Source organism: Quercus lobata, chromosome 6 (assembly GCF_001633185.2).
Source record: "Quercus lobata isolate SW786 chromosome 6, ValleyOak3.0 Primary Assembly, whole genome shotgun sequence".
Classification (NCBI taxonomy): domain Eukaryota; kingdom Viridiplantae; phylum Streptophyta; class Magnoliopsida; order Fagales; family Fagaceae; genus Quercus; species Quercus lobata.
In genome coordinates, this window is record NC_044909.1 from 53,879,664 (window position 1) to 54,021,141 (window position 141,478).

The 141,478-nt window shown below is 35.5% G+C and overlaps 8 protein-coding genes across 10 annotated transcripts; 3 read left to right on the forward strand and 5 right to left on the reverse strand.

The window, feature by feature from the left end:
• Nucleotides 1-11,567: 11,567 nt before the first annotated feature.
• Nucleotides 11,568-15,241, forward strand: LOC115950838 (probable acyl-activating enzyme 2). The gene is made up of 2 exons (XM_031068095.1): nt 11,568-12,100; nt 13,698-15,241. Exons 1-2 carry the CDS (start codon nt 11,726-11,728, stop codon nt 15,141-15,143), a joined length of 1,821 nt encoding a protein of 606 aa, XP_030923955.1. The 5' UTR covers nt 11,568-11,725; the 3' UTR covers nt 15,144-15,241.
• Nucleotides 15,242-17,012: 1,771 nt separating this feature from the next.
• Nucleotides 17,013-22,085, reverse strand: LOC115993864 (protein STRICTOSIDINE SYNTHASE-LIKE 5-like). The gene is made up of 4 exons (XM_031117845.1): nt 21,524-22,085; nt 19,009-19,316; nt 18,586-18,718; nt 17,013-17,514 (listed from the first exon to the last, which is right to left on the reverse strand). Exons 1-4 carry the CDS (start codon nt 21,977-21,979, stop codon nt 17,236-17,238), a joined length of 1,176 nt encoding a protein of 391 aa, XP_030973705.1. The 5' UTR covers nt 21,980-22,085; the 3' UTR covers nt 17,013-17,235.
• A 2,221-nt stretch (nt 22,086-24,306) lies between these two features.
• Nucleotides 24,307-25,768, forward strand: LOC115950500 (protein FAR1-RELATED SEQUENCE 5-like). The gene is made up of 2 exons (XM_031067693.1): nt 24,307-25,549; nt 25,665-25,768. Exons 1-2 carry the CDS (start codon nt 24,307-24,309, stop codon nt 25,766-25,768), a joined length of 1,347 nt encoding a protein of 448 aa, XP_030923553.1.
• A 6,759-nt stretch (nt 25,769-32,527) lies between these two features.
• On the reverse strand, nt 32,528-38,272 carry LOC115993863 (protein STRICTOSIDINE SYNTHASE-LIKE 5-like). Its single transcript, XM_031117844.1, has 4 exons — nt 37,771-38,272; nt 35,051-35,358; nt 34,666-34,798; nt 32,528-33,112 (listed from the first exon to the last, which is right to left on the reverse strand). The coding sequence occupies exons 1-4, from the start codon at nt 38,227-38,229 to the stop codon at nt 32,834-32,836; spliced, it is 1,179 nt and encodes a 392-aa protein (XP_030973704.1). The 5' UTR covers nt 38,230-38,272; the 3' UTR covers nt 32,528-32,833.
• Nucleotides 38,273-45,316: 7,044 nt separating this feature from the next.
• LOC115993862 (protein STRICTOSIDINE SYNTHASE-LIKE 5-like) lies at nt 45,317-107,323 on the reverse strand. Of its 3 annotated transcripts, none has more exons than XM_031117843.1 (4): nt 50,543-51,079; nt 47,672-47,979; nt 47,145-47,277; nt 45,317-45,845 (listed from the first exon to the last, which is right to left on the reverse strand). In XM_031117843.1, the coding sequence occupies exons 1-4, from the start codon at nt 50,999-51,001 to the stop codon at nt 45,567-45,569; spliced, it is 1,179 nt and encodes a 392-aa protein (XP_030973703.1). In that variant the 5' UTR covers nt 51,002-51,079; the 3' UTR covers nt 45,317-45,566. The 3 variants fall into 3 exon arrangements, with proteins under 3 accessions (XP_030973703.1, XP_030973702.1, XP_030973701.1); XM_031117842.1 differs by lacking the exons at nt 47,145-47,277; nt 47,672-47,979; nt 50,543-51,079 and adding exons at nt 96,737-96,869; nt 97,265-97,572; nt 106,709-107,323 and having other exon boundaries at nt 45,335-45,845; XM_031117841.1 differs by lacking the exons at nt 45,317-45,845; nt 47,145-47,277; nt 47,672-47,979; nt 50,543-51,079 and adding exons at nt 94,883-95,425; nt 96,737-96,869; nt 97,265-97,572; nt 106,709-107,308.
• An 8,223-nt stretch (nt 107,324-115,546) lies between these two features.
• Nucleotides 115,547-123,718, reverse strand: LOC115995371 (protein STRICTOSIDINE SYNTHASE-LIKE 5-like). The gene is made up of 4 exons (XM_031119919.1): nt 123,205-123,718; nt 117,836-118,143; nt 117,252-117,384; nt 115,547-116,076 (listed from the first exon to the last, which is right to left on the reverse strand). Exons 1-4 carry the CDS (start codon nt 123,661-123,663, stop codon nt 115,798-115,800), a joined length of 1,179 nt encoding a protein of 392 aa, XP_030975779.1. The 5' UTR covers nt 123,664-123,718; the 3' UTR covers nt 115,547-115,797.
• Nucleotides 123,719-124,389: 671 nt separating this feature from the next.
• On the forward strand, nt 124,390-124,992 carry LOC115993625 (sufE-like protein 1, chloroplastic/mitochondrial). The gene has a single exon (XM_031117568.1). The coding sequence runs from the start codon at nt 124,511-124,513 to the stop codon at nt 124,976-124,978; it is 468 nt and encodes a 155-aa protein (XP_030973428.1). The 5' UTR covers nt 124,390-124,510; the 3' UTR covers nt 124,979-124,992.
• A 7,176-nt stretch (nt 124,993-132,168) lies between these two features.
• Nucleotides 132,169-138,966, reverse strand: LOC115994064 (protein STRICTOSIDINE SYNTHASE-LIKE 7-like). The gene is made up of 4 exons (XM_031118080.1): nt 138,449-138,966; nt 134,686-134,993; nt 134,105-134,237; nt 132,169-132,814 (listed from the first exon to the last, which is right to left on the reverse strand). The coding sequence occupies exons 1-4, from the start codon at nt 138,905-138,907 to the stop codon at nt 132,536-132,538; spliced, it is 1,179 nt and encodes a 392-aa protein (XP_030973940.1). The 5' UTR covers nt 138,908-138,966; the 3' UTR covers nt 132,169-132,535.
• Nucleotides 138,967-141,478: the final 2,512 nt, after the last annotated feature.

A 141,478-nucleotide genomic window follows, 5' to 3' on the forward strand; every position in this document is an offset into this window, starting at 1 on the left:
GGGCTGATGGCAGTTACTTAGTGTGCTGCTGATGGACATGATATGTGGGCTGTGATGCTGATAGGAAAGGCTTGGGTAGAGGGCCAAGGCTTCTAAAACGTGATGGGCATCACGTGTGGGCTGCTGGAACATGGGCAGAAGACCCATGATGAGATGCTGAGTATTGGACTGGCATGTGCTGTGTGTGCAACAGCAGTTGGTGGCAGTTACCAACGTTTCCTAGCATTGTGGGTGCTTCAGACATGCAGTGCAAAGGCTGGAAACGTGTAAGGCAAACCCAGATGGCAGCAGTGAAGGTGTCCTAAGTCAGACTACATGTGGCAGCAAGTCCAGGAAAAGGGGCAGTTACTTGGTAGTAACTGCCATGGCAGTTTATTCTGTATATTATCCTAGGCTGTTGGGGTTGTCAACAGCAGAGAGTGTATTGTTTTACTTTGAGAAATTCGTGTGGATTCTCAGGCTTCCTTTGTACTTGATATTGAGTAATGAAGGTTGGGGTTGGTGCCCTGTAAATACTGTGTGTGCTGTGTGTGTGTGCATTCTCTTGATAATTCTGTTCATAGCGTTCCTACAGTGCGTGTGTGTGGTGTGTTGGCTGAGACTAAGTCAGTGGGCTTAGTGCCATCACAGGCAGTAAATTTGAAAGAAAAATTTGACCCTGTGACACCGTGGGATGTGCAAAGTTGTTACAAATTCTCTTGACCAAAAAAAAAAAAAAAAAAACAACTAGTAAAAGACTCAACAAGACCAACAATGTTACCTATTAAAGTCTAGATAGACCAATTTGCTACTAATGGGCTAGGAGTAAAGGTATTGAAACATCTTGGAATCATCTAATGTGATTCATGAGGTCTTTATTCAACTTTCATAGCTAACATTTTGGAAGCATCTAATGTGGTTCATGAGGTCTTTATTCAACTTTAATAGCTAATATCTTGGAATCATCCTAATGAATATAGTTTAGGAGTGTAACAAATTAAACGATGTAGTTTCAAAATAACAAATTAATCATTTAACCCATATTAAATCCTCAATCGATATCAACAAATTAAATCTCAGTCCATTTAAGTAAAACAACATTTGCATTTGTAGTTTAATATGGACTAACAATTTAATTTGCTATCCTTCCAAACATCCTTGTTTAATTTGTTACTTCAAATAGTTTAATATATTACCGTCTTTGAAAGTAAAGATAGAAATATGTTACAATTTTAAATTATTTAGAGTTTATTTCATATTGTACTATGTTCACACCTATATGGACAATTTTCAATCGTTAATTTGTTCGCAACCCTAGAATACATACAGAGATAAATTCAATTAAAGTTTTTTTTTTTAGAAAAACAATAAAGGTAATATTGGTGATAATTTCCAAATGAAAGTGGGTCATGAATTCAATATGTCATCTCAAATGTTGTAAAAAAAATAAAATTGTAATATATATATATATATATATAAATTTGTTTTTTTCAAAAGACGTTGTGATTAAATCACGAGGAAAAGACGTGACATCGGATACAGTACACTTGTCCGTGCCTCACAGCCGGCAGTGAATACTCCAAAATTTTGGACGGTCATAATGAATGGGCCTGCCTAACTCATATATAACATTAATAAAACAAAATGATATATGCTGTTCAGATTAGAATAGATTTTGACTCTCAAAAAAAAAAAGATTAGAATAGATTTATTGTTTACTATCTATGCTTTGATTCCACTATTTGGGCCCCTTTTTTGTAACTGGATCCGGCCCATTTTCTCATCTCTCTCTCTCCACGTCTACTCTTCAAAGTTGAGAGTGGATAATGGATATGGTAACATTGGTAAGGTACTTTAATTTATCTCTTTTCAATAAAATCATTTATTTTAAGAAGAAAAAATTAACTAGTAATTAAGTTTATCCTCTCTAAACCTAATGGACATCAATTTAATCAAACTAAACTGATTGATTGAACAGTCCAGCTAAGAAATAGGGATCTCATCAAATGATAAGTGTTTTTAAGTCCAAAATCTAACATCATGCTTGCAACAAATGGAACCAGCTACTCACTAGTGACTAGACTTTCCATCGAGGCCCTCTCTTTCCCACCATTTTGTTCTTCTTTGGGATTCTTATAATCTTGTTATTTGTCAATGTGATCAGTTAAGATGTCATTGTTCGATGATTGTGTTGAATTGCAATTCGTGAGGTTTGGCTTACCTAAGAAATCCTTGTTCGGTGGGGTTGATCAATGTTATGACCATGGGTTGCGTGGCTTTTTTTTTTTTTTTTTGATAATTCAATAGTTGGGATATGAAAATTTGAATAATGAATATTTTTGTACAAAACACCAAAAAATATCAACTAGTTCTAATGACTTAAATATCTTTTCATTAATTGGTATTTATATTCTGTTCCTTATAGGGGATTGGCTTTTTCTCAAATTAAAGCCACTGTTGCATTCTCACTTTTGAGTGTGTGTTGGTCTTTCAGCCGCGAGTTTGTGGTCGAGGCCTACAGAGTGACTGTAACAATCAATCAATCTTTTAAAAATACTTGGAGTAGGTCCGATGTCATTTCCATTTTCCACTTACGAAGAAGACAAAACTTAAGTGATTTTACTAATGGACTATTGAAGTACACCGTTTTAGGCCTTCTCTTCTTATCCGGTGGCCCTAGCAATCAATTAATACAGAGCACATTGGTCATAGCTGTACTTTATCACATAGATCCTCAATTAGGAGGAAGTACGCCGTGTTACATGTGTATGTTTCGTCCCTTTCACAAGTTGGTAAGTTTTCTTGTCTTGTGGCCCTAGCAAGATTTTAGTTTAGGGGGGAAGGTTATGATTGAAAACAAAATTAATCTAAAAAAATTAGTTTGTATTAATAAAAATAAATAAATAAATAAATAAAGATAATCAATTCATATTAAATAAAAATTAATTGAAGAGATTAATCAATGTATTTATCTATAATTCAAGAAATTAATCAATGTATTCAAAATAAATTGTGAGATTAACTCAATATAAAAGTGTCAAAACTATAACAATATATTTAAAATGTTTGTATAATGACTCATTGGGGCATGGCTATAGACCTATTGCTTTAAGTTGAAGTGGTGAGAAATTTTAAACTTGGTTTAGTAGAAGATTATTTTAATTAAAAAATTACTTAATTAAGAAATGAAGTGATATGAGAAAAAAAAGTTTTGACTGGCTTAAAAAACACTCTATTTTTGGACTAAGAATCAAACAGAGCATAGCTCCTAACATGAAAGGCAATTTACCCCTCCCTTTAAAACAGTAGGTAGATGATAAATTAATTGACCTTTTTAACATGTAGGCCAATTTAAAAGCCAAGTTACTAAACGAAAAAGGTTAATTGACTATTTTGTGAGTTTTCCTGATCAAGTCCAATGATTGAAATAAATAGTTAAAACGTTTAACAGTAATAAACGTCAAGTACAACAAAACACAAGTTCATCTACAAATATAACTAGAAAGTAGTTAATACAACCAACAGATATTTGGAAGTACACCCTGGCCATAGTTGTACTTTATCACATAGATCCTCAATTAGTAGGAGGAAGTACACCCTGTTACAGGTGTATGCTTCCTCTCTCTAACAAGCTATTAGGTCCCACCAGCTGTGAGAGGAGAGAAACATATACCTGCAACAAGGTGTATTTTCTCCAATCAGTAGAGTAGCAACAATTTTAATAAAGCTTTTATTGTTGTGTTTATTTAAGACATATATTAGTAAATAATTTTAAGAAATTTTTTATAAGAAAATAAAAAAAATGATATTTAGTTAGCTTTTTCATAAAAAATTTCTTAAAATAGATGGTTAATACGTGCTCTAAAAATATACATTAATCAGACCTAAATATTCAATAATTAGACTTCTTATTCAATGGTCCACTGGTCCTAGCAGATAATTAGTACAGAACATATAGCTGTACCTTATCCTTAGAATGTCTCTATTGTAGTTATCCTTATGAGCAGGGCAGCTTTTGGCATTTCGGGACTTAAGGGAAAAATTAAAATGAGATATTTTATATATTTAAATATTACTTAAATAATTTTTTTATTTAAAATATATTCTTCTTGTTTTTTTAGATGCAAAATAAATTATTAAAATTTTGCATTCAATTTCCTTTAACATATTTTTTAATAGATAATATTGTTAATCCACTTAATTTTTATTGTGATATTATCGATCATAGATATGATTTTATTTTATTTTTTGGTTGCAAAATCAATTGTAACAGGTATTTTATCAATCTATTATATAACTATAAATTTATTTATTTAATTATATATTTATTTCTGTAAGGACTTGATTCGTGACGAACCGTATCGGTGTTGGGCTCGTACGTAAAGAGGCCCATACAATATCATTTGTAGAGCGTGGGTTTGAAAGGCTAGGCCTTGGTCACCAGGCGGTGAGTTTTTCGTGGTGTTCATGTATGGTTGAGTTTTCTTCACCCCTGGAGTCTTTCTCCTGGAGGGGGGCTGGGAGGTTCTGGTTTTTGGCCATTTTTCCCAGCCACCCTTATAGATTACTCACTTTTCCTTTTATACTAGCTCGTGTCCACTGTCTTTCGTCCACGCGTAAGGTTAAACCTTCCAAGATTGATACTTGTCTCATCAGTCCATACTCAAAGTAGTTGGGGGTGGTTGTAAAAGCCAAAGAATGCGGCTCTGTCAGGTGCAGAGTATTGAATGGCAGTAAGGGCAGCTTTCCCCGGATATTTTAGATTTTTCTCTCAAACTTAGTCCTATACCGTTTTTGCCATTCTCTTCAGTGGGACTTTAGGTTCTGCCGAGGACCGAACTGTCCTTAGATGTATCCCAAGGATTTCGTGTGCTTTATCTTATCGGGCTTGGGCCATAGCCCTCCTTGGCTTGGACCTCTGGATTCCCCACGGGCAGATGGACCTGGCCCATAAATCACTTGGGCCCCACAATAGCCCCTCAAAACCCGGCTGTCCAACCTCTCGGTTGGAAAGGGGGTTTTGGTAATGCCAAGCCTTTATTATGACTCCTTTAATTCGACATTTCATTAATACTGGCGGTTTTGCATCTGTTCAAGAAATGTACTGATCCACGAAGCGTTTTTTGATTTTACTCCTGACGCTGATTTTACTCCTGACGCGTTCTCGTCGTTTGATTATTCAAAATGCGCTTTTAATAACTTCCCTTTACGAGACTCATTTACATTTGACGGTTCATCTGATGAGGTGGGGAAGTGGAACGGACACATCTTTGTTTTCAGATTCTTTTTGGAAACCTGAATGAATTTAATACCTTCCGTTTCGCCCTTCCTATAAGAAAACAAATAGGAGGCTATCGCTTTTGTACAGAGACCCTTTTATTTTTCTGAGATCTGAAACTCTTAAGCTCCCTTAGCGTTTACTTAACCCTGTAGTTATACACTAAGTCATAATACGTTCACCATAGCGAGTGATAAAGGAAACATACCCCTCCTCAAAGCATCATGTTCTAATAAAGCTCGAAATGGCTCGGTCAGGGCAAGGATGGCGGAGACTTAAGATTTGTCTCACCTTCCTTTCAGCCAAAATCCGAAGCAGGGGCTCATCACATCAAACTTTCGGCGTGACTGAGTCGAGAACACCCATTATCACTACCCACCGCTCTCTTATGAGCATACCTAATATGGCTCTAGTGGGTTAGGAGTCAGGACCGAGGCAGGGACTAAGTGCCCCTGCTTCTTCCTCTCTTCGTTCACTGGCGCCTCCTTCTGCCTCCCTTTCTTAGTCTTCCCAGCACCAGATCCATCCTGGTGCTTTCCCTTCTCCCTCTTTTACTCCTTTTTCTTTCTTTTCATCTCTTCTCTCTTCTTCTCCTCCTTCCTTACTCATGTCCTCCATCTTCTTCATTCATCTCCTCCATCTTCTTCCTCCATTTCTTCCATCTTCTTCTACAGAAGGTCCCTTTCTCAATATAGGCGCTACTGAAGCAAAGTTTGGAAGGACTTCGGAGACGAATTTAACAAGACATCTGGTTGTTTACTTATCTGTATTGTTGAGGTTTTGTTTTTTTGTTTTTTTTATTGTTTTGACAGTTTATCTTTTGTATAGGCTTGTTTAAGCCCCTTTTTGTACGTTGTAATACATCTTCATATTAATAAAAATGGCTATTACTTTACTTCGCATGTTCTATCTCTTTATTTCCGAAATAATGACACAATGCGTAGACACATAATTCAGTTAAATACTACCCTGCTCTGTACTTACAAAAATAATCCGACTTAATAATTCTGACTTAAACAAATAATATTCAAAGCTGAAACTCTTATGAGATAGGAAAAGAGAAGGCATTATAATGAGCTTAATGAGTCGGCCGGGCACAATACCGCCAATCTTAGAGCACAATACATGGGGTCCTACCCCCTTATCAAAGAAAAAGGCGTCTTTACGAATTTGCAAGTGCTGTTCGGCACAATAATATAGCATTTGAATCAATAACAACCATGGCCGAAGTATTCGCTAAGAAAAAGATATCACCATAACTTTAATAGAATTGCTTGGCACAACAAGGCCGACCCGTGAAAAATAATACTTACCCCAAACTAGCCGAGGTGAGAACCGAAGGTTTGATGCCGGGTAAGAGATAACCATCTGAAGACATATCACCCGCCAAATGAACAGCCCCCTTAGGCTACTGAATACTGGAGCGTTCCACCACCTTCCTTACGCTTTTGTTGGCCTTAACCTTTTACGGTATTTAAGCCGAGGATTAAGTAGCTTAGCATTTTTATCAAGTAGCCAATCTTACGAAACCCAAACTTTTTCTCATCCAAGTAGTTGGTTTCCCCATAGGCTTGAGTCCGAGGACCATGCAATGCCTTGGTTCTGTCCAAAACTTAGTTTTCCACATCCAAGTAGTTGGTTTCTCCATAGGCTTGAGTCCGAGGACTATGCAATGCCTTGGTTCTGTCCAAAACCTAGTTTTCCACATCCAAGTAGTTGGTTTCCCCATAGGCTTGAGTCCGAGGACCATGCAATGCCTTGGTTCTGTCCAAAACCTAGTTTTCCACATCCAAGTAGTTGGTTTCCTCATAGGCTTGAGTCCGAGGACCATGTAATGCCTTGGTTCTGTCCAAAACCTAGTTTTCCACATCCAAGTAGTTGGTTTCCCCATAGGCTTGAGTCCGAGGACCATGCAATGCCTTGGTTCTGTCCAAAACTTAGTTTTCCATATCCAAGTAGTTGGTTTCCCCATAGGCTTGAGTCCGAGGACCATGCAATGCCTTAATTCTGTCCACAACTTAGTTTTCCACATCCAAGTAGTTGGTTTCCCCATAGGCTTGAGTCCGAGGACCATGCAATGCCTTGGTTCTGTCCAAAACCTAGTTTTCCATATCCAAGTAGTTGGTTTCCCCATAGGTTTGAGTCCGAGGACCATGCAATGCCTTGATTTTGTCCAAAACCTAGTTTTCCACATCCAAGTAGTTGGTTTCCCCATAGGCTTGAGTCCGAGGACCACGCAATGCCTTGGTTCTATCCAAAACCTAGTTTTCTCTTTGCGTGGGACCCTGGCTTTAGGGGAGGTAGCTCCTCAGCCAAGCCCCTAGAGTTATCTAAGCGATTGACGCTAATAAACGTAGCCCCTAGTCAAGAATCATAGACCTTAGCGGAGCTTTACACTAAAACTGTATAACCAGTTGTTAAAAATGGCAAAGGAACTCTCTCAACCTACCGTCTATACCAACACACAAGCCTTCCCACAGACGGCGCCAATTGTAAGGACTCGATTCGTGACGAACCATATCGGTGTTGGGCTCGTACGTAAAGAGGCCCATACAATATCATTTGTAGAGCGTGGGTTTGAAAGGCTAGGCCTTGGTCACCAGGCGGTGGGTTTTTCGTGGTGTTCATGCATGGTTGAGTTTTCTTCACCCCTGGAGTCTTTCTCCTGGAGGGGGGCTGGGAGGTTCTGGTTTTTGGCCATTTTTTCCAGCCACCCTTATAGATTACTCACTTTTCCTTTTATACTAGCCCGTGTCCACTGTCCTTCGTCCACGTGTAGGGTTAAACCTTCCAAGATTAATACTTGTCCCATCAGTCCATACTCAAAGTCGTTGGGGGTGGTTGTAAAAGCCAAAGAATGCGGGTCTGTCAGGTGCAGAGCATTGAATGGCAGTAAGGGCAGTTTTCCCCGGATATTTTAGATTTTTCTCTCAAATTTAGTCCTATACCGTTTTTGCCCTTCTCTTCGGTGGGACTTTAGGTTCTGCCGAGGACCGAACTGTCCTTGGATGTATCCCAAGGATTTCGTGTACTTTATTTTATCGGGTTTGGGCCATAGCCCTCCTCGGCTTGGACCTCTGGATTCCCCACGGGTAGATGGGCCTGGCCCATAAATCACTTGGGCCCCACAATTTCATTTTTCATTTTTCACATAACTTAATTTATTTTTCAAAAAATTAAAAGGACAAAGGATTTTGCTTGAACCCCAAAAAATATTTTTTAATATGATGAAATGTGTGGTCTGTGGAGGAGTTGGACCTAAGACTTCAAGCTGGGGGCCCAAAGTTTAAGAAGATAAAAAATCCAAATAGGTAAATAAACAAATATGACCATTAATTTTTTTTCTTTTTTTGGGTACCCATCTTCCATAGATAGGAAGACCGAAGGCAGACTAGACACATCACTCATCAGTATTAAAAAAACAAATAAAAACAATATAAACTCTGCAGCAAACAAACTTAGGAAAATATCTCAAATTCTCAAAAGGACCTAAAGGAAGCAATAAACTAACGAAATCAATGCACGACTACTAAATAAAATTCAGTTAAAGCAAATACAAAGAAAGATAAAAAAAAATAATAATAAAATAAAATTTCTACTAAAAAAGAATGAGGTTTGAGCACTTTTTTTTTTTGGTGGGGGATTTTTATGTTTTATTCTCTCTTGTTAAGAGAGAGAGATTGATTGATTGATTGATTGATTGATTTCAGCTTCTGGGTTAAGAGAAAATTAATCTTCCTTAAAAAAAATTATATTATGGGTATAATTTATTACTCCTAAATTGGGACTTCTTTCCCCATTTTTTTTTTCTTTGTCATTTTTGTTTCCTAGTTTTTTCATTTTTGGTTCTAGTAGGAGATATGATTTATTCATTTTTACAGAAATAATTTTTTTTTTAGTAAGAGATTTGGGGTTCAATATTTGCCTACACCAAAAACTGATTTGTATCTTGATCTGATGATAAGATAAAGAATTATCATCAAGAGTAAACACCATAAATTGAAACTCTCTCAAAAATATAATTTATTTTATTTTATTTTTGAGAACCAAAAAACTAACTTAATTTCTTAAAATTTGGGACATTTCTCATTTTGAGGGTCTTCGTGGTTGCCTTACTTGCCTAAGGCAACAACTGCCCTGCTCATGAGAATTAATAAAAATCTATTACTCATTTATTGTTAAAAATATGATGTGTATATCATTGTCTTCGTTGAATAACGGTACCAGCTGGGTCCAAAAGTCACTGGCTGTGAGTGTGATATATGGAATAGGTAAGAGCATCCACTGCAGTGAAGCTAAAAATTTAGCTTTTTAACTCCACCAAAAGTTACTTTATCTATTATACCTACACACCTGATGCAACAGTGGATCTATTTTAGCTATCAACACAATAAAATAATATAAACATCACAATAAAATAATATATCCCTATAATAAAATAATATATCACACTACCTAAAAAAACAACCCAACACCAACCACAACCACCTTTACCATTAGCTACACCCACAACCATAACCACACCCACAACCACCACTACCACCACCACCAGACACAACCAAACCCACAAACAAAATAAAAAATCAAACCACCATCATAGTCACCAATCCACCACCACAGCCACCAAATTCACAGGAAAAAAAAATCAAATACTGTACCACCAAACCATAGCCACAACAACCACCATCGCCACCACCACAACCATCAAACCCATAGGAAAAAAAAAAAAAATCAAACACTGTACCACCAAACCATAGCCACAACAACCACCATGCTACCACCACAACCATCAAATCACAGAAGAAAAAAAAAATCAAACATCATTCCACCACCACAACCAAAATCACAAACCCACTGTCAAAATCATCCACCACCACCACAGCCAACAAACCCATATGAAAATACATTAAAAAAAAAAAAAGAAACTCAATCATAGCAAAGAGAGAGGCACGGACTAGGCAATGGGGCTTGGGGTGGGTCGGCGAGCTGAGAGAGAGAGGCACGGACTGGGCGATGGGGCTTGGGGAGATCGACGAGCTGGGTCGGCGATGGGGCTTGGGGTGGGTCGGTGAGTTAGGTCGGCGTAACATATCGGCGATAAGGGAGCTGGCCGGCGAGCTAAGGGATGAGGGAGCTGGCCGTCGAGCTAAAGAGAAAAAAAAATTGAGGAAGAAAGAAGAGAGAAGAGAAGTTGGCCGGTGAGAGTGACTGAGAGAGAGAGAGAGAAAAGGAAATGTTATTTAATGAGAGAAGGAAAGAGAAGTGCAATAAATTTTTTTATTTTTTTTTTTACCTTTGAGCTACAGTGCACATCTAAAGATAGATGTGCATGGTAGCTGAGGAGCTAAATCTTTTAGATTTAGCTCCACTGCTGCATCATGATTTTTTGTGATTGTGAACTAAAAAAATATCATTATACCTATATAATACCATTGCTGTGAATGCTAAGGAAAGTTTTTTAACAAAAAAAAAAAAAAAAAAAAAAAAAAAAAAAAAAGGTTATTGTATTTCATATAAATCAAGAGCCAATTTCTTGTTGTACCACTGAGGAAATGTCACATCATCCTACAATACAAACTAGTAATAAGGTTGGACGTCGCCGCTAACAATGACTTATGGGCATCACCTCTTTTTTTTTTAATATATATATATAATTTTTTTTTATTATCTATTCCTTTTCATTGTTTTATAACATTGAATTTGTGAATAAACAGAGAGGGAGAAGACTGAATAATTTCACGAGCGAGAGGGAGAAAGCTTGGCTATCATCTATATATATCCCACTAAATTGTTAAAAAGTTTTTTTTTTTTTTTTTAAAGAATAATTACAAGGAAGACATATAAGTAAATTGAGCGATTTTAATTATTTATCTATAACTCCACTAGGACCACTACTAAATTGAGCAATTTTAAGGAGAAAGTAAGGTTGTAATCAAAACTAATCTTGTCTTCTAAAAATTTAAAAAAAAAAATCTTTTTTTTTAATAATATATTTTAACTTTCTATCTTTTGATTTAATCTTGTTAACTTTTTCCTCTCACTTAAAAAATATATCTGTCTTCCATGAAAACCAATCTAATCTGAGGCAAGGCAACCCACTCCTATCATTTTTTTTTTCAAATTTGAATCCAATGCAATAATCTTGGCATTATCATTTTGATGTGAGAGGAAAAAGTGAACAAGATTAAAAAAAAAAAAAAAATTCAAATTCAAAGGGTAGAAAGTTAAAATATATATATATATATATATATATTTTAAATTCCAAGAGTTTAGATTAAAAAGTCAATTTAAACCCTTTTAAAAATGCAGCTATTGCATCCACCCGATCTCAATCTCAATTTTTTGAACATATCCTCTACTTTCCTGCAGTCATGACTCATGACTTGCTCCACATGATATCACAGATTGTTTTTTCTTAATATATCAAGATTTGATGACATAAGTCCTTAAAAAGCTCTAGTCTTGTTTATGCTCATTGATATCTCACTCTCATCACATGTTTACATCTGTTTCTCCATCACTATGAATCACTTCTTCAAGAACTCGTTGACTCGCTTCATTTGCAGCTTAAATCACTTCCAATTTTCTTTCACTCAAAGCTCTCGCAAATTCTCTCACTTTTCTGAGCCAGAATCATGGAGATCAATGGAGGGTCTGATTCGTTGCTCAGCAAATTACGTTCCTTTGACTCCCATAAGCTTCTTGGAGCGAGCAGCAAAGGCTTACAGAGACACAACCTCTGTTGTGTATGGTTCTGTGAAGTATACTTGGGGGGACACGCATGAACGGTGTCTGAATCTAGCTTCTGCTCTGACCCAGTTGGGAATTTCCCGTGGAGATGTGGTGAGTTGGTTCATTTGATATGATTTTGGGTTTTGATCATTGTTCTGTAACATGTTATGCTTCCTTGATTATATCCTTTCTGAATGGCAAAACTTTCCTGAACCCTTAAAGAGGTCTTCAATTCAATTCAACTACATAATAATATTGGTATTGATCAGTGAGCTGTGTGATTGGATTTAATTTCCTTTGAAAAAGATGACATAGATTAAGCACTAAGATCTGGTGAATGCCAAAAAAAAAAAAAAAAAAACACTTATTTTACCTCCCAAACACCACTTTATCTATTTTACTAATCTATTTCACAATTCACCTAATATTCCGGTTCTTATCTTTATATACAATGTAATAAAATAATACTAACCTCATCACACGCACTTCACACCGGCGATAAGGTTATTTTTTTATTTTGAGTTTAATGTAATTTTTCAATTTGAATTTATTTATTGTTAGTGAGGTTACACATAAATGAATTTTTATGAAACTAAAATTTAGGATTTGAAATGGAGTAAATTGCTAGTTTAGTGTTTGTTAGTTTTTAGGAAAAAATGCATCAAACGTGCATGAGATATATTTAAATAGAAAGTATGATAATTTTTAAGAAAAAAGTTTCCCCGGTAGTTATTTATTTATTTATTTATTTTAATTTTTGAATTTTGTTGAATTACAATTTTAACCCCTTTTTATTTTTATTTTTTAAAAATAAGGATTATCTAATTAGATTTTGGGTATTTTTGATATTTTTTGAAATCATAACTAACTTTCTAAACTATCTTAATATATAGAGATATATAGAGATTAGTTTCATCACACGCGGTTCATGCATGTAATAAGGCTCATTTTTTTAGATAATTTAAAAAAAAAAAGGAACTTGGGTATTTTTTTTTTTTAAGAACATGTTTAGTTTTTTTTTTTTTTAAATTTTTTATTATTATAGAAACATGGGGTAGTTTTGGTTGTGTAGATGGGGTAGTGAGAAGTTTTATAGAACATGGGGGTAGTTTTATAAACATGGATAGGTTTTTTGTTTTTAATTTTTGTCAATTTACAGTTTACCCTTCTTGAATAGATGTCTAAATCTTTATTTGGTATTTGTAGTATTTATAATTTATCTATCATTTTTGTTTGGGAATTCAAGATTTTCCAATGTCATATCTGTTTTGGTATAGAATGATTTCGTTTTGGGCTAAGCAAATGAATTGATTTGGTCTATTAGCATTACTTGCTCTACCTACCAAAATGAGAAGGGTTACTTTGCTGTGAATTTTTCTTGCAATGAAATGATTTTTTTTTAATAAATAAAAATTAATTAATTGATGATTGGATAAAAAAGAGCTACGATTAAGACTATTAGTGATAACTGATAAGCGTGTCATAATTTTACTCCTTCAGTTTCTTGATCTGCTTTCTCTATTTTGAAATTCATGGAAAGTTGATTGTCAAATTGATCCACTTGCTTGATGTTAGCTTGCCACTGAGATTCCGTGCCTATTTAAGAAAATTTATAGCAAAAAATAATGGAGTTTTGCCATCGAAACACCCTAGGATACAGTAAATTCTTGCCCACTTCATGGTTGAATCTGTAGAGTTGTTTATGCAGGTTGCAATCCTGGCTCCTAATGTCCCAGCAATGCATGAGCTTCATTTTGCAGTTCCAATGGCAGGAGCTCTTCTCTGTACACTTAATACACGCCATGATTCAGCGATGTTGTCAATCCTACTACGACATTCAGAAGCCAAGATCATATTTGTAGACTACCAGTTACTTGATATTGCTAATGGAGCACTCAAGCTTCTTGCCAAGACAGAAAAAAAGCCACCAATCTTTGTCGTAATAGCTGAATCTGATGGCTCATTACCCACTGATCACCACATTACTTCTGAAACTTATGAATATGAGAGTCTCCTGGCAAATGGGCACAACGGATTTGAGATAAGACGACCAAATAGCGAATGGGATCCTATTAGTGTAAATTACACTTCTGGCACAACATCTAGACCAAAAGGAGTGGTGTATAGTCACAGAGGTGCCTACCTCAATACTCTGGCAACAATTCTTCTACATGGGATTGGCTCAATGCCGGTTTACCTTTGGACTGTGCCTATGTTTCATTGCAATGGGTGGTGCCTCATTTGGGGATTGGCAGCTCAAGGTGGCACCAATATATGCCTCAGAAAAGTTACTCCAAAGGATATATTTGATAACATTGCTCTGCATAATGTCACAAACATGGGAGGGGCACCAACTGTCCTAAACATGATTGTAAATTCACCAATCAGTGATCGAAAGCCGCTTCCTCACAAGGTGGAAGTAATGACAGGAGGTTCACCACCGCCTCCACAGATTCTTTCCAAAATGGAAGAATTGGGTTTTGGTGTGTCTCACTTATATGGCCTAACAGAAACATACGGTCCTGGAACTTCTTGCATATGGAAACCTGAATGGGATTCTCTACCTCTTGATAAACGATACAAACTAAAAGCTCGACAAGGAGTGCAACATCCTGGATTGGAGGAGGTAGATGTGAAAGATCCTGTTACAATGGCAAGTGTACCAGCTGATGGTAAAACTATGGGGGAGATCATGTTTAGAGGAAACACAGTAATGAGTGGATACTTGAAAGATTTGAAAGCAACCGAAGAAGCATTCAGTGGTGGCTGGTTTCGAAGTGGGGATTTAGCTGTGAAACATCCTGATAATTATATAGAAGTAAAGGACCGATCGAAGGATATAATAATTTCTGGTGGGGAAAACATAAGCACAGTTGAGGTGGAAACGGTTTTGTTTGGTCATCCAGCAGTTCTTGAGGCTGCAGTGGTTGCAAGGCCAGATAATCATTGGGGCCAAACTCCTTGTGCCTTTGTGAAGTTAAAGGAAGGATATGATGTTGATTCCCAAGAAATAATCAAGTTTTGTAGGGATCATTTACCACATTATATGGCTCCTCGAACTGTCATTTTTGAGGATTTGCCAAAAACTTCAACTGGAAAGACACAAAAGTTTATTCTGAGAGAGAAAGCAAAGGCTCTGGGAAGCCTTTCTTGACCAAAACGTAGTTTTGCAATTGTTGAAGCATGTTAATCTCCTCGGAATGTAAATTTTCATTCTTTGTTCTATAATAATTGCAAGAAATTTCTCTTTTAGTCACTAATAGTCACTTAAGAGTTTTGAGTGAAAACAACTTCAAAGGCGAAGGGATTTTGCTTTTGAAGAAGTTCAAATGAAAAGTTATTTAAATGGTTAAAGTTGTCTTAAAAATGCTTTAGAGGGTTCTTAAAATTGAACTTTAAGGCTAAAGCTGAAATTTGAATTTTTTATATAAAAAAAAAATCTACAATTCACCTGTTTTATAAATCCAAAATTAAAACACTATTCACTATAATTTGTTAATACTCAAAACACTAAAGAGTTTTTCACTTAAAGCGCTACATTGCAAATACTCCCCTACTAAAGCTCTACTGTTGAAGCTTTAATTACTTCCTGCAACAAGACCAAACGAACATTGAAACATGGAATTTTTAAGAAGAATTTATATAATTCATTACTCATTTTATAAATTCAAAACATTAAAGTACTATAAACTGAAATTTGTCAAATACTCAAAACGTTTAAGAGCATTTCAGTTAAAGTTCTTGTGGGGCCCAATAATTTATGGGCCAGGCCCACTTGCTCGTGAGAAGTCCAAAAGGCCCAAGCCAAAAAAGGTAATGGTCCGGAGATGCAGCCGAGGACAGTTTCGTCCTCGGCAGACCCAAAGCTCCATTGAGGGGAAGGGTAAAAAAGAGATAAAGGAACAAATGTGGAAGGGGATCCAAAATATCTTGGGAGAGTTATCCTTACTACCCTTCCCAGATAAGACTCTGCACCTAACAGAGCCGTATTCTCCAGTTTTATCAACCATCCCCAACAATTCTGGGATTAGACTGATGGGACAAGTATCAATCTTGTAAAGGCTGACCCTACACGTGGACGAAGGACAGCGAACGCAAGCTAGTATAAAAGAAAAAGTAAGTGAACCTAGAAGGGGACGCCCATCTCACCTCCAAAAAAGAAAGACTAGATGGGTGAGAACACTTAAACAACACCTGAGATCACAGAAAAAACTCATCGTTGGGTAACCGGGGTAAGACCTTAATGGTCCTCGGATCAAGTCTGAGGAGACCCATCCCATAGGATGCGACGTCGTAGGGCTTAAATGTTCAAGTCCAAATCCTTTTTCTACACAAATTCCTCTAAAACCAAGACCGGGCATCGCCCCGTGACCAACAGCTAGCTTTTCAAGCCCACTCTCTACAAATCATATTGTGAGGGATCTTTCATATGCGAGCCCAACATCATTATTGGGCCGCAAAGGAATTGTGTCCTTACAGCTCTATATTACAAAAGTTCTACAAGACTACGAGAAATCTATTTCATATAAAAACTAGCATGTAATCCATGCAAACGCATATATAGAAGTATTTAAAATTAAACACAATTTTTTTTTTTAAATATAAATAATTAGTAAAGTTATTAAAATAAAATAACATGTAACACATTTATACATAAAGATACATTTAAAATTAAACACAATTTTTATCATAAAATATAAATAATTAGTCAAATTATTTTTTTTTAAATTAAATGTAATTAGTCGCATATTAAAATTCTTACCTAAATTTAATACTATTTATGATCATTTTTTTTTTAATTTTTAATAACATAAAACGTGTGGTGATCTTTGTTATTTAGTGATTTTATTGAAAAAAAATGATTGTTTTTTTTTTAATAATTTTTTTTATAGTTTATTAATATTAGATTCTTAGTATTTTGCAGTTATTAACTCACTTAACACAAATATTAAAATACTTAAGTGGACAAATGAGATAAATTTAAGTGGATAATTATGGTGTGGTTTCCATATAAATTTAGACATATGACACAAAATTGAATTCTAATTTCAAATTCTATGTAAACTTTTTCTGAGTTTTGCCAAACACTCAGAGTCTCTCAGGTCTCATACATGTACAACAACACAATTAGCAAGAACCATGTAGAGTGTAGTTTATCTAAGGCACTTCATCCGAGTTATTTTAGAGGTACCATCAAGAGTGTTGCAACATGCAGCACAACGGTCTTATTTTCTCAAGGATTAGGCTCATGTGGTAGCCTCGGCAGAATATTGTTTCAGGTTGAGGCGAAGAATGTAGGGATAGCAAATTGAACCAATGTACAAATGATTTCCTATCTTCATCCCACTTGTAACCAGTGCCAATCCAGGATCATAGTAATGAGCAATGGGATTTCCTGCCAAATCAATGGCCACAATCCCACCATTCTTCTCCATTGGTGGTCTTCCTATGTACTTCTCCATGATCAGTAGAATCTTTCGGATGAAAGGATATCTGAATGCTATATCCCATTGAAGTGTACGTGACTGCCAGTATATTGCACACAAAAAAGGTACTCATGATTCATGAAAAAGATGTTAGGAGTATACTTAAATTCATAAGTGAAGCTTATCAGTCTCCGCTCTCAGAATTAATACACTAGATAGTATTGCAATCAAATAAGAACTACGGTAAATATTAAAGTTATGACAAATTTTACTATAAAAAAAAACTTATAATTTGAGAAATGTAATTGATGTTAATTTAAGACATGATATAAGAATTTTTTTTTAATAGAGAATTTCAACCTATGGTATCCATGAATTGAACTCCAGATCTCTTATATAACTATCAAAGACTTTACCAGTTAAGTTAATTAGAACCCACTATATATATATATATATAAGAATGTTTGAATATTTTTTATTATGTAGTAAAATTATTAACATCCCTAACATCATGGCAATTCAAAAACCTTTATTATTTTAGTCATGCTTACAGAATTTCCTTGCAAAGAACATTCATGGCATCAACCACAAATTGCAAACAGTTCATATTATATCATTGAATACCAAGATAAGCAAGGATCCTAATTAAGTTTTGTATTTCATGCATTGTTAACAGGCAACTAAATAAAATTTGGGTCTCACATGAACAATCTGTTTTTCCTAGCTATATAACCGAATGTAAGTATTACACGTCATACAAAATTCTCTTTAAATGTGGTTCATTATAAATAAATAAAGAAAAAAAGATAACTTACTTTAAATAAAATTTTATTACAAAATTTTAAAAGTTTAAAATCCTATTCTTCAACTAAAATTTCATTACCAAAGCTTTTAATAATTTTTTTTAAAGTTACATTAATCATCTACAATAATTTTTTGTTTCGATAAAAACTCAATCTTGCTCAATGTGCTTCCGTCAAATAGGTTTGTTTTTTTTTTAATTAAAAAAAAAATTAGTTTCGTTCTCTCTCTTATCTTTGAATTATATATATATATATATATATATATTTATATATATTAGGTGAGACGTTTTTTCTTCTAAGAAAAAACATAAAAACCCGGTTTTTTGAAAAAAAAAGAAAAAAAAGTAAGAAGTAAGAGCTAATTTACCGTTGCCAATCCAATCCAATATTGGCCGTCTCCATCATATCTGATGTTATCAGGCATGCCTGGCAGATAATCAATAAACTTTTCTACTCTTCCTTTTTCCTTGCCTTGGATGTGATATTTTCTACACCTTCTCCTGTAATATAAGCAACCCATTTGGAATCATCAAAACTTCCACTATATGTCAAACAAAAACTCAGCTGTCAGCAGTAATTTTAATTTACTCTTTGGACAATAGAAGCAAACCTATGGTTTAAGTAATTAAAACCACAGCGTTTACAAACAAATGTGTCAAAGTTTTAAACAAAATATATATATTATTGATGTGACATCAGTTATATTTATTGATACGTTAGTTTGTATGGTTCTCGTAATAAAATTGATAATAATTTTAACATTTGCAAGCTTGGAAATTAGCAAACATACACTGGGGTTTCGCAAAAGATCACATAATTCTGATCAGGTGTGACTACTACACCATTAGCAAAGTAGAGGTCACGGACCAGGACCTTGGTGGTTTTGGTTGCTGGATCATAACTCAAAAGTCTACCATGGGGCTTACCCTCCAAGATGTCCCAAATAAACTTACTTAAACCATATTTATATGAAGCATCTGTAAAATAAATTATGCCATTGTGTGCTACATCCACAGCATCTGTTGTTTTGAATTTTTGTCCATCAGCCTCATCTGTCAACAGCTCCACCAAACCGTCTGCGGTCACATTTAGGAGGCCCTGTTAATGTTATACATCACATTTCATTAATATATAACACCTAACAACCATTAGTTTCTATGAATCACTTCTCAAAAAGTATTTTATAGAACATTGTCTTATTTTCCTATATTTGGTAGCGACCTTAAAATGAATTAGACAACTATAGCTTAACTTCTCTTATTTAGTTTTGCATGAGATATAGTTGTTTTCCTTATTTAGCTTTATAAAAGATAGAGTTGTTGTTTAGAAAATCTAAACATAAAACGACTTTATCTCATGTAAAGCTAAATAAGAGAAGTTAAAAGACAATTTTCCTTTAAACTTTTTTTTCCCCCTAATACTACCAAATACAAGAAAATGCAAAAAAAAAAAAAAAAAGAAGAAGTTATCTTCACATAAGATTTTCCATTAAAACAAATGAAGCATAAGGACTAATTAAGGGGCACTTAAAGAGAAAGGCAGCTTTCCTGTAACTTGTGCCATAATTATCAAAGAGAGACTTACATTAGTTTCATTTGTTGAGTAATTTTATAGACAGAGCTTGTTCTTCTCTTTTCATAATTTTTCACAACTTACTTAGGTTTTTCTTTTTTTCATAATTCAATTATTATAACAAGTAATTAAGAGTCTGGATCGGATGACAATTTTTTGCATGGGTTACTGACTAATTCTTTTTACACGTTATTGGTACTTTTCTTTTCTTGAATATGTTAGCGGTACTTACTCGCTTGATATGGAACCATAGAAAAAATAGCACATGTATGGACTCTCTGTTTTTTCATTTTGCTGAGACACATTTAAAGCCATGGATCTCAATGAATCTCAATCCAAAATATATAGTATAACCCATTGTCAGGATAAAATAGCATGTGAAGCACGTGATTCTTTCAATTGGATTCAAATCAGGTGCAATATCTAGGTTATTGCATAGTAATACACGATTGAGATTGAAAGTTCAAAAAATAAACTTTCAATCTTAACCATTAAATAAAAAATAAAAAAAAGTGAAAAAGTTAAAGTTAAAAAATAAAAGTGGTAAAAATTGATGTGAGCGGGTGTTATTGTAATTGCACCGGATCCAATTATGGTACCTTTGCCAGATTTGGATCCTATTCAATCATTTGGGATCTCAATCCAAACTTACAGCAATACATGATCCTTTCAATTAGTACCGTTTATTCTGATCTATTTCTGGCTAGAATCTGATCTATTCTGGTCCCTCCACGTGCAAGCAAAGCGACGTGACTGGTGTCTATTTTAGCGTGATTGTGATTGTGATTATATTATTTTCCACACAATTCTCCAAAAAAAATAAATAAATAAATAAATACAATGCTTGAAATCTTATTTTTACTTATTTATCAAGTTGATAAAATAAAAAATAAAACATGAAACTTTGAAAAACAGTAATTATCAAATAAATTAAAGGAATAAAAATAATTCAAACATACTTTTTTTTTTCTTTTTTATGGAATTCAAATTCACATTGTAATCCGACTAAAGACACAATCATTTTTATAATTTTTTAAAAAACTTTTCTATGATAACAAATTATGATTCATGCATGATAATTCTAACATCCTCCACTATCATAAATTTTATTGCCTATTTATCATAATTTTCATTAAATTATGAAAAAAAGTTATGTGCACAAAAAACTTTATTTTATAATAATTAAACATGAATAAATGTGTGTTTGATTTGAGAATAGTTTATTTTTAGTAGTTAATTTACATAATATGAAACAAAAAGTTAAAAGTTAATTTATTTTTAAAAATTGAATATTAAGTTATTTGAAATAAAGCTAAGAAAAAAGTAGCAGAATATGATGTGTATGTAGTGTATGTATGTGTGTGTTTTTTTTAATTACTTAAAAGATTGTGGTTATAATAATAAAAGAAAGAACTAAGGAAAGGGTATCAAAGTGTAATCGTAAAATAAAATTAAACATACTATATATCTCCACTAGAAACATAAATGAATATTTGAGATATAGGGAACTATAGGGCTATTAATAATTTTTTTTTTCCCTTCTTCTGAAGGATGACCGTTTGGTTAGGCAAGGATAAAAGCAAAAAAAAAAAAAAAAAAAAAAAAAAAATGAAGAAATTACTAGAAAAAAAAAAAATTCTAGTAATAATTATTATTACTAGAAAAAAGTTTTAATAATTCAGACTAAAAAAAAAAAAAAAGTAGAAATTTAATCTTAACAAATGATTTCTCACCTTTTCAGGATCAGCAACGATAAGTTCATTGTTGTGACCAAAAACGATTCCCAAGGGTCTCCCACCGGTGTTGACCCATTTCTCCACAACCGAGTCAGCCGCCGAGTCGTTTACAGTGACTCGGCTGATCCATCCATCAGCACAGCCCGTGTATATGACTCCTGACTTGGCATCATACGCTATATCTTCTGGGCCTATCAAATTCCCTACACCCACAAACTCAGACACTCGGAGCATGTGGTTGTTTTGTGTTGGCACGGTTATGACGTGCCGAGTCAACTCGGAAGGTGGCAGAGGAGCCGGGTCGAACGAGTCGAGTTGGTAGAGCAATGTCGCAGCTACAACGGGGATCAATACTGTGACAAAAAAAGCAAAGGGCCATGAGCTTTTTTGTTTTGTAATAGTGGCTTTAGAGGGTCTGGGTAAAGATGAGTCGGGGTTTTTTGACTGGTCCATGGTTGTGGAACTCAGTGACTGATTCTTTTTTCTCAGAAGAGAAGAGAGTGCGTATTACTTTCTTTCTTTTTTTGAGCAAATGATAATACTAGGGTGAATGTGTGAGAGAAATTTTTATGGGGGAGAAATTATTTGCTCCTCCCGGGTGGACCACTGACGTGGTCCTCCTGCTGATATAGACTAATAAAAAGAAGTTATGTATTAAAAAAAAAAGATGAGTCAGCAACACACCTGTGCAATACTACTTCAGCCTTTTAAAATAACAAGAATTTGATATACGCTGTTCACTTCTCTAATCCAACTTCACCGCCTAGCCTATTTGCCGCTTCACCAAAAATTCTAAAACCCAAATTATTTGCTCACTGCCCAGCTCTCTTCTTTCCACCTCCCTGCATCATTGAAGAACAAGCTCTATGAGATTAAAATAACAAAACTTGAAATACACTTTCACTTCTCTAATCCTGCTTCACTGCCTAGCTTATTTGCTGCTTTACCAAAAATTGTAAAACCCAAATTATTTGCTCACCGCCTAGCTCTCTACTCTCCACCTCCCTGCATCGTTGAAAAACAAGCTCTATGAGATTTTGAACTATCTTTGTTCTTGGGTCTAACTTTTTCTAGCTTGTTTCCCTCTTTTTCCCCATGACTGAAGTGGTTGCTGAAATCCAATGCTCACCATCGCAACTAACCATGGCTGATCAAGGTATGTTACAAAGTCTCATTTCACTCTTCAAAGTCTATTTTCTTGCTCTGTTCTATCTCTATGTAGTTTATAATACAGTGCCTTCTACATGTTTAATAAAAAGCCCAAGAAAAAAAAAAAGAGAATCTGAGTAATAATGACTGAGGCAGAAGAAAACAGAGCACGAAGTTCAACTTTCTAAGCGTGAAATTCAAGCTTGATTTGTTAAATCCAAAAAGAGATAAAACTCTAACCGACCACCGTTCAAAACCAAACAGAAACTGTCGAAAAAGAAAGTTTATAGTACTTAAAAAAAAAAAAAAAAAACACTTACAAATACAAAGTAGAAAAAAGGAAAAAGCAGCACTTGCTATATTATCATTTTTTTTCTCACTTTACGACACTGAAACCGTAGGGTCTGAGTGTGCAAAACACTGAGCTATTAGCATTTTATGATGTTTATGAACCCTTGTTTTTAACTCTAGATTGCAGGTCTTTTAAAATTTCATTCTTTTAAAAAGTTTTAAAAGAATAAAATTTTTATTTTTATTTTCTTTCTATTTAGTTTTCTTGACTATGAGCCCTTGTTTTTAACTCTAGATTGCAGGTCTTTTATTTTAGAATGAGTCTTTAATTGAGACCTTAAGTTCAGTATTATAACGTTGCTGGGTTCCTCTGTTCCTCTGTTTGTTTTTTGTTTTTTGTTTTTTTTTTTTTTTGGCATTTGATTGTTGCTATTGCTGATGCATTTGAATGTTGTGGTGTTTTTAATCACATATATAAGAGTCAATGAGGAAGGTATTGAAGATATTGAAACTTTGCTTGGAATGGTAGTGCATAGTGAGGATGAAGCATATAAGTTGTACAATGACTATGCCATTTGAATTGGGTTCAGTGTTCGGAAAGAAAAAATCAGATATGCAAAAAAATGTTGTAAGACAACGAGATTATGTGTGTTCAAAAGAAAGATTCCCACGAGATAGTGACAATTTGGATGATAAGAAATTCAAAAAATTACAAACTAGGACCAGTTGTGAAGCTAGTATCCGATTTACAGTGACAAATGATGAGTGGAAGTTTACTCACTTCAATCCTACTCATAATCATGAGCTTGCAAAGCCAGAAGAAAGGCCATTTTTAAGGTCGAATCGAAAAATAACTGATGCTCAGTTAGGTGTTATAAAAACTTTCAAGGAAGCGGGTATAAGAACAATAAGTGCATATTCCTATTTAGTTGAGGAAGCTGGAGGGTTTGAAAATGTTGGATTTTATAAAACGAGATTGCTATAATGTGGTGAACAAGCAGAAGTTAATCAATGTTGAGGCTGGAGATGCTCAAAGTTTAGTAAACCACTTTAAACAGAAGCAAGCAGAAGATCCTATGTTTTTTTATGCAATTCAAGTTGATCAAGAAAATCAAATGACAAATTTTTTTTGGAAAGATGGCAGATCAAGGATTGATTATAACTCTTTTGGGGATGTTATATGTTTTGACACTACATATCGAACTAACAAATATAATATGATATGTGCCCCATTTGTAGGTGTCAACCATCATTGGAAAAATGTACTTTTTGGCTGTGCATTTTTATTGGATGAAACAACTGTTTCTTTTACTTGGTTGTTTGAAACATTCTTAGAATCAATGGGAAATCAAAAACCAAAGACAATTTTTATTGACCAATGTCAAGCAATGAAGAATGCTATAAGAGTTGTGTTTCCTGATACATGTCATCGTTTGTGCTTATGGCATATCTCAAAAAATACTGCAGAAAATTTACCAAGGCATTATGGGATTCCTGAATTCAAGAGTAGATTCAATAAGATTCTTTATAATTGTGAGACCGAATCAGAGTTTGAGTCTTCTTGGGATGCCTTACTTAGAGATTATAATTTGGTGGGCAATAAGTGGCTTAATACTTTGTATGAAAATCGGGAAAGGTGGTGTTCAGTTTTTAGTCATAACATTTTCTCTGCAAGAATGAAAGCTTCATCAAGGAGTGAGAGTGTAAATAATGTTTTTCAACATATGGCATGCAAAACAATGAGGCTAACAGAATTTGTACACGAGTATGAGAAAGCTTCCAAAAATATGCGGGTAGAAGAGTTAGAAGAAGATTTTCGTTGCAAACAAGGTACATCTTCTCAAATAGTCAAGAATTGTGGACTTTTGGAACATGCATTATCTGTTTATACCCGTACATTTTTCAAAAGATTTGAGTTAGAAATTGCTTCTACCTTGGGGGTCACACACCAAGATGTGTATTCTGATGGAGAGTTTTTTACCTATGAAGTTATCGAAGGAGGTGGTCATAGGGTTCATGTTGTCCAATTTAACTCTTCAAATAATGTTGTGACATGTAGTTGTAAAATGTTTGAAACACTGGGGTTACTTTGTCGACATGCTTTGCAAATACTTATTGTGAAAAATGTCACAGAGCTGCCTATTCAGTATATTTTGAAAAGATGGACAAAAGATGCAAAGAAAGATAGTATTTTATGTGATCATGTAAAACCAGCAAGTGCAAATGATGAGTTGTCGGTGACTTCATGCCGTAACGAATTAATGCGCTCGGTTTATGAAATTTTCACAAAAAGTGCAGCTACAACACGACATACTGAAATGTGCCAAAGAAAAGTAAGAGAGATGATAGAATTAGTTGAAAACGATATGGAGCAGTTAAATGCGGCTAGAGATGGTGATGAAAAAGAAAACAGGATTGTTGCTAATAATGTCTTTGATGATGTTGAGAAGACAGATTGCTCTCTCAATAGTTTGCCAATATTAGATCCCCCCTGTGTGCGACTGAAAGGAGTCACAAATGCAAGACTCAAAAGCAACTTGGAGAAGCGTAAAAGGAAGCCATTAAAAGATGTTACAAGATCAAGTAAGTCTTTGTTCTTTTATTTAAATTTTATATTGAAAAAAAAAATATGTTAGTAGTGTGGTTCAAATATTGGTTTGTTGTGAATAATGCCCATGATTTCCTCTCATTTTTTTAGAACAATTGTTAACAAGAGGACTTCCAACAAGCTCTAGCCATGCCCCTAAAGGTATTGATTCTTTTCTAAACAATTTTATATGGAGGATGTTAGAAATCGAGTAAGGGAAGGAATGTACTTAAGTAGGGTGTTTTTTTTTTTAATCCACTTTGATGAAATTGTTAAAGACAATAACTTGTGGGACACCTGCCATTTCATTTTTTATTAGGGTGATTGTTTGCCAAAAACTAGTTTGTTTGGTTAGTCGAGTAAATTTATTAGAAACTTAAGATTTTTTTAAAGCTACTTGCTTGAAAGGGTATACGTGGTTAATGTGCCTATGCGTGAGAAAATTAGAGTTGGACTGTTTATAGAGAATAAATCATCTCTAAAACTTACCCAAACAGAACAAGTTATAAGGGTGTAGTTTGGTGAAATATCTGTCGGTTACTTAGGCTTGTTATCACTGGTTTCTAGGTCGGGTTATCTTGTAGTTAGTCTATTCAAGATGAGGTCTTGTAGCAGTGACATCAAAGTTTTCACTATAACTTGGACCAGAAAGACTCAAGACAACGCTACGTTTGTAGGAACATGAATCAAGGTGGGCTGCTGATGAGAATAATGAATTGAAGATAGATAGTTACTTTACAGATATCTCTTTCCAGTGTTCTAATGAATAGCTGAAGCAGAGATGTGCTTTGGAGGTTTTTTTGACTTTCAAATTTTAATGAGATGGAGGAAAACAGATTTATTTTCAGCAACTTCTGGATGTTTTGAGAGTATATTGTATGCATTTATCAAGTTTTCTTATATATGTTACTTTGTCTATATTGCCTTTGGAATATTTGTCATTCATGTACCATATACAACACACAAGTCCAATGAAAATAACAATATTACTAGCTTTATCAATAATAATTGTCCTATAAAACTATATGCCTTTAGAACAGTTGTCATTAATTCACAAAACTCAACCTATGCTCCACAATGTACAGGTCTTTGATAGCCAAATCACCCATCTAGTGTACCCATGGATGAGAGTTATAATAATCAAGTATGATCTAAGCCCGTTGCATCATCTTCTTTATTTATTTATTTATTTTTAATGATGCCATATTAATCTCTTATAATATTTGATAGGTATTTCTTCCTCCAGCCATGCCAACAACCATTAGTCCAACTCATTTTCAACATCCAAATCCGGTAAAAGTAAATAAAAATAAATAAATTATTGATTTGTGTAATTGAATGTTCATTTAAAAAAATATCTAACATTTAAACTTGAGTTAATTTGAATGTAGAACCCCTTTTCCTATTGGAGCAGTGCTTCTCCAAATTTCAGCTTCACGAGTATGCTTCGAAGTAATGATTTCTTGAATCATCTAAGTCAGGTAAAATACTTGCTGTTTCTATTTTTTATTCTTCATTAGTATGTTTATTTATTTGTATCAATAGTTATCACTTTGTTACTAATAACTGAAAAATGTCCATCTCTATTTGTGCAGAATTCTTTCTCAAATGGTTTTACACAACCAAATCCTAGACAAAAATTATTTGACTAAGAAGTTATCATATGAGTATTCAACTTGGAAGATTTTTGACAAGTTCTCAAGTTGGAAGATTAATCAAGTAACTAATGATTAGAGGAGTGAAAGCTGTAGTTGTTATTTTTGTATTTCGAAGGCAATGAAAATAGGCCTATTCATAGGAAATGTTAGATTACATTCCTTTTTGTATATTTTCTTTTGTTATGCCTTCTCATCCTCTAGTAAAAAATTGTATAGTGTTAGGATACTGTTGTTAGGATACTGATTGTATGGTGCTTAATGTGTGCTTAGTTGTAACTGATTGTATGGTGCTTAATGTGTGCTTAGTTGTAATGTAACCTAAGGTGTTGTGTAGTTAAGTCTGTTAGTTAGTAGATAGTGTTGATGACGTGGAGTTAGTTAAGCGAGGAGGTGATTGGTTACTGACAGCTCATGAGAGTTTATTGTAATTGTATATATCTAATTTGATGAATGAGAAAGGGGTAAGAAGTTGTGGTGTGGACCTGTCTAATATCTATGCCTTTGTAAGAAGTTTTCAATTGTTTGTTCTATTATCTTTCTTCATTCTGATGTGATGTTTTGGTTGGCATTGTAAAGCATTCCTTCTTTCTGTTTTCCTTCTGCTAGAGTAGATATATAACCATAGCTTTGTGCCACTTTCTTGTAACAGATATAATAGTGAATGTTTTTGTATTTGAGTGTATTGAATGTGCTGTTTTGGTTGGGATTATAAGGTTTGCTTCACGACATAAGACATAATATGCTGGTACAACCTAGCATTTGTATAACTTTTGTGTATATCTCCTTTTGAATGGTATCAAAAAAGATGAATCAGCACCTTATTTTTTTGAAGAGTTCATCCATCAAAACAAAATTGAGAAATTGCCCTTTTAACAAAATTACCAATAATTTGCAAAGGCACTATTAGAACAAGCTCAAACTCAACAACAAGCTGCCTAACAATTGAGAAATTTTATTGCCAAAATGAACAAAATTTACAATGAGATCCAAACACCAAAAACAAAGATCAACCTCATTTGTAAACACAAAAATTATTTGCAAATACAATAAGTAAAAGCTAACATAGCTAATATAGCCTAACATACAAACTAATGCCAGGACAATTGAGCTTCTAAAGAGCAATTACAACTCCACATTTAAACAACCATACCAAAACACAGCAGCCTAACTAACTAACTACCCTTGACCATCCCAACCAACTGCTCAACTCCTTGGTACAACACAGCAACAGCCCACACACCTCACAGCAGCACCCTATGCACAACACAGTAGCAGCACCCCACGCACCCCAGTGCACACCTCAATGCACATAGCTGTGCATCACCCAACAGACCTTAATGCACACCATTGCCTTAGCACGTGCTTTGGCCTTGTATCACAAAATCTTGTATTTTGGCCTTAAGCCTCAACCCAACACCTTTGTTTTCAACCCAGCTACCCACGAGTCTGCCCGAATACCCGATGCCCCGACTCCTTACGGGTTCGATCACGCTATTTTGGCATATGGGTTCGGTTACGCTCCCTCTATCGACGATTACAAGCTCGTCAAGGCCGTCAACGCACCTCTCGTGGTCGTGTTTTCACTAAAAACCAACGCGTGGAAATTGGTCGAGGGCTTTCACTACGAGAAGCCGACTGAGGTATGGGAAGGCCCACTCCCATGTGGGAATCATCTCAACGACGCTCTCCACTGGGTATTCAAGCTTTGCGGCGGAGGTGAGTGCGTCATCGCCGCCTTTGATTTAGAAACCGATACCGTTTCGAGAAATGCTGGTACCGGCAATTTTGTGTCGGGTTTCATCACTGGGTTTTTGAAAGGGTGCCTTTGTTTGATGGATCGTGTCTTTGGTCTAAGGCGTTGAGATATTGGGGAAATAGAGCAGGGAGAGAGAAAGAAAGAGGCAGATGTGTCTCAGTGTTTGAGAGAAATTTTGATTTTGGGTTTACGGCTGGGTAAGTGGAGAGCTTGTTAACCTTGGTTTGATTTTTTAATTATAGTTAAGTTAATGGGTAAGGGTGACGTGGATCTGAGTAAGAAAAGATGGTTATGTGGCCTTTTTTTATTGGGTGTTGGGACTTGGGAGGACCACGTCAATGGTCCACCCGAGAGGAGCAAATAATTTCTCTTTATGGAAAGCTACAGACAATTGGAAATGTAAACCTTATCAAATTTTAAGAAAATGACGAATTATAATTTACTACCTCATGCTTTGGTTGAAATTTAAATTATCTATATGTGATTTAAAATTTAACATTTTATCCACTTAAATTTAACCAAAATTTAAGTTGTTTATCCTTAATTTGAAATTTTATAATACAAGGATGGAGGATGGGTAGTTTTTAATCCAAGGGGTCCGTTTGGATTGAACTTATTGTTACTGAAACTGAAAACTGAAAACACTGTAACAAAATAATTTTTAAATGTGTGAATAGTATCGTGGGACCATTTTTAATATTTTTTAGTACGTGAACAGTGCTGTGAACAGTAAAAAAAAGTACATAAATAGTAATTTTTGTTCCCTGTACAGTGAACCCATGTGAGGTTACTGTTCACGTGCAGGAAAAAAAAAAGGAAGAAAAAGAGGGAAAACGTGAAACACAGAAACGCAGGCATGCATTATTCAACTTATTATATTATTTAATAGATGCTCTCTTCTTTTTTTTCTTTTTTTTTTCTTTTTTTTTCTTTTGGAAGAATTTAATAGATGCTTTAGAGTATTTGTATAAGAACTCTTTTAAATAACTTGTTCATAAGAAAAAAACAATTGCTTTAAATATTTTTATGAAAATAGTTTTGAAAGTTTTCTAAAATAATTTATTAACAATTATAGTGACCGTTAACAAGACCTTATTATTATGTATATTGTTTTCATATTGTCTTCTTTTTTTTAAGAAAAGTTTTCCACATTGTCAATGTCAAGGTCGTAATTATTTATTTGTTGTTAAGGTAAGAAATAATAATACGACTGGTTAAAATCTTTGTAGCTTAACAATGATAAAGGGGGAAACCATTTCGTACCCAAATGCCCAAATGGCATATTCAGCAAAAAAAAAGAAAAAAAGAAAAAAAAGAAAGAAAGCCCAAAGGAATGCACTGTGCAGTATCCATGGCTCGTAGTTGATAATTTAATGAAATAAAGGCCTGGTTATTGAGTGTCTCATAATATTATTTAAGATTGAGGTTATTTTTCTTCTAAAAAAAAAGACTGAGGTTATTTTTATTTTATTTTAATGGATCATATTTTTTGGGGGAGTCACAGTGGTGACTCAGGATTTTTGTTCAGGGGGTTAATAAGAAACATAAATTATACAAAATCTATTAAAAAAAAAATACCATAATTCATTTGACATTTTTTTTCTAATACAATAACATATATATTTTTTTGAAAACTAATACAATAACATATTAATTATTGTTGTAAGTGAACTTTAATTTATTAGTTTTTTTTTTTTTTACTCTTTACCAATTTTTTATGAATTTGCAAGACATTTTGATAAATTATTTTATATTTTCTTTACAACTCTTCATTTAAGGTATTGACCCACCCACGTAACAACAATCACTCCCATACACTTTGGTCAAAGACTCAAAAAAGCAGAAGACAAAACTCATAACTCAATACTTTACATCAAATACTACAAAAACCTAAAAGTACAGACACATAGAAGGAGACGGTTAACTAGTCAAAGACTCAAAACTCAAAGATAAAGTATCAAGAGGACAAAACTCATAACTCAATACTTTACATCAAACACTACAAAAACTTAATAGTATAGACACATAGAAGGAGACGGTTAACTAGTCAAAGACTCAAAACTCAAAGATAAAGTATCAAAACACTATAACCCCAAACACACACACACACACACACACACACACACACACAGAGTGATTTAGTGAAAAAAGTCTATCAAAACACTATAAACACAAATTCTCACAGTGAATGAAAGAGAGATGAAAATGCCAGATCAAGCAGCAGCGGACAAGGACAGTCCAAGCGTTGGCGATGCAGCGGCAGATTGTTTGTGGGTGAAGTGGCTACCATTTTTCTTTGGGTTTGGAGAGTGAAGAGGGATAGTGGGACAGGACTACATTTTTCCCTCTTAGGTTTGGTTTAGCCCTTTTTTAATGATTTTTTTTTTTTTAATTTGATTTATGGGCTTTTTTTTTTTCCCCTGAAAGTAAAGACCAAAAATTTTCTATTGGACTTGTTTATTTATTTATTTATTTTGGAGTTTAAAGCTGAATTCAATTGGGCTTTCAGGTGTGCAAATGTTTATAGTAGGGGGTTCAAAACAATTTTTTTTTTTTGGGTTAGGGGGTTCATTTGAACCCCCTAACTACAACGTAACGTCGCCCCGGCCCGAAGTCGTTTATGAGTTAGTTAAACAAATATTTTATTTTTAAATTTTAATTAACTTTAATTGATGAAGTCTACTAGTATGATAATAATTATAGTTTGAAATTTTATAATATATATATATATATATATATATATAGTTTATTTGTTTTTGTTGCTTCTCAAGGTAATAAGCCCGATATATACTTTCTTAACGAATGTGCGAATACACCTATTAACAAAAGTCATTTTATGGCTTCCACTTAACTTAGTTAATAAAGTTTCTTATTGTCGAATAGGAAATATAATATTCGAATCTTGACTACACTAAAAATCAATTATTGTACATCAGATTGTCTTGCTTTCCAAAAATCTAAAATTCACTATTCATTCTTTATAAATCCAAAATTAAAGCATTGTTCCCTATAACTTGTTAAATACTCAAAAAACTAAAGAGTTTTTCACTTTTAGCAAGCACTATTCTCTATAACTTGTTTTTGAGCTCAGATAGAAATCCTAATCTAATGAACCTAATATACTACCTCCACTCCTCCCCACTCAGGATCACTTGAACTTGGGTTCTCAAACCCCACAAGCTTTTAAGTCTTGGGAAAGTACCTTTCCACCCAACGTGGGCAGTGCTATCCTATAACTTGTTAAATACTCAAAACACTATAGAGTTTTTCACTTTAAGCTTTATATGGCAAATACTCCCCTACAACAGGACCAAACAAGCATGCAAATTTGTAGCTTTTAAGAAAAAGTTCTACAATTCACTAGTCATGTTTTACAAATTCAAAACTTTAAAAAGTATTATTTACTGTAATTTGTTAAATACTCAAAACATTAAAAAGTCTTTTTCCCTTTTAGTTAAAGTTCTATATTGCAAAAGTTTTATTACCAAACCTACTTCTTACAAAAATGCAAATGCATAGAGTCTCCCATCTCTCTATTGTCTCAGCCATACACATACACATGCATAATAGGAATGTTAATAAAATAGTGAGGATTGACTTTACAAAAATAACTTAATTTTGGGACATATCAAAATGAAATATAGACCAAACAATTTAAGATACGACGGTAGTATAATTCTTACAAAAATGCCAAACACTCACATGGCTCTCAAGTCTCACCCATACAAATTCTCAGTAACACAGAGAGCGAGAACCATGTAGAGTTTTAGTTTATCCAAGCCATTGCATCCCAGTTATTTTAGAGGTACCATCAAGAGTGCAACAACAACAAGCACACTGGTCTTATTCTCTCATGGATATCAGGCTCATTCGGTGCCTCGTTCAGGATATTGCTTCAGGTTGAGGCGAAGAATGTAGGGATAATAAACTGAACCACAGTACAAATAATTTCCTATCTTCATCCCACTTGATATCAGTGACAATTCAGGATCATGGTAATGGGCAATGGGATTTCCTGCCAAATCAATGACCATAACCCCACTATCCTTCTCCATTCGTGGTCTTCTATTGTACTTCTCCATGATTATTAGAGTCTTTCGGATGAAAGGGTGTCTGAATGCTATATCCCATAGAGCTGAACGTGACTGCCAGTATTGCACAAAAAGGTACACATGAAAAAGATGTTAGGACTTGGGAGTACTTAAGTTCATAAATGAAGCTTATCAGTCTCCTTTTCCACGATGAAAATTTTAATGGTACGGTAAGGTGTCTATGAAGGATGATTCATTGTAGGGTCTATTTAATAAAAAATTGATATAAATTAATAAAATGATTGAAACTAGTGCTAAAGTGACAGGTGAAACTTGAAAGGTTGGCTTCATTGGCTCTATGCCTTATAAAATCTAACAAAAAGTTGACTTTATTGATATAAAGTTGTTTATTAACGGGTATCTTGCAGTGCCCGTTAACAATATATTTTCCACAATTAATAATTTAATACACTAGATAGTGTTGCAGTTGAATAAAAACTTTGTTATCAATAATAATAAGAACTATCCTAGATGTCAAAAAGTCAAAAGGGAAATATTAAAGTTATTATAAATTTTACTATAAAAACACTTATATTTGGTGGTGATAATAAATATAATTAATGTTACTCTAAGACATAGTATAAGAATATTTGAATTTATTATTATTATTTTAAACGGTGATATGTACGTTATGTAGTAAAATTAATAAATAATAATATCTCTAATATCACTCAATTCAAAATAAAAACTACTACATTTAAAAATTTCCTCGCAACAAACATTCATGGCATCAACCGCAAGTTGCAAAAAATTATATTTATATATATATATATATATATATATTTATTTATTTATTTATAAACAATACTATCTAAAACACACACATATAGGGAAAAAGATGATATCTTTGAATACTAAGTTAAGCAACGATCCTAATTAAAATTTGTATTTTATGCATTGCTAACAGGCAACTAAATAAAATTTGGGTCTTACATGCACAATGTGTTTTTCCTAAATAGCTAAATGTAAGTGTTACAAGTCAATACACTATTATTTTGAAATGTAGTTTGTTATAAATAAATAATAAGTAAAAAGATAATTTATTTTAAATAAAATTCTACCACCAGATTCAAAAGTTTAAATTAAATACTATATTTCAACTAAAATTTTATTACTAAAAGTTCTAAGATTTTTTTTTTTTTTAAAAGTTATATTAATCATCTATAAAATTTTTCGGATTTGATAACAATTCAAGCTTACACAATGTGCTTGTGTCACATAATTTAAAAGAAAAATGTTACGTCCATAATATTTTCACAACAAATCATAGGTAGTTAGTTATTATTGATTCAAGTTTGAACCTACCAATAAGATTACTTTTTTACCTCAACAATAACAATTAGTAACAACCAACTACTTAATATTTATTGTGAAAAATGTTATGAAATTATTATAAACAGAGCATTTCTCTAATTTAAAAGGGTGCTTTGTTTTTCTTTTCCCTCTCTCTTTCTAGTTGATTATCTCTATTATCTTTTAATTATATATATTAGTGAAACTTTTTTTCTTAAATTTACATGTGGTTCTTAATTAACTTAAGCATTTCAACATATTTTCGGTTAAAGAGAGAGAGAAACCCAATTTTTGAAAAAAAGCAAAGAAGTTACCGCCGACAATCCAATCCAATATTGGCCGTCTCCATCATATCGGATGTTATCAGGCATGCCTGGCAGATATTCAATAAACTTTTCTACTTTTCCTTTGTCCTTGCCTTGTATGTGATATTTTCTACATCTTCTCCTGTATTAATAGCAACCCATTTGAATCATCGAAAATTCCAACATGTCAAACAAAAACTCAGCCTGTCAGTAATTTTAGTCTTATAGAAGCAAACTTATGGTGTTAAGTAATTAAACAATAATACTAAATAAATAAATTATTATATTATTGATGCGACATCAATTATATTCATTTTTACGTTCGTTTGTATGGTTATTGTAATAAAATTGATAATAATTTTAACATTTTCAAGCTTGAAAATAGCAAACTTACACTGGAGTTTCGCAAAAGATCACATAATTCTGATCAGGCGTGACCATTACACCATTAGCAAAGTAGAGGTCACGGACCAGAACCTTGGTGGTTTTGGTTGCTGGATCATAACTCAAAAGTCTGCCATTGGGCCTACCCTCCAAGATGTCATAAATGAACTTACTTAAACGATATTTATGTGAAGCATCTGAAAAATAAATTATGCCATTGTGTGCTACATCCACAGCGTCTGTCGTTTTGAATTTTTGTCCCTCAGCCTCATCTGTCAACAGCTCCACCACACCGTCTGCTGTCACATTTAAGAGGCCCTATTATACATATACATATTCACTTAAATTAAATTAGGTTAGAATAGAATTTCTATTTTATAAAAAAATAAATAAATAAATAAAAACGCATCATTTTCTAAAAAGTATTTTCTAGAAAGTTATCTCATTTTCCAATATTTAGTAACGGCCTTAAAATAAATTGGAAAACAATCTCTTGACGCTCTTATTTAGCTTCGTGTGAGATATAATTGTTTTCCTTATTTAACTTTGCATAAGATAGAGTTTTTATCTATAAAATTTAAGCGTAAAACAACATTATCTCATGTCAATCTAATTAAGGAGAGTTAAGAGATAATTTTCATTTGACCTTTTTTTTTTTAATTTCTCTAATACTACCAAACACACAAGAAAATGAAAAAAATTATCTTCAAATAAGGTCGACCATTGAAAATAACAGAAAAAAGAAGGGGGGGGGGGGGGGGACTTTACAAGCGTGGCAGCTGTTCTGTAACTTGTGCTAAAATTATTAAAGAGAAAATTATTTGATTAATTTGTTGTCTCTTTTTTCATAATTTTTCACAACTTACTAATTATTATTTTTTAATAATTCAATTTTTATAACAAGGATCTGGATGGGAATGACAATTTTGTTGCACGGGTTACCCATTAAGCGTGGCAGCTGTTCTGTAACTTGTGCTAAAATTACTAAAGAGAAAATTATTTGATTAATTTGTTGTCTCTTTTTTCATAATTTTTTTTTCACAACTTACTAATTATTATTTTTTAATAATTCAATTTTTATAACAAGGATCTGGATGGGAATGACAATTTTTTTGCACGGGTTACCCATTAATTCTTTTTATATGTTAGTGGTATTTTTTATTAATCTGAATATGTTAGCGGTACTTACACGGTGATATGGACTCGTAGAAAAAATAACACATATATGATATGGACTCTTAGAAAAAATAGCACATACATGATATGGACTCTAATTGTATCCATTGTCATTAGTCAGAGAAAATAGCATGTGATCGCGATCTATTACAGCCAAATTTGAATCCTGTGCAATCAGTTGGGATCTCTATCCTTTTACAATTTACAGCAATACATGACCTTTCAATTAGTTGATCTTTAAATAGTATATAGTATTGCTATAGTACTCTAGAAATACAAAGACTTCTTGTTCTTAGTCTTACTATTAGTCTCGACTCAAAAAAAAAAAAAAAAAAAAAGTCTTACTCTTACAGCCTTGGTCTTATCTATATCTTATGGAATTTAAATTCATATTTAATTCGACTAAAGACACTATCATTTTCATAAATTTTTAAAGAATAATGTTAGAGATACAAACTAGTGATGTAGTGAGTGATTATTGATAAATTAAAAAATGATATTAGTGGTGGACTTAGATGAAAACCAATAAGAGATTGACCACATTAATATTTTGTAAAAATATTGTAAAATAGTTTGTGGTTATAGTATTACTCTTTTTTAAAAACTGTTCTATGATAACAACTTATGATTCATGCATGATAAATCTAACACTATTATATAGATCCTCCACTATCTAACTTTAATTGCCTATTAACCTTTAAAAAACCTTATCCCTTCTCCCCATGTGTGTGTGTTAAAAATACTTAGTATTCTAAAAAAAAAATTGCCTATTAACCATAGTTTTTCATTAAATTATAAGAAGAGTTGTGTGCATAAACTTCCTTTTATAAATAATTAGATGTGGAGAAATAAATGTTGAATTTGGAAATTGATTATTTTCAGTAGCTAATTTGCATAATGTAAGATAAAAAGTTAAAAGTTAATTTATTTTCAAAAAAAATAAATATTAAATTATTTGAAATAGAGCTAAAACAAAAAGTAGTGTGGAACCAACGAACCATATGAGCAAAAAAAAAACAAGCTTATAATTATTTCCAAATGCACCCATGTTTTGTTTTAATTGCTTTGAGTAGATATATTGTGGTTATAATAATAAAAGAAAGAGCTATGGGAAGTGTAATCGTAAAATAAAACAAAACATATTAGATATTTCCATTAAAAATATATAAATATTTCTTCTAAAAAAAATGTAAATATTATTTTAGCTATATATCTCTTGAATTATATTTTAGAGTATTTTTTATTATTTAAAACTAGTGGTTTGGTTAAGCAATTTGAGAGCCTAAAATTACGAATCTAAAAAGTCATTTTGCAACTATTTATACAAAAGGGTTTGGTTTACTATTTTTTATTGGAATATTTTTTTTTTTTTTGTTTTAATAAGAAACGGTAATATCGTTTACTAACTAAATAAAATGTGAAGATTAAAATGCAATGCTACTTATCATTGTATATTTAAATTAATAGAAAATATCTAATTAAAAAAAAAAAAAAATAGAGGAAGTGAGACAAATTCTGTACAAAATTACAAATGTAGAATAAATGAATACTCACCTTTTCAGGATCAGCAACGATAAGTTCATTGTTGTGACCAAAAGCAATTCCCAAGGGTCTCCCACCGGTGTTGACCCATTTCTCCACAACCGAGTCAGCCGCCGAGTCGTTTACAGTGACTCGGCTGATCCACCCGTCATGACAGCCAGTGTAGATGACTCCTGACTTGGCATCATACGCCATATCTTCTGGGCCTATCAAATTCCCCAGACCCACAAACTCAGACACTCGGAGCATTTGGTCGCTACGTGTTGGCACGGTTATGACGTGACTATTCAACTCGGAAGGTGGCAGAGGAGCCGGGTCGAACGAGTCTAGTTGGTAGAGCATTGTCACAGCTACAACGGGGACCAATACTGTGACAAAAAGAGTAAAGGGCCATGAGCTTTTTTGTTTGGTAATAGCGGCGCTTGAGGGTCTGGGTAGGGTAGCTGAGTCGGGCCTTTTCGACTCGTCCATGGCTGTGGAACTCGGTACGTAACTGATTCTGTTGTGTTTCAGAAGATAGTGTATATATATTACTATAGTGAATGTGTGAAAGAGAGCTTTTTATGGATAGATACAGCGCAGAGAGAGCTACAGACCTTTGAAAACGTAAACCTTATTTTCCGCATTGTCGGATAAGAGACATTGTCAATGTCAAGGTGATAACTCTTTGTGCTAATACAATGTTGTTAATGTAAGAAAATAAGAAATATGATTATTGGTTCAAATCTTTGTTGTTTAACGATGATTTAGGTGGAAACTATCTCGTACCCAAATGACCAAATGGGCATGCACTGTCCACGCCCAAATGGCATGCTGTATGCACTCAGTACCATCTTCGGCTCCAAGTTGGTCATTTAATTTAATAAAATAAAGGTTCGGTTAAATCTATTGACCTGATAATAATTGTAGTTTGAAATATATAAGAAATATAGGTTTGGAATATTCCCGCTTGTTACACCGAAAACAAATTAATGTATTAACCTGATAATAAAATGTAATTATCAAGTTGTGGATGTTATAGGTTTAATTTTAAATTTCATCATATTTAAAAAATAACAAAAGCCATTTAAGAAATCAACAAATAAAGAAAACTATCAAATCAAAATAGATTATGTAGTCAAGCCTCAAAGCCCACCAAAAATCATAATAGATTTCTCATTAAAGTAATAAGTTTAGCATTATAACATAATTCACAACTATTTGATGTGGCAATTTATTAATAGTGGATAATAAATAAACGTCAATGATAAGTCTATATGAGAATCAATAATATCTTGTTAACTTAATAATTGTGAAATTTATTGTGAAAATTGTTGTACATGTATATAACTCATTTCTCACAGGTAAACTCAGCTTTGTGGTAACATTGGTTGGCGCCCAAAGGGTACCTCCACCGCCCAACCATAGTGACGTTAATAACTGTGGGGCCAAAGAACTTATGACCCGGCCCACTTTCCATTAGGACCCAGGGCCTGTGTCGAGGAGAGTAGTTGCCGACGACAAGTAATGAAAGACCAAATAGCCTAGAGATGCAGCCGAGGATGACCCTGTCCTCGGCATCCCAAGACTTAAAAGGGAAGAACGACATGTCATCAAAGGCAGCCTCCAAAGCGCCCCCAGAAGAAAATGCGAGTAGAATGAGACTCACATGGGGGTACGGAGTGGGAGTGGTTCAAGGAAAAGACATCACCTCCGCATTGAATGCGCCAACAAACGTCCTAACCATATTGATGGGAAAAGACTCCTGAACAGTGTGATTTCGGTTATTGCAACTAACAGAAAGTAGGGGGAGGCGGCTGATGGGACAAGTACTCGAGTAGGTACCTGCCTGATCAACAGATGGAGGGTCAGAATCAACCGAGAAGGGCTATATAATGTAAAGGCTTATGCGCCAAAGAGGGGGTCCTGAAACCAGGGTACCCAAAAAAAGGGAAAGGAAGAATAAGAACATTAAACTTCATGGACAAGATCCACGGACAACCTTAGCTCACCTCTATGTGTCCACCATGAATACCATGACTACCCACCGTCCGGTGACCAAGGCCTAGCCTTTTAAGCCCACACTCTACAAATTATATTGTTTGGGCCCTTAACGTGCGAACCCAATACCATTTTGGGGTCGTTACAAATTGAGTCCTTACAATAACCTTTATTCATTCTTCCTTGCTTATGTTTAAATATTGATGTGTTTTTTTTTTTCTTTTTTTTTTTTGTTTCTTTGTAAATTCTGATCCATCGTTCGAACAACTAGATAAAAAGTTTTTTTGTTAATCATAAATCATATCATATCATAAGAATTTTCTTCTCAATGGATTCCAAGATAAGTTTCTCTAAATCCATTACGATACAATACAAATGAGCAACCAAGTGTATTATTAATTACATGACTTATTTAATAAAGTTGTGATTTGTTCGAATAATTTAATGAGTCATGTGATATTTTTTATTTTTTTTAAAGGTAAATAGTGAGGGAAGGGGAGGTAATGTCTGAACCATTGAGATGAAAAACCATAAATGATATAATTACCATTAGGTTATCACTTGAATCACATGAGTCATGTGATTAACATATACATTGATGGTCTTCTAAGCTGCCAAATAATGGAACTTGCATTGACAGAATGAGTGTATCCCAAATAAATAACATGAACAAAAATTAAAAATGAATTTAAGAACAATCTCTTGGTGATATAGATTCACACAAGAGAATTGTCTTCAAAATGTTGATTTGTGCTAACTAAAGTAAAACTCGTGCAACTAGTTCTTAGGTCGAACAACCCTCTAAAATTAGATCATATTGTCGATGTCTGTGTTGGAAGCACTTCCACACACAAAAGCTCAAGAACAATCTTTTAATAATGCATTTCCTTTACCATCACACAAGCACAAATACCATGAACTTCTGAGAAAGTGTTTTGATGATGTATTAAATAAGCCACTGAGTTGATTATATAGCAATAAAATAATAAATTAGCTTATAGATAATGTGTGCCCTAAAAGCATTTATTAATAGAAAAATTTTAATACTACTTTCATGGAAAGTATAAAACGCTTTTTATTTAAATGGAAAACTTTCTATGAAGATAGTTTTTTACATTTTCCTATGTTTTGTAAAATCAGAGAAAATTGGTCAAAGAATAACTATCTTTTAAACTTCTCTTATTTAGCTTGGCATGTGATAAAATTGTTTTTCACTAAAATTTTCTAGAAAACAACTCTATCTCACACAAAACTAAAGAAGAAAAATAGTTATATGTCATGCGAAGCTAAATAAGGGAAGTTAAGAGATAGTTTTGTGTTTTTCAACTCATTTTAAGGTTACTACCAAATATAGAAAAATGAGATAATTTTCATGAAAATACTTTTTGGAAAATGATTCATTTTCTAAAAAAGGTTAATATCAAAGCAAATAGATTTTTATTTTTTCGCATAAAAAGTTTCTAAAAATAATTTATAAACTAATGTTTTTAGAGCATCCGTTAACTTTTTCCTACAAATAAAGCTAATCTACATCAGTCTAATCCAAACACAAATAGTTATAAAAGCTCAAAAGTGTGGAAAATAATAGGAAAAAAAAAACCCAAGATAATTAAAACTTATTTGGATCCACACAAGACGAGGTGGGATGCATGTGTAACACAGATAAGACTTAAGCTCATACTAGACCCCAGGGACGGAGCCAGAACTTAGAGTTAAGGGGGGCGGCTTTGCTGTTGGTTATGTGTAGTGACTTCGGCCTTCAACTTTGTTGTTACTTAGTCACTTAGCTGTTAGTTGTTTAAAATTTTTTAAATGGTCAAATTGTTTGTTTTAAGTAAAATTGGTTGACTAGGCTTAATTTTTTTTTAGTTTACTATTGATAATTTTTGTTGTTGTACTAATTTTTTTGGGCTTGTATATTTCTTTTTTAGATTTTAAACTTATAAACATTTTTTAATGGTCTTTAAAATGTGGAAAATGTTTGAACTACAAACTTTTTTACAAATTATTGATAATATAAGTGGTGAGCACAAATGCGAACCAATAAGAATTTACTACCTTAACCGTTTGTAAAAATGTTATAAAAAAATTTGTGACTATAACAATACTCTTAAAAGAATCAATAATATTTTTAAGAGATCTAAAGTGTAATTTTCTAAAGCAAAATTGCTAAAATTAGTACTCATATATATAATAATATTTTTTTAAAAAAAATTGGGGGGCCATTGGCCCCCCAAGTCTAACCATGGCTCCGTCCATGCTAGACCCTACATTTTGAGACATAGAGAAGGTTCAAAGTGGCTTATAGAAACGAGAAAAAGTTCACTCCAAAACCAACGTGGGACTTACAACAAAAATTTTTAGGTTAAAAATAAAGAAATATTGAAGTGATTCTCCCAACTTAATTATAAAACGTTATCAGTTATGCAAATGTAACATTATTCGATGATTATTTATTTTGACATTATTCGATATTATCACTTTATGCAAATGTGACATAATTGGATGATTATTTATATATTTTTTTTTATGGTGATTAGAAACTTGACTCACGTATATCATATATACACATGATCCAAGTCAACTCATCTTGTGGCAGAGGAGCCGGGTCGAACAAGTCAGGTTGGTACTTGTTACAGCCGCTATAACGGGGACCAATGCAACATAAAAAAAGAAAAAAGAAAAAAGGCCCATGGGCCCATGAGCTTTTTCGTTTGCTAGTAGTGGCTTTCGTGGAAATCTGAACCTTATCAAACTGTTTTTTGGCTGAAGATCTTTATCAAACTTTTAACTTCTCCCACTAATTTTTGAGTGGAATTATGATATGTTTTTGTATTAGGATATTTTTTCACTGTGTTTCTTATTAAAAAAGAAAAAAAAAAAAATGGTGCCACGAGATGGACTATTCAACTATTATATATAGTTTTCCACTTTGTCAGTGTCAGCGGTCAAGGTAGTTATTTTTTTTTTTTTGAAACCGGACCAAAAGACTTTCATTCATTTAAAAACATAGAGTCCAAGTACACAGCCTCACGGGCAGGAGGTGGAATCTCCTCCATCCAAAAAATATCCTCAACAATAAATCTAGCATATTTGGCTAAGGAATGTGCTACAGAGTTAGCTTCACGTTTGACAAAACTGAATGACTTGCATTTGGACCCAGCAGCTAAGACATGGATGTCTGCATAAATATTCCCCAGCCTGGTCAAGGTAGTTATTTAAATAAATTCTCTATGCAAATAAATATAATATAATGTTGTTAATGTAAGAAATAATAATCTGATTGATTCGAATCTTATGTATCAATTAAAATAATTAAATTTCCATAAAATATTAAAATAATTAGAATAGAAACATTGAAAGCTTGGGTATGGCATTGACTTAAAAAGCTTTTTATTTTTATTTTTTATTTAGCTTATTTTTGTTACTATTCAGCTTATTTTTACTAATGTTTATGGGTTTGATTATATTTTTTAATACTATTTATGGGTCTCACTGTATTATTTCAGTTACTTTTTAGTTTTATCTACAGTAATTTCAACAAAAAAATTTCAGTTTCAGCTAAATAAATTGTTCCTAAAGTGACTCGTACGTCAAAATATACAATTTTAGTTTAACTTTTAGAGTTATAATATTATAAACAAATTCATAATTTTTGCCACAATTCTATTACGTGTTAGATTAATTACAACTAACTTTGTTATTTTCAGTTTCTAAAAAAAAAAAAAACTCTGTTATTTTCAAATAAATCCATTATTCGTTTTCTCGATCAATCACAGTCAGCCAAGAGATAAGACCATTTTTTTTTTTTTTTTTAACTTTTAAGTTTTAACAACTAGTCAGAATAGACAGCAAAAAAAGAGATTTGATCAAAGAAAGAGTTTTTTTTTTGTTTTTTTTTTTTTTGTTTTGTTTTGTGAGAAACGACAAAGAAAGAGATATGATCAAAAGACTATTAGTGATAAAGCAAGAAATAATGGAATATTGCTATTGAACCCCCTAAGATACAATAATTTATTGCCTACTTCATGGTTGAAACTCTAGATTTGTTTATGCAGGTTGCAATCCTAGCCCTTAATGTCCCAGGAATGCATGAGCCACATTTCGCAGTTCCAGTGATAGGAGCTCTTCTCTAAACATTTGATACACGTTGTTAGGTCCATACCAAATGTATTAGTGTTGGCATTGTGATGAATTATGAGTGTTGTGTTTTGGAATTGTAATTCAAGATCAAAACAATGACCCAAGATCAGCTTAAAAAAGCAAATTTTTGGTGACTTCGATCGAGTCTCGATATCAACCTCGATTCTAGCCTCAACCTATCAAGGTTCATGGAACTAGATTCGTAAAAGGCCCAATATTTGTTTCAGCCCAATTCAAACATGGGATATAAAAAGAACATTATATATAAGTTGGTCTAAGAGAGTATTTTATTATTTTTTTAAAGGAGAGAAAGCTATGTCTGAGTATAGGATTTTGTAACCAGGATTATCCTAATTTCACCATATCGAAGATATCAAAGTAGATTAGAAAATTAGTTGGTGAAGAAGTTGAACCGTTATCAATCATAGACTTCTTGTTGTAAAGAAAACCTTCAAGTGGTCCTTGGAGTCGTGTCGGAAGTTCTAGTCGTGGTCACAAGTGCGTCATCCATGGAAGCAATTCATATGTTGAAAAGTCCAAATATTCTAGTGCAATGAAATATTTTCCTTTTAAGTTGTCTATGGGTAAATAGAGTCCAGGCAAATGATTTCTCTTGATCGTAAAACTTCTTTTATCATAGTGAATTTACTTCATTGGGAAAAAGTTTTCTTGTTGTAGTTTTTCTCTTGGTTAGTTTTCTTTTAAGTTTTTCACTTCACTATTATATCACCGTCTCCATTGCGATTGATTTTGAGCAATAATTATCGAAGTAAACGACCGGTTGAATGATGTAATAATTTCTAGTGGGGAAAACATAAACACAGCTGAGGTAGAAACTTAGTCATCCTGCAATACACTGAGGGATAAACTCCTTGAGCATCTATGAAGTTAAAAGAGGGATATGATGATGTTGATCCTCAAGAAATAATCAAGTTTTGTCAAGATCATTTACCGCATTATATGGCTCCTCAAACTGTCATTTTGAAGATTTGTGAAAAACAACAGGGAAAGATACAACAGTTTATTTTGAGAGAAAGATATGGCTATGGGCAGCCTTTCTTGGGGGAAAAAAATTATATAGCAAGTGTTGTAGGCTTGTAGTTGTAGCATGTTAATCTTCATGAAATGTAAATTTTCATTATTTGTTTTATGATAAATGCTAAAAAATTATATTTAGTCACTAAAGAGCTTTAAAGGGGGGTCTCTAAAGTTTAAAATAGTCTAAAGGTTAAAACTAAAATTTGTGACTTTTAGAAAAAAAAAATCTCTTCAATTTATAATTTATTGTTAATAAATTCAGAACTTTAAAATGCTATTCACTATTAATTCGCTAAGCACTCAAATTGTTATAGAGATTTTCAGTTAAAACTTTATGTTACAAAAGCTTTTACAATTAAAACTCGATTTCCTGCAGTAGGTACACATAATATCAAATAAGTACACGTAATCTCTATTTCCTACAACAATGCCAATTAAGCCAATCATACAAAGCCTCCAACCTCTCAAGTCTCGTCCACCATATGAGAGAGGATTGTTTTATAAAACGATCTCATGAGATACTTATTCAATACCAGGAGTAAGAACCAAATAGAGTTTTAGTTTATTTATGGTAATATATCCCAATTATTTTAAGGTACCATCAAGGGGTGCTACAGCAACAAGTTCTTGGTCTTGTTCTCAGATTCTCATGTGGTGGCCTGAGTAGGATATTGTTTCAGGTTGAGGCGAACAATGTAGGGAAGGACAATTGAACCACAGTACAAATGATTTCCTATCTTGATCCCACTTGAAACCGATGCCAATCCAGGATCATAGTAATGGGCAATCGGATTTCCTGCCAAATCAATGGCTAGAACCCCACCATTCTTCCCTATATGTGGTCTTCCTATGTACTTCTCCATGATTATTAGAATCTTCCGGATGAAAGGGTATTTGAATGCTATATCCAATTCAAGTGTATGTCCCTACCAATATTGCACACAAAAAGTAACAGATGAAAAAGATGTTAGGAGTACTTAAATTCATCTATAAAAAAAAAAATTTAATATTTGCATTACTCAATTCGGAAAACAATAATGAATAAAGCTCATCAGACATTTAAAAAAATAAATAAATAAACCTTTGCATTATTATTAGTGTTAGGATTAGGAGTTACATATATGCACAGCTCTCCTATTCTGAAATATCACAAAACCATGGTTGTTTTACGTTGTCTATGGTGATTCTCCACTCACTTCAATATTCCAAAGAACCATGGGACTCCAACTTTGTCTCAGTTGATTTCTCTAAGTGATGGTTCACACTTCACACTACAAAAGTGATGCACATGATTTCAACAGTCTAAGAACCTCACACACTCAAGGATGTGAGAAACACACTAAGAGAGAGAGGGATACTTCTTTTTATAGTAATTGTTTTTACCTACTTTTTTCTTCTCTCATGCATTTGCTCTCAATGCATGGGGAGCTATACATAGTCACATCCCCATTGATGGCCATGCAATGGAGTAACTCTTCAAGAGTTACTCCCAAGACTAGTGAAGTAGGGTGCTGCTCCAATTAATCCTGGCATGCCCAACTGATAGGTGCCTAGATTAATAATTAGTCATGCTTATAGAATTCCTTTGAATCAACCGCAAACATTTCATATCTCTATTGTATTATTTCTTTGAATACTAGTAATTAAAACACCAAAATATCCTTTTTCATCCTCTTGCCATAATCAATCTAAATTAAGCAAGGATCCTAATTAAGTTTTGTATCTTATGCATTATTAACACAAGTAATTAATTAAAAATTGAGTCTTACTCACCATGTTTACCCATGTGATTTAATATATAAAAATTATTCGTCATACAAAGTTCTTCCATAATGTGGGTTACTATAATAAATACATTAAAATGATTAAGATAATTTATTTGAAATGAAATTCTATTTAGCAAATTACAAATGTTTAAAACACTGCTTTGATTAGAATTTTATTACCAAAAGTTTCCTTGTTTTATTTTAAGTTATTTTTAATTATCTATCATAATTTTTGACTTTGATAAAATTTCAGTCTTATACAATTTGCTACTGTCAAATAACTTGAAGGTATTTTTTTTCCCATTATATATCTTATTGTTTAATTTCATTGATATTAGTGAAGTTTTTTCTTTAATTTACATATGAATCTTAATTAAATTATGCTTTGCACAAGCTTACTACTAGTTAAAAAATATAGCCAATTTTTCCACGGAAAGTATGAAGTAAGAACTGATTTACCGCTGCCAGTGCAATCCAATATTGACCTTCTCCATCATATCGAATGTTATCAGGAAAGCCTGGCAGATGATCAATAAATTTTTCTACTCTTCCTTTTTCCTTGCCTTGTATGTGATATTTTCCACACCTTCTCCTGCATTAGCAACCCATTTGGAATAATCAAAACTTCCACTGTGCGAAACAAAAATTCAATCATTAATTTTAGTCTTCGAACAATAGAAGTTGTTAGAATAACAACTAAATTCATTGTTTTCTAACCGCTTTAAGCTTTTGGGACTAATAATGATTTATCATAGTATCAAAACAAGTAATCTAAGCTTCAACAGTCTGCAACATTATGCAGATCATGAAGAAGAAAGGCTTTAACGACAGTCGTGGTGGCAACTTATTATAGTCTATTGAGTTCAAACTCTATCTCCAACTTATCTAATAGCCAAAATATTTTAGAAGCCGTGATTATTTATCAGAAGCAAACATGGGGAGTCTAATAAAACAATTTCTTCAAAACTGAGAATCAGCAGACATACATTGGGGTTTCGCAAAAGATCACATAATTCTGATCAGGTGAGACTACTACACCATTGGCAAAGTAGAGGTTGTGGACCAGTACCTTGGTAGTTTTGGTTGCTGGATCATAACTCAAAAGTCTACCATTGGGCTTACCTTCCAAAATGTCCCAACTGGCCTTACTTAAACTATATTTATATGAAGCATCTGTGAAATAAATTATGCCATTGTGTGCTACATCTACAGCGTCTGTCAATTTGAATTTTTGTCCATCAGCCTCATCTGTCAGCAGCTCCACCACACCGTCTGCTGTCACATTTAGGAGGCCCTGTTAAACATCACATTTCATTAATATAAAACACGTAAAAACCATTGGTTTCTGAGGACTAAGGAGCACTTAACAACCGTGACAGTTTTTCTGTAACTTGTGCTAAAATTATTAAACAGAGATTAATTACATTAATTTGTTGAGTACTGTTATAGATATAACATTTTTTAATAATTTTTTATAATCATTTGTTACAAACAACTGGGGGGGGAGGGGAGGATTTTAACCTGAATTTTTCTCATAAAAAAAATTAGGCAATGCCACTAAACTACTAGACAAACTCTTGATCACAAGATTCACAACTTATTGAATTGTTATTTAACTGTTACTAGGATTGGCTTTTTTGGAGTACTGTGGTATTAATAACCCTCTAATAACTTCCTTATAAGTTATATGGACCTAAAGAATTTATATTTTAACAAAAAATATTTAATTTCTGTAGGAACATTAAACAATATGAGAAAGGTGATGCCTTCTTTTATTTTATTCCTTAAAAAAAAAAAAAAAAAACACTATGATATATTTCGTACTGTTTTGGGATTTGGGTAAAATCTAAAAACCATCTATGAGATTTTCACCCTCGAAAAAAAAAAATCTATAAGATTTTGATTAAAATAAGGTAGTGCCAAGACTTTTAAAAAATATTCAATTTATTTCCTAAGAACAAACAATACTTAATAGCCTACAAGTCTGTTATTCCCTTCTAACACCTTGTATTAATTGCACACACCTCATAATGACTGCCTCATGGAAATTATGCACAATGGAGTGTTTGGGTGACCAATGATAGATAAATAGTAACTAGAGATGGAAAAAAAAGTATGAGGAGTAAGGGAATTTTCAAACAGTTTTAAGTGATGTTTATGCTTATGAAACAATTTTTGTATTATAAAAAAATGTAATACCTGGCATTAAATTAATCCAAACCTTATGATAGTTTTGTATTTTATTATATTCCTTTTGTGTACATATATATATATATATATATATATATTATTTTCCTTACACACGTGATATTGCAATTTCGAAGTGTTGTGTTAATGGCACCATTAGGTTAGGATTTTGTTAGCTTTATAGATTTTAGGGTCAGCTAAGTCTCAGCTTTATATAATTAATCTTATTTACTCAATTTTTTTATTAAGTAAAAGTGTAAGACCACATTATTTAACCTTAACAAGCACCGCACAATTTTGTGAAAATTTAACTTTCTAATTTTCTATTTTTCTAGCAACCTGAACAACCTCACAATCTCACATACCAAAGCAAAGAGATGTGAAGTCTTATCAAAAAACAAAAAAGGGAGACGTGTCTGGTGTGTATTGGTGACAATCAATTACAAGCTAAACTAAAAATTTCAAAATTTGTCAACTTGTGCGGTGTGAGTAGTCCACATTTTCTTTATTGTACCCACAACTTTTTATTGGTCACTCACAGTTGTATAATTTATTAACTTGTGAGATTCAGTGATGAAATTACTGCATAATTAAACATGATAATTATAATTTCTTTTTTAGTAACACGCATAAAAGGATGAAGAATTATGTTCTAACACAAACACAGATTTTTAAAAATATGTATATAAAATGAGAAAGCCTACATTCATAACAAATTTGATAAAAAAATTTACACTCATTGATATGATAGATTGTTATTAATAGATAAAAAAATTGATGTCAGTAATGAGTTCATATAAGAAACAATTAAAAATTGATGTCAGTAGTGTGAAAAATGTTTTCAACATAGCATTCCTCATTTTAAAAAAAAACACACACACACAAAATGTTAATAATCATTCATGAACAAAGTTTCTCTCCAAACTTTTGAAGAGAAACTCTACAAACTTTTCATATACCTTTATATTGAGTGTGAATTTTGAAAATCTAATCGTTAGATTGCATGTTCTTATTATATTTTTTATGCATGTAAAATTTCAAGAAGATCAAAGATCAATTGCTATCTCATCAAACAAATGTTAAAATTTCATATTTTTATGATATAAAATTGTCTATACAAAAATAAGTTTAGTGATTGAATAGTAAATAATATCCAATTTGAACGAATTTTGATATGCATGTTAAGAACATAAGGAAAATGAAATTTAAAATTTAACTATTAGATTTTCAAAATTCACAAAAAAAGAAAAAAAAAATGAGAAGTTTGAAAAGTTTCTCTCCAAACTAATTTGCAGAGAAACTTTATTCATCATTCATTGCATTGTATGCATAAACTGAATCTTAATTTTTTTAGTATTTCTTGGTTTCATTTCTTTGTTGATTAAATTTTTTAAATTGAATATATATATATATATATATATTCTAAAATAAAACAACATCAAATACAATAATTTATTCACTTCCTTTGGAAAAAAAAAAAAAATCTAAATTGTAATCTATAAAATAAAATTAACCACATACTTTGATCCTGAGAGAAAAATTAACACACCTATCTTATATTTATGGTTATGGTAGATTTATTATTCAATTTTTTTCTAAAGAAATATTAATCATTAAAATTTAAAATAAAACATTATATATACTTAGTCTAAGAATAAATGATCACTGACCTTTTCAGGATCAGCAACGATAAGTTCATTGTTGTGACCAAAAGCGATTCCCAAGGGTCTTCCACCGGTGTTGACCCATTTCTCCACAACCGAGTCAGCCGCCGAGTCGTTTACAGTGACTCGGCTGATCCACCCGTCAGCACAGCCCGTGTAGATGACTCCGGACTTGGCATCATAAGCTACATCTTCTGGAGCTTTCAAATTTCCTACACCCACAAACTCAGACAATCTGAGCATGTGATCGTTATGTGCTGGCACGGTTATGACGTGCCGAGTCAACTCGTCAGGTGGCAGAGGAGCCGGGTCGAACGAGTCGAGTTGGTAGAGCAATGTCGCCGCCACAACGGGGACCAATACTGTGACTAAGAAAGTGAAGGGCCATGAGCTTTTCTGTTTGGTAAAAGTGGCTTTAGAGGGTCTGGGTTGGGAAGCTGAGTCGGGAGTTTTTGACTCGTCCATAGTTTGTGGAACTCGGTGATTGACTTTGTTCTGTTTCAGAAGATAGTAGTAGTACTTTTCATTAGTGTGAGAGTTTTTCGAAGAGAGCTACTGACCTTGGAGATCTATTCCTTGTAATACCAGTTAGTATACTGTTGGAGTACCAGATAGCAGTAGAACTTTTCATTAGTTTACTGTTGGATTGATAAAAATTATTTTTGCCAACTTATTTTACTATTTAGTTTATTTTATGTGTAAATCCACTTTTAATCTCTACATTTTAAACTTTTTCTATTCTGGTCCCTACACTTTCATTTCATCACTTTTAGTCCCTAAACTATTTAACGTCTAACATTTAGGTTATATCCGTCACCCAACTAATAGCAAAAATTGCCGTAGCTAACGGTGGAATTAAAATATTATTAAGAATCCACCGTCTTCATGTCATGTCACAATTTTAAACATTAAAAAAGTCACATAAGAAAAACAATTAAAATAAAATTCTAAACTTGATTTTAAAAAATAAAATAAAAAAAATATTCTTTTCTTTTTATTATATTTTCGAAAGATGTGTTCTTTACTAGAACATGATTGTTCATGTTCTTCACTGCCCATAAAATTTTATTTTCTCATTGTTATTTATTTACTTATTTTTCCATATCTTCGTCTCTCTCATCTCGAACTCTCTCATATCTCAAACTCACTCAAGATGAAGACCCGAAACCTCTCTCTCTCTCTCAGATAAGTGTCCCTCTAAGATCAATGGTTCTCTCTCTTAGATCGATGGGTGCTTCAGATCAATGGGTGGTTTTTGTCTCAAATCGGTGAGACTTTCTCTATTTCATCTCTCTATATCTCAACTCAATGGTGGAGATTTCGGTGGAGATAGGTGGTGGCACACTTCGATGGTGGGTTTGTGGCTTATGATTTTTGTTGATCTGGGTTTTCACCTTGTTCAAATCTGAGTTGGTGAGGAGCGCTTAAGGTTCAATCAGGGGGATTTTCTGACAGAAAGAGTTTGAGGTGTGCTAGGTTAATGGTTTTGTGAGTATTTTGTTCAAATTTGGGTGGGAGTTGTGTTTAATTTTCTAGGTTTGTGCTTGTGTGTTTTGGGTTTGATTTTCTTGTGTTCTTGTGTTTGATTTTCTGGGTTTGTGCTCAAATTTCTGGGTTTGCTTTTCTTGTGTTCTTGTGTTTTATTTTCTGGGTTTGTGCTTGAAATTTCTAGGTTTGTGCTCGTGTGTTCTAGGTTTGATTTTCTTGCGTTCTTGTATTTGATTTTCTGGGTTTGTGCTTGAAATTTCTGGGTTTGGTGTTGGTGAGGATAGTTGTGGTTAGCTGGTTTCTTTAAAAATTCTGGGTTTGTTGTTAGTGTGGAATGTGGATAGTTGTTTGTAGGTTATTTCTGCCTTTTTCAGTGTTTGATTTGCTGGGTTTGTGTTTTGATGATTGCTAGATTTCGTGTCTCCAAATTGGATCTGATTTTGTGAGTTCAATTTTTGTATTCAATTTCTAGATTCAGTTTCTTGGTTCAATTTCAGATCTATAGATCTGTTGATATTGGTTTATTATTGTTTGAACTGAATTTTGAATTTTAATGTGTTTGGTTGTAAAGAAAATACAAGAAAAACAGAGAAAATAAAATAAAATAAGGATTAATTGCTAAGAACATGAATAGTCACGTTTTGAGAAGAAGAACATGAACATGTCTTCCAAAATATTAATGAGAAGAAAAGAAAATTTTATTTTAATTATTTTATTTTATTTTTGTAAAGACTCAATTTGTGACTATCCCAAATGGATTTATTGGGTTCGAACGTTAAAGGCCTAAACAATAAATTTATAGAGAGTGGGTTGAAAGGCTAGGTTTTGGTCACCGGACGGTGGTTAGTCATGGAGTTCATGATAATCGCACGAGGGAGAACCTAGCATATCTAATAAGACTTTTTCCCTAGCCCGGCCTGAGCGGCTCCGGTCCTTAAACCTCGTCCGAGGAGTTTCGTGTTCTTGTTATTCTCCCCTTTTTTAGGATTCAATGGCCTCGGAGACGATATGTCCCCCCCTCTCTAGATTACTTCTCTTTCCTTTTTATACTAGCCTTTACCTTCCCTCCAACGTCCACGTGTAGGTTCAACTTTCTAGGGTTGATACTTTTCCTATCAGCCCATACCCAAAGTGGTTGGGAGTGGTTGTAAAAGTTGAAAAGCATTGCTCTGTCAGGTGCAGAGTACTTAATTGCAGTAATGGTAGCCTTTCCCTTGTCCTTTGTCGCCACACTATTCAAGGGTCCTTTCCACATTAATGTGGAGGTTTTTGGCTTTTCCATGCACCGCTCCTATACCATACTCGCCCTTTTTTCCAGGAGCGCCTTGGGATGCCGAGGACAGTATCGTCCTCGGCTTTATCTCTAGGCCATTTGGACTTTCGTTGCATGTCCTCGGCAATGTCTTTCCTCAGCTTGGGCCTTGGATCCTAATGTAAAGTGGGCCGGGGTCACAAATTCTTTGGCCCCACAATTTTATTTTTTAAAATCAAGTTTAGAATTTTATTTTAATTGTTTTTCTAATGTGACTTTTTTTAATATTGAAAATTCTGATGTGGCATGGTGATGAATGCCACGGTGGATTTTTAATAATATTTTAATTCCACCGTCAGTCACGTCATCTTTTATTGTTAGTTAGGTGACAGAAATGACCTAAATGTCTGGCGTTAATTGATTTAGAGACTAAAAGTGTTAAATGAAAATATAGGGACCAAAATGAAAAAAGTTCAAAATATAAGGATTAAAAGTGTATTTATACCTTTATTTTATTATTATTTATGATTCTTACAGTACTTTTTGATACTAGTCATAAGTTTCACTATACTATTTTATTTGACTTTTACTTTTTTTTTTTATAGTACTTCAAACAAAATAAACAAATTCCAAACGAACCCTTAATCGGTAAAATTTTTGAAAACATTACTTCAATTGGTAAGGTTATTGTAGTCAAACAAGTAATCATTGGCGTCATATGTTGGTAATATAGTGTGTAAAAAATAAAAATAAAAACTGGTAAAATTTTTTGTTATTAAATAAAATATTTATGATTCAAACTCATCTACTATCTTATATTAAGATAATCATTTTGGAAGGTTAAAATAAAAACATGGACAACAACGTCAAATTAGTTTTTTTTTTTTTGGATAATCACAACGTCAAATTAGTTACTAACAATAATTATAGGTGGAACCCTTTGGGACCTACCCGTATCAAATCAACTAATAAAGAAAACAATATCAAATCATAACCTCGGCTTTGTGCTAACATATTTGGCTTTGCTGTCAGCCCTCAACCCCATTTAAAAATCATAAACTTGACTTTGTAGTAACATGACTGGCTTCATCAAAAGTAACATTTATTGGCAACCTTTCGAGTACTTCTAGGGCTCCACCCTATGAATTGACTACAATATCAACTTGTATTCTTTTTTTTTTTTTCATGCTTATGTTTAAATATTGATGATATTTGTTCTGTTTGTAGAATATTCGTTTCAGCATAATCCAAAAAAAATATTCGTTCCAGCCAAAAGGTACATAAAAAAGCTTTATGTTTATCATATGATTCATGTCATATCATCAGAGTTTTCGTCTTAATTTTGAATAAAAGTTTGTCTAATTAAATCCGATACACGACAATACAAGCGAGCAACCTGTGCTATTAATTTTTTCATTAAAAAAAAGTGTACTATTAATTTTTTTACAAACATTTGAAAAAAAAGTGTACTATTAATATATATATATATATATAGTTATATTTATGTAATTCTTATGTAACTCTAAGTAATGTTATACTACTTAATAACTTTGTTAAATTCATATTTTGAAAGTCTAAGAGCATCCGCATCAGTCCATGGAAACTCTTGTAAAATACAAAAAACAGCTCTTTTTACACATTTTGACCTAAAAATGCTCCACATCAGTGCTTCTAAAATTGTGTAAAAATGTGTATATTTCTACACGAGCTACAGTAACCGTGGAAATATACACGGCTACTGTAGCTCGTCCATTTATTATTTTATTCATTTCCCGTTCGCTCCCTTTTTTCTCTCTCTTCTCCTTGCTCAACAAACTGAGTAACTTCTCTTCTCCTCATCTTCTTCTTTTTCCTCAGATGCACACAAACACACCCACACACAAACACATCCACACAGAAAAATCAACACAGAGATACACTTGCTCAAAAAAAAAAAAAAAAAAAAAGAGATACACAAACACACCCACACAAACAAACCCAAACACACAAACAACAAAGAGACAGATCAGTACTTATCAGAACGATCGGTATTTGATCGATGCTTGACTGGAACGATCGGAGCTCATGGGTCTTGCTTGATCGGAGCTAGTGGGTCTCGCTTGATCGGAGCTCGTGGGTATGGATCTTGCTTGATCGGAGCTAGGCAGATCGGTGCTTGTGGATCGGAGCCTGATCGGAGCTGTGGATCGGTGCAGTTGTGGATCGGAGCTGTGGATCGGTGCTTTTGACCGGAGCTTGTGACCGAGAGGGAGAGAGATGGGTGGATCGGTGCTTCTGACTGGAGCTTGTGACCGGAGCTTGTGACTGAGAAGGAGAGAGATGGGTGGATCGGTGCTTCTGATCGGAGCTTGTGACCGAGAGGGAGAGAGATGGGTGGATCGGTGCTTCTGACCGGAGTTTGTGACCGAGAGGGAGAGAGATAGACCGGAGGGATGGGTATACAGAGAGAAAGACCAAGAGGGATGGGTATACAGAGAAAGACCAAGAGGGAAAGAGATGGTGTAGAGAGAGAGAGAGCAACAATCAGATAAAATGGTGGAGAGAGAGCGCGCGCGTATAAAAAGGGTTAGTTGAGAGATATAATAAAATAATTAAGAAAATTGATTATTTAAATAAAAGAAGTTGTAGAATAGATGAACTGATGTAGGTGTTTTGTAAAAGTGATAGTGTAAAATAGAAAAAGTAGGTTTTTGGTGTAAAATAGACGGAATCTTTTAAACGAGCTGATGTGAATGCTCTAATCGTTTAATTACATGTTCTATATGTTCTTAACATACATGCCAATTTTCATGTCAATTTGATATAATTTACTATTCAATCTATAAACTTATCTTTTATGCATTATTTTAAACATTGCTTAAAGTTATATCAGGTGTAACTTGAACCCAACTCATATATATATATATATATATATATATATTACACATTCTATAACTTTAAGTAATGTTACACCACTCAATAACTTTATTAAATTTATATTTTGAAAATTCAACCATTAAATTACATGTTCTATATGTTCTTAACATATATGCCTATTTTCATGTCAATCGGATGTAATTTACCATTCGATCTATTAACTCATCTTTTATGTACTATTTTAAATATTGCTTAAAGTTTATATATATATATATATAAGTCTAATTTTGCATCACGTGTCCCATCTAATCTAAATTTTTGTGTCAAGTGAGTTAATTCAGTGTAAAAATAAAATTTCAATTAGAATTTAATTTTGTACCACGTATTCCATCTAATTTAAGTTTTTTAATTTTTGTACCAGGTAAGTTAATTTTGTGTCAAGATAGTTTTATGCATTTTCCTAAATTTGATAGTATCAGAAAAAATTGGTTAAAGAAAAACTATCTCTCAAACTTCCCTTATTTAACTTGGCATGTGATAAAAAAAATTTCACTAAATTTTTTTTGGAAAAAAACACTATCTCACGTGAAACTAAATAAGAAAAATAATTATATCTCATACAAAGTTAAATAAGGAAAGTTAAGAGATAGTTTTCCAACTCATTTTAAGGTTATTACCAAACATAGGAAAATTAGATAATTTTCAAGAAAACACTTTTTGAAAAACGATTAAATTTACAAAAAATATTAATGTCGAAACAAATAGAGCATTATTTTTTTTCCTTTTTCATAAAAAATTTCTAAAAGTAATTTATAAACTAATGCCCTTAGACCATTTATTAACTTTTCCCTACAAATAAAGCAAATCTTCAACTGTGGGTTCCAGTTAGCTCAACTGGTAAAGTCTTTGATGGTTGTATAAAAAATTTAGAATTTAATTCCTGCCTACATCAGAAACTGATTGGTGTCTTGGTCTGATGATAAAGAGCTATTATCAGGAGCGGACGCCATAGGTTAAAACTCTCTTAAAAAAAAAAAAAAAAAAAAAAAAAAAGCAAATCTCCAACTGTCTAATTCAGACACAAACAGTTATAAAAGCTCAAAAGTTTGGAAAATAACAAAAAACCTAAGATAATTAATACTTAGTTGGACCCACAAAAGACTAGGTGGAACGCATGTGTAATATAAATAAGACTTAAGCTCTCAATAGGCTCCATATTTTGAAATATAAAAAAGGTTCAAGGTGGCTTATAAATACAAGAAAAAGGTCACTCCAAACGGACGTGAAACTCATAGTAGAAATTATTAGATTTATCGAAAGAGTACCGAAGTAGTGCTCATAACTAATAAAATGCTATCACTTCTATTAATATAACACCATCACATGATTCTTTATTTTTTATTTCTTATACTGTTTAGGCATAAATCCCAAGTCAACTCCTCATGTTGCAGACGACTCGGGTCGAACAAGTCAGGTCGGCACTCGGTAGAGCCTTGGGGGACCAATGCAGCATAGTGTCAAAAAGAAAAAAACTAAAAAGTAAAGGGCCATGGCCCATGAGCTTTTTCTTTTGCTAGTAGTGGGTTTTAGTGGGTTCGGGTAGGGAAGCTAAGTCGGCGTTTTTGGGACTCGTCCATAAATTTGGAAACTTCAGTGCCATGAGGAGGAATGGACTATTCAACTGTAAATGTATATCGTTTTCCACTTTGTCAATGTCAAGGTGGTTATTTAAATTCTCTGTGCAAATAAAAATAATATAATGTTGTTAATGTAAGAAATAATAATTTGATGGATTCGAACCTTATGTATCAATTAAAATAATTCAGCAAAAAAAAGAAGAAGTATCAATTAAAATAATTAAATTTCCATAAACTATTAAAATAATTAGTCAGGTACTTGCTTGCTTTACTGATTTTTCACAAATAGTTTCAAATTTGAGGCAGCTTCCCATTCCCAGTATCTGTAGATGTAAATCCATAGCGTGTTAGTTAGTTTAGACCCTTAATGTAGATTGCTTAACCTAATATATTAGCCAATTAGTCAAGCCTCATCCTTCGATCGATTAAGCTTCACAAAAAATTAATTATTTTTCCTGTAACTTGTACATTCTTGAGTTTTGACCTGTACAGCTTTGAGCAATGTCAAACACCTATCCTAGACATGTTTTTGTTCTCAATTTGCCAACCCATACAAATTGAAATTCTAAACATTTAATCTTAAATCTTTAGAACCTAACAATCTTCCTTTTTGACAATTTGTGACAAAACACACTTAAAAAAGAATTGCTCACCTCAAGAATTAGCCCAACTTACACATTGTTGCCCAAATACAATTCCACCACAATCCACTAACTATTAGTTGCTAGAATAGATAGCAGATGAGAAAGAATTAATCCTGTAATTTCCTGAAACACTCAAAACAAACCACAAATGCATGTGTGGAAATTACAATATAAATCCAATAAATAAAAATTGAACTTGAATTCATAAAACATAAGAGATAGATAGAATATCAAATGAATAAACATCAAATAAACTATCATAGTCAATGAACCAACAATGTTTGTGAAACAAGAACAATAAATCAAAAAAAATATACATCAAATCAAAATCAATGAGAAAGAAAAATACATCAAAATCTCTCATCAACAAAACAACTAAACTACTCCGTACAAAACCTCTCTACTCTCCCCCCAAGTAAAAGAGCCTATCCTAAATCCTACTCCCCCTTTTTGTTATGCATAGCCAAAGGCAATCATTAAGGATCAGAGGGTGGAGGAGGTGGAAAAGTACTCCTATCCTCGGCAAAATCTGCTTTCAAGGCAGCAACCTTAGTGAGTAGCTCATCAATAAGTTGTCCATGAGCCGCTTGAGTAGTCATAAAGGTCTCCATCATGGCACGGAGTGAGAGAGGAGAGGTAACTATAGGGTTAGTAGTATCATCATCACTAGCAGAATCCAATGATACAGTAGGATCCACATGAACCTCCTCAATAGCAGGTTGATCACCAGTGGCAGGAGCTGCAGTAGAAGCTTCATCTCTTGGTCTCTTTGAAGTCCAGCGCTTAGTTTAGCACTCTTCATTTGAGCCTGTCGCTATCTGAGAAAAATGGCTCCTATAGGGGCAATGATATAAACTAATTCTAGAGTAGGAAAGTCTTCTAACCTTAGAAAGTTCAACACCCTATATATAAACACAGGAAAGACTAGCTTTTGTGCTTTAGATTTACTCCTATAAATTTCAACAATGGACTGAATGAACAGGGAAGGAAAACACATGGACCCGTCTATGATGAAAGCATAAAAGAAAGCACATTTCTCTAAAGTAATGGTGGGAGCGTGAGAGATAGAGAAGATGTTATGACAGGCTATCCTTAAGTAAAGATAGTTAAGCTCAGTAAACTTACTTGAGTTTATCCTTGGTTCAAATCCCTAAGTTATTGATCTTCCATAGAGTAAAGACATCACATCATCTATAGGAGGAGACTCAGTGTATGGATATGTGGGTCTATGAACCAAAGGTACACCTAGAGTTTCAGAAACTACACGTTTAGTTATCCTAAACTCTTTACCTCTAATCCAAGTAGTCAAATAATGACCACCTATATCCTCAGAATAAACAAAGAGATTCAAGTAGAATTCTTTGATCAAGGCAGCAAGAGGGGGATTAGAAACATCACACAAAGATACCCAATTCCTAGACACTAGACTCCTATGAATTGAAGGATCTAATTCATCTAGGACAATCTATCTTTCCCCCCAAATAGACCTAAACTTGGTTAAGCTTTTAAAAATTTCCTCAAACCTAGTTGTAGGAAACCTAACCCTATTATCAACTTGAGTAGGAGTTGAAGAGGATGTTGTGGTTCTATTGGCTTTGGTCTTATACTTTTTACCAACCTTAGGAGCCATGACTAAGGTTAAAGAAGAAGGAAAAACCAAAGAAAAAAAGGGGGCAAATTGCATCAGATAGAGTTAGAACACAAAATAACATGAAATTTTAAAAACTATATGATGCATGATCTAATGCTCTACAACATTTCAGTTTTATCCCAATTTTGAAAATTGACCAAGAAAATTAGAAATTTAGCAAAATCCCCAATTTTGAAAACTATATGATGCATGATGCAAGTATACATATGATGCATGATCTAATGCTCTACAACAGTTCAATTTTATCCCAATTTTGAAAATTGACCAAGAAAATTAGAAATTTAGCAAATTTGAAACCTTAATTTTACTCAATTAAACAATAACATAAGCCAATTTTACTCAATTTCATCATGTAGGGTCACAATTTAGAGCCCAGACCCAACATGTATGGGGTTCTAGTCCAAGGAGCCCCAAAATAATGAATTTATAGAGAGTGAGCTATAGAACTAAGCCTTAACGAAGTGTATTCTAGCTACAGTTGGGCCATACAACAATTGAAAGTAAGAAAATCCCCTTCATGTCCATAGATTCTTAGTCTGAGGAGACGCGAGGAATATACACGGGTCCCTGTTCAAAGACTATGGTTCTTGCACTGTTCTTCTCTTCTAGTTTCCTTTTTTCTCTGTCCCCTTCTTTATGGGGACTCCCCTTTCTTATATAGTCTTCTTGAAGTCATCAGGGCCTTACACTTGTTGATCATCTGGACCCTCACTTGAATGCCTGTCCCATCGGACATCCTCCCTATCTTTCTGTGAGTTGTGGTAGCCAAGACAGCATTGTTCACAGGTCCTCTCCACATTAATGTGGCCAGAAAAGTAGCTGCAATGCATTTAATATGGAAGCTACAGCCTCTCCTTGGACACCCTACGCTTCCTTCCTTCCTACGGGCCTGTGGGACTCATCCTTGTTACTAATACCCGTTGGGGTGGGTCCTTCTAGCAAGCAGAGTGCATGTTTGAGCCATATTTGTTACGTCCGAGGAGACATTTCTCCTCGGACCGCCTTCTAAACATTTTCAGGCCCACAAGAACTGGGCCGGGAGCCCTTTTGGCACCCACGTCTTCTCTTTGGGCCTTTGCCCCTACAATAGCTCCTCAAAATTCCGATTTTTCCCTCTTATCCGAGGAGAAAGGATGGGATTTTGATACTTATGGGATAACTTATTATAATTTCTTGACTCACGCGTGTGGGAGTACAGCCTCACGTGCCTCATTATTGCCACTGGCGTTTCGTAGCCCACGAGGCGCTATTAATTGCGCCAGGTGACTTTCTGTCCCCCGCATCCAACAGTGGGACACTTAATCAACGGTAGATATTTCCTCAATTCTTTGGGCGGGAGTAATCCCGTTCAGTTTCTCCTTGCTATATAAGGCTTCTGAGGGGAATTACTTCCTCTTTTTAGAAAAGGCACTCAAACATTCCAGAGTACTTCAGTATTTCCTCTTGCAAAACACTCAAAAGTCCATAGCCACTTCTGTGAGGATTTCCGGCGGGTTCTTTGAAAGCTCGGGAGGTTTAGGATCTGCGCTCTCGTAAGTTTTCATTTCCCCGTATTCCTTAACTTTTCTTCTCTGTTATTCTTCTCGGCTTCCTTCCATTAGTAAACCTTCTTCGTACAACCTAGGGTTAGTAGGATGGGTAAGTTTCAGAAACTGGTAGATTCTCCGGTCGGTATGGAAGGTTTCAGGGCCAAATACCGTATCCTATCGGGAGTAGGTCTAGAATACTGTTCCTCGGACTAAATCTTAACCAAGAGAGAGACGGGACAGGTCGTCATTCCTATGATAGCTTTCATAGAAGGAGGAATGACGATCCCTATGGCGAGGATAACCAGGGATTATTTGCACGGTCATAGGCTAGCCCCCCACCAGTGCGCCGCTAACATGTTCCGGATCCTAGGGTGCGTAGATGCTCTAAATGAATAGATGAACATCGGCCTCTCATGGCACGATGTAGTTCACTTGTACGAGTGTCATTGCCTCAATGAGTCGTATTACCTGAAATCCAGGTCCGACGAGGTAAGGCTGATATCTTGCCTTCCCAAGTCCAACAAAGGCTTGAAGGACGACCATTTGATTGTCTCCGGAGCATGGCACAATGGTCTTCGCTACCCAGTTAGGGCGGGAGTACTAGGTGGGGCACTATAAGGTCAGATCCCTCGGCGGGGATCTTAGTTTTGAGCTTTCCTTTCACTTATTTCGGTTTCGGTTTTGACTATTTGCCTTCTCGGACTGACATAACCCTCCCTTTGGGTATTTTGCAGACAAGGAACACACAACTCTGAGGATAAGTTCAGTCAATGTCCAAGCCCTCAACTATCTTCTAAGGTCCGAGATCTTTGTTAGTGAGGACAGGCAACTGCGTTCTGCTCACCTTATCTTGGACTACGAGCCCTTTTCTCGCGCTTTTGTGGACGTGGGTCAGGCAATAAGGGCTGGAAGTTCCCGATTAGCCTGTATTGACGTCTCTAAACCAGGCTTCCTTGCTCGGAGAGACTTACCACTAGTCTAATCGCCCGTTCAACGCGTTCTCCAAGAGGTAACCGCCCCAGGAGAGGGAGTTGACTCCTCGCATTCATCTCTCGAGGTTGAAATCGACCACTTCCATTTCACCAAGGAGGGCGAGGTACCAACAAGGCCCGTAGAGCTCTCAGATTCTAGCTTGGATCTTGATCGCTTCTCGGCGGCTCACTCCCCTAGCCTAGTAATTGCTCAGATTGACACGAGCCAAGAAGTCGAAGAGGAGGATATGGACTTGAAGCCGAGGTCTAGTCTGAGGGGGCTCTTATCCAATAGGAACAAGGGGTAGTCCTCCAAGGATGCCCCCAAGGAGCAGGTTCCAGCTAAACTTCCTTCTCCTCATCCTTCTTCCGCTAACCCCGCACTACAACCCCTTCCTAATTTGAGGCGGAAGAGGCCAGTGGAAGAATTGGAGGAAGGTGAGGTCGGCCCTCAAAAGGCCAAACAACAGAAAAAAGACAAAGAGCCCAAGGACAAGAGGACAAAGTCCATCGATAGCCGAGAGGAGGCGGCTATTAGGAGGGAGCAGCGCATTTGGTCCCCCTGCCTAAAGCTGGATGGCGCCCCTATCTCGTGGGATGCAACCCTTTGGGAGTCCCAGCGGGGGCAGGCATCTTACCTTGCTGAGGCCCTGCAGCAGCCCCTCCTTCTGCCTCGTGACATGGGGGGGCTCCGAGCCACCCGGCAACCAGACCTCTTCATGTCGTTGAAGAGAGATCTGGCCATGGTAAAACGAAGATTCTTCCTTGTTCAGGTCCTTTATTCCATGCTCGTCTATCCGTCACTTTCATTTTAATGATTCTTTCGTTACTCTTGTGCAGGTCACCCAACAAATCTTCGTGGCTAAAGAGTGGGCGAAGAACTCTCGGGAAGAGCTAAACACTGAGGTTCAGTTCCACCTTGCTGCGGAGAATGCTGCGGGTGCTCTTAGGTTGGAAAAAAAGCGCTTGAGCAAGGAGATCAAAGAGGCATTTAAGGCCCGAGGCAAGCATCAAGACTACAACGAAGCAGGCCGAGGACATGCGCTAGCAGCTTCATCTATCAGAAATAAACCTTGCGACCGAGAAGCAAATGGTCTCGGACCTCAAGGCACAGCTGCTACAGGCAAAAGAGGCGGCTCGTTTGGCCAGGGAGGTGGCTGAGGCTATGGTGGCAGCCTCCTATAAGCACGGAGTGGCGGATACTGTAGCCAGGCTGACCGAGGAGGTGGCTGCGGTTTGCAGGGACTACATCACAGTGTCCTAGGGGGTAGCCTTAGACCGGGCGGCAGTTCCTGTGGACTCCGACCTTAGGAAGATCGAGAATATCTCCTTCCCTGAGGATATTCACGAGATTTCAGGTTTGGTTCCTCCTGAGGAGCCCTCTTTCGCCCCGACCACTACTCCCGATTCCATCATACCTGAAGAAAAAGGGGGGAATGAGGAGGTACAGCCGCCAGCTAAGGACAAATTGCCTGAGGACGCCCTCACTATAAGGGACGTTGTCGCGCAAGCCAAGGAGGCCACACCCAAGCCCACGGCAGGAGGTGATCACCCCAAGGCAGAGGTCCCTGCAAAGAGCTGAGCCCAAGATAAAGCTTAGGACATTAGTGTAGGACTTTTCTTGTAGTTGTTTTGTTTTGTCTTTCATTTCCTTAGCTTTTGTTAACATTTGTAAGACGACACATCTCAGAGCTTAATGAATGATATAATTTCTTCTTTGAATCTTGTTTTACTGCTTCCATTTTTTCCTTCATTATGAATGAATTTCGACTATGTTACTAGATTTCCAAGGATAAACCATTACTCGTAGTTTAAGTAATACGGCTAAGTATGAATGAAAGAATAGTGATTAATTTCCCCCAAGCCTGTGGTCTGAGGAGCCACGCAGGACTTGGGTTCTGTTTAATACTTAGATAAAAACTGCGTAGTGATTAATTTCCCCTAAGCCTATGGTCCGAGGAGCCATGCAGGACTTGGGTTCTGTTTAACACTTAGATAAAAATTGCGTAGTGGTTAATTTCCCCCAAACCTGTGATCCGAGGAGCCACGCAGGACTTGGGTTCTGTTTAACACTTAGATAAAAACTGCGTAGTGGTTAATTTCCCCCAAGCTTGTGGTCCGAGGAACCACGCAGGACTTGGGTTCTGTTTAACACTTAGATAAGAACTGCATGGTGGTTAATTTCCCCCAAACCTGTGGTCCGAGGAGCCACGCAGGACTTGGGTTCTGTTTAACACTTAGATAAGAATTGCGTAGTGGTTAATTTCCCCCTAGCCTGTGGTCCGAGGAGCCACGCAGGACTTGGGTTTTGTTTAACACTTAGATAAGAATTGCGTAGTGGTTAATTTCCCTCTAGCTTGTGATCCGAGGAGCCATGTAGGACTTAAGTTCTGTTTAACACTTAGATAAGAATTGCGTAGTGGTTAATTTCCCCCTAGCCTGTGGTCTGAGGAGCCACGCAGGACTTGAGTTCTGTTTAACACTTAGATAAGAATTGCATGGTGGTTAATTTCCCCCTAACCTGTGGTCCGAGGAGCCACGCAGGACTTGAGTTCTGTTTAATACTTAGATAAGAATTGCGTGGTGGTTAATTTCCCCCTAGCCTGTGGTCCGAGGAGCCACACAGGACTTGGGTTCTGTTAACACTTAGATAAGAATTGCATGGTGGTTAATTTCCCCCTAACTTGTGGTCCGATGTGCCACGCAGGACTTGGATTCTGTTTAACACTTAGATGAGAATTGCGTGGTGGTTAATTTGCCCCTAACCTGTAGTCCGAGGAGCCACGTAGGACTTGGGTTCTGTTTAACACTTAGATAAGAACACACAGTGGGTAGTACCAAGAATATGAACTTTCATTAATAATAGTACATTTTCAGGTTATTTACATTCCAAGGATGTGGCACTACATGTTCATCCAAATCTTCTAAAAAGTAAGCCCCTATGCCGGCCACCGAGGTGATACGATATTGCCCTTCCCAATTTGGTCCGAGTTTTCCCCACGCGGGATTTTTTGCAGTGCCCAGAACTTTTCTTAATACCAGATCCCCTGGTGCTAGTGGCCTTAGTTTCACCTTGGCATCATAGCCTTGCTTAAGTTTGTGTTGGTAGTAGGCGAGTTGGACCATTGCTCTTTCCCTTCTTTCCTCAATGAGGTCTAAGCTTTGTTCCAGAAGCCCGTTGTTAACATTATGTTAGTTTTTAGACCCCTTAAAACAATTGATTTAACCTAATTAATTAGCCAAGTTGTTACTTAGTCCAAATTCCAAGTCTAGGCTATCACAATCAAACAATCATATCATGCATAGCAGCGGAAAATAAATAGGACAATGATACGATCACCCAGGAAAATCAAATCAGTAAAAAACTTGGGGAGGATTTAACCTAACTATCCTCAAGGTAAAAAGCAAATCCACTAGAAAGAATCGAACAATAAGACTTACAAGCCCCTGCGCTCGACTTCTTATTCCTACTAACCAGTAGAACTTACTGACACAACCGCGTGCAAGCTCCGAATCTACGAATTCCTTCTTTCTTTGGCCTTTGCAAAACACAAACACCCACTTTTGTGACTTTGAGATCTCACTCAAAGGTTTAGCAACACAAAATCTCCTGTTTGTGACTCCAAGACCACCCTTGAAGGTTTAGATCATCAACACCTTTGATGACAAGAGAAGGCAACAACTTCTACAACACCGGATCTTGAGATTCTTCAAGGAATAATACCGGTAGAAGACATAAGAGAGCTTTTTAGGAACAAAACCCTAAATACAAAAGAGGCACACTCTTTTCTCCCTAAAAAGCCTTATAAAAATGTGCTTAGGGTTTCCTTTATATACTGAGAGAAGTAGATTAGAAACCCTAATCCTAAATGGGCTTGAACTGCTGTTTGGGTTTAATTAAAATTCTGCAGATACGACTTTCAATCGATCGAGCCTGTCTTTCGATCGATCGAACCAGACAGATTATGAAATCTTCTTCCTGCAGCTTGTATGTTCTTGAATCTTGACTTGAATCATCTTGAGCATTGTCTAATAATACCTATAGACTTTAAGATCTATATCTAGACAAGTTTGTGTTCACGATTTGCCAATTGTTCTAAACATTTAGAACCTAACACATTAGGACAGAATGTGCTGGTCTTCAGTGTTGGGAAGTTTGTTTCTAGAGGAATGACAGACTCAGTTCCATAGGTCATCGAAAAGGGGGTCTCCCCTATGGATCTGCGCGGCGTGGTGCAGTACGTCCATAGGACATAGGGCAATTCTTCTACCCATCTCCCTTTCGCGTCATCTAACCTCTTCTTTAGCCCATTTACTATGACTTTGTTGACAGCTTCGGCATGCCCATTCCCCTGTGGGTAAGCCGGTGTGGAGTATCTATTCGCAATTCCCAACTCGCTGCAATACCTTCTGAAAGCTTTACTATCGAACTGAAGACCATTGTCTGAGATTAGGGTGTGAGGGACTCCGAACTTGGTGACAATGTTCTTCCAAATAAATTTCTTGGCATCTACGTCTCTAATGTTTGCCAGTGGCTCGGCTTCGACCCATTTTGTGAAATAATCAGTGCCGACGAGAAGGAACCTTTTGTTCCCCATTGCTTTAGGATATCCAAACCCCACTGCGCGAACGGCCAAGGGCTGGACAGCGGATTGAGCGTCCCGCCTGGTTGATGTATATTTGGTGCGAACCTCTGGTATTGGTCGCACTTCTTCACGTATTCGTGCGCCTCTTTCTGCATGCTCGGCCACCAATACCCTTAGGTTATGGCCCTATGGGACAAGGATCTACCTCCTGTATGGCTCCCACATCCTTCATGCAATTCCTCTAGGATAAGCTCCGTGACATCTGGGTGTACACATAGCAAGTACGGTCCTGAAAATGAGCGCTTATACAGTTTCAAGTCTTCGGACAGCCAGAATTGAGAAGCCTTTCTTCTAATCTTGTCCGCCTCGCTCTTCTCTTCGGGTAAGACGTCCTCCTTTAAAAACAGTATTAAAGGATCCTCCAGCTAGGCCCTGCCCTGACGCTGTGAACATGCATCAACTCGGCCTTCACCATCGAGGGCCTGTGTAGATCTTCCACGAGTATAACTCGAGGTAGGCATTGCGCCGAGGAGATGGCTAGCATGGCAAGAGAATCAGCGTGGGTGTTTCTGCTCCTGGATATATGCATTAGGCTAAAGGGATTAAAACGCGTCCGCAAGCGCTTAGCTTGGACCAAATACTCTTGCATTCTTTTATCCCTTGCCTCCAATTCCCCATTTACTTGTCCTACAACAAGCCTTGAGTCCGAGAACATGTTTATGGATTTCCCGCCCAATTTCTCGACCATAGACATTCCTTCCAACAGGGCCTCATATTTTGCCTCGTTATTCGTAGCAGAAAAACCTAGTCTTAGTGATTTCTCGATGGTAATCCCCTCGGGGGAAATCAAGACGAGCCCTACCCCAGAGCCCCTTTGATTAGCCGCGCCGTTAACGTATACTTTCCAATAGGTGGGTCGTTGCTGAGAGACTGTGTCGACCAGTTTTTTGTCTGTGCTTGGTACCCCTCCCCCTTTTTCTGGTGAGGGTTCAGCAAATTCAGCTACCAGATCCGCGAGGATTTGGCCCTTCACGGTGTTGCGAGGCATGTACCTAATGTCGATGGCGCCAAAAATGGTCCCCCACTTAGGTATTCTCCCTATGTAATTGGCACTTTGGAGTATTGACCTGAGCAGAAGTTGGGTTAATAAAACAACGATGTGTGCCTGAAAATAGTGGGGGAGCTTTCGCGTGGCTTGTACGATCGCTAGGATGGCCTTTTCCAGGGGGAGGTAACAGATCTCTACCTCATGCAACGACTTGCTCACGTAGTAGACAGGCCGTTGTGTGCCATTGTCCACCTGGATCAGCACCAGGCTCACTACATGAGGGGCCACGGCAATGTAGGCGAATAAAACCTCGTCGGCTTCGGGACTGGACATGATTGGTGGCCGATACAGATACTCTTTGAGCTGTTGGAAGGCTAGGGCGTATTCTTCAGTCCACTCAAACCCTTTCCACTTGTTTAATAAGAGAAAGAAAGGCCTACACCTATTCGCCAAATGAGAGATAAAACGGTTCAAGGCGGCAATCATGTCGGTGAGCTTTTGGACCCCCTTGGGATTCCGAGGAGGCTGCATGCTGTGGATAGCTCTAATCTAGTCGGGGCTGACTTCAATACCTCTATGCGTCACCATATAACCTAAGAATTTCCCTGATCCCACTCCGAACAAACATTTAGACGCGTTTAGGCGCAGCTTGTACTTTCTCAGGATTTTAAAGATATCGTCGAGGTCTCTCAAGTGATCGGACACCAACTTACTCTTCACCACCATGTCGTCTATATAGACTTCGATGCTCTTGCCCGTCTGTAGTTCAAACATCCTGGTCATCATCCTCTGGTAGGTGGACCCAACGTTCTTCAAGCCAAAAGGCATCACCTTATAGTGGTAGTTTCCAACGGGGGTGACAAAAGCCATCTTTTCTTGGTTGTCGGCGGCTAGGGGTATTTGATAGTATCCTTGAAAGGCACATAAGAAGCTCATTGGAGGGTGTCCCATGGTCGAATCCACCAATCAATCTATCCGAGGCATAGAAAAAGGATCCTTCGGGCAGGCCTTATTCAGGTCCGTGAAGTCCACGCAGACTCGTCATTTCCCACTCTTCTTCTTCACCACAACTGTATTGGCCAGCCACTCGGGGTAGAAAACTTCTTTAATAGCCCCTGCTTTCTTTAATTTCATCACCTCCTCCCTCACCGCATCCGCATGCTCTTTCGACGATCGCCGAGGAGGTTGTTTCTTAGGCGTAACGGCCGGACTAACATTAAGATGATGGCAAATGAAATTCGGATCGACCCCTGGAGCCTCGTAGGCGTCCCATGCAAACACATCCACATTCTCTTTGAGAAAATCAATCAGCTTTTCCTTCTCTTGGGGCGGCAGTTCCAAGCCGACCTGAAAAAATCTTTCCGGATCGGAGCCCACAAGAACTTTTTCCAAATCCTCACAGCTCGCCTCCTCGGCGAGTCCCCCATCACCCGAGGCTGGGGCTGGGGCTGGGGCTGTTAATTGCTGTTGGTTTTTTAGACCCCTTAAACAATTGATTAAACCTAGGTAATTAGCCAAATTGTTACTTAGTCCAATTAAACAAGTCTAGGTTATCACAATAATAAAGATCAAATCATGCAAAGTAGCGGAAAATAAATAACACACGATATGATCACCCAGGAAACCAAACCGGTAAAAACTTGGGGAAGATTTAACCTAACTATCCTCAAGGTAAAAAGCAAATCCACTAAAAAGAATCGAAGTTCATACAAAAGGACTTACAAGCACTCCCGCTTGACTTCCTAATGCTACCAACTAGTAGAACTTACTGACACGACCACGTGCAAACTCCGAATCCACGGACTCCTTCTTTCTTTGGCTTTTGCAAAACACAAACACCCCCGTTTGTGACTTTGAGATCCCACTGAAAGGTTTAGCAATATAAACTCTCCTGTTTGTGACTCTAAGACCACCCTTGAAGGTTTAGATCATCAACACCTTTGATGACAAGAGAAGGCAGCAACTTCTACAATACCGGATCTTGAGATTCTTCAAGGAATAGCACCGGTAGAAGACATAAGAGAGCTTTTTAGGAACAAAATCCTAAATACAAAAGAGGCACACTCTTTTCTCTCTGAAAAGCCACACAAAAACGTGCTTGGGTTTCCTTTATATACTAGGAGAAGTAGATTAGAAACCCTAATCCTAAATGGGCTTGAACTGCTGTTTGGGCTTAATTAAAATTTTGCAGATACGACTTTCGATCGATCGAGCCAGACAGATTATAAAATCTTCTTCCTGCAGCCTGTATGTTCTTGAATCTTGACTTGAATCACATTGAGCATTGTCTAATAAAACCTATAGACTCTAAGATCTATATCTAGACAAGTTTGTGTTCACGATTTGCCAATTGTTCTAAACATTTAGAACCTAACAATTGCTATAAACCATCCCCGGCAGAGGTAGAGGGCTCAGTACTCGATTGTTGCGAGATGACAGACACCATGCATTGCCGGGCTATGGCTTGGTCCCCTATCACTTCTTTGACCTGACCCTCCGACAGGTACTTCACCTTTTGGTGTAAGGTTAAGGATACAACTCCTAAGACATGAAGCCACGGTCTGGCTACAATGGCGATGTAGGGCGAATATGCGTCCACCACTATGAAGTCCACCACCACTATGAAGTCCACCTCCACTATGTCCGAGCCTGTTTGTATAGGTAGCCTAATCTGGCCTTTCGGAGTAACAGTTTTCCCTTCAAAACTTACCAAAAAGGAGTCGTATGCTATCAAGTCTTCTGGTCTCAGCTTCAGCCCCTTGTACAAGTCGGGGTACATTACCTCCACGGCACTGCCCTGATCAACTAGCACCCTCTTCACGACATATCCCCTAATCCTGAGTGTGACAACTAGAGGATCGTTGTGGGGCTGGATGGTTCCAACTTTATCTTCATCCGAGAATCCGAGTATGGGCGAGGCCATCCTTTTAGCCCTCTTAGACTCACGATCGTCAGCTTCAACGGGGAGTCGGGCCACTAACATCACTTTGAAAGGATAGGAGCCGGTTCTTCCTGGAGCGGCAAGAATAACATTTATCATGCCAATAGGCGGTCTCAAGGTGTTTTGCCTTGCCTCGACGCTCGTCTGCTCTTGTCGTCCAATGGGATGATGCAAGAGATGTCTCAGCTTTTCCTCTTGGACCAACTAGTCTAAGTGGTTTTTCAGGTTTCTACAGTCATTAGTGGTGTGCCCCGGTTCTTAGTGGTATTCGCAATATAGGCTCTGGTTACATTTCGCGGGGTCGCCTGCCATCCTACTTGGCCATTGAAAGAACGGTTCATTCTTGACTTTCTTTAAGATCTTATGTAATGGTTCTCGGAACACAATGTGGACTGCCTGTGCCCCGATGGATCCAAACTGCTCCGAGTAATCCCTTCTCGGCCGGTTATTGTTGCTAAATCGGTCCGACCAGAAGTCCCTCCTTTCCTGAGGGACAACCTTCACTTTACCCTTTCCCGTTTGTTGGTCCTCTTCGACCCTCTTGTACTTGTCGATTCGGTACATGAGCTGGTGCACGCTGGTGACCGGTTTCCTAGTCAGGGACTTCCTTAAACCGTGCTCTATCAGCAAGCCTCTCTTGAAGGTGCTGATGGCGACGTTATTGTAATTTCCCACTATCTCGTTATACATCTCCCAATACCTATCCGAGTAGGCCTTTAGGGACTCTCCTTCTCGTATGGACAGGGACATGAGGGAATCTAAGGGCCAAGGAACCCTGCTGCTCGTTATGAAGCGAGAACCGAAAGCCTGGGTTAGCTGCTTAAAAGAATTTATGGAGTTTGGCTTAAGGCTGTCAAACCATCTCATCGCCGTGGGTCCCAAACTAGACGGAAACACTTTGCACATCAACGCCTCGTCTCTGGAATGGACAGCCATCCTCTGATTAAACTGGCTTACATGCTCTACGGGGTCCGTCTGACCATTATATATGGCGAAAGTGGGTTGGTGGAAACGCCGAGGAAGTTCAGCCCCCTCTATCCCGCGCGTGTAGGGTGACTGAGAGATGCGGTCCAGGGCCTTACTCATGGCGTCATTTGCTAGCCCCTTGTAAGACGGACTTTTGTAGCCGCGTTTGTGAGGTTGTTTTTCCTCATAGGAGAAGGTTTCACTTGGTGGGGTTCTCGACCTTTGCTTGTACTCATTGTCCTCCTCATCTCTAGTGTCCGAACTGGGGGAAGGACGCCTTCATTGCGCTCGGCGCAACTTCCTCTTAAGGTCGTCGATTTCTTACTGTAGAGCCCTATTATCGTCCCGCTTTAGGGATGCATGACCTTTCCCTTTCGAGCGACTTCTGCTCGTGTGGGAGGTATTTACGCTACCCTCTCGTCGCTTGTCTTGATCTCTTTCCCGTTTGAGGTTCAGAAAGTTATCCTGCCGTTGGGAGTCTGCGGGTCTCATTTGGCGCAGACTTGATCCTTCCATTTCTAACGGTCTCACTTGCTGAGGCACAAGTTCTCCCCACAGATGACGCCAATTGTAGGGTCACAATTTAGAGCCCAGGCCCAATAGGTATGGGGTTCTGGTCCAAGGAGTCCCGAAACAATGAATTTGTAGAGAGTGGGCTATAGAACTAGGCTTTAACGAAGTGTATTCTAGCTAAAGTTGGGCCATACAACAATTGAAAGTAAGAAAATCTCCTTCACGTCCATAGATTCTTAGTTCGAGGAGACGCGAGGAATATACACGAGTCCCTGTTCAAAGACTATGGTTCTTACACTGTTCTTCTCTTCTAGTTTCCTTTTTTCTCCATCCCCTTCTTCATGGGGACTCCTCTTTCTTATATAGTCTTCTTGAAGTCATCAGGACCTTACACTTGTTGATTATCTGGACCCTCACTTGAGTGCCTGTCCCATCGGACATTCCCCCCATCTTTCTGTAAGTTGTGGTAGCCAAGGCAGTATTGTTCACAGGTCCTCTCCACATTAATGCGGCCAGAAAAGTAGCTGCAATGCATTTAATATGGCAGCTGCAGCCTCTCCTTGGACACCCTACGCTTCCTTCCTTCCTACGGGCTTGTGGGACTCATCCTTGTTACTAATACCCGTTGGGGTGGGTCCTTCTAGCAGGCAGAGTGCATGTTTGAGCCATATTTATTACGTCCGAGAAGACATTTCTCCTCGGACCGCCTTCTAAACATCTTTAGGCCCACAAGAACTAGGCCGGGAGCCCTTTTGGCACCCACGTCTTCTCCTCGGACGTGGTTGATCTTCCCATATGGGGCCCAAGGCCCATTGTATGATCTTGGGCCTTTGCCCCTACACATCCAATTGAACAAAATTTTCAAATTCCTCAAGAACAAATAAACCCTACTTTTGAAATTTTGCACAAATCATGAAAATTTTGAAATTAAAGCATGTGAATCATGTTTATATGATGCATGAACAAAAACCCATCCAAAAAATTGGATCAAAATGCTCAAAATCATCAAAAACCCTAAAATCCTTTTGGTTTGAACTTTTGAAAAATTTTGATGAAGAAAATGTTGAGGAAGAAAACCCTTGAAGCTTTGACTCAGAAAAGGATAAATTTTTTTTTTGATTGAAGAGTAATCGAAAAGAATTGGAGAGAGAAGAAAAAACTATGAAGAACATGTGATTTGATTCCCTTTTGTTTTCCAAAAAACAAAAAAAAAAAAAAAAAAAAAAAAAAAAAAAAAATTTTCAATTGGTCGGGAGGAATCGAGCCAGGAATCAAAAAAGTCTTAAAAATAGATTTGACTAATCGAGAGGAATCGAAGAAGGCCGAGACTTTTAGCCTTGAAAACTGAAATTTTCAATCGGTCGAGAAACATATTCGATCGATTGAGACTTGAAAAACCAAAAAATTTTGAAAACTTGGAAATTTTCTGCTGAATCACTTTTAAAACAGATTTTATGATATGAAATGCATGTCAATGATTCCAAATGTTTTCAAAAACACTTTCTCTTCAACCAAATCAATTTTTTTCTTATCAAGATTCAAAAAATTTCTCCTCAAAAATTTCTACCCAACCCCAAAAAGTATTAAACATTTCAAGAAGCACAATTTTGGATGGCCACAATAATTAACACATAATCACATGTACAGTATTTAACAAAGAATTGCATGTGGTGTGTGCAACTAGTAAGTGTATGAGATACATAAAAGGTGATATGTAGATAGAAATCAAACATAATGTGTACATTATCAATCACATAAGTTTGAAAGTGACTATCACCTAAAGAATTGCATCATATAACTCCCACATCTCCTAGAAGACACGCTTGCAATCATGTAAAAGCAATTTTTTTTAATTCTTTTTCTTTTGAATAATCAAGGGATTTTTTTATTCTTTTTCTTTTGAATAATCTATTGATTTTTCTTTTGTTTTCCACTTTCTTTTCGCAATTAGCACCTCGTTTAATCTTGTTGTGCAAGTGCTACACCTTATTGAGCACGACTTTTATAATTTGCACATAGGTATTCATGATTGGTGAGTAACAATGGTGAGATGGTTATTTATGCTTATCTCCTTTAGTCCTTACAATCAAAATAATATGACTTCAAAATCAAGAGCATATGTTTAAAAACCATAACAACTCACACAATATAAGCACTACATAGCACAAACTAGCAAAGTATAGAAAAATAGCTCATCTAAGCTAAACAAGGTACACAGTCATGAAATGCAAATTTCATAGGCCAACCTCAATTACACACTTGAAGATGTGTAATACAAACACAAATTTTTTATTTTATTTTATTTTTTTAAAAAAAAAAACTTAAAAACAGACCTAGAATGAAATGCATGAATGTAATACAAATGCAAATCATAATGAAAAATATTTTGGTCACAAGAGATTGAAAGAAGTAGCACAAGGACCAAAAGTATCCAAAGGGAGACTATGGTAAGTGATAACACCAATCACTTGACGAAGAGACTCAAACTTGCTCCTATCAAGAGGTTTGGTAAAGATGTCAACATTCTGACGATCGGTAGGGATATACTCAAGAACAACAACTTTCCTTTCAACAAGATCCCTAATAAAGTGATATCTAATCTCTATATGCTTGGTTCTAGAATGTTGAACCAGATTCTTAGAGATATCAATAGCACTAGAGTTATCACAATACACAACCATAGTATCCTATGACAAACCATAATCACCCAACAGTTTTTTCATCCAAAGAAGCTGTGTACAACAGCAGCAATATAATCTGCTTCTGCAGTTGACTGGGAGACAAAATTTTGCTTTTTACTCATCCAAGCAACCAAGTTTGTTCCAACATAAAAACATCTACTAGTAGTGTTTTTCCTATCATCAGCATTACCAGCCCAATCAGCATCAAAATATCCAACAAAAAAAACTGATGGTTTTTAGACCCCTTAAAAACGCAATTAGATTAACCTAGGTAATTAGCCAAGTTGTTACTTAGTCCAATTTAACAAATCTAGGTTATCATAATCACAACAATCATATCATGTAAAGCAGCGGAAAGATATAGACCAAAAATCTATATGATGCATGAACAAATTAAATGTAGTGATGCATGACCTAATGCAGTGTAATTAAGTTCAAATTAAGTTCAAGTTCACAAATTTGGCTTGAGCATAGAGTTTCTAACAAAAACCCAAAATTTTGAAAAACCACTTGATCAATTTGTAAGAAATTGACGAATTGATCATCATACAAGATAGATTTCAGAAAATAATGACAAATTACATCAATTCAACAAGCCAATTTCATCAATTGAACCAATTGGAACAAAAACCCCAAATCGGGTTCAATACAAGCCCTAGAATTTTCAATTTATCACAAAGCCCCAAATTGATCAAATTAACCATCATATAACATGATTATAACAATATAGGAACAAAACCCAATGATCAATTTTCAGAAAAAGAAGCTTGATTCAACAAAAATCCCAATTTTGAAAAGGTCCGAAAATCCCAACAAAATGCATGAGTTTATGCATGAAAACATGAAAATAAATGCAAAGGGAAGGGTATAAAGGTCTTACTGGCCTTGGGAGAGGAAAACCTTGCAAAAAGAATGGACGAAAACGACAAAAATTTGTGAGTGAGCCTTGACCAAGTCGTATGGAGAGAGAAAAAATAAATAACTTTTTGAAAAAGTGTTTGTCTGATCTGAAAATCAGTTTTTAAAAAACTTCCCATACGATTTTCGATTGATCGAAGTATTAGGTTCGATTGATCGAAACAAACAGAGGATCACTTAAATTTTTAAAACCAATTTCGATTGATCGAAAAACAGACGTGATCAATCGAAACAGACAGAGACACACAAATTTTTGAGAAAAAAAACACAGTTTTTGAAAAAGTTTTTAGAAACATCCCAAAGCATTGAAATTGAGGAACAAAATGCATGAGTATGTGATGATATGATTTTCAAAAACAAGAATTGAAGCTCAATTTTCCAAAATTTAAAATTTCTTACATTCTCCATAAATTTTCAAGCATCAAAACAGTTTTGCGCAAAACTCAATGTATTTGCAAACTTGGTTGGTCAGACCAAAGACACATACAATAACATGTACAATGTTTAGTAAAGAGTAACTTGTGTAGTGTGTGCAACTAGCAAAAATTTGAGATACATGTGAGGTGATATGTAAATAGAAATCAATCACAAAGTCTACAAAATTCATCACATTGAATTTGAAAGAGACTATCACCTAAAGAGTTACATCATATAACTCCCACATCTCCTAGATCATAAACTTGCAATCATGTAAGTTTCTTGAATTTGCCTCATATTGTACATACCAATTTTAATTTATTCAGAAACTTATTAAAATAGCCAGGATAATGTACACACCAATTTTAATTATGTGATTTGGCATCAAGCCTAATAGTACACATCAATTTTAAGCATTTAGCAATTAAACCGAGGCTACACCTTATGTTCTTTTTGTGCATGTGCTACACTTTCTCAGGTACTAAATCTTTCGATATGCACTAAGGTGTTCATGATTGGCTAGTGAACAGTGGTGAGATGGTTATTTATGCCTTTCTCTAAAAGTTCAAGTCCGACAGTCAAAGACATGTGACTTCAAGATCAAGACAAAATGATCAAAAACCATAAACATCTTTTCCACACAACATGCACTACAAAGCTTCAACTAGTAATGTGCAGTAAGTAAGCTCATCAAGGCTAAACAAGGTACAAAAGACATGTTATGTGAAAATAAATTGACCAACCTTGTTCTCAAAAACCAAGAAAATAGTGCAAAACACAATTTGCTTCCTTTTTCTTCTCCCTTTAAAAAAAAAAAAAAAAAAAAAAAAAAAACTAGAATGAAATGCATGAATGTTATGCAATGCAAATTTTAGAAACAAAAAAAAACACAAAACCAAAGAATAATGGTCACATAGGGTAGAGCAATGAAGTACAAGGACCATGAAGGCCAAGACAGATCAGGGACACAGAATCACACCAGTTACTTGACGAAGTGTCTCAAACTTACTTCTATCAAGAGGTTTGGTGAAAATGTCGGCATTCTGATGTTCAGTAGGAATATACTCAAGACACACAATCTTTCTTTCAACAAGATCCCTAATGAAGTGATACCTAATCTCTATGTGCTTAGTCTTAGAATGTTGCACAGGGTTCTTAGATATGTCAATAGCACTAGAGTTATCACAGTAAACAACCATGGTATCTTGGGATATCCCATAATCAGTTAAAACCTTTTTCATCTAAAGAAGTTGTGAGCAACAACTTCCAGCAGTAATATATTCTGCCTCGGTAGTAGACAAGGACACATAATTTTGCTTTTTACTCATCCAAGCAACGAGATTAGCTCCAACATAAAAACACCCACCAGTGGTGCTTTTTCTATCATCAGCATTACCAGCCCAATCAGAATCAGAAAAACCAGCAAGAAACAGATTAGATTCTTTACTATAAAATAATCCATAATCACAAGTTCCACCAATATATTTAATGATTCTTTTGACAACATTCAAGTGTGAAACTTTAGGATTAGATTGAAATCTGGAACAAACACCAACACTAAAGGCAATATCAAGCCGACTAGTAGTCAAAGATAAAAGGCATCCAATCATACTTCTGTATAGTGTAACATCAACAGACTCACCTGACGGATCATTTGTTAATTTTGCATTGACGGTCATTGGTGTTCTGGCATGTGCAGCATTGTCGAGTCCAAATCTCTTGACTAGATTCCTTGTATATTTTTCTTGGTTGATGTAGATCCCTGAGTCCGTTTGCTTCACCTGTAATCCCAAGAAATAAGTTAGTTCACCAACCATACTTATTTCGAACATAGCCTTCATTTCATCTGCAAAAGAATGAGCAAGAGAGTCATTAGTAGCATCAAAAACAATATCATCAACATAAATTTGAGCTACAACAAAACTGTTCTTATCCTTTCTTATGAAGAGAGTAGTGTCTGCAGATCCCCTTTTGAAGCCATGCTCAGTGAGATATGCAGTCAATCTATCATACCAAGCCCATGGAGCTTGTTTCAAACCATACAGAGCTCTCTTCAATTCATACACATCATCCGGTCTGTGAGGGTCAACAAAACCTTTCGGTTGTTCAACATATACCTCTTCTTGCAACATTCCATTCAAGAAAGCACTTTTGACATCCATTTGATATAGCTTGAAGTTCAGATGACTAGTTATAGCCAACAGTATCCTAATGGATTCCAATCTTGCTACCGGTGCAAAGGTCTCATCGAAGTCAATCCCTTCCACTTGTGTGTAACTTTGAGCAACAAGTCTTGATTTATTTCTGATAACAGTGCCATGTTCATCTGACTTGTTCTTAAAGATCCATTTAGTTACAATTACATTTACACCCTTTGGTCTAGGAACTAATTCCCACACATCATTCCGAACTAATTGATGAAGTTCTTCATGCATAGAGTTTACCCAATCAGCATCTTGAAGTGCCTCATCCACCTTTTTCGATTCAAATTGGGACAGATAGCATGAGTGTGTAATAACACTTAAGGCTTTTAATCTTAATCTCATGTTATCATTCAGACTTCCCAATATGTTTGAGGAGGGATGATTAAGCCTTACTCTAGAGGAAGGAACTTTAATTAGAGATGTGGATGTACCTTTCTGTTCTGATGAAGGACAAAACTCATGTTGAGCCTGTTGAGTCTCATGAACCGGAGTGGATGGTTCTGGACTTGATGGCATAGAAATTGCATCATTCAACACCATTAACTCTTCATCACTATGTTTTCCAACATAATCAACAAGAAGTAAGTCATTAACCTCCATAGGCTTATCTTGAACCGGAGCAGTACTTTCTGAATGTGCTTCTAGATATACTTCATCATTGATCACAACATTTGACGATTCCATGACTGTTTTGGTTCTCAGATTATACACTCTATATGCTTTACTAGTAGAGGAGTACCCTAGAAAATATCCCTTGTTACTCTTTGCATCAAATTTTTCTAAGTTCTCTCTATCACGTAGAATGTAACAATCACTACCAAATATCCTAAAATACTTAACAATCGGCTTCTTTCCTTTCCAGAGTTCATAAGGAGTCTTCTTGGAATCATGTCTGAAATACACCCGGTTGAGTGTATGACAAGCAGTGTTAACTGCTTCTAGAAGGATTTGGGCAACTTTTTATTATGTAGCATGACACGTGCCATCTCCTGAACAACCCTATTTTTCCGTTCAACTATTCCATTTTGTTGAGGTGTCTTGGGTGAAGAGAACTCTTGATGTGTTCCTTGATCATTGTAGAAAGTAGTCAGCTTGGTATTCTCAAATTCTCTTCCATGGTCACTTCTGATCCTGGCTATCACAGTATCTTTTTCAACCTACAATTTCTTGCACATATGTATCATCTTCTCAAGAGCCTTACCTTTATCTTTTAAAAGCACAACCTAAGTATATCTAGTAAAGTCATCCACAACAACTAGAATATATTTCTTTCCTCATAAACTCTGAACTCAAGCAGGACCCATAAGATCAATGTGCAGTAACTCCAGAGGTCTTGAAATTTGAACACTTGCTACAAATGGATGATTAGATTTTATATGTTTACCTATCTGACATGATCCACATATGCACTTATCTATCTTCTCAAACTTAGGTAAACCAACAACTGCATCACATTTGGAAATATTTTCTAACTACTTATGACTTGTATGCCCCAACCGTTGATGCCACAAATCAACTTAATTAATCTTTTCACTAAAGCACTTGTTGCTTATACTTGGTGTCAATCCATAACAGTTGTCCGCTGTCCTTACACCAACACACATACAGTCACCTCCTCCATCAAGTATCTCACATTCATACTTAGTGAAGAGAACATTTAGTTCATTGTCGCAAATCTGATTGATGCTGAGTAAATTTGCCTTCAGTCCATCAATATACCAAACATCTTCAAAGACCGTTAACCCTGGAATGTGCACAATCTTTCCTTCAAAGAGGGTCTTGAATAATCCTTTGTTTCTTGTCATATACCTTGAACAACCACTATCCAAATACCAAAGACAAGAATCATGTGCCTTTAAGGCGGTTAAGGCAGTATAACATAAATAATTATTATCACATATGATAAGACCAAGACGTCTAAGGAAAGATTTAACAAAAACAACAAGTGACAAATACACAAAGTAAGCAAGTTGATAAATAAGCAAAAAGATTTTCCAAGAATCCATAACAACAGGGGTCAAAGATCAGCTCAATGATCAAAAGATCAACAACAAGAGAGCAACCCGCTCTGATACCACTTGATGGTTTTTAGACCCCTTAAAAACACAATTGGATTAACCTAGGTAATTAGCTAAGTTGTTACTTAGTCCAATTTAACAAATCTAGGTTATCACAATCACAACAATCATATCATGTAAAGCAGTGGAAAGATAAATAACACAAAGATATGATCAACCAGGAAACCAAACCGGTAAAAACTTGGGGAGGATTTAACCTAGTTATCCTCAAGGTAAACCTGAATCCACTATCTTGAAAGAATTGAAGTTCATACAATAAGACTTACAAGCCCCCACGCTCGACTTCTTATTACTACCCACCAGTAGAACTTACTAACACGACCACGTGCAAGTTCCGAATCCACGGACTCCTTCTTTCTTGGATTCACCACCAAATACAAGCACACCTGCTTGTGTTTCTTTAAACTTCAATGACAGCAACTGAATTGATCATCAAGGTGTAGATAATATCTCCTCCTTGAAAACCCTAAGTTTGTATAAAGGAAGGCTTCTCTAGATCTCACAAGAGATTTACACAAACAGCAATATGAGCAACACTAAAATGTGGCTAGGGTTTGCCTTTTATACTTAGGACAAATTAGAAAACCCTAAACGTTTTAAACAAACTAGGGCTGAGTTGGAATTCTGCAGAAAAACGTCTCTGACCCGATTTTCGATCGAGCCTCAGCTTCGATCGATCGAAACAGGCCGAGAAGCATAAAAGTCTTCTACATCAACTTATTCCAACTTTACATAAATGAGACAACTTTGAGCAAGTCTAAACACGACTAAACATATTGTTTTGATCATGGTTTGCCAACAATACACATTAGAGTTCTAAATATATAAAAACCTAAGTCTTTAGAACCTAAAAGAAACAATTGACTCTTTGCTATAGAACAAACCAAAATCACTAGTCCCACTCACATATTTAATTATTCTTTTAATAGCAGTTAAATGTGACATTTTGGGATTAGCTTGAAATCTAGCACATACACCAACACTAAAAGATATATCAAGACGACTAGCAGTTAAATATAATAAACAACCAATTATACTTCTATATAAGGTAATGTCAACAGGCTGACCTGATGGATTGATTCCCGATTTTGTATTGGTCACCATTGGTGTTCTTGCATGAACAGTGTTCTCAAGTCCAAATCTCTTAACAAGATTTCTTGCATACTTGGCTTGGTTGATGTAGATTCCTTTGTCAGTTTGCTTCACTTGCAATCCCAAGAAGTAGGTAAGTTCACCCACCATGCTTATCTCAAAGATATACTTCATTTCATCTGCAAAAGATTTAGCAAGAGTATCATTAGTAGAGCCAAAAACTATATCATCCACACAGACTTGTGCCACCACAAAATCTTTCTTATCCCTTCGAATGAAAAGAGTAGTATCAGCATTTCCTCTTTTAAATCCATTCTCTATAAGATAGGAAGTTAGCCTATCATACCAAGCTCTTGGAGCTTGTTTAAGACCATATAGTGCTCTCTTCAGTTTGTAGACATCATTTGGCCTATATGGATGCACAAAACCCTTGGGCTGCTCTACATATACTTTTTCTTGCAACATTCCATTCAAAAAGGCACTTTTCACATCCATCTGATAGAGCTTGAAGTTCAAGTAACATGTGCAATAACCAAGAGTATTCTGATAAACTCCAGTCTGGCAACCAGTGCAAAGGTCTCATCAAAGTTCACTCCTTCTACTTGAGTGTACCCTTGAGCAACAAGTCTAGATTTGTTCCTTATCACTGTTCCATGTTCATCAGACTTGTTCTTGAAGATCTGTTTTGTACCTATCACATTTATATCTTTTGGTTTGGGAAGCAATTCCCACACATAATTCTAAATGAATTAATGGAGTTCTTCATGCATGGAATTTATCCAATCAACATCTTCTAGAGCTTCATCTACCTTCTTGGGCTCCACTTGAGATAGATAGCAGAAATGTGTAATAACATTCAAAGCCTTTGACCTCAGATGCATGTTATCATTAAGGCTTCCCAAGCTGTTGGTGACAGGGTGATTTAGCTTGACCCTTGTAGATGGGCCTTTCACTAATGAAGTTGATGTGCTTTAAGGTTCTGGAGTGGTACTGGTCTCAACTTGTTCTTGTATCCTCTCGCGAACTGGTGTGGTTGGTTTAGACACAACATCATTCAGGTTTATCTTGAATATTTTGAACATCTTCAACTTCTGTAGGTTTATCTTGAATATTTTGAATCACTTCAAAAGGGTCTTCAATACATTGCTCATCATTGATCACCACATTTGCAGATTACATTACTGTTTTGGTTATGAGATTATACACCCTGTATGCTCAACTTGATGTGGAGTATCCAAGAAAGATCCCCTTATCACTCTTTGCATCAAACTTTCTAAGATTTTCACGATCTTAGAGAATGTAACAATCACTACCAAATATTTTGAAGTACTTGACAATTGGCTTTTTCCCACTCCAGAGTTCATAAGGAGTCTTCTTAGTATCCGGTTTGAAATACACCCTATTCAGTGTATGACATGTAGTGTTTACTACTTCTCCCCAGAATGATTTTGCCATGCTTTTGTTATTCAGCATGACTTTTGCCATTTCTTGAATAATTTTGTTCTTTCTTTCCATAACTCCATTCTGCTGAGGTGCCTTGGGTGCTAAGAACTCTTGCTTAGTTGCTTGATCATTATGGATGGATGCAAGCTTAGAGTTTTCAAATTCTCTTCCATGATCACTTCTAATGCGAGCAATCAACATTCTTCTCAATTTGCAACTTCTTGCATAAATGGATCATCTTATCTGGAGCTTCAGATTTGTCTCTCAAAAGAACCACCCAGGTATATCAAGTGAAGTCATCCACAACAACTAAAATGTACTTCATTCCTCCTAGACTTTGAACTCTAGCAGGACCCATTAGGTCGATGTGTAACAACTCTAACGGTCTAGATGTCTGAACTTCCCTTATGGATGGATGCTTGGATTTCACTTATTTACCAATCTGACATGGTCCACATATACTTTTCTCAATCTTCTCAAATTTTGGTAAACCTAGAAAAGCTTCGCACTTGGAGATTTTCTCAATTTGTTTGTGACTTGCATGTCCCAATCATTGATGGCATAAGTCAACTTGATTTATCTTTACACTATAGCACTTGTGACTGATGCTTGGAGTTATGCCATAGTAGTTATTAGCAGTCCTTATTCCAACACAAATTCAATCACCTCTACCATCAAGTATTTCACATTCATACTTGGTGAACAATACATTTAGTCCATTCAGTCCAAATGTGACAGTTCCAATTTTTCCTTCAAAAAGAGTCTTGAACAAGGCTTTGTTACCTGTCATGTGCCTGGAACAACCACTATCCAAATACCACAAACAAGTATCATGTACTTTTAAGGCCGTTAAAGCAGTATAACAAACATAGTTATTGCAACATGTAGTTATACCAAGAAAATTAAGAATAGGGTTAGCACATTTAAAAATCCACTTTGTCCAAGATCAAACACATTTAATTTTTAGTTTAATTGAATGCAAAGGAAAGACATTAGAATCCACGACGACAGAGGTCAAGGATCAACTCAAGGTAAGCTACCCAAACAAGAGCTAACGTACTCTGATACCACTTGTTAGTTAGTTTAAACTCCTTAATGCAGATTGTTTAACCTAATATATTAGCCAAGTAGTTACTTAGGTTAATTATTCAGATCTAGGTTAAACAATAATATATCATATCATGCAAAGCAGTGGAAAGTAAAGAATACAATGATATGATGACCTAGGAAAACCAATGAAACCAACAGTTTCAAGGTAAAAACCTAGGGAGGATTTGATCTAGCTATCCTCAAGGTTAAAAAAAAAAAAAAAAAAAAAAAAAAAAAAATCCACTAATAGAGAATTGAAGTTTTCACAAAAGATTTAACCCTAAATCTATTGCTACCTCCAGTAGTAACTTACTGACACGACCACGTGCAAATTTCAAATCCACGGACTCCTCCTCTCTTGGATTTGCAACACATAAGCACTCACGCTTGTGACTTTAAGATCATACTTAAAGGTTTTAGATCACAACTTGTTGATCTTTGCAGCAACTAGATTCCACTAGCACTTGATTGTAGATCTTGTTCCGGTAGATGCTTGTAGAGTTAAAAGGTACAAAACCTCTCAGATCTCACATGAGTAACTCACAAGTCTTCCAAGAGTCTTCAAAACGTGCCTAGGGTTTTCCTTTTATACGTAGGAGTGTTGGACTGAAACCCTAAACATTTTCGCAGGCTTGGGCCTATTTAATAATTCTGCTGAAATTATTTTTCTACAATTCTCGATCGGTCGAGCCTCATCCTTCGATCAGTCGAGCTTCACAGAAAATTAATTCTTTTTCCTGCAGCTTATACATTTTTGAGTTTTGACCTGTACAGCTTTGAGCAATATCTAACACTTATCCTAGACATGTTTTTGTTCTCGGTTTGCCAATACATACAAGTTGAAATTCAAAACATTTAATCATACATCTTTAGAACCTAACATCGCTAAATGGCATCCGTCTTAAGTTGAAGAAATGAAGTGTTCATCCTAAAATGTAACTGATCATGTACAAAATTGTCAACGAGTAAATTGCCCACACGCCTAACAACCGAAGGTACCTGAAAAATGAAAGGTGAAAAAATGAAGTATGTTCATGCCAAATGTAACAAGGTCTTGTATAATTAGAGGGTTAGTTATTGAAGAGGCAACCTAGTAGATGTTAAGGTCTCCTTTTACAGCCTTTCCATGCGTTGCATTGGTTGCTAAGCTAAAGCTAGCATTTACAATCATGTCAACTGGGACCTGCAATCAGCCATGATATGATATATATAGTCAAAGTCTCAAAGAGGAGCAAATCTAATACATGGTTTGAAGAAAGGGTGATATACAGGGGTGGAGCCACATAGTGGCTTGGGGGGGTCGTGGCCCCTGCAAATTTTTTTTTTTCCCATTAGACTATGAAGAAAAAATAAATAGGCCCCCCCAACATTACACAACCGGCCCCCCCCACCCATTTCTCACCCATTCTCCCAGCCCTCAATCAAAAATTAGGAACACCATCAAATTAAAAAAAAAAAAAAAAAATTATCTGTTCTACTTTTCAAGCAAAAAAAAAAAAAAAAAAAAAAAAACCCAAAAAAAATTTGAACTAAAATCTGAAAAAAAAAAAGTATATATATATAACAAAACCAAGCCCACGGCGAGCCCATTACAGGTAGCTCGCTCACGGCAAGCCCACGGATTCTCAACAAAAAAAAAATACAGAGAATCAGAAATTGAACCCATCACGTCGTTGGCGCCTGGCAGAATCCCATCACGTCGCGTCGTCGCTGGCAGAGAGATCAAATCCCAATACAAAAGCAAACCAAACACAGAACTCAGCAAACCAAACACAGAGCATAGAGGTGTTTATCAAAAAAACAAAAAAATCCCCAATACACAAACCAAAACCACACCCAGTAACCCACGGACGGTCACGTCGCCGTCGTCGTCGCCGCAATGAGCTCATCGTTGTAGTCGTCGCTCGCCCGGCGCCCCTCATCGCAGATCGGAGATCGGAGAATGCAGATCGCTTTGCCTCTGCTCTGGTGCTCGGTGCTCGCCGCTCGGTGCTCCCTCCGGCCCTCCCTCAAGGTATTTCGCTCTTTTTCTCTCTAACTCTCTCTCAGTCTCTCGCTCTTTATCTCACTGAAATTAAAAAGGAAATGAATCGCAGATCGACATTGTAGACGGTAGATCGGTCATCGACTCATCGCTCTGCGCCTCTGCCTCTGCTCCGGTGAGCGGTGCTCGTTGCTTCCTCCGGCAGTCCGGCCCTCCCTCAAGGTTTTTCTCTCTGACTCTCTCTCAGACTCTCAGTCTCTCTCTCTTTATCCCAATGAATGACTGAATAAAGAATGAAATGAAACTCTTTTTTTTTTTTTTTTTTGATGTGGAACTGTGAGAATCTGATTGGCCAATTTGGCTGACTTTCACTTCTTTTTTTTTTTTTTTTCTTTTTAAATTTGGCTGTCCACACACTGTGCTCCCTTGCATCTTACACGCCTGCACTCATAACAATTTTTTTTTTTTTGGGTCCTGTTGTACAACCACAACAATGTTTGTGTGTTTGTGGGTTGTGTGTTTGTGTGTTATAAGTGTTTTTGTTTTTGGTTGATGTGTTTGTGTGTTGGGTTGGGCTTGTTGTATTCTATTTGGTTTGGACTTCTTTAAGGCTCAGAAACTTTGAATGGATTTTGAAGTTATTCACTGCAGTACTTGGGCTTGAGCTTCACATATTACCCAAGTTTCAATTTTGGAATTAAAACTTGGAAAAAAACAATTTAAAAAAATTTTGAAAATCATATAATATAAATAATATCGGTTTTTTTTTTTTTTTTTAAAGGACTTCACCATCCAACTTTTATTGATTAATATTATTTTAGTTGCGGTCCATTAGCTAATGGATACAATAGATAGTTAATTAGTTACAGTATCACTATTATACTATAATTAGTTAATTGTATAATTAATGACAAATAAATTAAACCAATATAGTTTATTGTTACACTAAACAACAGTAATTAAAGCTATATAATTAAATTAACCAATACATTATAAAAGACAAATTAATTAAATTATTTTTGTTTTTGTTTGAGGGGTTATTATTAATTAAAGTTGTATTAAAAATGGGTTGACTGCTTAAATTATAGTGGAAAATTTGTTTTTTTCTTGAGTATGAATAACATTCATATAATTAAGTAAAAATTTCTAATTAAAATTTTATTTTTAAAAATTTTTTTCAGGTTAATTTTTGAGTCGTATTCTTAAAGCTAAAAGAATTATGAGCAAACGAAAAACAATTGATGCATTCTTTAAGAAAAAAGATGTTAGCAATTCAGAAATTAGAACACCTGTGGCTGTAGAAACAAATGTTAATACTTCAATGCCTGATGTACATCCCTCCAAATATCCAAAACTTCAATTTGAAGAGATAGATCGTGATCCAGGATCACGTAAACAAATATGTGAATTTCCTATCAACAAATAAGATGAAATCCGACGAGCTTATATCGAAAATACTGTCTCTGTGGACGTAGGCAAATTGCCGAACCACGTAAATACTGTCTTGTGCGTGTGATTGTTTTTCTTTTGGCGTTTTCTTTTCTCTATTTTTTTGTTTCTCACAGGTTTGAAATTTCGGTTGAATTCCCAACATGTTCAAGTATATGATGATATATGAAAGTTGATAATTTTGTATCCAATAGACTTAAGAATTATATTTAGTATATTTTTGTTACAACCCGGCCCCCCCAAGTATTCATTCCTGGCTACGCCCCTGGTGATATACATAGGAAAGAATATATGTCAGTTATACTTGTCCGGATATATGCGTGAGGATTGGGATTAAGTGTAACTTTAATTAATAGTACATGATCTAATAACTTTTTTCATTTAGGTAATAATTTAAAAATATCATGCTGGAATTATGTACATGACATGGGCCAACTCAGTGGGTGATCGGTTCAAGAATGTGTAAATCGATTGGATATGCACATATTGACTAACTTACCTTCGTCCTTTTGGTGTGTATGCGTTTCCCTACAAGCATAACACTCAAAAGGCGTGGCAAACAAATACTTCTATGGATTTTTGCCTCCCCTTCCTAGCTATGTGCCTCTGTGGGTTTTGAATGTTACGGGTAGTGCTCCTTTGCAGGCTTGAGCTACTTTGTTGGGCTATCCATATAAATTCTCTTTGTGAGTTTGATATATTTATGTCGTGGCCCATTTGTGATTTGTGGCAGACTTTATCCTGCTAAATTTTCCATTGGACCCCTTTTGATATGGTCTTTTTCTGTTTGGGCTCTCTTGTTGTTTGTGGCATGACCTGTGCTAAAATTTTCAAGTTTTATTGGCTCATGTGTTTGAGTTTTTAGAGAGCCAAAAAAAAAGAAAAAGAAAAAAAAGAAAGCGTGAACAAGGTTACACTCAAGGAAGGAATAGTGAGCCAAATACATAGGCTATTGCAAAATATACTGCAAAGTTGACTTCGTGGAGCGTAATCTAAATTAGTTAGGTGACTCGTTATGGACACCACTCTAGGCAACGATTGGAATCCAAACCAGCCAAAACTATGTAGGAATAGAAATCCAAAGCTAAACCAAAATTAGTTAGGAGACTCGCTATGTATGGGCACCACTCTAACTAAAATCTGTTGTATTCGACAGCACACATCAATAGATAATAGGTTAGCTCGATATTTTGAAACTACTAGCCTTGTTTTGTGTTTAGTTATAAAGGTAAGTTGGATATTTTAATTATTTATGACCACAATAGTGAGAAGATTTTTTCCTTTTATTTTTTTAAACTTTTTTTTTTCCTATTTGTTTGGTTGGTGAATGGGTGATTTATAATTGGTTGTGTATTTCCCTTGAAATTTACTTTTTGATAAATGCAATAAAATTTTAATTTATAGTGTCCGCTCTATAATAATTACTCTTTATCATAAGATTCAAGACACCAATTGATCCCCAAGATATATAGTATGGAATCTCCAATCTTCATGTTTGCAAGTTAAAATTGTATTGTTCTTGTCAATGTGATGTTAAGAGTATATTAATTCAAGCTAATTAAACAATCTAAGCTTTCCCTATTTGGAGGGCAATAAGCCAAAAAGTATTGGGTTTGTCTCTTTCAATGGGAAGCATACCTTAAAGTCTTGGGTTTGTCTCTTTCAATGGGAAGCATACCTATAGATTATTGGCGCTCACTAAACATTGCGAGTAGAATGCTACTATAGGGTAGGAAAGCTACCTCCAGTCGCGCCCATTATTCTTCTCCTTTTTGTTCATTAAAAAAGAGACTTTTATTCCCTTTAAGGCAAGGTTATACAAATAGGAAAGTAGTAATGTTTCCCTCCTTAAACCCCCTCGTATAACTGATAAAATTCCACCCTAATTTTTTTTAGTATAACCAGTAATATATTCATGTGATGCACAATTTAATAAAAAAAAGTTATATATCAGTGCAATGCATGGTTTAATAATTAAAAAAAAATACAAAGTTAATGATATAATTTAAATTAAAAAAATAAAATAGTAAGTAAGAATAGAAGAACAAAAATTATTTTATGTAAAGTGGTGAAAGAACATTTTGTAAAACAAAATTTGTATCAAACCTAAAAATTAATAATAAGTTATATAAATAATTAAAAAATTATAAGTTTCTTTTAAATTTCTTAAAACTTATGTCCACTAAGTTTTAACCAAGTTAGTGTTTGAATTGCTTAAAAACATTTATAATAGAGTTTTGCCAGAACAAACGATATGCACGAGCCAAATTTAATTGTTAAAACAAAAAAAATTATGGTTGATAATTAGTATATACACAGTTGAGGTAGAAACAATTTAGTTTAGTCATCCTGCAATACACTAGGGATAAACGCTCTGAGCATGTGTGAAGTTCAAAGAGGGATATGATGATGTTGATCCTCAAGAAATAATCAAGTTTTGTCAAGATCATTTACCACATTACATGGCTCCTCGGATTGTCATTTTGAAGATTTGCGAAAAACAACAGGAAAGATACAACAGTTTATTTTGAGAGAAAAAGAATGGCTATGGGCAGCCTTTCTTGGGGAAAAAAAAAAATATATATATATATATATATATATATATATAGCAAGGCTTGTAATTGTAGCATGTTAATCTTCACGAAATGTAAATTTTCATTATATGTTTTATAATAAATGCTAAAAAAATTCTATTTAGTCACTAAAGAGCTTTAAAGGGGTCTCTAAAGTTTAAAATAGTCTAAGGTTAAAACTAAAATTTGTGACTTTTAGAAAAAAATCTCTTCAATTTACTATTTAACGTTTATAAATTCAAAACTTTAAAACACTATTTACTATTAATTCGCTAAGCACTCAAATTGTTAGAGAGTTTTTCAGTTAAAACTTTATGTTACAAAAGCTTTTACAGTTAAAACTAAATTTCCTATAGCAGGTACACAATATCAAACAGGCACATGTAATTTCCACTTTCTACAATAATGCCAATTAAGCCAATCATACAGAACCTCCAACCTCTCGAGTCTCATCCACCATATGATAGAGGATTGTTCCATAAGACGGTCTCATGAGATGCTTATTCGACACTAGGTGTTAGAACCATATAGAGTTTTAGTTTATGTATGGCAGTATATCCCAATTATTTTAAGGTACTCTCAAGGGGTGCTGTAGCAACAAGTACTTGATCTTGTTCTCAGATTCTCATGTGGCGGCTTGAGCAGGATATTGTTTCAGGTTGAGGAGAACAATGTAGGGAAGGACAATTGAACCACAGTACAAATGATTTCCTATCTTGATCCCACTTGAAACCAATGCCAATCCAGGATCTTAGTAATGGGCAATCGGATTTCCTGCCAAATCAATGGCTAAAACCTCACCAGTCTTCTCCATATGTGGTTTTCCTATGTACTTCTCCATGATTATTAGAATCTTCCGCATGAAAGGGTATCTGAATGCTATGGTGGGGTTTGGATTGGGCGTCTGCGTTTACAAGTTTGCGTTTTTTGGCTTTTTTTTTTCTCTGCACGTGAACAGTAATATCACATGATTTTACTGTGCAATAGACAAAAAACACTGTTCACGCATTGTTCATATACTGTTCACACACTGTTCATGGATCCCACGATACTATTCACACATTTAAAAATTATTTTGTTATAGTTTTTTCAGTTTTCAATTTCAGCAAAAATAAGTTTAATCCAAATATACCCTACATCCAATTCAAGTATATGTCCCTACCAGTATTGCACACAAAAAGTAATTCAAGAAAAAGATGTTAGGAGTACTTAAATTCATCTATAAAAAAAAAATTAATATTTGCATTACTCGATTTGGAAAACAAGAATGAATAAAGCTCATCAGATATTTTTTTTATGGTGATTAGACAATTGACTCACATATATTATATATACACATGATCCAAGTCAAATCGTCAAGTGGCAGAGGAGCCGGGTTGAACATGTCAGGTTGGTACTTTTTACAGCTTTATCGCCGCTATAACGGGACCAATGCAACATTAAAAATTAAAAATAAAAATTAAAAATAATAATAATAAAAAGGGGCCCATGAGCTTTTTCGTTTGCTGGTAGTGGCCTTCATGGAAATCTGAAGAGCTCTATCAAACTGTTTTTTGGCTGAAGAGCTCTATCAAACTTTTTACTTGTCCCCTGCCATGGTTTTTTTTATTGAAGTTGTGATGTACCTTCGTCTTTGTATTTGTATTAAAATCTATTTCTCTCTCCTTATATGTATTTATTTCTTAAAAAAAAAAAAAAGTGCCACAAGATGAACTATTCAACTATTATATATAGTTTTCCACTTTATCAGTGTCAGCTATCAAGGTAGTTATCTATACTATTATTTAAGGAATTTTTCCTGTTTGGATTTCTCATTTTTTTTTAGTTCAAAAATGCTACTACATCTCTATATTTAAGTAGAGACAAAACTAAAGGATAATCTGATAAAAATGCAACTCCAACTTCCACTAAAACATTACCTAAAAAATATGATCACTCTCCTGTTAATTTTTAAATTACTTTATCCATTTATAAATTAGATTCACAAAATAAAATTTATATATAAAAAATAAAAACATAGTTTTTTTTTTCCTAAAAAACAACTCTCCTGTTAATTTTCAAATTACTTTATCCACTTATAAATTAAATTCACAAAATAAAAATTATATATATAATAAAAACATAGAGTTTTTCTTTTCTTTTTTTTGCTAAAAAAAAACCCTCATCGCATGCGTGAAATGCGTGTGATGAGGCTAGTTTAAATAAATTCTCTGTGCAAATAAATATAATATAATTTTGTTAATGTAAGAAATAATAATCTGATTGATTCGAATCTTATGTATCAATTAAAATAATTAAATTTCCATAAAATATTAAAATAATTAGAATAGAAACATTGAAAGCTTGGGTTTGGCATTGACTTAAAAAGCTTCTTTTTTTCTTTCTTTCTACTTAGCTTATTTTTGCTACTATTATGAGTCTGATTGCATTTTTTAATACTATTTATGGGTCCTACTGTATTATTTCAGTTACTTTTTAGTTTTATTTACAATACTTTCAGCAAAAAAATTTCAATTTCAGCTAAAGAAGTTGTTCTTAAAGTGCCTCGTAGGTCAATATATACAATTTTAGTTTAACTTTTAGAGTTATAGTATTATAAATAAATTCACAATTTTTGCCACAATTCTTTTACGTGGTAGATTAATTACAACTAGCTCTGTTATTAATTTTCAAATAAATCCACTATTCTTTTTCTCGATCAATCACAGTTAGCCAAGAGTTAAGACATTTTTTTTTTTTTTTTTATAACTATTAAGTTTTAACAACTAGTCAGAATAGACGACAAAAAACGAAATTTGATCAAACAAAGAGATTTTTTTGTTTTGTGAGAAACGACAAAGAAAGAGATATGATCAAAAGACTATTAGTGAGAAAGCAAGAAATAATGGAATTTTGCTATTGAACCCCCTAAGATACAATAATTTATTGCCTACTTCATGGTTGAAACTCTAGATTTGTTTATGCGCGCAGGTTGCAATCCTAGCCCTTAATGTCCCAGCAATGCATGAGCTACATTTCGCAGTTCCAATGATAGGAGCTCTTCTCTATACATTTGATACACGTTGTTAGGTCCATACCGTATGTATTAGTGTTGGCATTGTGACGAATTATGAGTGTTGTGTTTTGGAATTGTAATTCAAGATCAAAACAATGACCCAAGATCAGCTTAAAAAAGCAAATTTTTGGTGACTTCGATCAAGTCTTGATATCAACCTCGATTCTAGCCTCAACCTATCAAGGTTCTTGGAACTAGATTCGTAAAAGGCCTAATATTTGTTTCAGCCCAATTCAAACATGGGATATAAAAAGAACATTATATATAAGTTGGTCTAAGAGTGTTTTTTTTTTTTTTTTTTTTTTTTTTTTAAAGGAGAGAAAGCTATGTTTGTGAGTATAGGATTTTGTAACCAAGATTATCCTAATTTCACCATACCGAAGATATCAAAGTAGATTTGAAAATTAGTTGGTGAAGAAGTTGAACTGTTGTCAATCATAGATTTCTTGCTGTAAAGAAAACCTTCAAGTGGTCCTTGGAGTCGTGTCGGAAGTTCTAGTCGTGGTCACAAGTGCGTCATCCATGGAAGCAATTCATATGTTGAAAAGTCCAAATGTTCTAGTGCAATGAAATGTTTTCCGTTTAAGTTGTCTATGGGAAAATAGAGTCCAGGCAAATGATTTCTTTTGATTGTAAAACTTCTTTTATCATAGTGAATTTACTTCACTGGGAAAAAGTTTTCTTGTAGTAGTTTTTCTCTTGGTTAGTTTTCTTTTAAGTTTTTCACTTCACTATTATATCACCGTCTCCATTGCGATTGATTTTGAGCAATAATTATCGAAGTAAACGACCGGTTGAATGATGTAATAATTTCTAGTGGGGAAAACAAATACACAATTGAGGTAGAAACTTAGTCATCCTGCAATACACTGGGGGATAAACACCTTGAGCATCTGTGAAGTTAAAAGAGGGATATGATGATGTTGATCCTCAAGAAATAATCAAGTTTTGTCAAGATCATTTACCACATTATATGGCTCCTCAAACTGTCATTTTGAAGATTTGCGAAAAACAACAGGAAAGATGCAACAGTTTATTTTGAGAGAAAGAAATGGCTATGGGCAGCCTTTATTGGGGGAAAAAAAATTATACAAGTGTTGTAGGTTTGTAATTGTAGCATGTTAATCTTCACGAAATGTAAATTTTCATTATTTGTTTTATGATAAATGCTAAAAAAAGGTTAAAACTAAAATTTGTGACTTTTAGAAAAAAAATCTCTTCAATTTATAATTTATCATTAATAAATTCAGAACTTTAAAATACTATTCACTATTAATTCGCTAAGCACTCAAATTGTTAGAGTTTTTCAATTAAAACTTTATGTTACAAAAGCTTTTACAATTAAAACTAGATTTACTACAGCAAGTACACATAATATCAAACAAGTAAACGCACTCTCTACTTCCTACAACAATAAGCCAATCATACAAAGCCTCTAACCTCTCGAGTCTCATCCACCATATGAGACATAAAACGATCTCAATTATTTTAAGGTACCATCAAGGGGTGCTGCAGCAACAAGTTCTTGGTCTTGTTCTCATATTCTCATATGGTGGCCTGAGCAGGATATTGTTTCAGGTTAAGGCGAACAATGTAGGGAAGGACAATTGAACCACAGTACAAATGATTTCCTATCTTGATCCCACTTGAAACAAATGCCAATCCAGGATCATAGTAATGGGCAATCGGATTTCCTGCCAAATCAATGGCTATAACCCCACCATTCTTCTCCATATGTGGTTTTCCTATGTACTTCTCCATGATTATTAGAATCTTCCGGATGAAAGGGCATCTGAATGCTATATCCAATTCAAGTGTATATCCCTACCAGTATTGCACACAAAAAGGAACAGATGAAAAGATGTTAGGAGTACTTAAATTCATCTATATAAAAAAAAAAATAATAATAATAATAATAATAATAATAATATTTGCATTACTCAATTCGGAAAACAATAATGAATAAAGCTCATCAGACATTAAAAAAAATTAAAAAAATTAAAAAAAAAAACCTTTGCATTATTATTAGTGTTAGGATTAGGAGTTACATATATGCACAGCTCTCCTATTCCTAAATATCACAAAACCATGGTTGTTTTACGTTGTCTATGGTGATTCTCCACTCACTTCAATATTCCAAAGAACCATGGGACTCCAACTTTGTCTTAGTTGATTTCTCTAAGTGATGGTTCACACTACAAAAGTGATACACATGATTTCAACAGTCTAAGAACCTCACACACACAAGGATGTGAGAAACACACTGAGAGAGAGAGGGATACTTCTTTTTATAGTAATTGTTTTTACCTTCTTTTTTCTTTCTCTCATGCATGGGGAGCTATACATAGTCACATCCCCATTGATGGCCATGCAATGGAGTAACTCTTCAAGAGTTACTCCCAAGACTAGTGAAGTAGGGTGCTGCTCCAATTAATCTTGGCATGCCCAACTGATAGGTGCCTAGATTCATAATTAGTCATGCTTATAAAATTCCTTTGAATCAACCGCAAACATTTCATATCTCTATTGTATTATTTCTTTGAATACTAGTAATTAAAACAACAAAATATCCTTTTTCATCCTCTTGCCATAATCAATCTAAATTAAGCAAGGATCCTAATTAAGTTGTGTATCTTATGCATTATTAACACAAGCAATTAATTAAAAATTGAGTCTTACACACTATGTTTACCCATGTGATTTAATATATAAAAATTATTCGTCGTACAAAGTTCTTCCATAATGTGGGTTACTATAATAAATACATTAAAATGATTAAGATAATTTATTTGAAATGAAATTCTATTTAGCAAATTACAAATGTTTAAAACACTGCTTTGATTAGAATTCTATTACCAAAAGTTACCTTGTTTTATTTTAAGTTATTTTTAATTATCTATCATAATTTTTGGCTTTGATAAAATTTCAGTCTTATACAATTTGCTACTGTCAAATAACTTGAAGGTATTTTCTTTCCCATTATCTATCTTATTGTTTAATTTCATTGATATTAGTGAAGTTTTTTCTTTAATTTACATATGAATCTTAATTAAATTATGCTTTGCACAAGCTTACTACTATTTAAAAAATATAGCTAATTTTTCCACGGAAAGTATGAAGTAAGAACTGATTTACCGTTGCCAGTGCAATCCAATATTGACCTTCTCCATCATATCGAATGTTATCAGGCAAGCCTGGTAGATGATCAATAAATTTTTCTACTCTTCCTTTTTCCTTGCCTTGTATGTCATATTTTCCACATCTTCTCCTGCATTAGCAACCCATTTGGAATAATCAAAACTTCCACTGTGCTAAACAAAAATTCAACTGTCATTAATTTTAGTCTTCGAACAATAGAAGTTGTTAGAATAACAACTAAATTCATTGTTTTCTAACGGCTTTAAGCTTTTGGGACTAATAATGATTTATCATAATATCAAAACAAGTAATCTAAGCTTCAACAGTCCGCAACATTATGCAGATCATGAGGAAGAAAGGCTTTAACGACAGTCGTGATGGCAACTTATTATAGTCTATTGAGTTCAAACTCTATCTCCAACTTCTAATTGCCAAAATATTTCAGAAGCAGTGATAATTTATCAGAAGCAAACATGAGGAGTCTAATAAAACAATTTCTTCAAAACTGAGAATCAGCAAACATACATTGGGGTTTCGCAAAAGATCACATAATTCTGATCAGTTGAGACTACTACACCATTGGCAAAGTAGAGGTTGTGGACCAGTACCTTGGTAGTTTTGGTTGCTGGATCATAACTCAAAAGTCTACCATTGGGCTTACCTTCCAAAATGTCCCAATTGGCCTTACTTAAACTATATTTATATGAAGCATCTGTGAAATAAATTATGCCATTGTGTGCTACATCTACAGCGTCTGTCAATTTGAATTTTTGTCCATCAGCCTCATCTGTCAGCAGCTCCACCACACCGTCCGCTGTCACATTTAGGAGGCCCTGTTATACATCACATTTCATTAATATAAAACACCTAATAACCATTGGTTTCTGACGACTAAGGAGCAATTAACAAGCGTGACAGTTTCTCTGTAACTTGTGCTAAAATTATCAAACAGAGATTAATTACATTAATTTGTTGAGTACTGTTATAGATATAACATTTTTTAATAATTTTTTATAATCAATTGTTACAAACAAAGAGGGGTGGGGGGGAGGGGAGGATTTAAACCCAGGTTTTTATAAAAAAAATTAGGCAATGCCACTGAACTACTAGACTCTTGATCACAACTTATTGAGTTGTTATTTAACTGTTACTGGGCTTGGCTTTTCTGGAGTACCGTGGTATTAATAACCCTCTAACTTCGTCCTTATAAGTTGTAAGGTAAATCGCAAATTAAACCCCTAAAGTTTAGGACAGGGGCGGTGCTACGTTCACGCAGGGCCACCCTAACCTGAAAAAAAAAAAAAAAAAAAAAAATTAGGGAACACCCTCAGAAAAAATTAGGAATACCCTCAGATTTTTTATTGCTAAAAATTTTGAACTAAAATCTGAAAAAAATAAATAAATAAATAAATAAAAAAATAAAATTTATAACAGAGCAAGCCCACCCAAGGAAAAAAAAGCCCAGCATCAATCCTAAATAACAGATGGTAAAGCAAACCCAACCTAAAAAAAAAAAAAAAACCCAACCTAAAGAAAAACCCAGCAGATTGTAAAGCAAACCCACGGATTCTTAAAAAAATAAATAAATAAATAAAAATACAAACCAAAACCCAATACGCTCAGCTGATTTTATCAAATGGTAAAGCAACAACTGATATCAGAAACCTAACCTAAAGAAAAACCCTCATCGGCGCGAGCGCGATGAACCAAAAGCACTGAACCTAAAGCACATCGGCGCAAGCGCGATGACGCCTCGAGTCCTTCCACCTTCCTCGCGCGAGCACAGCCACATCGGGCATCAGAGATCAGTCCGATTCGACCAACTCTTGGCCTCAACCCTCGAGTCCTTCCACGTTCCTCACCTCATGTGCTGTTGCCGCGGCGCCGCCCCTCAGGCCTCCCTCAAGGTATTTCAATTGTTTACACTCTTTTTCTCTCTTACATCTTTGCCTCTTTGGGTTTGCTGTGGTCTGAGACTCTCTCTCTCTTTCTCTTTGAACTTTAAATTCAATAAATTGACTTTACAGCTTCAGCTTTACTTTATAAATTATAACTTTATTAAATTTGCCCCTGTTTTAACTTTATTGCGTTGGTGAGTTTGTCTTTTAGTATACTGTAATTTGTGAATTTATATTGGCTCTTGTAATGACACTTCTGTTGGTGAGTTTGTCTTTAGTGAATTATGATTTATGATAGGGGTGTCCAACCAGACCCGTCAACCGATCCACCCGCCCAACCCGGCCGACCCGGACCGATAACCGGCCGACCCGACGCTGGCGACGGTCGACGGCGGATCTTTGCTCCCAAAACCCGAGACCGGCGGGTCGGTTGACGGGTTAAAGCATGGAAAACCGATTTTCAACTGACCCGACCGGAAAACGCACCGAAAATTGCTTTCTCCATCAATTGAAGTAGTTCGCCGGTCAATTTCGTCCGATCTGTCGAGATCTCGTCGAGATCTGGCCTGATCTCTTCGAGATCCACCGAGACCTCGACGAGATCTCGCCGGATCTCTTCTAGATCCACCGAGATCTCGTCAAGATCTTGCAAGATCTCTTCGAGATCGGGCCTGATCTAGTTGAGATCAGCTGAGATCTCTTCAAGATTCGGCCTAATCTCGTTGAGATCCGCCGAGATCTCTTCGAAATCCGGTCAATCAAGCAAAAATAAGCAGATTTTGGCAAAATCCGGCGATGATTCCCACAGTCCGAGCCCGACCGGAAACCGACCGGAAAACGACGACGTCCGACCATCCGAACCTTTGCCTCCGGCGGATCCAAATTTAGGAGACCCGAAGTGATCGGGTCGGTTCCGGGTTAGGCACAAACCCGACCCGGACCAACCCGTGGACAGCCCTAATTTGTGAATTTATCTAATTGGCTCTTGTAATGACTCTTGGTACCCACTAGGGAGTTAGTCTAACTGACCAAATACAGACAAAATTAAATTATGTTACCCACTAGGCAGCAGGTTGAGCCGCACATGGGGTGTACGTTACTGCACGGTGAGGTGTGTGCTACTGGTGTAAAGAAAAATAATAAAGCAACTAAATAACAATAATTAATAATTTAATTAACCAATACATTATAAAAGACAAACAAATTAAATTATGTTAGGTTAAACAATAATTAATAATTTTATAATTAATGAAACAATAATACAACAAATGAACAAATTATAGTTTATAAAAGACAAACAAATTAATGAAACAACTAAAAAACAATAATTAATAATTTTATTAATATTTCAAATAAACTTATAATTTATTGTATATTCTTTTACTAGAATTATAGACAAATATTTGATAAGAAAACCACGTACCCAATAATTTTATAGATTGTGTAATTTATACTTATAGGGGGTAAAAGACCAGTAGGCCCATGTCGATGTTTATATTGGGCCAAAAGCCCAACCCAAGAGAAAAATCTCTCCTCGGTCACGGGGAGGAAAAGCCCTTCCTCGGCCACGGGGAGAGCCCTCCTCGGCACAGTGAAGCCGAGGATGGAGGAGGCAACCTGCCACCGGTAGTGACACTCCCTATCATCCCATAGAGCGGGAAAAGTACTAAAGCAGAAAAGGACAACGAAAGTGTTTAAAGGAAAGGCTATCATTATTGCATTCAGTGTCTTGTGCCCGACACGGCCATACTTCTTTGTCCTTACAACCACTCCCAACAATTGGAGGGAGGAACTGATGGGACAAGTACCTACCCTAGAGACCTCATTCAGGAGGAAGAAAACTACTATAAAAGGGGGGTGGGGGAGGGGAAGACCCCCCAACACACAGGAGGGACCAGAAAGGGCTCCCGGAACTGTACTGAGGATCAATTCTCCCAAATGAACTCAGTCCACCTCATCCTATCAAGTAAAACACCATGATAACTGTTGTACATACACCAAAGCCTAACTCTTTGGCCCACTCTTTACAAATTCATTGTATCGGGCTCACTGGTCTAAAGTCCCACACATATTGGGCTAAATCAGAAAAGTCGGGCCCTACAATTAGCGCCGTTTGTGGGAAGAGCTTGTGCGTTGGCGAATATGACAGTTAGTCACGGTCAAGCTCCTATCAACAAGAATCCCTCGAAAGGATCATTTTGGCAGTGGTGCGAGTTGCGCGAAAGCCCCCCATCATTCCCAGGAACACACCGCCATTATCATGGCTCAGCCTTCGTTTTGGGTCACGCTTCGAAGTGTTCACTACGAGGGGAGAATCGCTAGACAGCGCTGTTCAAAGTGCTTCGGACGTCAGATATGCATCCTCATGCACTTGTCAAGGGGCTAACTCTTGAGACCCCTAATATTCCGGTTCACTGAATTCCCTACAACAAAGAAGCCAAGGGCTAAACCGAAACCTTTTGAAGAACCAAGGTCTTGCATGGTCCTCGGACCCAAACTTATAAGGAAACTGGACACTCTAACGGCCAAGTGCTAGACAGAACCAAGGTCTTGTATGGTTCTCGGACTTAAACCTATGGGGAAACTAAACACTCCAACAACCAAGTGCTAGACAGAACCAAGGTCTTGCATGGTCCTTGGACTCAAACCTATGGGAAAACTAGACACTCCAAGAGCCCAAGTGCTAGACAGAATCTAGGTCTTGCATAGTCCTCGGACTCAAACCTATGGGGAAACTAGACACTCCAGGAGCCCAAGTGCTAAACAGAACCAAGGTCTTGCACGGTCCTCGAACTTAAACCTATGAGGAAACTAAACACTCTAAGAGCCCAAGTGCTAGACAGAACCAAGGTCTTGCATGGTCCTCGGACCCAAACCTATGGGGAAACTAGACACTCCAGCGGCCAAGTGCTAGACAGAACCAAGGTCTTCCATGGTCCTCGAACTCAAACCTATGGGGAAACTAGACACTCTAAAAGCCCAAGTGCTAGACAGAACCAAGATCTTGTATGGTCCTCGGACTCAAACCTATGGGGAAACTAGACACTCCAACGGCCAAGTACTAGACAGAACCAAGGTCTTGCATGGTCCTCGGACCCAAACCTATGGGAAAACTAGACACTCCAGCGGCCAAGTGCTAGACAGAACCAAGGTCTTGCATGGTCCTCGAACTCAAACCTATGGGGAAACTAGACACTCTAAGAGCCCAAGTGCTAGACAGAACCAAGGTCTTGCATGGTCCTCGGACTCAAACCTATGGGGAAACTAGTCACTCCAACGGCCAAGTGCTAGACAGAACCAAGATCTTGCATGGTCTTCGGACTCAAATCTATGGGAAACTAGCAACTTCAAGAAAGACCTAAGCCCTAGGCAGAATGGAGGTCTCGTATAGTCCTCGGTCCCCCGGCCTTATGGGAACTGACACACAATGGTGCATTTTTGAGTGATTAGACCAGGTATAGTCATGCCTTGGTCCTCGAACCAGACACCTAAAAAAAGTTAAAAATACGAATATCATCGGAAACGCGGAAAAGGACCCTAGTACTCAGCGGCCCCCTCGAACAGCCTATTTTAGATTACACGTACTCAGGTAGTCACCCCGTTCGCAATACAGAACGTGCGACTATTATCCCGGTTAGTCCTATGTAGTTAACCTATTTAAAGTCGGCATTGTTGTGCCCGTGGGTTTCAATAAGCTCAAAGTAATAACTCTTTACCGACAAGAGCATCGGTTTTAAGTACGGTTCGAAAGAAAAGACACCAGCACATTCATTCACAAAGTAATTATTGCAGAAAAGAAAGAATACATAAAATACGATAAAATCATATTTTATTAGATAAAGAGATAGTACAATATACACAAAAGGGCTTAGACAAGCCTATGTCATAAGTTAACTATAAAAAAAATAAATAAATAAATAAATAAGGGAATACACAGGAATGATAAATCCTGCAATTTTGCTCTAGCAACGACTAAGCAAGCCTGGGTGGCACTAGTGATGGAAGAGAAAAATAAGCAGAGGCACCTGGTCCACAACCTTGCTCTAGCAGCGACTAGGCAAGTCTGGATGGCACTAGTGATGGAAGAGAGGAAGAAGCGGGGATGCCAAATCCCCATACCTGCTCTAGCAGCAATCGAGCAAGCATCGTTCTAGCAGCAATCGAGCAAGCACGGATGGTACCGGAGATGGGAAGTCCAAGCCCTCACGTGCATAACATACGGCACCGGATGGAAGTCCCATTGTTGTCGCACCAAAAATCTGATGCGACCTCCACCTGCTTCGGATTTTGGCTGAAGGAAGAAAAGGCTCCTCTCTTGCCTTATTGAGGGGAAGAAATGTCTTGAGCCTTTTTCTTCCTTGCCCTGACCGTGCCATTCTGAACCTCGAAGATACCCAAGGCTCCTAAAGAGGGTGTGGTTCCTTCACCCTCACCCTAGCCTTGACCATTCCACCTCCTAAAGCTCAATCACACTGGTAATGGGGACTTTGGGAACAATTGGAGAGTTAGGAATCTGAAAAGCTCAAAGGGTCTGCAGATAAAGGAAATGACCTCCCACCGTGCTTCTTATATAGGAGGCAAACCTGGTGACAATCAATTCACCCAAATCTCCAAAAAGGAATTACAAGCGAAATAAATCTCGCTCAATTTCCAAAGTGATCTTCAACCGTTGAATTTATGTCACCTTGTGAAGGGACCCTCATTAAAGCACGTCGTGTATACCGAAGCGACAGGGACGCGGCTTGGATAGATCAGAAAAGAATGTCTCACAGTCGGAAACGCGCCTTAGACAAATGAAGAGACTCTGGCCTTTAGTGGAGGGCCTGACGTGGCAAGCCGAGACAGAGGCCCGATGTCACCAAAACCCTCCTCTCCGCCCGAGGAGCCGGACAGCAGGATTTTGAGGGGCTATTGTGGGGGGTAAAAGACCAGTAGGCCCATGTCGATGTCTATATTGGGCCAAAGACCCAGCTCAAGGGAAAAATCCCTCCTTGGTCGTGGGGAGGAAAAACCCTTCCTCGGCCACGGGGAGAGCCCTCCTCGACACAGTGAAGTCGAGGATGGAGGAGGCAACCTGCCATCGGTAGTTACACTCCCTATCATCCCATGGAATGGGAAAAGTACTAAAACAGAAAATGACAACGAAAGTGTTTAAAGGAAAAACTATCATTATTGCATTCAGTGCCTTGTGCCCGACACGGCCATACTTCTTTGTCCTTGCAACCACTCCCAACAACTGGAGGGAGGGGCTGATGGGACAAGTACCTACCCTAGAGACCCCATTCAGAGGAAGAAAACTACTATAAAAGGGGGTGGGGGAGGGGAAGACCCCTCAACACACAGGAGGGACCAGAAAGGGCTCCCAGAACTGTACTGAGGATCAATTCTCCCAGATGAACTCAGTCCATCTCATCCTATCGAGTAAAACACCATGATAACTGTTGTACATATACCAAAACCTAACTCTTTGGCCCACTCTCTACAAATTCATTGTATCGGGCTCGTTGGTCTAAAGTCCCACACATATTGGGCTAGATCAAAAAAGTCAGACCCTACAATACTTCTTAAGGAACACCCTAAGAAAAATTCCTGGAGTTGCCACTGTTTGGGGGTGTTTGAATTTTACACCCTAAAGTTTCAGAATTTGAATTTTACACCCTGACATTTTAGAACTTGGATTTTACCCCCCTAAAGTTTGGGGGTGTTTCAATTTTATACTCCCAAATTCTAAAACTTTAAGATGTAAAATCCAAATAATCCCAAATTTTAGAGAGTAAAATCCAAATACCCTTAAAATATAGAAGGTAAAATACTTAATATCCTACAAGTCTGTTATTCCCTTCTAACACCTTGTATTAATTGCACCACCTCATAATGACTGCCTCATGGAAATTATTGCACAATGGAGTGTTTGGGTAATCAATGATAGAGATAAATAGTAACTAGAGAGTAGAGATGGAAAAAAAAGCATGAGGAACAAGGGAATTTTTAAATGGTGTTAAGTGATGTTTATGCTTATGAAAAAAAAAAATTATTATAAAAATATGTAATACATGGCATTAAATTAATCCAAACCTTACTGTAGTTTTGTATTTTATCATATTCCTTTTATATATATATATTTGTTGATAAGTAAGAAGAAAATATGATTACTCAAGGAAAAGCAAGAAAAATACAAAGAGTTCGATAGTAACAAAAACACTATGGAAAACAAATAGACACAAACAGCCACTAAGCTATTCTAATAGACAAAAGAAAATCCATAAGGGTAGAACAATATGAGAAACCCCAACACCAAGACCAACCAAAGAGGGTCCGTTGGCATAAATTTAATAACTGAACCACAGTTTTCCCTCATTCTCAAAAGACCGCCAATTCCGTAGTCCCGTTAAATAGTAATAGTACAGTACTCTTAGAAAAAACAAAGACCGTTTGTTCTTTAAATAGTACAGTACTCGGAGAAACAAAGAGTACTGTTAATAGTTTCTAGCAACGTGAACAACCTCGGGAGAGGCTCACCTCCCGTTTGAATACCTCCAGTTTTCTCCCGTTTTTAAGTAGATGAGTGACACGTGGAAAAATAAAACATCTAACGGCCTTAAAAAATACACGGCAACCTTAGATTTTTTTTTTCTTTCCAGTTTCCAACATCACGTTCTGCTCTCTCTCTCTCTCTCTCCAATATCACCACCAACAAAGCCTAGGAATTTGCCGGAGACGAAAAGTCATAACACAAAGCAAATAGATCCAGGCGCCTCAGTGGTGGAGATTCGCCGTGGCCATTGTTGGAGAACGACGCACTGAAGCAGCGGCTAAAGGCGACAACGAGTCGATCGGTGGTCAGAAAATTCGGGCAGCACGTGGCGGCCCGTGAAGTGGAACATGGGGACCGGATTCCTGGGTTTTGCATATCGGAGGTTGGTTAAGGGATCTGTGGTGTTGGTTTTGTGAAGGGAATTATGAAAACTCATAGATCTGATGGGAGGCTCGGATTGCTCATGGTTTTGTACTTGCAACGGCTGTCACTTTTAATGGTGGCAAGGCAACGGCAGAGACTTGGCGGCTTCATGGGTCACAGTGGTGGATTTGTGTTGCCGGTGACTGTGTGATTTTTTGTGAAGGAGAGAGGCAAGAAAAAAATGAGAAAGTGATGGTTTTTATTTCTAACCGTTGGATTTTTATTTTTCCACGTGTCACTCATCTACTAAAAAATGGGAGGAAACTGGAGATATTTAAACGGGAGGGGAGCCTCTCCCGAACAACCTCATCACCGACAAGAGAGACGTCAAATGGTCTTTATCAAAAAAACAAGAAGAAGAAGAGAGAGTGGTCAGATTGAGATCAGGTACCATACTTTTTTTTTTTTTTTTTGATCAAAGGTACCATACTTGAATATATAGTATCAGTGGGTTACATTTTGTTATTTTAATTTAAAATATTTTTATAAAATTAATGTCAACAGCATAAAACCTTTTAGAGGTGGTAAAATTTCATATATTTACATTTTTTAATGATTTAATATATCCAAGGTATTTTTATTAAATTTTACTTAATTTAAATTTCTTAATAACCCATCTAAAAAGAATTCTTGAAGTCACCACTACATATGAGAGGCAATTAAAACTTGTTAACTCAACTTGTGTGAAAAATCTTGTCTACGTAGCATTCCTCGTTAAAAAAAAATACACATTGTTAGTAATCGGTCATTGTATGCATAAACTGAATCTTAATTTTTTTCAGCATTTCTTGGTAGTTGAATATAAATTTTCATTTCTTTGTTGATTAAAATTTTTAAATTGAATATATATATTCTAAAATAAAACAACATCAAATACAATAATCTATTCACTTCCTTTTGAGAAAAAAAAAAAATATATCTAAATTGTAATCTATAAAATAAAATTAACAACATACTTTGATCCTGAGAGAAAAATTAACACACGTATCTTATATCTATGGTTATGGTAGATTTATTATTCAATTTTTTTTTTCTAAAGAAATATTAATCATTCAAATTTAAGATTTAAAATAAAACATTATATACTTAATCTAAGAATAAATGACCACTCACCTTTTCAGTATCAGCAACGATAAGTTCATTGTTGTGACCAAAAGCGATTCCCAAGGGTCTCCCACCGGTGTTGATCCATTTCTCCACAACCGAGTCAGCCGCCGAGTCGTTTACAGTGACTCGGCTGATCCACCCGTCAGCACAGCCGGTGTAGATGACTCCTGACTTGGCATCATAAGCTACATCTTCTGGAGCTATCAAATTCCCAACACCCACAAACTCAGACACTCTGAGCATGTGGTCGTTACATGCTGGCACGGTTATGACGTGCCCAGTCAACTCGTCAGGTGGCAGAGGAGCCGGGTCGAACGAGTCGAGTTGGTAGAGCAATGTCGCCGCCACAACGGGGACCAATACTGTGACTAAGAAAGTGAAGGGCCATGAGCTTTTCTGTTTGGTAAAAGTGACTTTAGAGGGTCTGGGTAGGGAAGCTGAGTCGGGATTTTTTGACTCGTCCATAGTTTGTGGAACTCGGTGATTGACTTTGTTCTGTTTCAGAAGATAGTAGTAGTACTTTTCATTAGTGTGAGAGAGCTTTTCGAGGAGAGCTACTGACCTTAGAGATCTAAACCTTGTAATACCGAATATCACTCAGTTTAATCGGTAAAAATTTTGAAAATATTACTTCAAATGGTAAGGTTTATGTTTCTCAGAAAAAAAAAAAAAAATGGTAAGGTTTATTGTGCTTGAACAAGTAATCCTTGGCATCATATGTTTGTAACACTTTCATGTCTAAAAAGTTTTTTAAAAAAATGGGTAAATTTCTTGTTATTGAATAAAATATTTATAATCCAAACTCATTTATTATCTTAACCTTTTTTATTTTTTTATTTTTTTGAGAATCACTATCTTAACCTAATTATAATCATTTTGGAAGGTTAAAACCTTAAAATAAAAACATGGAAAACAACGTCAAATTAGTTTTCTTTGTTTGTTGTTTGTTTTGTTTTTTTTTGTTGTTGTTGTTGATAATTAGGGATGGCCATACCCATTAGGTAATGGATATCCAACCCTACCCGATCCAAATGTTCTGGATAATACCCGGTTCATCATGGGTAGAACTTAACCGGGTAGGGTTTGGATATTACCTGAATTATTCGGGTAGGGTATGGATATTATCCAAACCCGACCCGTATTTAAAAAAAAAAAAAAAAAAAAACTCTCTCTCTCACTGTCACTCAGACCCTCCGATGAGAAACCACAACAACAACAACAACAGCAATCACAATAACTACTGGGAGGAGAGATTCAACGGAAGAGATTTCCTATTGAAGCAGTCGTACTTGTTTGGATTCGAACGGAATTTAGCGTCGGAGAGGATGGTGATGGAGCTGGCAACAACGTCACCATGGCAGTACAGAAGAGGAAATTTCTGGAGCAAACGACCATCGACGTTTGGATCCATAACAAAGCCTAGAGTTTTCTCATTTCGCTACTACAGAGGAATGAAATCGCCGTTTTTTCGATGAAGAGGATTCTTCCAGTTGTCGGAAAGATTCGCCGGCTCTAGCAACGGTGTCGGAGGCGGATCATCAAGACGAATGAAATCAACGGCGAGCCCGATGTTCATGAGATCTTCGGTGGCCGTCGCCGGAGCAGCAGCGTTCTCGTTGAGCCAGTTACGATGTGGAGATCCTGAGGCGCTACTGTCACCGGACAGATTCAACAGTAGGTAAGATTAACAGAAATAGTAACAGACCAACGGTGTCGGAGGCGGATCATCAAGAAGAGTGAAATCAACGACGAGCCCGATGTTCATGAGATCTTCAGTGGCCGTCGCCGGAGCTGCAGCACTCTCGTTGAGCCGGTTACGATATGGAGATCCTGAGGTGCTACTGTCACCAGATAGATTCAACAGGTGCTGGAAAAAAATAGTAACAGACCAAAGAGTGGGAAGAAATATACGTGGAGGGGTAATAATTTAAGTTAAAATGTTTTGGATTTAAAAAAAAAAAAAATTAAATGGGTTTCGGGTAGAGTATGGATATCCGTGGATAATATATCCGGGTAAGATTCGGGTATGGATATTAATGGGTATTAATATTCGGGTATCCATGGATAAAATTTTCGGGTAGGGTATAGGTATACCCGATCCATACCCTACCCATGGCCATCCCTATTGATAATCACAACGTCAAATTAGTTACTAACAATAATTATAGGTGGAACCCTTTGGAACCTACCCGTATCAAATCAACTAATAAAGAAAACAATATCAAATTATAAACTCGGCTTCGTGCTAGCATATTTGGCTTAGCTGTCAGTCCTCAACCCCATTTAAAAATCATAAACTTGGCTTTGTTTTAACATGGTTGCCGACTTCTTTTTTTTTTTTTTTTTTTCATGGTTGCCGACTTGCCGGTTGGCTTCATCCAAAGTAACATTTATTGGCGACCTTTCGAGTACATCTAGGGCTCCACCCTATGAATTGACTACAATCTGTCAATATCAACTGGCATTTTTTTTTTTTTTTTGAAGAGTGCATTCATTTTTTTTTCCTACTTATGTTTAAATGTTGATTATAATTTTTTCTATTTATGTTTAAATATATATATATATATGAGTCCGATTAATGTATGCTCTTAGGGTACACATTAAGTTTTTTATTTTTAAAAATATTTTCTTGAGAATTGAAAAAATTGTCATTATTTTTTCAATTCTCGAGAAATTTTTTTCTAAAAATAGAAATGGCACACATTTGTAAAATTCTATATATATATATATATATATAAGGTACATAAAAAAGCTTTATATTCTTCTCCAAAAATAAAGCTTTATATTTATCATATGATTCATGTCATATCATCAGAATTTTCATCTTAATTTTGAATAGAAGCTTCTCTAATTAAATCCATTACACAACGATACAAGCGAGAAACCAATTGTGCTATTAATTTCTTCATTAAAAAAAAGTGTACTAATAATTTTTGTTGACAAACATTTGAAAAAAGTGTACTATTAATAAAGACTTTTATATATATATATATATATATATATATATAGTTGGGTTCAAGTTACATCTTATATAACTTTAAGTAATGTTACACCACTTAATAATTTTATTAAATTCATATTTTGAAAATTCAACCATTGAATTACATGTTCTATATGTTCTTAACATACATGCTAATTTTCATGTTAATCGGATGTGATTTACCATTCGATCTATAAACTCATTGTGAGGGTGCTTTTTTCTTTAGCACACAGGCCCAAGGATCCTGGGCCAAATGATTGTAATTTGGTAGACTGGGTTTTGATTTACCGCAGCTAAAGGGCTGTTTAAGAATCAAGTGGTGCACAGAGCATACTTCCTACAATACACATAAACTAGCAAACGAGGATATTTGTATTAAACAACAATCAAAACAGCAAAAGTAATGCAAAACAAATAGTAAATATACAAAGTAATGGTTAGGGATCCTCAAATCAATAAGAAATACTTCATTGAATTTTCTTTATTATGATTACAGTGTGCTCACTAAGACGTGATACAAGATTCAAGTAAGCTCAAAAATTACAATCTTAGATGGCTATTCAAGCCTCTAAGACTTTCAAAGTTTGATTCTTTTTTAATCCGAGTATGTGCTATAGTGGCTGTTTCTGGGATACCGGGAGATAATTTACTAATTTCTCTGAGTTTTCTTCTCGATAGAACTTTCTCAATGATTTTGTTGTAATTTCTCTCTATCTCTTCTTCGCAATCCTTCCCCCCTTTTATAGTGTTATTCTGGAGTCCTGGGGAACTATTAATTCCCCTGTTTTGCTCCCTGGGTACCAAAGCCTATTTTGTGCCCATCGCCCAGGAGATTCAGTTTTCCCTATTCCTCATTATTTTCTTCCTTTTAGTGTTGTTTCCTTGAAAGTCCATGGCTGACTATCTATTTCAAAATTCCTCTTTCATTGCAATCTGCCATAAAGGGTCAGTGGAAACCTCACGATAGGTGTGAGGCTCATGTAGTGTAGTAAGGGTAGTGTAACAATGATAGTCAAGTAAATGTGTAGGAATAGATCTTACCCGAGTTGAGTGACGAGGTGGAATGTCTTGTGCAAGATCTTCAGGCGGAGCAGGAGCAGGGGACCCAAGCTCAGGGTTGGGGTTGGGTAGCTCGTCTTCAACCTATTCATCTTCCACATGTTCATTAAAGGGTGAACTAGGAAATGGATCAGTGATATCTAGTGGTTGGACAGAGAAGTCTACAGGAGAATCAAGAGCAACTACAGGAGGATCAGGAGCAACTACAGAAGGAATATGTGCCTCATCTGGAAAAAGATCTAAAACAGAGGAGGAAGATTAGGAGGCACGGAAGTGAGAGAGCTCGACAAAGAGGCGATGTTCCCAAAAGACAACATTGCGGGAAATATGAAGACGATGAGAGACAGGATCATAACACCGATACCCCTTTTAAGTTTCGCCATAGCCAAGAAAACAACAAAGCCTTGACCTAGGCTCAAGTTTGTTATGCTCATGTGTCTAAAGAAGAACGAAACAAGCAAAACCAAAGGAGCGAAGGCGGTGATAGTCTGAAGGTGACCCAAAAAGGCGCTCATATGGAGTTTGATTTTAGATAACAGGACTCGGAATGCGATTAATAGCATGAACAACATGAAGAGCAGCTTCGCCCCAAAAAGGAGCAGGAACTTTGGCAGAGAGAAGGAGAGCACGAACAGTGTCAAGAATATGACGAAGTTTCCGTTCAGCTCTACCATTTTGCTGAGAGGTGCCTGGACAAGTTAGTTGATGAACAGTACCATAGAAATGCAAAATAGCTTGGAAAGCATATTGAGTATATTCAAAAGCATTATCAGATCGAAAAATTTTGATGCGTTTGGAAAACTGATTTTCAACCATTTTTGCAAAATTAGAATATACTTGCAATAATTCAGAACGATATTTCATATTAAAAATCCAGCTATAGCAAGAGTAATCATCAACAAAGACAACAAAATATCGAGACCCACCAATACTAGAGACAGAGGAAGGCCCCCAAACATCAGAATGAATAAGGTCAAAGATATCAGTGGATATTGATTGACTAGTATTGAAAGGCAAAGCTGGTTGTTTTCCTAACTGGCACGAAACACAATCAAAATTTTCTGTAGACACTGAACCTAACAAACCTCTAGAAGCCAATTGTTGTACCCGAGAGGAAGATGCATAACCAAGGCGAGCATGCCAAAGTGCAAGGGAAGGAATTGAAGAAACTGTAGCAGCTGCAGCAACAGAAACAGGAGCAATAAGTGAAAGACGAAGGTTGTCCACGGGAAACATACGCCCAACTCTAGGACCAGTCCCAAGCTCCTGTCTCGTCCTCGGATCCTGCACAATACACCCAGAATAATCAAATATAATACGATAACTCAGCTCAACTAATTGTCCCACAAAAAATAAATTGTAAGAAAGGTCAGGAACATTAAAGACCCCAGGAACCGAAAGGTTGGAGGTCGAAACAGAACCTATATTATGACCAGACATTGTGGAACCATTTGTTGTGCGAATATTAAGAGGGTGTGGTGCAGGTTTGAGTTCAGAAAATAAGGACGAGTGAGGTGTCATGTGATTGCAACAAGCAGAATCCATAAGCTAAAAGGAAGGAGACATACCAGATAAGCTGAGAGAGAAGAGGAATAAGATGCATTACCAACCATACGAATGACATTGGTGATGATGTTTTTAAGGTCATCTGTGGACATGGTGAAAGTGCGTTCTAAAGACTTAGACTGTGCAGAGACAGGAGCCATTGGTTGGACACTCATAGTGTTAGCAACAGTAACAGCAGAAATTGAAACAGCTGATTTGTTATGATAATAGCAAGTCTCAATATTGTGGCCAAAACGTTTGCAAAAATTACAAAAATGTTTGCTGGATTGTCGGCGATGATTATTGCAACAACAAGAAGACCTGTCCTTATTCTTCATTTAGAAGCAAAATATGTAAAAATGGACTGCAAAAATGAAATCTACGCGAAAAACTAGGTAAGGAGCACCTGGACTGCAAAAAAGTCAACAGTCAAACCTAGTCAAAGTCAACCGTCAAAGAAAAGTCAACGGATGACGTCAGCAGGCAGACTGGTGATGACGTAAGCAGGTGTCGTCAACTAGGGCTGACGTGGCAGTTATGACGTCAGCGATGATGTCAACAGGTAACCCAGCAATGTGTGGGGCGCGTGGATAAAATTCGCTGAAACTTAGGGCAGCGCATGAAGGCGCGTGGGCCGTCAGATGAAGCCGACTCTTTCCCGAAAATGCAGATCGGAGAAAGATGATTCTAATGGTGTCAGCGGCAACAAGATCAGAGCTACCCTGGTGGCGCATGAAGTGCATGGAATAATTTGCCAAAACTTTGACCGGCGCATTAATGGTCAGAGGTGGATTTTTCCGACGACTATGTGTAGAGCGATTGAAAATCTACACAGTGATATATCTTATGTCCTAATCGGAGGTCAAAGGTGACAGATCCGATGATGGCAGTGGTTTTTGGTGTGTCTCACTTAGTCGCTTGTATGGCCTAACAGAAACATATGGTTCTGGAACTTCTTGCACATCGATATCTGAATGTGATTCAGTGATTCTCTACCCCTTGTTAAAAGATATCAACTAAAATCTCAACAAGGAGTGCAACACCTTGAATTGGATATGGTTATGTAAAAGATTTGGTTACAATAGCTGATGGTAAAACTATAGGGGAAATAGAAGCACAAGTACGATACGGTACTTATGGCGATCCGCAATATGAAAATTTTTGAAAAACTAGGATACAATACTGATGGAATACATATATTAATTAATTATAAAATATATTTTTATTTATATATTTTTATATAATTCTAAGTATTTATTTTTCATATATTGTTAAGTATATATCAACTTAAAAGTAATAGTGAAGAATAGAGTGAATCCATGGCCATTAATTAATGTTTATAATACAAGGCAAGATTCAAGAGACTAAATAAAAAATAACTAGATAAGTGTTCAACATTGAAACTAATATATGAAAAATATAAATTAAAACCTTTCCAAGTTTTGGCTAACTCTTACTATATATGGGGTTTGGGTTACAACCATATCAAAGTTGTATCATGGGTGCTAGGTGCATTGACACTTCTTCTTCTTTCTTTTTTTTAAATGCTAGGACATGCATGCAAAACGGCAAAAGTATCTAGTATGGACTTGTATTGAATACAGGTATTCAAAGTAAAAATGGAGTATATGTGCTTTTTAGATTATAAATGGGTTTTTTGTGATTTGAAATAAGGTATTTTTGAGAGAAAGATTGTGAATTTGTTTGTGTTTGTGCATTTTCTTTTGTTTCTTTTTTTTCTTTTTATGGTATATTTGGCTTTTTGAATGATTATGATGGGGTTTGAATTGTTAACTACATTGTGTTTGATTTTGGGCAGTGATTGACGAAACCAAATTTTTATATAGTTAATAGATATGGATTCAGTTTAGTTTTTCGTTTTTTGTTTTTTTTTTAAATGGGTTTTTTGTGGATTCAATTTAGTTTTTTCAATAATTATGATGGGGTTTGAGTTGTTAACTACATTGTGTTTGATTTTGGGCAGTGATTGACGAAACCAGATTTTTTTATAGTTAATAGATATGGATTCAATTTAGTTTTTTTTTTTTTTTAAATGGGTTTTTTGTGATTTGAAATAAAATATTTTTGAGAGAAAGATTGTGAATTTGTTTGTGTTTGTGCGTTTTCTCTTGTTTCTTTTTTCTTTTTATGGTATATTTGGCTTTTTGAATAATTATGATGGGGTTTGAGTTGTTAACTACGTTGTGTTTGATTTTGGGCAGTGATTGATGAAACCAGAAATTCCTAAGCCGATCTAGTCCTCTCATCTTGAAATGATAGAGAGAAAAGATAGAGAAGAGATACAGAGAGTTCATCTAGAGAGAAAAGAGAGAAACGCACCGTTGAGCACTCTACAAACGGCCACTACAAACGGACAAAATAAGAGGACTCACGAAACCAAAATCACGGTAGAAAACACTGTAGATGGCATAGGCGCTTTTTATATAGTTAGTAGAAAGGAAACACAATGACAAGTGGATACTCAAAGGATTTGAAAACAACATAAAAGAAGCATTCAATGGCGAATGGTTTCGAAGTGGGCATTTAGCGGTGAAATATGATGATAATTATATTGAAGTAAACGACCGGTTGAATGATGTAATAATTTCTAGTGGGGGAATACATAAACACAGTTGAGGTAGAAACAATTTAGTTTAGTCATCCTGCAATTCATAGGGCTAAACGCCTTGAGCATTTGTGAAGTTATAAGAGGGATATGATGATGTTGATCCTCAAGAAATAATCAAGTTTTGTCAAGATCATTTACCACATTATATGGCTCCTAGGATTGTCATTTTGAGGATTTGCGAAAAGCAGCAGGAAATATACAAAAGTTTATTTTTAGAGAAAAAGAAATGGCTATGGGCTGCCTTTCTTGGGAAAAAAAAAATTTATATAGCAAGTGGTGTAGCATGTTAATCTCCAAGAAATGTAAATTTTCATTATTTGTTCTATAATAAATGCTAAAAAATTCTATTTAGTCACTAAAGAGCTTTAAAGGGGCCCCTAAAGTTGAAAACAATCTTAAGGTTAAAACTTAAAACTAAAATTTGTCACTTTTAGGAAAAAAAAAAAAAAAAAAAAAATCTCTACAATTTACTGTTTATCATTTATAAATTCAAGACTTTAAAACACCATTCACTATTAATTCGTAAAACACTCAAATTGTTATAGGGTTTTTCAATTAAAACTTTATGTTACAAAAGCTTTTACAGTTAAAACTCTATCTCCTACCGCAGGTACGCATAATATCAAACAAGTACACGTAATCTCTACTTCTTACAATAATGACAATTAAGCCAAACATACATACATAGCCTCCAACCTCTCGAGTTTCATCCACCAGATGAGAGAGAGTTGTTCCATTAGACAGTTTCATGAGATACTTACTCAATATCAAGAGTAAAAACCATATAGAGTTTTAGTTTATCTATGGCAGCATATCCCAATTATTTTAAGGTACCATCAAGGGTGCAGCAGCAACAAGTACTTGGTCTTATTCACCAAATTCTCATGTGGCGGCCTGGCCAGGATCTTGTTTTAGGTTGAGGCGAATAATGTAGGGAAGGGCAACTGAGCCACAGTACAAATGATTTCCTATCTTGATCCCACTTGAAACCATTGCCAATCCAGGATCATAGTAATGGGCAATGGGATTTCCTACCAAATCAATGGCCAAAACCCCACCATTCTTCTCTATACGTGGTCTTCCTATGTACTTCTCCACGATTATTAGAATCTTCCTGATGAAAGGGTATCTGAATGCTATATCAAATTCAAGTGTATGTCCCTGCCAGTATTGCACACAAAAAGTTACTCACTAGATGTTAGGAGCACTTAAATTCATCTATAAAAAAAAAAAAAAAGAGAGACTATAAAAAAAATTAATATTTGCATTACTCAATTCGGAAAACAATAATGAATAAAGTTCATCAGACATTAAAAATAAAAAAATAAAAAAGACATTTGCATTATTATTAGTGTTCGAATTAGGAGTTATATCATATATGCACAGCTCTCCTATTCCTAAATATCACTAAACTATGGTTGTTTATGTTGTCTAGGATGATTCTTCACTCACTTCAATAATCCAAAGAACCATGGGACTCCAACTTTGTCTCTGTTGATTTCAACAGTCTAAGAACCTCACATACTCGAGAGAGAGAAGGATACTTCTTTTAGAGGTAATTGTGCTTAACTTTTTTTTTTTTTCCTCTTATGCAATTGCTCTCGGTGGGGGGCTATAGATAGGCAAATCCCGATTGATGGCCATTCAAGGAGTTGTGTCTAAGCATCACACCCCTTGAATGTTACATCGTCTATGGAGTAACTCTTCAAGTGTTATTCCCAAGCCTTGTGAATTAGGGTGCTGCTCCTATGGATCTTGGCATGCCCAACTGATAGGTGCCTAGACTAATCATTAGTCATGCTTATAGAATTCCTTTGAACCAACATTCCTACAATCAACCGCGAACATTTCATATCTCTATTGTATTATTTCTTTGAATACTAGTAATTATAACACCAAAATATCCCTTTTCATCCCCTTGGCATAATCAATCTAAATTAAGCAAGGATCCTAATTCAGTTTTGTATCTTATGCATTATTAACACAAGGAATTAATTAAAAACTGAGTCTTACACACTATGTTTACCCATGTGGGTTACTATAATAAATACATTAAAATGATTAAGATAATTTAATTGAAATGAAATTCTAAGTTATTTTAATTATCTATCATAATTTTTGGCTTTGATAAAATTTCAGTCCTATACAATTTGCTACTGTCAAATAACTTGAAGGTTTTTTTTTTTTCATTATCTATCTTATTGTTTATTTTCATTGATATTAGTGAAGTTTTTTATTTAATTTACATATGAATCTTAAGTAAATTAAGCTTAGTACTAGTTTAAAAATATAGGCAGTTTTTTTCCACGGAAAGTATGAAGTAAGAATCGATTTACCCTATACAATGCAATCCAATATTGACCTTCTCCATCATATCGAATGTTATCTGGCAAGCCTGGCAGATAATCAATAAATTTGTCTACTTTTCCTTTCTCCTTGCCTTGTATGTGATATTTTCCACACCTTCTCCTGCATTAGCAACCCATTTGGAATAATCAAAACTCCCACCGTGCGAAACAAAAATTCAACTGTCATTAATTTTAGTCTTTGAACAACAAAGTTTTTAGAATAACAATTAAATTCATTGTTTTCTAACGGCTTTAAGCTTTTGGGACTGATGAGGATTTATCATAGTATCAGAACAAGTAATCTAAGCTTCTATGTATTAGGTCTCACTAATCTAGGGAGTCTAGCACCACATTTATGTTGAAACCAGCTGCAACAGTCTGCAACATTATGCAGATCATGTAGAAGAAAGGCTTTAACAACGGTTGTGGTGGTAACTTATCATAGTATATTGAGTTCAAACTCTGTCTTATCCGACAACCATAACTTTTTAGTAGTGGTGGGAATATATCAGAAGCAAACATAAGGGGTCTAATAAAACAATTTCTTCAAGACTGAGAATCAGCAAACATACATTGGGGTTTCGCAAAAGATCACATAATTCTGATCAGGTGAGACTACTACACCATTGGCAAAGTAGAGGTTGTCGACCAGTACCTTGGTGGTTTTAGTTGCTGGATCATAACTCAAAAGTCTACCATTGGGTTTACCTTCCAAAAGGTCCCAATTGGCCTTACTTACACTATATTTATATGAAGCATCTGTGAAATAAATTATGCCATTATGTGCCACATCTACAGCGTTTGTCGTTTTGAATTTTTGTCCCTCAGCCTCATCTGTCAACAGCTCCACCACACCGTCTGCTGTCACATTTAGAAGGCCCTGTTATACATCACATTTCATTAATATAAAACACCTAACAACCATTGGTTTCGGAGGACTAAGGAGCACTTAACAAGCGTGGAAATTTTTCTGTAACTTGTGCTAAAATTACTAAACAGAGATTAATTACATTAATTTGTTAAGTAATGTTATAGATAGAACCATTTTTTTTTATAATCAATTATTATAACAACTGAGGGAGGAAGGATTTAAATCCGGATTCTTCTCATAAAAAAAAAAAAAATTAGGCAATGCCACTTAACTACTAGGCTCTTAATCACAACTTATTGAGTTGTTTTTGGGCTTGGCTTTTTTGGAGTATTGCGGCATTAATAAACCCTCTAACTTCGTGCTTATGAGTTATATGGACCTAAAGAATTTATATTTAACAAAAAAATTTAATTTCTATAGGAACATTAAACAATTTGAGATAGGCGATGCCTTATTTTATTTTATTCTTAAAAAAAAAAAAAAATACTATGATATACTTCACAATATTTTGGGATTTGGGTAAAATATAAAAACCATCTATGAGATGAGATTTTGATTAAAATAAGGTAGTGCCAAGACTTGTATTAATTGCACATGCCTCATGGAAATTATAGGCAATGGAGTGTTTGGGTAACCAATGATAGATAAATAGTAACTAGAAATGGATAAAGAAGCATGAGTAAGGGAATTTTCAAACGGTGTCAAGTGAACTTTGTCTTTTATCATATTCCTTTTATATATATATATATATATATATATATATTGTTGTACTTACACATGTGCTATTGAGTATTAGAAAATAGCACATATGGACTCCAATTGTCACCCGGTACAATAAGTTTTTTTTTTTTTTTTTGGTCACCCTGTACAATAAGCATTGTCATTACTCAGAGAAAATATATAGCATGTGATGTGTACTCAATCTTCTATAGTTACACATATGATCCTTTTATAGTTTTATGGGTTATGTTAACGGATATCTTAAGGTAATTATAAGGACCAGATTTGAGTCCTTAGCCCAGATGATAGACGGACCTAGGCCCAAAAAGCCTAAAACAATGAATTTATAGAGAGTAAGTTGGAAAACTGGGTTAAAATGAGTTGGACAACAAATAAAGTAAACTCAATTGACAAGAACAGAAAAGTAGATTGAATTAATCTAAAGAAAATCGTTATCGGCACGGTCCGAGGAAGTCAGTTCTTATGTATTTCTTACAAGTTTGATTACAAAGTTGATTCCTGATTGCTACAGTGTTTCTCTCTTGATTTCTCAATCCCTTCTCCATGGAGGGTCTCTTCTATTATATAGTTATCCTTAGACAATCTTGGCCCTTCACTTGTTGATCACCCAAGCCACCACTTGAGTGCTTGTCCCATCGGACACCCTCTCAGTCCCTCTGTGCGTTGGGGTAGCCAATGCAATACTGTTCAGGAGTCTTCTCCACTTTAATGCAACCAGAAAGTTAGCTGTAGAACATTTAATGCAGTGGTAGCAGCTTTCTCCTTAGATATTTCAGGACTCCTCCTTGTCCTGTATTCCCATAGTGCTTATCCATATCAGCAGAATATTTCTAGGTCGTTCCCCCGGATGGCAGACCATCTCTATGGACCTCGGCCTTGGTTAGCCGAGGAGGCATAGTCCTCGACCCAATATCTTGGGCAAACTCCTCCCTGTCCTGTGTTCTCATAGTGCTTATCCGTATCAACAAAATGTTCCTAGGTCGTTCCTCCGGATGGCAGACCATCTCTACGGACCTCGGCCTTGGTTAGCCGAGGAAGCATAGTCCTCGACCCAATCTCCTAGATAGTTATGATCAAAACTAACCTCTTCATTTACTAACATAGACTCTCTTTACTAGGGGTGTCCATGGGTCGGTCCGGGTTGGGTTTGTGCCCAACCCGAAACCGACCTGATGACATCGAGTTTCCGGCGAGTAAACCCGTCACCAACCGTAAAAACCAACGGGTCAAGTCAGATCGGAGTTGTTTGATCAGAGGGCAGATCAGTCGAAGCTGACGATGATGCTGCCGGAGATTCCATTTTGACGGCAATCTATATTTTCACCGGATCTTCGTTAGATTTGTGCAAAAATCATTAGATCTAAGCAAAAAAAAATCAAATCATGACCTGATTTTTTCAAAACTCACGAGATCTGAGAAAAAATACATCAAATCGTTGTCGAATTTGAGTAAATACCATCGAAGTTTCACCGGATTTAAGTAAAAACCATTGGAGTTTCGCCAGATTTGAGCAAAACGCATCATATTTTCAACGGATCTGAGCCTTATTTGAGCAAAACCCATTAGATTGTAGCTGGATCTGAGCGTAAATGATGAGATCTCGCCAAATTCGGTGGAGATTTCATGGATCTAGCTGAAATCTCGCCGGATCTAAAAAATCTTGCTGGAAAATGCTATATAGCTCAGTCGGTTCGGGTTTCTTCAGGTTTTGGGGAGAAGATCCAAGACCAAACCGCCCAGATCGGATTCTAGAGAAGAAAACCCGTCGCCGACCACCGGAGTAGTTAGGTCGGCCTGGGTCCGGTCGGATTTACCAGGTGGGTCGGGCCACCAGTTGAGTTGGACACCCCTAATCTTGACAATGTCTACCCTCCTCGGACGACCTCTAGTCCTCAGCTTGGGCCCTAGACCCATTATATACATAGATAATGAGTTCCTGGGTCCAATACCCCTACAATAATTATTAATAAACTATAATAGGAAAGTTTTGACACCATTTTCATGGAAAAAAAAATGTTTGGTAACCGTTTATGCGCGCCAAAAATGAGGCTGATGGGCTGGGCCTCACTTAGGCTCACAATCTATTTTTTATGTGAGTTTTGGATTTCCTAACTTGGGTAGTTCCCAACACAAAGACCCAACGTAGCAACTGCTCCTGAGGAGTTCCCCTACTCCCACTACTGTTGTTCTCCTGTCGCTCTCTTGCTTCTATCCTCAATTTTCTCTCAAACCTTTCAACAACCCCCTATTCTCCCCTATCTTCTCATATTTATAGCCCAATGATTAGTGGGGAGTCATGATTACTCTTGCGGTTAGTGGTAGGGGAGGTCCAATGTTATCATCACTAAGTGGATGTTTAGTTGGGAATGGGGTGTGGTAAGAGTAGCATTGGAACTAGTTCCCCACTTCAGAAGGGATGTTCGACAGAGGTTCTTCCTAGGGCAATACCGGTGTAACCGAGGTATAATGTCCCTGATCAATCATGCTCTGGTCCGAGGTGTACCTTGCCAGGCATATCCTAGGTTACGGACTACTATGAACATGTATAATACCGGTTCACTCAATAGGTTTTGGGCCGGGTGTAATGTCATGAGGCTCGGGCCCATGGCCTTGGCAGGCCTAAGGTCTAGTTTTGGTTAAGTGGATTGGGCCCGTGGGCCGTAATGCGAAGTTGGAGTTCAAGGCCCAAGGCCTAAATGGGTCTGGGGTCTCGTGCCGTACATTGTTTTTCCCCATTATTTTTTATTTTTAATAATAATTTTCTATTTTTTAGACTAAAAATGCAAAAGGTTGTTTTTAGTTTCTAATTTTCAAAAATCAATAAAAACACGCATTTAATTTAATGAATCTGTTTCATTTAATGAATTAGAATTAGAGTTCAAATCCTAGTAACAACATATAAAGTATTTTCTTTTTTTTTCTTCAAAATTTTTATTTTATTTTAACTAACCAAACATGTTTTTGATTTTAAAAATACAAGAAAATTATTTTTTCTTTATATTTCCAAAAGCAAGTTTTTGAAAATAAAAAACAAAAACGGTCACTAAACATAACCTTACTATTTTATCATTCTCCATAGTTTTATTAGTTTCTTTAAATAGTAGTAAGAGTATGTTTGATTGTGTTGTTTAAACAACAATTTTTGTTATTTAAACGATATAACACGTATTTTTACAACACTTTTTTACTCATATATATTTCTACCACGCTTAATCAATAGTACTATAATAACGTTATAGCTAGAAAAAACAAAGACTGTTTGTTCTTTCTTATTTCTAATTTTCTAGCAACCTGAACAACCTCATGTACAAAAAGCAAAGAGACGTGAATGGTCTTATCAAGAAAACAAAGAAAGAGAGACGTGTCTGGTAGGTTCTCAAAAAAGAAAAGAGACGTGCCTGACAATCAATTACACGCTAAAATTTGTAGTCAAACATTTATTTTATTTTATTGTGAGGCCGGTCACTCACAATTGCACAATTTAATAAATTATGAGATTGAGTTTTAAAATGGCTGCGTCTATTAGGTTTAGGTGGACTAAATTATACTCACACAATACTCTCTTAAGAATAATTTAATTTTTTTTTAAGAAACAAAAACACAGATAAAGAAATTATGTTTTGACACAAAGACATATTTTTTATATAAAAATTAAAATAAAATAAAAAGTCTACATTCACGACAAATTTGACAAAAAATTTAAACAAAGTCTACATTCACAACAAATTTGACAGAAAAATTTATACTTGTTAGATGTGACCAGTTATTAGTATTAAATAAAAAAAATAATGTTGAATTCTGAGAGGCGGCTAAAACTTGTTAACTCAACTGAAAAATCTTGTCTACATAGAATTCCTCGTTAAAAGTTAAAACAAATAATAATAATAATACACAATGTTAGTAATCATTCATTGTATGCATAAACTGAATCTTAATTTTTTCAGCATATCTTGGTAGTTGAATATATATTTTCATTTCTTTGTTGATTAAAATTTTTAAATTGTGATGTCAAAAAAAAATTTAATTGAATATATATTTTCTAAAATAGAACAACATCAAATACAATAATTTATTCACTTCTTTTTGAAAAAAATAATTCTAAATTGTAATCTATAAAATAAAATTAACCACATACTTTGATCCTGAGAGAAAAATTAACACACGCATCTTATATCTATGGTTATGGTAGATTTCTTATTCAATTTTTTAAAAAAGTTTTTTTTTTTTTTTGAGAAACTTTTAAAAAGAAATATTAATAACTCAAATTTTAAATAAAACATATACTTAGTCGAAAAATATAATTTAGTCTAAGAATGAATGATCACTGACCTTTTGAGGATCAGCAACGATAAGTTCATTGTTTTGACCAAAAGCAATTCCCAAGGGTCTCCCACCAGTGTTGACCCATTTCTCCACAACCGAGTCAGCCGCCGAGTCGTTTACAGTGACTCGGCTGATCCACCCGTCAGCACAGCCCGTGTAGATGACTCCGGACTTGGCATCATAAGCTACATCTTCTGGAGCTTTCAAATTCCCAACACCCACCAACTCAGACTCTCGGAGCATGTGGTCGTTACGTGCTGGCACAGTTATGACGTGCCGAGTCAACACGTCAGGCGGCAGAGGAGCCGGGTCGAACGAGTCGAGTTGGTAGAGCAACGTCGCCGCCACAACGGGGACCAATACTGTGACTAAGAAAGTGAAGGGCCATGAGCTTTTTTGTTTGGAAATAGTGGGTTTAGAGGGTCGGGGTAGGGAAGCTGAGTCGGGGGTTTTTGACTCGTCCATAGTTTGAAGTTTGTACAGTGAGAGTTTTTCGAGGAGAGCAACTGATTATTGGAAGTCTGAAGTCTGAACCTTATAATGCGATAGATTGGAATCTTACGTAACGTAACCATCCATTTTGAAATTTTTTTTACGAGGAATTGAAGAAATTGTCAACTCATCAAATAGTTACCATTTCATTTTTTTTATAAAATAGTTAAATTTATAAAATTTTATAAAATTCTATCCGAATTCAAACCCACTTATACCATAAATTAGATATTAGATTAATAAAAAATAATAATTTTGAAAGATTAAAATAAAAAATGGAAAACAACGTCAAATCAGTTACAATTGGCATCCTTTCGAGTACCTCTAGGGCTCCACCCTATGAATTGACTACTGTATTCATTTCTTCTTTACTGCCTATGTTTAAATATTGATGATACTTGTTTTGTCGGTAGAATATGACCGTTCCAGCCAGAGGCGAAGTTAAAAATTTTTGTTTGGGCGATTTTGTGTTGCTAATCTATTAGTTTATATAAATTTTTGAGATAATTACACTTTATTTATATGTGATTTGCCTCTAATTTAATGTACTTACTCGTGGTTTAAATTTTGACTTTTTACCCACTTATGATTCCCACCGTTACTGTGCCGTAACCCACCTCTCCCTTCTTTGTTACTCTAACACAGAATATGCAAAAAAACAAAAGCATTTTCAGATCAAAACACATTCACTCCCAAAACTCACTCACTCCCATCTCGTCTTTAATTCATCAGGCAAATATAAAATACGTTGAGGTTGATGCAGAAGAAGGCACTTCAGTTGGTAGTGGAAGCCGAAAAGGGCGAGAATTAGGGGTTGAAAATGGATGGCAGTGTTGAAAATGTGAACTTTGGATCAAATTCTGATCTGGGTGTTGAAGAAACTCCGATTGGGGTATCGAATTCGGGGTTGAAAGTAGATAGCAGAGATGGAAATGTGAATGTTGAATTGGATTCTGAGGTGGGTGGAGAAAGAAACCCGGTTCAGAGTTCGAATTCAGGTGGTTTGGGGAGTAGAGGGATGAGAATAAAGGAGAAATTGGAGAGGGAGCTTAGTCCGGTGGCCATAGAAGTGGAAGATATCTCTTATCAGCATGCCAGGCTTGCTGGTGTTAGAGGAAGTGATGGGGAGACACATTTTAATGTAAAAATTGTGTCTAAAGAGTTTGAAGGGAAAAGTTTGGTTAAGAGGCACAGGCTTGTTTATGGTTTGTTGCAAGATGAGTTACAGAGTGGACTACACGCATTGTCCATTGTGGCAAAGACACCTTCTGAAGTTAATGGAAGTTGAAGTGTGTTGATGACTTATAAGCTAAATGCAAAAATGGAAAGCATCAACTGGATCCCCCCATCAAAAGATAGATCAAGCCCCTGTTTGGCTACTAAGAAAATGAAGGAAAAAAAATATATCAAAAAATGTACCTTTTTCCTTCAGCTCCATCCATATCCACAAGAAATGAAGATCTCACAAATCAAACTGAGCCAAATCCTAAAACCCAGCTCGGTTGAGATAAGCTATCCATTTTCCCAGATCCCAAAAATGGAAATTCTTTAATCCCATCGATAAAAATGGAAACTTTGACATTCAAATCCTTTCCATTTCCTACATTTTCTCATCATCCAAACGAGACCCATGTAGAAACCTATAAAGTAGATCTATAATTTAAACTTTACAACCATTTTTAACAGATCAAATCTGAGACTGAAATAAATTAATAGATCAAATCGGAGCAACCGTTACTGTGTTTTGATCTGAAAAAGCTTTTGTTTTTTGCATATTCTGTGTTAGAGTAACGGAGGAGGGAGAGGTGGGTTACGGCACAGTAATGGTGGGAATCACAGGTGGGTAAAGTGTCAAAATTTAAACCACGGGTAGGCACATCAAATTAGAGGCAAACCACAGGTGGGTAAAGTGTAATTATCCCTAAATTTTTATACACATACACAAACACATGTATCTATACACACACGCAAAATTAGTATCTTTCATAATGAATATTTAAAATTAAATGTTTCATAGAATTAAATTAATCTTTCACCATCTTCCATAGTAAAATCCTTACAATTTTCATTTTCAATATAAGTTATCAAATTGTCTACCGTTGTGAGTAAAAAATTTTCAATTAAATTAATGAAGTGTTCAAAGACATAAATGATCCAAAACTTTAAAAAATACGAGAACACATTTTACCATAAAAAATGAATTTGAGAAACAATACGTTCTCTATAACTACTAGACAAATTGGACAATTTTTTTTAAGAACATTATCGGACCAACTCAAATAGTTGGGGGGGGGGCCAAGTCCCATTTTTTAGGGCTAATTATTAAAATATTAAATATTTCTATATAATAAAAAAAAAATTCAAAAATTTTGGGGGGCACATGTAGCTCCGCCCCTGGTTCCAGCCAAAAGGTATATTAAAAAGCATATATTGTATAGGCATCAAGGCCAAGGCCATTGGGCTTGGCGGGCTAGCCCATCTCCCTATCCTCATTTTGGGCCTATAGCCTTGATTTGAGCACCTCATGAACTAATTTGGGCCCAAGAACTGAGATGAGACTGTATTGTCTTGAACACCCACAGCAAGCCCCTTCCGGTCGCCTTCAACCTAGTCAGGGGGATCATTCCTCAGAGATACCCTGTACTCGGTAGTGCCTAGTAGTGCCTTTGAGAATATCGCTGCCGAGTAGGCCTTTGGAGGTGGGAATCAGTTTCAATGCCATTATCACCTTTCCAACGGAGCACCCACTTAGGAATGATGGAATTGGACCCCCATTCACACGAGTGAGGGAGTAATCATGACACCTCCACTCACCTCAAGCTATATATAGGAGAATGGATTGAGAAGAAGGGGGTTGGCAATTCTGGGTAGAACACACAGAGAGAAGGACTATTCCAAAAGAAGGGGGAGTGGCTTTATGAGAGAGAGAGAGAGAGAGGGGGGGGAGCTACAAAAACAAGAGTAACGGGGTTTCCAGGCGAAGGACCACCCATAGTAGGAAACCCAAAGTCCACAATACAAATAGATTGAGCCCAATTATAGGTAAAGCCCGTTAGCCCTACTTTGGGTATGCACATATATATATATATATATATATATATATATATTAAAGTTGATAAAATCTTTTGTTATCAAATAAGGTATTTGTAATTCAAACATTCTTATATCATAAACTAGATATTATCTTAACTTAACGATAAAGAATAATAATTTTGAAAGGTTAAAAAGCTTTATATATATGTATCATATGATTCATGTCATGTCATCAGAATTTTCATCTCAATTTCGAATAGAAGTTTCTCTAATAAAATCCATTACACTACAATACAAGCAAGCAACCAAGCGTATTATTAATTTCTTTATTAAAAAAAAAAAAGTGTACTATTAAATTTTTTTGAAAAACATTTGAAGAAAGTGTACTATTAATTATAAAACCTTTATAATAAAAACGTGAAGGTGAGTTGTTTAAATAATTTAATAAGATAAGCAATTTTTTTTTTTTTAAATATAGGTAAATAATGGGGAGCAAATGGTGGGCTTGAATTACATATAGAAGATATCATAATGGATACTAAAGGTCCATTTGAATACCGCTTATTACTAAAAATTGAAAACACTACAACAAAATAATTTTTAAATGTGTGAATAGTATCGTGGGACCCAGTTTTAAAGTTGTTTTTGCTAAAAAAAGTATTTGTGAGTCCCGTGAACAGTGCACGGGACCCATTCTGTGTAAAACGCAAACGCATGTTAGCCGTGTTTCAACTCTATCCAAACACTCACTAATACTACTTAACAAGAATCCTGTGAGTTATGCAATTAACATATCTAATGAGTAATGTGATTAACATATATGCTAATGCTTTTTAAGAACTGCCATAAAATGGAATGAATGAAATCAGTGGTGGAGCTAAAGGACCAATAGTAAAATTATACACACAAACAAAGCGGATTATCTTAATGATTTTAATGTACTTAATGAACCACATAATGGAAGCATGTCATGTGCTACTGCTAATAGGTAGCTTGCATTTATTTATTTCTATTATAATTCAATACCTAACAATCTCTTAAAAAAAAACAATAGGCAGGGGAGTGGATTTGAACAATGGTTATCCTTATAAAGAAGACCAAGTAATGCCATTGGGTTACAAAACTCTTAGTTAAGTGATGTGACCTAAACATAATGCACAATATCTAGCTTGTAATTAATTGACAAAGTTTTTCTTCAAATCATGTTTAAGGAATCTCATTCACTAGGGGGCCCCTAGGTTTTTAAAACTTTCCCTTCCCCCCCCCCCCCCCCCCCTCTTATAATTGAAATTACCAACGTTCCAAGTATTTTTCAATACAATTCTGAGACTATGTTATAAAAAAATTGGAGGTTTTTAACCACGGTTTTCAGTTTTTAAGATTTATTCAAGGATTATATATATAGTGAAAATAAATAAAAATGTATATGATTGGAATATGGTTAATTAGAAGTCAACAATTGGTCAAGAGCTTTGTAACTTTTTTTTTTTTTTTTTGTTGAGGAAAATAGAGCTTTGTAACTTACGCTCCATTTGTTTTGATGTAAAATATTTTCAAATATAAAATATTTTACAGATGTATTTCCTTTTACAGTGTTTGGGTTGTTATTTGAAAATTCATTGCAAGTGTAAAATGAAAAAAAAAAAAAAAAAAACACACTTCAATTAGAAACAACCAAACTCAAAATTCTCATCGTCCTAAGTTGAAATTATCAAATTTTAATAAGAAACACAGTTGTGGGGCACAAGAATTTAAATAAGGTACCTGTGCCACATGTCGTATCCATAGTCAAGGAGTCCATTATCATGCCGAGAAGGCTACACATTAGGACAGTAAGGCCACATCAGTGGCACATTGCCAGAGGAGGTCCTACTGTTAAGAAAAAGTTTCGGAGAGGGGGTTAGCCCTGGCATGACTGAAGGGATGGTGGCTGCTCCCACATTTAATGCATCCTACTAAACCTCCTGGCGGCATTTATGTGGAGAAGACTCCTAAACAGTACTGCCTTGGCCGCCGCAACTCACAAGGGATTTGGGAAGGTGTCTAATGGGACAAGTACTCAAGTGGTGGACTGGATGATCAACAAATGGAGAGCCAAAATTGCTTGAAGGGAGCTATATAATGTGAAAGACCCTCCAAGAAGAGGGGGGCAGAAAATCTGTAAAGAAAAAACTATAGCATTAAGAACAGCAACTGTAATCAAATCTAAGAGAAATATATTTAAGAACTACTCTCTTCGGACATTGCCGAGGAAGAATTTTTGTGCACCATATTTGTCTATTCATTGTTTTTCCTTACTCTCTTACCATCTTTAGCCCATTGAGGGCGTTGTCCACTTCATTGAAGCGTAGCTTTTTAGCCTACTCTCTACAAATTTATTGTGTTGGGCTTTTTGGGCCTTAATCCATTCATCTTTTGGACCTAAGAACCAAAATCCGCCCCTACAACAGCCATGAATCAAACCACCCAAACTCATATTAGCTATAAAAATATATATATATATATATATATATATACACAGATTTGTAACCCAAAAAAAAAAAAAAAAAAACCCAAATTTGCATGACACAAATGGAGATCTACAGAATTTTTGTATGACAGGGCCTAGCGATAGAGATTTGTACAAAACATACCCAGATCTACAAGGCTTAGGGGAAAAAAAAAAACCAGATTAACAAACACAAATTGCAATTTTGGTGCTTGACTTGTGGTGGAGAAATGCCATCTCTGGCGTTGAAGATTGTGTTGCTGGTAGGTGCTCTCCCTGTTAGGCTTGGGAGAGAGTTAGGAGTGATTGGTCTGTCAATGTGATCTCTATGCGTGAGAGTTTGTAAAATGTAAAATGTTTTAACAAAATTTCAAGCGTAAAATATTTTACTTCTTTTTGCCTTAATTTTACAGGTTGACCGAAAAATATTTTACAATTAACCAAATTTTACAACAAAACAAACATGGGAAAATATGTAAAATATTTTCCTGAAAATATTTACTTCAAAACAAACGGAGCATTAGTGTTACAGACTTACAATCTACTATATTTTAATAGATGTAGTAGTTTGGTCCATTTCAGGTCCTTTCGGTCCAGTTTGGTCCCTTTTATCTAGTTTGATCCTCTTCAATCTAGTTCGGTCTTCTTCAGTCCACTCAGGCCAATTTTGGTCCAGTTCGATCTACTCAATCCCAGTTTAGTCCAATAAGGTCGATTTTGGTCCATTTAGTTCTCTTCGGTTCATTATGTCCCTTTGATCTAGTTCGGTCTAATTCGGTCCTTTTCAGTCTAGTTTGATCTAGTTTGTCCAATTCGGTCTTTTGGGACGGGGACCATAGTTTTTGAAAATAAGAGATCAAAATTCAAATGGAAGAAGTGCTGAGTTTGAGAGTTTGGGTTTTTTTTTTTTTTTTTTTAACTCTTTTATTTATTTATTTTTATTTTCTTTAATAAATGAAATATAATTTTTATCTATTACTGTATTTTTTTTTTTTTTATGTGAAAGAAAGCAATATAACTATTATAGAAACCAAAACTATTATAAAAACCGAAAGCTACTAAAATGGAGGCTTTTAACCACAGTTTCAAATTTTAAACTATTTTTAAGATTTATTGAAGGAATATAGTGAAAATAAATAAAGATATAGATGAGTGTAATATGGTTAAGTAGAAGTCAATTGGTTAAGAGCTTTGTAAAGTAGTGTTATGGTCTACTATCTTCTATTAGATGAACTCGTTCGGTCTATTTTGGTCTAATTTGGTCATATTCGGTATACTTTGGTCCAGTTCAGTTCTCTTTAGTCTAGTTTGGTCCAATCATGTCTCTTTAGTCCATTTGGTCTTTTGGGAGGGGACCAAATTTTTAAAAAATAAGAGACCAAATTGAGGAAGTGCTGAGCTTGAGAGTTTGGAGTTTTTTATTTTATTTCTTTATTTCTTTAAGAACTTCATCAACTTTACTGCTCCACGAGTGGAAAGATACACTAGAATTAAACCTACTACATAGAACCTCCATTTTAAATGAGTTTGAAAATCAAGCCTCCACGAGATGCAAAGAATGGAGCAAACACCAAGGACTCGACCGCCATGAGCTTGATGAGAATATTGAGTGAAGGACCAAAGTATCCTTGATTGGATTTCCAATTTATGTCACCTATGAGTCATAGTTACTAATACTTACAACTTCATTTAGTACTTTTTTTTTTTTTTTTTTAATTGAACGCCGATTTTGACAAATCTACCTTTGTATTGTATTTTATTCTTATATCATCCATTATTACAAAATTTTCGTAAGATCAATTCTATGTCATTAATCAAACATTTTTATAGTATAGAATTATACCTAAAAACTAAGTTTATATTTTTATATATTTCTAAGCATTTATTTTTCATATATTGTTAAGTACATATCAACTAATAATGAATAATAGAGTGAATTCATGGCCATAAATTGATGTTTATAATACAAGGCAAGATTTAAAAGACTAAATAAAAGATAACTAGATAAATGTTCAACATTGAAGCTAATATATGAAAAATATAAATTAAAACCCTTCCAAGTTTTGGCTAACTCTTACTATATATGGGGTTTGGGTTACAACCATATCAAAGTTGTATCATGGGTGCTAGGTGCATTGTCACTTCTTTTCTTTTCTTTTCTTTTTCTTTTTTTTTAAATGCTAGGACATGCATGCAAAACAGCAAAAGTATCTAAAGTATCTAGTACGGACATGTATTGAATACAGGTATTCAAAATAAAAATGGAGTATATGTGCTTTTTAGATTAAAGGAAACACAATGACAAGTGGATACTCAAAGGATTTGAAAACAACATAAAGAAGCATTCAATGGCGAATGGTTTCGAAGTGGGCATTTAGCGGTGAAATATGATGATAATTATATTGAAGTAAACGACCGGTTGAATGATGTAATAATTTCTAGTGGGGAATACATAAACACAGTTGAGGTAGAAACAATTTAGTTTAGTCATCTTGCAATTCATGGGGCTAAACGCCTTGAGCATTTGTGAAGTTATAAGAGGGATATGATGATGTTGATCCTCAACAAATAATCAAATTTTGTCAAAATCATTTACCACATTATATGGCTCGGATTGTCATTTTGAGGATTTGCGACAAGCAGCAGGAAAGATACAAAAGTTTAATTTGAGAGAGAAAGAAATGGGTATGGGCTGCCTTTCTTGGGAAAAAAAATTATATAGCAAGTGGGGTAGCATGTTAATCTCCATGAAATGTAAATTTTCATTATTTGTTCTATAATAAATGCTAAAAAATTCTATTTAGTCACTAAAGAGCTTTAAAGGGGTCCCTAAAGTTGAAAACAGTCTTAAGGTTAAAACTTAAAACTAAAATTTGTGACATTTAGAAGAAAAAAAAAATCTCTACAATTTACTGTTTATCATTTGTAAATTCAAAACTTTAAAACACTGTTCACTATTAATTTGTAAAACACTCAAATTGTCATAGGGTTTTTCAGTTAAAACTTTTATGTTACAAAAGCTTTTACAGTTAAAACTCTATCTCCTACTGCAGGTACGCATAATATTAAACAGATACACGTAATCTCTACTTCTTACAATAATGACAATTAAGCCAAATATACATAGCCTCCAACCTCTCGAGTTTCATCCACCAGATGAGAGAGGGTTGTTCCTCCATAAGACGGTTTCATGAGATACTTACTCGATAACAAGAGTAAAAACCATATAGAGTTTTAGTTTATCTATGGTAGCATATCCCAATTATTTTAAGGTACCATCAAGGGTGCTGCAGCAACAAGTACTTGGTCTTGTTCACCAAATTCTCATGTGGTGGCCTGGGCAGGATATTGTTTCAGGTCGAGGCGAATAATGTAGGGAAAGACAACTGAACCACAGTACAAATGATTTCCTATCTTGATCCCACTTGAAACCATTGCCAATCCAGGATCATAGTAATGGGCAATGGGATTTCCTGCCAAATCAATGGCCAGAACCCCACCATTCTTCTCTATATGTGGTCGTCCTATGTATTTCTCCACGATTATTAGAATCTTCCTGATGAAAGGGTATCTGAATGCTATATCGAATTCAAGTGTATGTCCCTGCCAATATTGCACACAAAAAGGTACTCACTAGATGTTAGGAGTACTTAAATTCATCTATAAAAAAAAAAAAATTAATATTTGAATTACTCAATTCGGAAAACAATAATGAATAAAGCTCATCAAACATTTAAATAAAAAAAATAAAACCTTTGCATTATTATTAGTGTTCGGATTAGGAGTTATATCATATATGCACAGCTCTCCTGTTCCAAAATATCGCAAAACCATGGTTGTTTTACGTTGTCTAGGGTGATTCTCCACCCACTTCAATATTCCAAAAAACAATGGGACTCCAACTTTGTCTCGGTTGATTTCAACAGTCTAAGAACCTCACACACTCAAGGAAGTGAGGAACACACTAAGAGAGAGAGAGAGAGAGAGAGAGAGAGAGAGTGATACTTCTTTTCAAGGTAATTGTTTTTTCCTTTTTTTTCCTCTCATGCAATTGCTCTCGATGGGGGCTATATATACATAGTCAAATCCCCATTGATGGCCATTCATGGAGTTATGTCTAAGCATCACACCACTTGAATGTTACATCATCTGTGGATTAACTCTTCAAGTGTTACTCCCAAGCCTTGTGAATTAGGGTGCTGCTCCTATTGGTCTTGGCATGCCCAACTGATAGGTGCCTAGATTAATAATTAGTCATGCTTATAGAATTCCTTTGAACCAACATTCCTACAATCAACCGCAAACATTTCATATCTCTATTGTATTATTTCTTTGAACACTAGTAATTATAACACCAAAATATCCCTTTTCATCCTCTTGGCATAATTAATCTAAATTAAGCAAGGATCCTAATTCAGTTTTGTATCTTATGCATTATTAACACAAGAAATTAATTAAAAACTGAGTCTTACACACTATATTTACCCATGTGGGTTACTATAATAAATACATTAAAATGATTAAGATAATTTAATTGAAATAAAATTCTATTTAGCAAATTACAAATGTTTAAAACACTGCTTTGATTAGAATTCTATTACCAAAAGTTTCCTTATTTTATTTTAAGTTATTTTAATTATCTATCATAATTTTTGGCTTCGATAAAATTTCAGTCTTATACAATTTGCTACTCTCAAATAACTTGAAGGTATTTTTTTTTTTTTTGTTTTTTTCATTATCTATCTTATTGTTTATTTTCATTGATATTAGTGAAGTTTGTTCTTTAGTTTACATATGAATCTTAAGTAAATTAAGCTTTGCACAAGCTTAGTACTAGTTAAAAAATATAGCCAGTTTTTTTCCACGGAAAGTATGAAGTAAGAATCGATTTACCCTATTCAATGCAATCCAATATTGACCTTCTCCATCATATCGAATGTTATCTGGCATGCCTGGCAGATAATCAATAAATTTGTCTACTTTTCCTCTTTCCTTGCCTTGTATGTGATATTTTCCACACCTTCTCCTGCATTAGCAACCCATTTGGAATAATCAAAACTCCCACTGTGCGAAACAAAAATTCAACTGTCATTAATTTTAGTCTTTGAACAATAGAAGTTGTTAGAATAACAATTAAATTCATTGTTTTCTAACAGCTTTAAGATTTTGGGACTGATAATGATTTATCATAGTATCAGAACAAGTAATCTAAGCTTCTCTGTGTTAGGTCTCACTAATCTAGGGAGTCTAGCACCACATGTATGTTGAAACCAGCTGCAACATTATGTAGATCATGAAGAAGAAAGGCTTCAACAACGGTTGTGGTGGTAACTTATCATGGTATATTGAGTTCAAACGCTGTCTCCAACTTATCTAACAGCCATATCATTTTAGTAGTGGTGGTAATTTTTCAGAAGCAAACATATGGGGTCTAATAAAACAATTTCTTCAAGACTGAGAATCAGCAAACATACATTGGGGTTTCGCAAAATATCACATAATTCTGATCAGGTGAGACTACTACACCATTGGCAAAGTAGAGGTTGTGGACCAGTACCTTGGTGGTTTTAGTTGCTGGATCATAACTCAAAAGTCTACCATTGGGTTTACCTTCCAAAATGTCCCAATTGGCCTTGCTTTCACTATATTTATGTGAGGCATCTGAAAAATAAATTATACCATTGTGTGCTACATCCACAGCGTCTGTCGTTTTGAATTTTTGTCCCTCAGCCTCATCTGTCAACAGCTCCACCACACCGTCTGCTGTCACATTTAGGAGGCCCTGTTATACATCACATTTCATTAATATAAAACACCTAACAACCATTGGTTTTTGAGGACTAAGGAGCACTTAACAAGCGTGGAAGTTTTTCTGTAACTTGTGCTAAAATTACTAAACAGAGATTAATTACATTAATTTGTTAAGTAATGTTATAGATAGAACCTTTTTTTTTATTTTTTATAATCAATTATTATAACAACTGAGGGAGGGAGGATTTAAACCCAATTTCTTCTCATAAATAAAATTAGGCGATGCCACTGAACTACTAGACTCTTAATCACAACTTATTGAGTTGTTATTGGGCTTGGCTTTTTTGGAGTACTGTGGCAGTAATCAGCCCTCTAACTTTGTCCTTATAAGTTATATGGACCTAAAGAATTTATATTTTAACAAAAAAATTTAATTTCTATAGGAACATTAAACAATTTGAGAAAGGTGATGCCTTATTTTATTTTATCCTTCAAAAAAAAAAAATACTATGATATATTTCATAATATTTTGGGATTTGGATAAAATATAAAAACCATCATGTGATGAGATTTTGATTAAAATAAGCTAGTGCCAAGACTTGTATTAATTGCACATACCTCACGGAAATTATAGGCAATGGAGTGTTTGGGTAACCAATGATAAATAAATAATAACTAGAAATGGATAAAGAAGCATGAGGAGTAAGGGAATTTTCAAAAGGTGTCAAGTGACCTTTGTATTTTATCATATTCCTTTATGTGTGTGTGTGTATATATATATATATATATTTTGTTGTTGTACTTACACATGTTATATTGAGTATTAGAATATAGCACATACCTTTCTCAAAAAAATAAAATAAAATAGCACATATGGACACCAATTGTCTCCCGGTACAATAAGCATTGTCATTACTCGGAGAAAATAAATAGCATGTGATGTGAACTCGATCTTCTATAGTCACACATATGATCCTTTTACAATTTTATGGAGTTCTTCTATAGTCACACATATGATCCTTTTACAATTTAATGGGTTATGTTAACAAATGCCCGGGTAATTGTTAATAAAATATTCAAAAAAAATATAAATAACTATTTGATAACTATTTTTTCTCATTATTTTCTATCTTAAAAAATAATTTTTTATTTTTGAAACTAAAAAATTTATTTGGTAATCCAAAATGGACATAAAGCAAAAATTATTCTCATAACTCAATTTATGAAAACATGCTAAAAAAACTATTTTCAATTTCTAATTTTGAAAAGTAAATAAACATACATATTTAATTTAATAAATTTACCTCATTTAATATATATCTCATTTAATATGAGTTTGGTTAGTATTAAAGTTCAAATCCTAATAACATATTTTAGTATTTTTTAATTTTTTCTTCAATTTTTTTATTTTATTTCACCTAATCAACCATGTTTTTTATTTCAAAAATACAATAAAATTATTTTTTCTTTATATTTTCAAAAATAAGTTTTTGAAAATAGAAATAAAAAACTTTCGCCAAACATAACCTTATTGTTTATCATTCTCCAAAGTTTTATTAGTTTCTTTAAATAGTAGTAAAGCACTTAGAAAATACAAGCTCACGTACCAAATGAAAGAGAGATGAATGTTCTTAGAGCGTCCACAAGTGGATGTAAACATTTACAAATTTTATTCATTTTACCCAAAAATCTTCCATATCAATCCTTTTAAAACTGTGAATATTTACACATTTGCATGCACGGTTATGTAGCTTGTGTATTCCATTATTTTATTAATTTCACGTTTTGCGCTTCTTCTTCTTTTTTTTTTTTTTTTTCTCTCCCTTCTTTGTGCAAAACAAACTGACTTCTCTCCTCATGGTCTTTTTCCTCAGATACACACAAACACAAACACACGGACAAATCAACACAGATATAAACAAACACACCCACGCAGACAAACCAACAGAGAGGCAGATCAGTTCTGGCAGCGGAGATCGGTGCTTGTGGGTCGACGGAGTCCGTGCTTGTGGGTTTTGATTCTTGTGGTGCTGGTGGGTTTTTATTCTTGTGGTTCTTGTGGTGGATAAATTATTTGAACATGAGAGGAAAAGGAAGAAGAAGATTCTTGTGGAGGGAAGTGATTTGACCGTGAGAGGAAAGAAGTAGAAGAAACCAGAAGGACAAAGATTGGTATGAGTGAGAAATGAGATAAGAACAAAGAAAAATGAAAAATGAAAAATGAAAAAGTACAAAAGAAAAAGTAGGTACTTTAGAAAAAGGGATAAGTATAAAAGAGAAATAATAATTAAAAATTAAAAAATATTATTATTTAAATATAAAAATTATAAAATAAAAAAAAGCAAGTGATTAATATAAAATAGATAGAAAAATTTGGTCAGGTGCTCTTATCAAAAAAACAAAAAAAGAGAGATGTGTCTGGTAGGTTCTCAAAAAAGAAGGGAAGTTGAGGAGCTGTTTATTCCAGCATGTTCGATAGGAGGAGAATAAGTTAGCTCATTGTATAGCAAAAAAAGACAATTTTATTTACCGACACTGATGTACGGTAGAATCTTTACCGAAGATGCGTTCCACTCGGATTTGCCATGATCTTGTGTTTGTTTTGTTTTTTTTTTTTTTTGGGTTGGGTCTTTCTTCTTACCTTTGTCTCAAAAAAACAAAAATCTCAAAAAGTAAAAAGACATTACTGCCCATCAATTACACGCGATATATATGTTGGAAAACATGTATTTTATTGTTTAATAATATATGTAAAAATATATGTGAGTGAAAATATATATAAAAATATATGTAATATTATTTAAAAATTGAAAATGTGTATTGAGGTGGGTTTACTGAATAACCTCTAGTCAAATTTTTTTTTTTTTTAATTGTGAGATCCATGCTTTTTATTGGTCACTAAACAAAAACACACATAAAAGGATAAAGAAATTATGTTTTGACAGATTTTTTTATAAAAAAAAATAAAAAATAAGAAAGTCTACCATCACAACAAATTTGACAAAAAGTTTAAACTCGTTAGATATAACAAATTATTAGTATTAAATAATAATAAATAATGCCAGTATGAGAGGCGGCTAAAACTAGTAAACTTAACTGAAAAATCTTGTCTACATAGAATTCCTCGTTAAAAAGATAATAATAATACACAATGTTAGTAATCATGCATAAACTGAATCTTAATTTTTTCAGCATATCTTGGTAGTTGAATATATATTTTCTAAAATAAAACAACATCAAATACAATAATTTATTCGCTTCCTTTTGAAAAAAAAAAATTCTAAATTGTAATCTATAAAATAAAACTAACCACATACTTTGATCCTGAGAGAAAAATTAACACAAGTATCTCATATCTATGGTTATGGTAGATTTATTATTCAATTTTTTAAAAAAGAAATATTAATCATTCAAATTTTAAATTTTAAATAAAACATATACTTAGTCGAAAAATATAATTTAGTCTAAGAATGAATGATCACTGACCTTTTCCGTATCAGCAACGATAAGTTCATTGTTGTGACCAAAAGCGATTCCCGAAGGTCTCCCACCGGTGTTGACCCATTTCTCCACAACCGAGTCAGCCACCGAGTCGTTTACAGTGACTCGGCTGATCCACCCGTCAGCACAGCCCGTGTAGATGACTCCTGACTTGGCATCATAAGCTACATCTTCTGGAGCTTTCAAGTTCCCAACACCCACAAACTCAGACACTCGGAGCATGTGGTCGTTACGTGCTGGCACGGTTATGACGTGCCGAGTCAACACGTCGGGTGGCAGAGAAGCCGGGTCGAACGAGTCGAGTTGGTAGAGCAAAGTCGCCGCCACAACGGGGACCAATACTATGACTAAGAAAGTGAAGGGCCATGAGCTTTTTTGTTTGGAAATAGTGGGTTTAGAGGGTCTGGGTACGGAAGCTGAGTCGGGAGTTTTTGACTCGTCCATAGTTTGAAGTTTGTACAGTGAGAGTTTTTCGAGGAGAGCAACTGATTCTGGGAAGTCTGAAGTCTGAACCTTATAATGCGATAGACAGGATGGTCGTGCATTTTAAAAATATATTTTTAGTTTTTAAATAATATTATATTTTTTATATATTTTTTTTATATATATATTTTGAAAAATTATAAATAATATTTCTCAAACACTTCTTCCAAATGGGTCAAAATAGTTTAACCACTCACTTTGAATTTTTTTTTACGAGGAATTGAAGAAATTGTCAACTGATCAAATAATTAGAGCATTCTCATCAGTTCTCTTATAAAAAAATGTCATTTTGACACACCAAAAATTTACTTTATCATTTTAGTATATCATTTTACAATTCATCATTTATCACATCTTCTATTTTTCAATTTTATATATTAAAATAATATATCCAACACATTAAATAATACTAAACAAATTCCAACACATTAAACTACAATCACAATCAACCTCCACAAACCACCAACGGCAACGGCAAATCAACACCAACGACAAATCAACCTCCACAAACTATAACAAATTCCAGCCCAAATCACAATCACTGGATCTCCAACAAATTCCAAATCAAAAAACCTCAACAAAAAAGAAAAGAAAAAGAAAAAGAAACTCAAAATCTTCAATAAACACTGCCGGACCACTACAACCACAAACATCGCCGCCCACTACAGCCACAAACATCATCGGCCCAAAACTCAACCAACCACCGCCACAACCACGACACCACCACCAGCCCAAAATCCCAACCCAACCGATCAATCAATGACCCAAAACCCACACATCGAAACCCACTACAACCATAAACACCGCTGCCCACTATAGCCACAAACACCGCCAGCCCAAAATCCCAACCCAACCGATCAATCAATGATCCAAAACCCACACATCGAAACCCACTACAGCCACAAACACAACTGCCCACTACAGCCACAAACAACGCCGGCCCAAAATCCCAACCCAACAAATCAATCAATGACCCAAAACCCACACATCGAAACCCATCCCAAATATCACACCCACGACCCGATTAAGAGATCTAAAGGTCGGCAACAAGGGCTGTGGAGGTTGGCGATGAGGGCTGTGGAGGTTGACGGCGAGGTGAGGCGGCGAGAGATCTTGAGCAAAAATGAGAGAGATCTTGAGCAGGGAGGACTGAGAGGGAAGAGATAGAGAGTGATGGAGAGAGAAGAGAAAAATGCAAAGTGATGAGAGAGGAGAGAGAAACATGAATAAAAAAAACAATAAACAAAAATGACATTTTCATCCGTACGCTCTCAAAAATGAGAGCATACTGTAGCATGTTCTATAATTTTAGTACATTTAACATACCTGATGAGGGTCTGTTTTTGTGTTTGGTATGTCAAATATGTCAAATATTTGACATTTGGCACATTTGAGAGACCTGATGAGAGTGCTCTTACCTTTTCATTTGTTTATAAAATAGTTAAATTTATAAAATTTTATGGGATAATATATTTGTAATCCAAACCCACTTATACCATAAATTAGATATTAGGTTAATAAAAAATAATAATTTTGAAAGATTAAAATAAAAAATGAAAACAACGTCAAATCAGTTACTATTGGCATCCTTTCGAGTACCTCTAGGGCTCCACCCTATGAATTGACTATAATTACAACTTGTATTCATTTCTTTTTAATGCCTATGTTTAAATATTGATGATATTTGTTTTGTCGGCAGAATATGAGCGGTCCAGCCAAAAGTTATATCAAAAGGTATATATTAAAGTTGATAAAATCTTTTGTTATCACACAAGATATTTGTAATTCAAACATTCTTATACCATAAACTAGATATTATCTTCACTTAATGATAAAGGATAATAATTTTGAAAGGTTAAAAAGCTTTATATATGTATCATATGATTCATGTCATATCATTATATCATGTCATCAGAATTTTCATCTCAATTTCGAATAGAAGCTTCGAGTCTTTTGGCCGAATATTGTTAAATCCAGAGTTTATTTGTGTTATAGGTACTATTCCAAATTATTTAGGGAATTGAGGAAGAGAGTGAATTTTGGCAACGGTGTTGCCAAAATTCAACAAAAGTATGAGAGAGAAAGAGAAAAAGTGGGAGAGATAAAATTTTGAATTTTGGTAATCACATTACCGAAATTCCTGTTGTCCAAACCTGCTGACCAAAAACCAATTGAGGCAATGCCATTGTCGAAATAGGGGAAAAAAAATTGTGGCAATGCCATTGCCGAAAATGGGAGGAAGAAAAAATAATGGTTGCCGAAATCGAGGGAGGAATTAAAAAAAAAATGCTATGTCCACAATATTTTTATAACATTTTCACAACAAATCATAGATAATTAGTTATTATTACTTCAAATTTGAATTTAACATTGAGATTACTTTTTTAATCCAATAATAACAACCTGTCACTTAAAATTTGTTGTAATGTAGTTGCACGATTTTCCTGGCCCAAACCCTATTGATCAGGCCTTGGCCCAAGGCGCAACTCACAATAAATATTTGTAGAGGATGGGTCAAAGAACTTAGCCTCA

Coding starts and splice junctions, on each gene's coding strand:
- LOC115993864 (XM_031117845.1), bottom strand. CDS start 21,979: ATGGACCAGTCAAAAAACCCCGACTCATCTTTACCCAGACCCTCTAAA. Junction 18,719..19,008: donor ATCTTTTGCGAAACCCCAGT/GTATGTTTGCTA, acceptor CTTATATTACAG/GAGAAGGTGTAGAAAATATC. Junction 17,515..18,585: donor ATTGGATTGGATTGGCAACG/GTAAATTAGCTC, acceptor ATATACTGGCAG/TCACGTACACTTCAATGGGA.
- LOC115993625 (XM_031117568.1), top strand. CDS start 124,511: ATGGATGGCAGTGTTGAAAATGTGAACTTTGGATCAAATTCTGATCTG.
- LOC115950500 (XM_031067693.1), top strand. CDS start 24,307: ATGGGAAATCAAAAACCAAAGACAATTTTTATTGACCAATGTCAAGCA. Junction 25,550..25,664: donor AAAAGATGTTACAAGATCAA/GTAAGTCTTTGT, acceptor TCATTTTTTTAG/AACAATTGTTAACAAGAGGA.
- LOC115950838 (XM_031068095.1), top strand. CDS start 11,726: ATGCTCATTGATATCTCACTCTCATCACATGTTTACATCTGTTTCTCC. Junction 12,101..13,697: donor GAATTTCCCGTGGAGATGTG/GTGAGTTGGTTC, acceptor TTGTTTATGCAG/GTTGCAATCCTGGCTCCTAA.
- LOC115993862 (XM_031117843.1), bottom strand. CDS start 51,001: ATGGACGAGTCAAAAACTCCCGACTCAGCTTCCCAACCCAGACCCTCT. Junction 47,980..50,542: donor TCGTTGCTGATCCTGAAAAG/GTCAGTGATCAT, acceptor GATGTTTAACAG/GGCCTCCTAAATGTGACAGC. Junction 45,846..47,144: donor ATTGGATTGCACTGGCAGCG/GTAAATCAGTTC, acceptor CAATATTGGTAG/GGACATACACTTGAATTGGA.
- LOC115994064 (XM_031118080.1), bottom strand. CDS start 138,907: ATGGACGAGTCAAAAACTCCCGACTCAGCTTCCGTACCCAGACCCTCT. Junction 134,994..138,448: donor TCGTTGCTGATACGGAAAAG/GTCAGTGATCAT, acceptor GATGTATAACAG/GGCCTCCTAAATGTGACAGC. Junction 134,238..134,685: donor ATATTTTGCGAAACCCCAAT/GTATGTTTGCTG, acceptor TTGCTAATGCAG/GAGAAGGTGTGGAAAATATC.
- LOC115995371 (XM_031119919.1), bottom strand. CDS start 123,663: ATGGACGAGTCAAAAACCCCCGACTCAGCTTCCCTACCCCGACCCTCT. Junction 118,144..123,204: donor TCGTTGCTGATCCTCAAAAG/GTCAGTGATCAT, acceptor GATGTATAACAG/GGCCTTCTAAATGTGACAGC. Junction 117,385..117,835: donor ATCTTTTGCGAAACCCCAAT/GTATGTTTGCTG, acceptor TTGCTAATGCAG/GAGAAGGTGTGGAAAATATC.
- LOC115993863 (XM_031117844.1), bottom strand. CDS start 38,229: ATGGACGAGTCGAAAAGGCCCGACTCAGCTACCCTACCCAGACCCTCA. Junction 35,359..37,770: donor TCGTTGCTGATCCTGAAAAG/GTGAGTATTCAT, acceptor TATGTATAATAG/GGCCTCTTAAATGTGACAGC. Junction 34,799..35,050: donor ATCTTTTGCGAAACTCCAGT/GTAAGTTTGCTA, acceptor CTATTAATACAG/GAGAAGATGTAGAAAATATC.